General features: G+C 48.0%; 1 protein-coding gene across 1 annotated transcript; it reads right to left on the bottom strand.

The window, feature by feature from the left end:
- Nucleotides 1-46,867: 46,867 nt before the first annotated feature.
- On the bottom strand, nucleotides 46,868-110,451 carry GFI1B (growth factor independent 1B transcriptional repressor). The gene is made up of 7 exons (XM_069237131.1): nucleotides 110,333-110,451; nucleotides 89,395-89,532; nucleotides 82,769-82,930; nucleotides 76,004-76,272; nucleotides 60,535-60,672; nucleotides 51,612-51,777; nucleotides 46,868-48,700 (listed from the first exon to the last, which is right to left on the bottom strand). Exons 2-7 carry the CDS (start codon nucleotides 89,504-89,506, stop codon nucleotides 48,528-48,530), a joined length of 1,020 nt encoding a protein of 339 aa, XP_069093232.1. The 5' UTR covers nucleotides 89,507-89,532; nucleotides 110,333-110,451; the 3' UTR covers nucleotides 46,868-48,527.
- Between the last annotated feature and the right edge of the window lie 12,476 nt (nucleotides 110,452-122,927).

Here is a 122,927-nt window from a genome sequence, read left to right as displayed (position 1 = left end):
AACAAAACCAGGCCCCGTATTTACAAGTCCCTTGCGTCTAGTGCACACCCATATCTGCAAGGCCTCACAAAGCCGCTTTGCGTGACTTTTCATGGCCTTTTAGATATGGGATAAGGCAACACAGCACAAGTTGCTGCGTTGCCTTACTTTGCATCAGGGAGGTGTTTCCATGGGGGTTGCGTGGGTGTTCCCACGCAACATCCATGAATTTTGATGCATTCACAGATCTACAAGGTTTTGTAAACCTCGGAATGTGTCAAATGCCTACGCCACCACCGGGGTAAACAGGCGAAAATCCGACATAACTCGTAATGTGGAGGTCTTCAGACCACCAACCCTGGCGGTCTTCTGGCACCCACGGCTTTGTCAGTCTTTGGAAAAGACCGCAGAAGTCATAATGAGGGCCTATGTGGCAAGTGCAGCAATTTCATATTATACAGAAAGGCCTATGTGGCAAGTGCAGCAATTTGATATTATACAGAAAGACCCTCATTACGATTTCAGCGGTCTTTTTGAAAGACAGCCGAAGCCGCTGGCACCAGAAGACCGCCAGTGCTGAGTGTGTGTGTGTCTGAATGGAAACAGATGGAAGGGGGCGGTGTCAGGGTGCAAGTGAGTAGGTGTATGTATTGTGATGCATGCAAGTGGGGATGCATGTGTGCAAGTCTGTGAGTGAGTGGGGGTGTCTGTGTATGCGTTTGTGAGTGCGTGTATGCCAAGGGTGGGAGGTGGGTGTTGTGTGTGAGTGCATGTATGTTTGTGTGAATGCGGAGGGGGAAGAAGGTTTCTGAGTGCGTGTGTGCGAGTGAATGGGTGTATCTGAGAGCATGTTTGGGTGCGAGTGTGTGGGGGTGCATGAATGTAGGTGTGTGGGGGGGTGTCTGCCGGCAACAGGAATGGAGATTCCTGTCGCCGGGCGCATGACCGCCAGCGGTGCGACCGCCATGAAAATGCTGGTGGTCTGCCGAGTCGTAATACCGATGGGGGTATTATGGCTACCGCCGAGCCGGAGGTGCTCACCTCCAACTCAGTAGTCCGACTGCCCTGGAGGTACGGGAGGCATTTCAGCGGTTTGGCTTCGGCCAAACTGCTGAAGTCATAATATGGCGGAAGACCGCCACCGCAAGTCTGTCAGTCCAAGGACCGCCAGACTCATAATGAGGGCCAAAAAGCCATGGGAGTGGAATGTTTTTTAGTCGCCGTGAGTACAGAATTAAAATTTTAAAATAAAACTTTAAAAAACAACTCTTTATTATATATATTTTTACATAATGTCATTGTAATATTTTTATTGTGTTTTATACTGTTTTATACACCATAACTTAATAGCATGCATTCCTTTATACATTATAGCCCTCATCAGTCTTTCGTAAAGACTGCCGAAGCCACGTGTGCCAGAATACCACCAGTGTTGGCAGTCCAAAGAACGCCATATTACGAGTTATGTCGGGAAATCCGACACCGTTGGCCTGCCCGATGGTGGAAGAGAGGCATTTCCACCACCAGCACCGCCACGGCAACAGGACACCGCCTGCCGTTTCCTGAATGGCGGTGTTGTGCTGGTGGTGAAAATGCCGAGACCCATCACCGCCCGGACGACTGTTTCGCTGAGACAGGTAGGTGGACCATCTAAAAGGAGGATTAGGGTGCTGTTGTGTGTGAGTGAGTGCCTGTATGTTTTTGTGAATGAGGAGGGTCTGAAGGGGGTGTCTGAATGTGTGTGCGCGAGTGAATGGGTGTATCTGAGTGCGTATTTGGGTGTGAGAGTGTGGGGTGTATGTAAGCAAATGCGTGGGTGAGTGGGGGATGCGTGAATGTAGGTGTGCGTCATGTGGGGGTGTGTCTGCCGACGACAGGAATGGACATTCCTGTCGCCGGGTGCATGACCTCCAGAATTTTCATGGCGGTGTGACCACGATGAAAATGCTGGCGGTCTGCCGAGTCATAATACCGATGGTGGTATTACGGCTATTGCCGGGCCGGAGGTGCTCACCTCCGGCCTGGCAGTCCAACCGCCCTCGCGGTATGGGTGGCGTTTCAGCGGTTTGGCTTGGGCCAAACTGCCAAAGTCGTAATATGCGCACCAGTGAGTCTGGTGGTCCTAGGACCACCAGACTTGTAATGAGGGCCATAATGATGATTAATGCACATTGATGATACAATTGTCTGCAAACCTCAATTCATACCTGGTAATATTTTCCACCTTTATTTAAAGTATCAGCCTTTTAAGGATAGAAGGCTGCGTCAGACCTGCTGAGATTTAAAATTGCAACCTGCAGCTCCCTGGACAGTAACCTAAACCCTTTGTGCAAGCTTACTGATTTTGTACTCTTGCATTATGTAAATACCATATCAAATAATATATAGATTAAGCTGTACCCTTGCCGGAGACCTTGTGCAGCAGGAGTCTACTGGCTCCTTGTAGAAAATCTGTTTAGTCAACCTTGGCAGTAATCCTTCACTTCCATAGAACCTGAATTTAGGTGTTAAACTGATACTAAAGACGCAAAACCTTTGCCCAGACAGTGTTTACATGTGTAAAAATTAAAAAAATAGTAAAGTAATATTGCTGCAGATTGTGCCTCATTATGCCGCATAATTTGCCTTTTCTTGCTGCATAATTTAGTCAACTTGTTGCATAAATTTGTCCCCTCACATTAGAAAACAGTCTTGTATGCAGGTGTCACACATGGGAGTGCTGTCTTCTCTACACTTAACAGCATGGACGTCATTAAGGGGTCACCATGGGTTACAGCTGCCCCTTGCCACCCCTGGCAGTCCCTTTGCGACCCCTGGCCTCAGACGTCGGTTGGAGCTCCAATTTCCTTGTTTTCTGTCAGTGTTTTATTACACTAATAGTGAATAATGTATTATTCATTATTAGTATAATAAAGAATGGGGTACAGTTAGCCACAGTATGACACTCACTGGCAGCTGAGGTGAGTAAACATACTTTTAAATGTATGGCGTGTGCGTGCTTGCTTTTGTGTCTGTTTATGTGAGAGAATGTGTGTATATGTGTATGTGGCAAAGGGTGTGTGTGTGTGTAAGCATGTGTGTGAGTAAAAGTAAATGTCCAATGGCATATGATGTCACTTCCACCGCCCCTGGCATTATGGCGAATTGACGTTCCTCCTTCATCGGACTCACATCTGAGCCCATTCTTTTGTGTAAGGCTCAATCCTGACTTATATTTGAATGGAGCCCCACTCATCAGTGTCTCACGTACGAACAGCTTCACGGCTTCCATAGAGTTTAGGCGGGGCGCTCCTTCCAGAGACGTTTTGAGGCATACTTAAAGTGGGGTCTGGCCCAGGGCCCCAGCCTTCCAGGGCCTGCCCTGAGAAGCCAGCTCTGTTCTGCAGTATCTTGCCCTGATGTCCTTGAATAATTCTTAAACATTTTGTTTAAAAAAATGTTTACCTTTAATGTGGGTGGTGTGTGAAAGTCTAATACAGACACTTTGCAAAGAAAGTGCAAAGTGTTTAAGTTTCATCCAACATTCATAAAAAAAGCTTCTTTAGCTAAAAACAGAACTTCACATATGAGAAATGGGAGGGAATTGCAGAGATTATTTTCTGTAATATCAGTGAGCAGCTGCTGTTTTATAATATTAAAAACACACATCTCTATCCCTGAATATTAGATTACACAAATTTAGAATTTGGGTAAGTGTGTCTGTGCACCATCAGTGCCTTCGCCAAAGACGGCGTGAAAGAGCTGAAATTGGATCATAAATTCAAAACTGTTTCTAGCTTGGGCCCCTAAAATATGTTTGGCCCAATGCCCCCCAAATCCCTAAGATGTCCCTGGCTCTCCACCGCAATTCAAGCTTTTTCACCCATTACAGTTTCCTGTTGGGAGCAGATAGAGATGTGGAGTTTGAGTCTCTGAACTCACAATTTAAAAATACACCTTTTGGTAAAGTTTGGATTTTAGATTGACAGTTTGAAAATGCCACCTTTAGAAAGTGGCATTTTCTAGCTTAAACCATTCTGTTCCTCTTCCTGCTTGTGTATTCCATGTATGAGTCAGACTGACAGTTGCACTGTTGTGAATTCCCTCTAGACACTTACACAAAGGGAGCTGGGGTGTAGTCTGCATATCCTGATAAGTCTCCTGGGCTAGAGTGGGGAGGGAGGAGCTGACACTTACACCTGAATGGGCTGTGCCTGTCCTCACACAATGCAGTCTCCAACCCCCTGATGTGTGTCTGGGGCAAGGCCTGGGCAATGCAGGATCTTGTGAACAACTGAGACTTTCCTTTGAAGTTTGCCTATTTCAAAGACAGAAAGGGGTATAAGTAGTGGACCAAAAATCCCAGACTTTTAGAACACTTCTGGATCAAGAGGAGCCTCTGCGAAGGAGAAGAGCTGAAGAGCTGGAGGAGGAGTACTTCTTCTTTGCTGTGTGTGCTTTGCTGAGTTGGCCTGCAGTTGCTGATTCTGCCTTAATGAGGACAAAGCCTGGACTTTGCTGTGTATCCTGCTTGTGAAGTTTCTCCAAGGGCTTGGAGTAGAGCTTGCCTTCTGTTGGAAGTCTCAGTGATATTAAAGACTTCAGCTTCATCTGCCTACAGCACTGGAAACTGTGTGTTTTGTGCTGCAACAGAAGAAAAAGCATTGCAACGGCATCAACGATGCTGTTGCCTGCACGTGACCTGATGAGGCCACACGGAGCCGTGCCCCACGTCGCACCACAACCCTGGTCTCACCAATGCCACCACCTGATGCCGTCACTGAGCCGCTGGCTGCTTGCACTGTGACCTGGGGGCCCCACACTCTGCATCGCCTTGCTCACACCACAGCCTTGGCATCCCCGATGACGATGCTCCATGCAGACACCAACGCCGCTGCCTGCACCGTGGCCTGAGGACACCGCTCATAAAGTACACAGACCACCGTCCTTTACCGCACCGCAGTCCCGGTCTACCGACACCATCGCCATCGACTCCAGTGTCATCCACAGGCGTCCCTGTCTGCACTACGACACGTGGGCGTAGTACACAGCCCACCCCTTGCCACACCGCCACCTTTGGCGTACCGACGACAGTGCTCCAGCAACGATGACGCCGCTGCCTGCACTGTGACCTGGAGACACCGCACGTCACACCGCCCCACTTCACAGCGCAGCCCTGGTCTCATTGGCGCCGCAGGATGCCATCACCAAGCTGCTGCCAGCACCGTAACCTGTGGGCATCACACATTGCATCATCCTGATTCACACCACAGCCCTGACACCATCCACGGCAGCACTCCTGACTTCGTCATCAGCCCGGAGTATGATCTGCAACGCGTGTGACTTCAAGGGCCCGACAACCCGTGCACCGACCTCCAGAACTAACGCCTGCGACTCCACCAACACCGCACTCTGGATCTCAGTGCGAGAATCACGACGCCCTGCATTTCCAATGTACTGTTTGCTGGTCTTCACGACACTGTAGCTGGCCCGCGATGCCGCCGCCGGCCTGAACTGTTGGATTTGTTGTCTAGGACACTGTAATAGCCCCAGATGGAGCAATCGACTTCAAAGAAATGTATGTTTTATGTTAATTCTTGCAAAATTAATATCTTTATTATTGCATGTTGGATTGTTCTCGTTTTGGTCTTGCTTAACACAGATAAATATTGGCTATTGTTCTAAAACTGGTGTGGTGTCCTTTTGTAGTGTATTCGCTTTATTTCTGTGTGTGATGTGCAGATACTTTACACATTGCTCCTGAGATAAGCCTGACTGCTCGTGCCAAGCTACCAAGATGGTGAGCAGGGGTTATCTGAGCTGGGTATCTCCCTTATCCTGACTAGAGTGAGGGTCCCTACTTGGATAGGGTGCAAACCGACAGCCAACTAAAGACCCCATTTCTAACAATGCCCTTGGTATGCACCTTCCTAATTGTGAGTAGCAATCCCTATTTTGGGAGTTGGTAACATGATACCAACTCACAAAACAGGGATGGTACATTATACAAGGCCATTTTGCAGTCGCAAATGGCGCAGTTCACCTGTTGCAACCACGAAATTGCTTTGTACATCGCCCCTGATTGCTATACAGTGCAGGCCTGTCTCTGGAAGTATCAGAGAAGGCACATTATTTCTAACATAAGCATGTAGTGAATCCTTTTTAGTTTTATTGGGGCTCAGTAGATTAACTTAGCCCTTTGGCTTGCTGGCCTGTGCCCCTGTCACCTAGTGACTTTTAACCTACTTAGCCTGCTCTGTTTTAGTCCATTTATTTTATTATTTCTTTTACGGTGGCTGCCATTGTTTATAGTTATAAAAATGTTTTGATTTGCGTTATCAGTGCCACTCTATGAAAGCGTCATTATCAGCATCATAATGAAGTGATGTACATAGGTATTCACATCATGTCCCTTTCTCTCTTATGTGTGACAGGAACATAATGTACACTTGTTGGGTATTGTTTATATAATTGCCTCCACAAGTCTGCTTCTTTATCAATTGTTTGGGAACATACCTGCGTCAGGGGTCCTAAATGATCTGTATAAATACATCTCACACAGACAAGGTTATCAGAGGGATTCCTACCAGATGCCATCAAAGGTATCTATGCTACACGTCGCCTTGATGCAGACCCAGCCTTCGTGTCCCCACAGAGTCTGATCTAGAGACCTCATTCCAAGGTAACGCAGGTTGGGGGCGCTTCTCATGGACATGGTACTGGCAGGTTAGGTTTATCACACCTAGCTCTCATTAGGTTAGAGATTGGGTTCTCTATGCTTGGGATTTTACATCTCATGTTTATAGCAAGATCGTGAAGTTTTTCTGTATTCACAACGCTCTTCTTCACAATTATGCTTCTTTTATTGTTCATTATCCTAATAATTGCAGCTCATGCATTTTATCATAGATTGCAGTTTTTTCAATAAACATATTGAAATATTTCCTGCATCTCCTTCATTGCCTGTTTGTGACTGAGACTTGTTGCTAACATGAGAAAGAGATAACTTCCGTTCCAGCACGACTTGTCTGAGATGTCACAACCTAGAGTCCATGTGTAAGGCTGCCAGAAATCACCTTTTATTGTCTGGGTTTTTGGTGAGGTACTGCTTGTGAGCCAGGAGGGTTGGGCCAACAGTTGTGACTTGTTCTAGGAGTGACTTAGTCTTCTATAAACAAAATTGCTGTCATCCCAAAACCAGCAGTCTTGCCTGGGAGCGACAGTCCAACTATGACAACCAAAAGTTAATTTAGTCACTCTAACTGGGGGTACAATGCCTGCCAAGAATGAGCTGCCCCAGTGGACGCACCCAGTACCCAACAGTGGTCCCCTATCTCAGCCCAACCATATCTATATAATATAGTGCCTTCCTGACACGGAGTCCAAAATAGAAGCGCAGAGTTTCACAAACACGGAGGGATCATGGAAAAGATTTGCAGCTGTGGCACGTTGCTTTTTTCCTTTCCCAGAAATGCTTATCTTGTCCTGCCTTGTGCTCTTGGCCACAGAGCATGACAGGAAATCAACCGTACACTGTGCATGTCTGTGCCCACATGCATATCTGTTTTTTAGCCCAATATTTGTTTGCTGATTTTAAACGGAAACCATTTATGTCAAAGCCAGGAAGCCAAAATAGAAACCGTAAGCAAACTGCACTTTTGTTTTGCTTCATATCGGGCAAATTCCTGACTACGGTCTGTTTTTATAATAATCAGTCTTTAAAAATCAGCCACTTTTCCTTTTCGACTTTAATCTGGCAACTATGCTATAAGTGAAGCTGAATATTCTAATATTGTCCACATTCCTCTGAGTTCAGCCGAGCATAATTCTGTTAAGTTTGGTTAATACGTTCCTTGCCCTCACTTTCCAGCTTCTTCAAGTATACACAATCATAATTAAAACATGACTATTTAGACAAGTAACTACACTAAGGATTTTTTTACAGTTGAACATTCATAAAAAGCGTTTTTGTTCCATTGCGTCAATAAAATCTGCAAGTATTCCCTGCAGCAGACCCACAGGATGCTTCAGTGGTCCCTGATTCATGGAAGCACTCTTGATTAATTGAATATGATCACATGCCTCGTCAATGGCACCTTTTTCAATGGCACAGCCGAGTGTTTAGTTTGAGCCGGTGGTTTCGGTGCCCAGCACCAGCAGTTAATTGTCGACTCCAGTACTTATGACAGTGTGCCACATGGTGGCGCTGTTTGACTAATTTAGATATGAGCACTCTAACTGTTGCTTATGTATCCAATATTCATAAAAATGACTATTTTCAGTAGCTAAAGCCATTTTTACAGCTTTGGAGGCCTGGAATAGTCTGCGCTGTCACACTGGCAGGAGGAATTGGTGGTGCAGGCTACGATGGTCCCATTTGCGAGGGCCCTGACACTTGCACTTTTTACAAACTAAGCACAGGCACAGTGGTATCCGAGTCCATGGCTGTCAGTTCTAAAAGAGACATAACTTGACCCCACTGCCTGCCAGTTACCAGCGTCCTTTTCTGATTGGGAAACTGTCCACTTCCAGATTCACGTGAAGTCCATCCTCTGCCTGTGAGGTCATCTCTCACACTCCTTCCGTAGCCCACCTGTACACGCGTGACTAGCATCTATTCTCCTTGGTGGGTATGAAGGACTAACCACTTCCATTTCAGGCCTGCAGCACTTCCCACTATTTCCAAAGTGCTATGAATTAATCTATTCCACAAATGGCTTTGGCAGAGGGAAATGGATTGGTCCAGCTACCCATGAATACAGCTACCCTGTAAAGTATCCAAAAAGGGATGAATGGAATGCTTGAACCTATCTCAGGCACTAGTAATTACTCCGGCCGTATCCCAATCCACTGTTATTTTCCACACCATGTCACCTCAGTTTGGACCCAGATATATGCAAATCAGTCTTCACCCTGCTCCAGTGAGGACTGTCCAGCCCCAACTACCAAGTCAGGTCCTCCTTGAACTAAAACACAAGCAACCCAGGACCGGTTTCGCCCTTGTTAAGGGCTCATCAGCCGGGTATCGTTGGTTCCAGAAGCACTGTGTGCACAGGACCCATTTCTGGTCATACCTGTCCCACTTAGGGTGGCACACTAAAGTATACAAAAAAGTTATAAATATTTTAGAGTTCCCATAGAAAGAGCGTTTTTTGTATCACTAATAACTTTTTGCATTTTGATGCATCTTCATGAAACAACTCTTTCTTGGAAAGTTTTGGGGTGATCCATCAAGCAGGTGCCAACAAAAGAGGTGTGTATGTGGGGGTTCAAAAAATAATTATTTCCCTTGTTAAATCCCATAGGAATTTTCTGTTACAGCTACAGACAAAAATTGCTGATTTTTTGGCAAAAATTTGGCAAAATTTTGTAACTTTACTTAGAAAGAGTACTAATTATGATTTGGTGTAAATTCATTCAGAATTATTTGATAAATTTTTACTTAAAGAGTGCTCTGGCAGGTTATGTCGGCGTTAAAACAATAGATTTATCTAGACATTTGGTCCCACTGGGTCCCATCATACTGTGAAATCAAATAATTCGGCCTTCTGATTGGCCAAGGGAGCTTTTTCTTCCTGTCAGCCATTCTAAGCGATCTGATTGGCAGGCCACAAGCCAGAGAAACATGGTACAGCCACTGTTATAGGGTCCTAGTAACGTTTTTTCTTTTAAAAGGTGTAAGGGGCAGGGTAGGGACACTCTGACCCCCTCTAGCCGCTATAGGGCGAGGTCCAGAAGGACCCTCACAGGACCAAAAAATAATAAAGACATTTTGGGAAATTTTGTGAACTAGTTGAAAGGCCTGCTGCTGTTGTTGATACACTCTGACAGGTGGACTTCATTCCGCACCGGTCTTCGTCTGCCTGTCCTCTGGCAAGAACTTAATGTGGCAGATGAAAAACTGATTGTATCATTAGATACTGAGAAGGCCTTTGAGAGACTGGATTGAGGGTACTTGTTCCCGCTTGTAGAGACCATGGGTTTTTGGCCTAGGATTCCTGACTAAGGTTAAATGGTTATCTATGAACCCTACTGAAGAGGTCTCTTGTAATGGACACATTTCCCAGACTTTTCCGATCCTGAGGGGAGACAGGGATGCCTACTCTTACCCCTGCTCTTCACATTGGCTCTTGAGTCACTGGCTTTCTGGTTTCTAGGGTTACCACATTAATTGGGGGAAACGTGAGGAAATGCCAAGGGCGTTTCACGAACCATGGAATACTGAAGGTTTAAATGTCTGTTGCCTGTTTGTCCCGAAGGTTATACCTGTCACTCTTGAGAAGGGATTCATTGGTCTTCGTCGTACTAGTTCAGATACTTGCAACACTTCTATGTTGGAATTCCTCTGGGTGGATGGTTCCCTTACAGTTTTTGTAATGAATGTACACCTATGGTATTTGCCTGAACAGATTTGGTATTGTATGTACCTGCGTGCTAAGGCTGGAGAATAATAAAAACGATTAATATTTAAGAATACTGAAAATCTCTAAGGCTACAATCAATAACGCATGACTTTTCCAGCTTCCTATGGGTCTCCAGCCAGCACTCCTACGGGCATATTTATGAGAGCTTTCATCATGCTGGAACCGCACAATGTGGTACGTGCGTGACGCAAACCTCTGAGTCAGATTTTAGAGACCATGGCTTTGAACTGCTACAAAAATCTGGAGTAATGCACCACAATGCAAATCGCTGCATTGCATAACTCTGCACAAGAGAGGCATTCCATGGGCACTGTGTGGGTGTTCCCATGCGAATCCCATGGTTTTTTATGCATTCCTAGATTTACCAAACCTGGTAAACCCAGGAATGTGCCAAAAAGACACGTGTCCCCAGGAGAGACATAACAAGGAGAAATATATTTATTTCTCCTGGCTCCATCCTCTTTCTACGTTGGCCACATTCGGCAGCACCCATAGAGGAAAAATGCCTCTAAGGAGTCTTCTTGTGAAGGAAGGTGTCCCTTCCTCCACAAAAACAATCCTGCATGCAACACAGGCACCCTTGCACCACGGAGCAAGGGTGCCTGTGTTGGCGCTAGGCAGCCCATTGTGCGCCAGTGTAGGGTGAAAGGACATATGTCTTAAATACTGTGCATTCCTGCCCTTTCCCTGCAGCGCAGGAAGGTGGCTTGCTGTGCCACTTTGCCATAGATATGGCCCCTAGTGTCTTCCTCCTTCTTCCAACCCAGGGGCTCGGTCTAGATGCAGGAGATGTGCTGGGAGACCCCACGGCAGGAACCTGGGTAAGCAAATTCATCTCACTGCCTCTTTGGTCAGAACTAAACACCTAAGAGCGCCTCTCTCCTTGGACAGCTGGAAAGTGGTGGAAACAAGCGCCTACCAGTTCTTGTGAAGCACTATGAACTCCTGTAGTGGTGTTTGTTCTTCTTGATAGAGCCCGGCCCCCTCGAAAGAAGGTAAAGGTAGCTACCTCTTTAAAGACCAGCAGACCCAGACCAATCGCAGCCTAATCTTGAGTCTGCCCTGTAGCCACAAGATCACGTCACTAAACAAACCCACCAAGGCAGAGCTTAATTTGAGCCAGGAGTTGCAGGTGGGGAACACCGGCACTCATTTTTGGGGACTGACGCTTACAGACTGATCCAGATCAAGAGAGAGAAAAACACATAACGGGGAAATGAGGAGGAAAAGAAAGACAGACAAAGAATCACAAAGGGAGAAAGGAGGGTAGAAAAAAAATTGGAAAGAGTGAGATAAGGAGGCAGAGATTGTCTGGTGGTGGATTAAAGAGGCCTGAGGTGGAACCAAGACTAGGCAGCCTTGGTATTAGACACCCCGACATACCAGAGTGACAGCCAGGGCCTTCTGAGGAAAGGAAAATGTGAGGCCTCTGCACATAGAAATGAATCACTGATACCACTGTGAGATCCCCTGACCCTTTCAGCAGCCCATCGGCCAATGAGCTTCTGAGCTTGCCCAGATCAAGGCCACCTGTTTGTCACCAAGGTACATCCTGGCCACCGCGGGCCTGGGGAGGGGTTATTAAGTGGTTCATATTTACCTGCCCACCCATCTGTGCTCCCGGACGTCTGCCAGCCCCCCTTTCTCACCTTCCACCCGCGCAATATACAAGTAGAACCTTTCTTGTTGCTTTTGTTCCTCCTCCTCTTCCGTCATCCGCTTTCCTGCTGTCTCCCTCTTTGCCATCCATCTTTTTTCTGCAGTTTTTATATAGCGCAACCTCTACCTGAAGGCATTGGAACACTTTACATGAGCACCAGTTACATGACAAAAGGACACATTTATTTTGTTGCTAGGCGCTGGGGAGATTAAGTGATTTGACCAGAATAAGGTGACCAGGTGTCCCAGATTTTCTGGAACAGTCCCGGTTTTTCAACTGCTGTCTCAGCAGATTTGGGAAAATTTAAGGTTATGCCCCGGTTATCAGAAGGTGTCAACTGAAAATGGTGGGACATGCCTTTTTATGTTTTCCAAAGCCAGGATAGCTAGCACCTGTTATAAGAAAGCAATTTAATTAACAGCCCTGATACTGGCTTTAAAAATGGCATTTTATTTATATTCTTAGTGCCTCTGGTGTAATTTTATGCTGATGAGTGCTGTCATTCTGCGCATTCAGTTGAAGTAAAATTATAGGGCCTGATTACAACTTTGGAGGAGGTGTTAATCCGTCCCAAAAGTGACGGTAAAGTGACGGATATACCACCAGCCGTATTACGAGTCCATTATATCCTATGGAACTCGTAATACAGCTGGTGGTATATCCGTCACATTTGGGACGGATTAACACCTCCTCCAAAGTTGTAATCAGGCCCATAGTCTCTTTTCTATTTTGTATGAAATGTCTCATTTTCTGGCTTTAAAATTTTGGTCACCCTTACCCAGAATCACAGGATGTTGAGCCGACGCCGAGACTCAAACCTGTTTCCCCACCTCCAAGGGAGGCAGCTCTCCCCAGTCCGCCATTACCATACCTACTAGTGGTATGTATCTAGATCAGGGGTCTACAAACTGGGGGTGGCAGACCCTAGGAGGGCCTCAGATGATTCCAGGGGTGGGGGCGCCAGGCTACAGCCAAGACAAGCATTATGCTGATAACAGGGCTTTGAGCTGAAAAAAACGAGTAGCAGTAAACCACTCCTTAATGGGCCATCACCGACATGTTTTGTCCTTTATATCCAAGCTGGGATTGTGTGTCACAAGGGAAGGGACTCCAAACACTCTTCAAAACCCCACCCCGCTTCTAATAATCACACTGAATACTTTTATATGTTAGTAGACACACATTCACAAATCCATTCATACATGCCTTCTCACACATGCATACATGCACGCAAACAACACTACACATACATTCGCATTCACGCACACACACACATTCATGCACACACACCCCCACACACACACAAAACACCCTTCATTCCCTCCCCTGTCGGAAACCCCGTTTACCTGAATCCAGGGGGTTTTCCGGTAGGGGACGGGACGAGGCGCTGCTACCGCCAGCTGCGCCCGCCAGCAGAACACCGCCAGGCCGTATTATTTTTCATAATACGCCTGGCGGTGGTCTACTGGCGTGGCGCTGCTGGTGGTAGCAGAGTCACCTTAACGCCATCCGCCAGCATGGCCACAGCCGGATCTCCGCCCTTCTTGTGGCGGAAATCCGGCGGTGGTCATTATTTGGCAGACGGCTGTTAGCCGCTGCGACGGTCTTTTGGCGGCCACCGACACGGCGGCATTTACCGCCAATGTTTTAATGAGGGCCTATGTATTTGATTGCATTTTTAAAACAGTAACAGAACTTAATTGCAATCCTTACCTAAGACTAGACATGTAAACATTGCCAATTTAATAGAATAATTATAAAAAATTGGGGAGGGGTAATGATTTTTTGCCACGGAGCGGCGGCATTCAATAGTTTGAAGAGCACCGATGTAGACACACGTCGCATTGCGTATCAAACACACAACTTTATTGCCATGCACAAAATCTTTCTGAGAGGAAAGATAGTTGTAAACATTCTGTGTGTGCTCCCTCCCTCCCCAGCCCCAGAATCACACCGCCCTCTGGAAGCCCCTCCAAGGCTCTGGGTGTCGCCTCGTGACCCCCGCTCCCGCACACTGCTTGCAGCAGCTGCCTGGGCGCGATAGCGCTCCGTGCCCGTCGAGGCGCTCTGTGCGTGCGCTTTATCACCCCCGGACAGTCGCCCAGGGGGGCCACCGCCTCACTCCCCCTCCATGATTCAGCAAAGCTCCTCCCGGACCAGAGGAAAACAAGCAATGTGCAAATCAGAATGTCAGATTATACAATCCTGCAAAATACCCAAAGGGGGAAATACGAGTTCTTCAAATACCCTGAGGCCAGATAAGGGGGCGCGCGCGTCACTCAGCACTTGTCGACCACGGGCCCTGCTTTCTGCACGTGCACTCACTTACAAACCCAATATTACATTATATTTCAGATCCAAGAAGAGAGAAGAGGGGGTCTGCATTACATTTAAAATAGGAATCAATATTGTCATATGCAAATAATTCACTTTTAAAAAACAATGCCGTTTTAAATTAAAAACAAGATCGAAAATCTGTTTCTTTTCTGCATATGTTTTTAAACATATATAATGAATTAAAAATGACCAGCTCATTCTTTTTCAAAAACGAATGTCAGGGGTGATATTTAGTGTAATGTGGCAAAGGACAGAGCGCCCTCGAGGATTAATTAGGGTTTACAGCAGGAGCGAGAGTTCGGAGTTAGTTTGAGGCTTAAACGTAGTAAAAGATAGTGTTTAATTTGTAAATAAAAACGTGCCGGTGCCCAAAGCTCTCCTCTGGCACTCTCAGCTGCTCCAATTAAATGTATACTGAGGCAGCGCAATCCTGAAGCCATCTCGGGCCTCTTTAATCCATGTACAGCCACTCCCTGCCCCTTCAGCTCACTCTTGCAGCTTTCTGCTTTCTCCCTTTGTGACGCTTTTTCGTTTTTCTCTTCCTCTATCTTTCCCATATGTGTCGTTTGCTTGCAGCAAATGCTTGAGGCAGAAAAATAAGCGCCGGCCCCATAAATAAGTGCTGGTGCACCGTATCGGAAAAAACAAGCACAAATTAAGCACTGGTAAAAGAGCACAGAGATAAATGTCGTTTATATAGCACTACATTTTAACATTTCCCGTTGAAGTATATGTAAATCACTGCATGCTTGTCCCAAACTTTATCCATCTGCCTTTCTGTACACTACTATATAGTCAGGGGCACTGGAATTATGCGATTGTGCAGCCGCAGCGATTTTCACATAATTATAGATTTGCCACATAATCCATCATCTGCCCCATAACCTGCAGATTTTAACAAAAACAATTGTTTCTAACTCAGATGATTCAAAAGTTACTAAAAATGCAGCGCAATGTCTTGCTGCGCTATGGAAGGCCCTTTGCATAACTGGGCTGGTCCCCTTTCGGTTGCTTATTGTTATATTATGATGTTCAACTGGTAGTAACGAGGTGAATGCTATGCCAAGGCAGTGTTACCAAGAATAAAGATGATGAAATAATGAAGTAATACTATCACAAATTGTGCCACATTATGCCGCATAATTTGCCTTATCTTGTCGCATAAGTTACTGAACCCTGCCGCTTTATTTGGCTCTCTCCTGCTGCATAATTCCAGTAGTCCGGTATATAGAGTGCATGGGAGTTCATTATGTATAACACAATGATGACTAGAGCCCCAGAGATTCCTGCTTCGGCTTTAAACGGCGCAAATAAACCTGAGGATAGATATGGTGTTTCATGTGGTACTAAGCGCTTCTTAATATTAGCAGAAAGAAGCGCTTAAGGCCTGGGGGGATTACGTGATTATCTAGGGAGTTTTCAAAAGGTAAAATGAGCATGAAGAGGTGTGTGTATGGATTCAATACCAAGACCTTGGAAGCCTAGCCCACATTCTTCACCTCACAGTCCGGGGGATCCCTCTTACAGCACCCATGATGTCTACATGTCAATTCATTGACATTAATGTAAAACTTGCCAACGTCAACATTGCTAGTATTTACCGGCCCTGAACTTCCATGCACATGCTTGTTTATCTGCTTCTAGTTCTTGGAGGTCATATTCCATTTTTAGATCTCACATACCAGACAGCTTGTACCAGTCAGTTGGCGTCAGACTTCTTGTGGGCCTTGCCAAAACTTACAGGTGGCTTACAGCCCACACATTGCTTACAATTGGTTGCATTTATTGTCACTCAAATTTGCTTGCTCCCTATTCGATGGCTTGACTTCCTCTTCTGTTTGTCTCTCCCCTGGAGCACAGCCTCTTTACCATCCTTTTGACTAGATGACTTGTATCCTTCCACATTGAGTACTATTTTTGTCTTTTTCGTTCATCACTCCAAGACAGTACACACGTTTTCTAGCTCTCTCCCTCGTGTGCTACATCTCTTCCAATAGCCAGTCTCAGCACGCTTCTTGTAGCTCTCGCACTCCACCTAAGTACATCCACTGCTTGCTCCACACCCTCCATGGCTTTTATTGTTTATTCATTTATTTAGTTATGTGGCTTGCCATGGGCTCAGCCTCAAACACCTCCATTGCTCCCACCCCTTCTGCCCACCCCCGTTGCTTCCCAGCACCTGCTCCACCACTTGCTCCTCGATTGCTCCCTGAACTCTTCGTGGTTCTTTACATATTTACCATTCTGCAGTGGAAAAAGTTTCTTTGCACAACTAAAATGTCACTTTCTTTAGTTTACTGATCCAAATTATGACCACCATCTTGGATAGGTAAATAAACTAAGAAAACAATGGCACCTGCATCATTCCATAGGAGCAAGCATGCGTGTTGACTGTTGGTGCATGCACGTGCATATCTCATTGTGCATGCGAAAGCCTACGGATGACGCAGATTTTATTGCACCTGCTTTTCTGTTTTTATTTGCTAATGCTACACAGTATTGGCAAAAAGCATTGGCAAGGCAAATAGTCAAAAAAGTTGGGACCTATGGGCTTTGCCAGCGCTTGTTGGCTTTGCACATGATGTCCCCACTCCGCAAGGTTTTCAGGGTGTCATTCATTGCTTCTTCAAAGCTGAAACAGTCGCAGAGGGAAAGAACAGCTGAATATATAATTAAAGACCATTCATGCATGCAGAATGTGTGCATGTGGTCAAGACCCTTTCCAACCAGTGAAGCCAGATTTCTCTCCCTCGGTTGTTATACTGAATTGTGCATAAGCTACTATGTCTTTGACGCCACAGGCCTACCTCGCCAGAAGCACCATTTTTTAAATTATACATCCATAACACTGCTCATCAGCTCTCAACTGTCCCTAGAGATGGCGCTCAATACTGACCTGCGAGAAACACCACGGGGCATATTTAAGATCCCCTTGCGCCACTTCAGCGCAGCCTTAGCACTACGGTGACCTTTTCCCCGCGCCATATTTACAAAGTGGCGCAATGCGTGCATTGCGCCAGGTTGTGACCTCTTGTGCCACATTATGCCTGTGCCAGGCATAATGTATGCAAGGGGGGGCGTTCCGGCGATAGGAGGCCCGAAAAAATGGCGCAGTGAAATTTAAAAGATTTCACTGCGCCATTTTTTCTGTCATGTTTAACGCCTACTCAGGGCAGGCGTTAAAAGGACGCACCCATTTAAACCTATGGGCCTCCGTGCACTTTGCTATACTAGCGACAACATTTTTTACGCTAATGTAGCAAAGCGCCACAACAGAGTAAACAAAATTGATGCTATCGTTATAACTTTCGCCATGGTGAGCCGTATCTTACATATGGTACACACATGGTGGCGTTAGGGGGGGCACAAGAAAAGTGGTGCTGCATTGGATGCAACGCCACTCTTCTTAAATTCAGCCCCATGTCTTTCATTTATTATTGCTGACTGCAGCACCCTGTGCCAGCCTGTGATGTTTCAGCATCTAATGTCCCAGTGTTTGGTCAGTCTTGAGACCACCAGGGCAAAGTTCCTTGCATAGTTTGCCCCCGCCATTTGTTGGAGCCCACAGTGGTGGCATACTTCCTCCGTGGACTTCCCTCGCTTTCATTCTTGTAGTGTTTATTGTGCACAATTTTACAGACCACTGGTTCCATCTCAATCAAAATATGCAAGAAAGTGTAAACAAAAGCACATTGTACTATGTCTTAGAATGTACCAATCCCGCCCTGCGTAACAACTTCTTAGATCCGCATATGATCCATCAAGGCAGCTAGCCAATGTAGACACCATAAAGGAATCCAAGTGGAGCACCCACAAAAACTGGGGCACTGGTCTCATTATGTATTGGTTTCAGGGTTCTGATTGAAAGCCTATCAATGATGAAGAAACCACTTTTAACATTATCACTCTATTGGTCGTGGCTTACATCAGTGATTCTTAACCTATGGTCCACGGATGCGTGGACAGCCACCACACATAGTCAGGGGGTCTGCGACTGTTTAGAAAATGAAATAATATTAGAATAAAATAAAGCATATAGACAATAAACATCATAATGTAAAACCGAACATTTCAAAATGTTCTGTAAATGTTACAAATGTGAAATTGGAGGCTGAAAATTAAGGGGCATATTTATAACCCCCAAGCGCCACCGGATTGTCACTTTTAGTGACGATTCGGTGGCACTGTGTCCTGCACCGTACATACAAAACGGCATTAGGCCGCTGTTGTGGCTTAACGCCGCCTTGTAAATATGGGCCCTCTGACGCCCAAGGGGTGTTACTGTGGGCGTACCCGTGCAACACCCATTGCTTTTTGACAGTGCCCCGGGTTTACAAGGAAACATGAATCTGAGGCAATACCAAAAACTAACGCCACCCCAGGGGTGGTGTCAACATGCTGAAATGAAGAGAAATACTTTTATTTCTCCATGTTTTTGCTTTTCTTCCATTCTGTAGCACACACAGAAAGAACAAAACACCATTAATGATTGTCTGTACACATAAACAAGCATTCAATAATGACATTTTGCTACGTCTATGTGTGCTGCATTCTGCAAAACATCATTCTGCAGCACACACAGGAGTAACAAATCACCTTTATTGATTGTTTATGTGCAGGAAAGGACACCTTCCTGCACACAGACAATCATTCCTTGTAACACAGGCATCCTTGCACTATTGTGCAAGGGTGCCTGCGTAGATGCTAGGCAGCTAATTTTAGCACCAGCGCTAGAGGAAACACAGGGGTGTGCTGTATTTTTGTAAATACAGCACATCCCTGCGTTTCTGAAGACATGCAGCGCAACACTACCCATTTTGTGTGTAGATCTGCCCCTAAGTTGGTATTCTTGGTTTCTGTGGGACCTGTGGAAGTAAGCAAGCAATAGCATGGGTGACTGCTGAAAACAATTGAAGCACTAGCGTCTGCCAACAAAAACACAGGACACATTTGGAGCAAAAATAGATTAACATATTGCTTTGTTTTTGAGAAATAAAACCAGACTTTTAAAGATCCATCCTTCCCAATACAAGTTACATTTTTATATTTCAGAAAGTTTGTGAATGAAAGTAAATATTTCATAGCATGTGTATTTTGTTTGAAATACATTCTCTACAGTTTTGCGTTTTTGAAGTTAAATTGCAGAAATTGCTTAGGCAAGGGCCCCCAGCTCCCAATAGTGATTCAGTGGGGGTCTGCGGAATTGAAAAGGTTAAGAGCCACTGCCCTGCATAAAGAAGTGAAGTGTAATTGGCCAATGTGTGGGGTGCTAGGCAGGAGTTTGGAACAGTCTCCCCAATGTGTAGCAAAGAATTCTAACTCCTTTCATTCAAAGTCTCCCCAGTAAAAGCTGAAGAAGGACGACATTGTGTATGCCTCTTACCTTTAAAAAAAATTTTTGTTCTCAAGTAGAAAGAGTCCATGACATATATAGTTTGAAATTGATAAAATGAAGCTTTGCATCACTAACACAGACAGAGGCGGCTGCTACCAGGCAGGGCTGGTGGGGCAGTGTGCAGAGCGGAGGGGGTTGGGTTAATAAAATATTGAAAATTGCACTTACCTGCCACCTCGCCTCTGCCGCCTCCTCAGTGCTTGCTTTGCTCCCCTCCCCACCCAATCCAGAAGCTTCTCTCATGCTGTTACACAGCATGAGTGAAATGCCAGGATTAGCCTGAGTGGGCTGAAATGCCGCTCATGGAGGGAGTGGGTGCCTGCACTTGGTATCCACCCGGCTGTGAAATACAGCTCAGGTGGAGAGTTCTAGGTGCGCATGCCAGATCGGTCAATTCCAGACGGCCGACCAAACTGACATGCGCACTTTGAGTGCACCACTCCTCCGACTCCCTCCTGACACGGAGAATGCTGTTCCCGCCCCTCCCACAACTGCGGAAAAATAAAATCCTAATAATGTATTATCATTTTATTTTTCTGCTACTTTATTAGCAGTGGGGTGACGTTCCTCCGCCATAACAGAGGGGCCTCCCCTGTACACAAATAAAAAAAAAATTAAGCATCTAGAAATGTAAACAAAACAAAAAAGGACAGCAAAACACCATGATTACATAGAAATGACACAATCACAAAACTTCCAAGTTAGTCTTCTTTACAACATATTATCGCAAATTATTCAGGCAGAGCACACCAGACTTCTAAAACAAAAAATTCCTGCCCCAATTCTTGCAGCCTACAGGCTCTCATGCTGTTGCACATATTTCATCTTGTGCCTCAGCATGTTTTCATTTTTGTAGAATTAATGACCTGACCATCAGCGAGGTGATAAACACAAATGTCCGTTGTCCCATGGTAGCCTGCCTAAATTGTGAGTTTATTCCAAATAAGGCCCTGTAGGGGTCTGGCCATATATTCTCCTGAAGCTTTTGACTAACAAACCAAAATACTTGCTCCCAAAAGTGATAGTGGCGGACATGTGAAACAGATGCACAGCCAATCACCTCCTTTCATTGCCATATCTGGACCACGCTGCTGAACCAGTAAAATACATCTTTTCAATTCGATACGGAGTGTAGAATAACATCCATTTTGAAAAAAAGGACATCCTTTTATAGTTAGCTTCATGAATGGCTTTGTGGACCATTTGATTGTACCGTGTCCATGAGGGCCACTCTATCTTACAAATTTGTGGAAGCCATTACATTAGCTAACAAGAATTTGCAATGCAACAGGTCTCGCATTACGTCGAGTTAGAGCTATTAGCATTGTAAACTCCTAACCTGACTTTTCTTGCCACATTAAATGAAAAGAAAAAGCGCAATCGTGCTGCGAAATAAAGAGAAAAAGTAGTCCAGAAACCATATGGAAAACATGGAGCGTCGTATGTTTCCAGTAGTTTACCGGTGCTTTTGAGGAGGGCTAAACACTGGAAAAGGCATGACGTATGCATGCCTTTCACTAATGAAAACAAGCGGATTTCAAAAGGCAAGCCCACAAACCAATTAAAGTGACTGATGTAACATGGGCGTGGTTAAAATCCCTTTAAAGAGAGATTAGAAGAGGGACGGAGTGCTTTGCGCTTGCCCCTAAAAATGGAAGTACCACCTCTTCCCTTAATTTCTGGTGCAATTGGAGATACCAGTTGTGTATACCTTTAATAGGCTTTACTAATATTCTCGGCTTGCTTTCCGAATGCTTGCCCACTCCCTTGAGTAAAATGCCTAATTTGTAAATAGGTGTCCACCAATTTAGGGGTGATAGCGGAATTATTGGATGCTAGCTGTTGCCAAGATTTTACTACTCTGGCTACCATGAAATCTCCAAGTTTGCAATATCCAACCCTCTATAGCTGAGGCATTTAGCTGCAAGCCTACCATGTGGCAGTCCTTTAATCATTAGAGATTGATGAAATAGAGGAATCTAAAATTTGTGCCTTATCCTCTCAAATCTAAAAGTCACTGCATAAGACAGTTTATACCTAACTAGCTTAGGCAGATTTGGTATCTTCTTGAAAAGATGGAAGCTTGACACCTACCTCACTTAGCATTGTTTTAAGATAGAAATGATTAGAGCAAGCATTATTGGGTGACGCTCAAGCAAGCCAATCGAGAAGGGTGGCCTGATAATACTTTTTTAATTCGCAGAAGCACCAGTTCCCCGTCTTCTACATTTAGTTGTACTGTCTTCAAATTATTACAAGATTTCTTACCCTGCCACAAAAGGTGAGGTACCAGTTGATCAATTCATCAAAGAATGATTGATGGATTTTGATCATAACATTTGGAAAAATAAACATGAATAAAGGGAAAATTACAATTTTGATTCATGCGGTCCGTCCAATAATGGTGAGGGCCAGTGAACGCCATTGATGGACTAACCCGCAAACTTTATTCTGAGTGGTAGTATAATTTAAACGAAACAGGTCTGAAAAATTGGTTGTGGCGTAAATTTCCAGATATCTCATGGGGTGAGTGTGAGAGAAATGTGACCTCACTTCGACAGGAAGAACCAAGGGGGTGCAATTGACTCCGACCTAGAGTGGTTGATTTCTTATCCACCAATGCTTGTGAACTCCTTGATCTTAGTGAATGTGTTCTGAATATTCTGCTCATCCGCAGCCAAATATAATATAAAGGAACCAGTGAAAAGTTCCACTTTAGACGCCCTTTAACTGGAGCCAATATACGCGCATCTTGTCTCTTATTGTGGCCAGCCACTATGTGGGCATCTCAGCTGGCAGGCGTTGGTGAGAGGGCAGCCTTGATGCAAGCAGTGGCTGAGCTACAACAATCATTAGACATGAGGGCTCAAGGAGCCAAGCAGGAGTCTTTAACAGTCACCTTGGTTCTTCCACTGAGACCTTATTCTTTTGAAAACAAGTGGTTGTTTTCCTGTGACTTCCTGTAAACGTTATATTCACCTTTTTTTGCTTGGAACACCTGGTTGGTGTGAAGTAAAACCAAAATAAATATGTACAAAAAAACAGCAATCTCGGTTCACCTTTGGTAGCTTGGTCTGAGCTTCAGGGCAAGCCCAACACAAAATATAAGTGGTACTCTGCATAACAATAAACACATGAATAATTGTTTAGAGGTCCATTCAAAATTTAAGTTGAAAGGTTAAATTGAAATTTTAAAAATGGCACTGATAAAAACACATGAAAAATTGTGTTAAAATCAACAGGGAGATGTGAAAAAATGGGAATTCTGTCCTGAGAAGTTTTGTCTATGTAGGTCTGACTGGGTCTTAGGCACTTGGCGCTGCACGTAATGCAGCGCCACTTTCCTTGCGCCCCTTAGCGCCCCTCTTCCACCACCATGTTTATTGACGCTATTGATGTACTCTGCAGGAGTGCCACCAAAATATTGGCGCTACTCTTGCAGAGTACATAGGGGCCCATTAAAAATAATAGAAGTCCCCTTTTAACGCCTGCTCTGAGCATGCGTTAAAAGTGAGTAGAAAATGACGCAAGGAATTCCGTTCGATTTCCTTGTGCCATTTTTTGCTCCCCCCTAATGGTGGAATGCCCCCTGTGCATACATTATGCCCGGCGCAGGCGTAATGTAGCACAAAAGGTTACAAAGTGGCGCAATGCATGCATTGTGCCACTTTGTAGATATGGCGTGAGGATTTTGGCCTTGTTGAGCCACATTAGCGTAAAAAAAATGACGCTAATGTGGTGCAAGGTGGAGCTAGGGGCTTTTAAATATGCCCCTTAGTGAGGCCATACTGAAGCAAGGGTGTTAGAAATGGGGTTTCTGGTTGGCTACAGTATACACCTAAGCCAGGCAGAACCCACCGCTCTAGTCAGGGCAAGTCAGATACAAAAACTAAATTAACTGTGCTCACCCTCTGGTAGCTTGGTGCAAAACAGTCAGGCTTAACTTAAGAGGCAATGTGTAAAGTATTTGTGCAACACTCAGGCAATAATTATAGTAAAAACACCTCAGAAGAAAAAGATTCCGTACAGGGGCCGAGTAAAAAATAGAGAGATTTTATCCGTTTTCAACACGACCACAAAAGAAAATGCCAGTACTTAAATAGACCAAGTTTTGGGATTGGAACATTGGCTGGGAAGTTCTCAGGCTCTTATTTATTAAGTTTCTCGTGGTACTCCTGCACAAAAAAGTGTTCCGGACAGGTGTCACGCTATCCCCGTAGCGCGAGGTGGGCGGTGAAGGTGCTGAAGTCCATGGGCGACACTTCTAGAAGGATTATAGCCAGCCTTCAGGCGCTTCTTCGGCTGCAGCTCTGGATCAGGTAGGAGCACCAGTCCTGAGGCAGGGAGTCCCAGCGGAGTCTTGTGCTTGTTGGGGGGCACCTCACTCAATTCCAGGTGCATGTGGGGACGCCAGAGGCCACCCGATGCAATGAGCCACCCAGGCCGGTTCTAGATGGTTGTGGAGCGGCTCGGCTGGCCTGGTTCGGACGTGCCCCGCAGCGGATAGCGAGGTGAAGAGGAGAGGCAGAGTCACCTCCAGCCGGCACAGCACTGGGGGGCAGACTATGGGTTGCTCTAGTTCACGCTATGGTGCCTTTGGTGATTTCTGCCACAGGTGCCCCCCAGTGGCCGAAGCAGTGGTCGCTGGGGGTATTTGGTCAAACCGAGGCTCGAGCAATGCACAGCGAAGAAAAGTGCAGGGAATCCAGCCGCAGGGATGCAGAGTGCAGGTTTCACAGACCCTTGAGTTCCCGGGGGATGATTCTTTGGTCACTGGAGTTCAGGGTAGAGATCAGCTGTCAACAGGGCAGCACAACAGGCCAGAGCAGCGGTTCTTGGGAACAGTCAAATCTGGCAAAGTGGTGATTCTAACACACAGCAGCCCTTACTCTGAGTCCCCTGGTGTCCAGAAGTGTCCTCCTGAGTGGGTCCAGAGACCCAATAACTATACAAGGAAGTGCCATTGATGTGGGGGATGACGTCAAAAGAATTATTGTGAAGTGCACAGGTCCCCCTGTCAGGTCAGCCTCAGCTCCAGACGGCCAGTGGGAGGTAATCAGCCCCTTTGTGTGACCTCCAGTCCTTACCCTTTGAGGTGTGTGAGCCCTTCCCACCCTCCTCCCCAGGAAGACCCATCGGTATGCAGATGAATGCAGATGTGGCTGAGCATCCTGTGTCGTGGGTGTCCGAAGAGAATGCACAAGTGTAGCTGTCACCGAGCCCAAGCCAGACGTGCTTTGGAGATAGGGCGTAGGTCAGTGCAGAGAAATGTCCACCTCCTAAAAGGGACATTTCTAAAATAGTAATAATAAATCTGACTTTACCAGTAAGGGGGATTTATTATTCCCAATCCAATGGTACTAAACATGATGCAGCTATTCCTCTCAGATCAGGAATTACAGCTTAAAGATTTTATAAGGAATACCTAATGCTGGTCTATGAGAAGGGCACGCCTTATAGTATTGAAGAATTAACTTTAGGAGTTTTTCATTACTATGACATGAAACAAAACTTAAAGGTACATGTCCTACCTTTTCCTTACATGGCACCCTGCTCTATGGGCTACCTGACGCCTAAGTTAGGGGTGACTTATAATAAAGAAAAGGAGATTGTTGGGCTTGGCATGAGGTTTTAGATGCCAAGTCGGGGTGGCCGTGAGACTGCACACAAAGGCTCTGTAGTGGCAGGCCTGAGACAGGTTTGCAGGGCTTCTTAAGTGGGTGGCACAATCAGTGCTGCAGGCCCACTAGTAGCATTTAATTTACAGGCCCTGGGTATGTAGTATATCACTCTGCAAGGAACTTTCAGGTAAATTAAGTATGCCAATTGGAGATACACCAATGTTGTCATGTTCTAGGGGAGAAGCACGTGCACGTTCTCTCTGATTGGCAGTGGTAAAGTGCTCAGAGTCCTAAAGCCAACAAAAAAGATACAAAAACAAAACAGGAGGTAAAGGCAAAAAGTCTGGGGTAAGACCAGCCTAAGGATGTCATGTCTAATACAGGAGTTTATCTCTGTAAAAGAGTTTACTTCTGCACTTATAAACTGTTTTCGAGCAAGCATCTAGCCAGCAGAGGGCCATACCCGACAGTGCTTAATTTGTAAATAAAAAGGTGCCGGTGCCCAAAGCCCTCCTCTTAAACATGCGGCTGCTGCAAATAAATGTGGGAACACGGAATACTGAGGCAGAGTAATTCTGAAGCCATCTCGGGCCTCTTCAATCCATTTAAAGACACTCCCTGCCCCTTCAGCTCACACCTGCAGATTTCTGCTTTCTCTCATTGTGCCGCTTTTTCGTTTTTCTCTTCCTCCGTCTTTCCCAAACATGTCTTTTGCTTGCAGCAAATGTTTGAGGCAAAAGAGTAAGCCCCGGCCCTCAAAAATAAGTGCTGGTGCTCAGCACCGGAAACAACAAGCACAAATTAAGCACAGATACCCGAGCAGAGCCCCGCAAGCATGGATGCAGTAGGTGGAAACCTCTAGTGAGCCACTGCGATAAAGAAACTAAAGCTCAGAATGGTATGAAGAGACCCCTGTTTCCAACGTTCCCTGGATATGCCTAGGACCTTCCCACGGTTCTTTTCCTGCAGTTTGTACGGATCTCATAACTTCTATTCAATCAGGGCTCACCTACCAGGCTTAAGAGGGGTCCCGAAAGAACAGTGAGCAGGACGGGCTGTTTCCCTTCTACAGGAAGATTGTGTGCTTCTCAGGTACATCCTACGTGGAACCCTCTGGCCTCTGAATGGAAGTCCAAGTTTTTACACCAGTTCTGCACTTACTGCCAGGTGATAAGTGAATCAAAAAGAAAGTGATGGACGGAGTACTTTAATTAATCTCAGTCACTGGCGAGCACTCAAGGCCGCATCCCAGGCCATCATTTTTCACCCACCATGCCACCTCAGTTTGGACTCAGTCATATGCAAATCAGTCTTGACCCTGCTCCAATGGGAATGGTCCACCCTGAACTGCCAAGCCAGGTCCTCCCTGGACCAGAACACAAGCAACCTTGGGGCAGTTTCACACTAGTTATGGGCTCCTCATCTGGGTATAGATGACCGCTCCCCTTCAGCGCCTCGAAGCAGTCCCAGGATGACATAGCATCATGGACCAGAGGATATAAATCTTGTCCATGTGCTAACCAATTGTCCTGCTTGTGCAATATAGAATGGGACAAACAGATTGCAGTCTATACTGTCCATACTGAATAAATATGTTCCCACCAGGGCAAAAACTGATAAACCACACTGGACACAATTACAAAGATGTATAAGTCATCTTTCTGTTATACAGTATTTCCTTCTGGTGTTTAAAAAAAAAAAAAAAAAAAAAACTATTCCTTGAATGACCTTTGTTAAAAAAAATAAAAAAAAGCGAAGCGCGTTGATTTTGCATTGTTTTGCTTTAGAAGTGAGGCAGGCTTTTGACGAAACCTGGCTGAATCGTTCTAATTTTATAGGTGGGAAAAACGATTTGTTCCTCCCCTTGACATGTAACCTCACCGAATGCAGAGCAGATCCAGTTTAATCGGTTCACTTCAGCTACTAACAAGCAAGCGGAACCGCAGCGCAAAGAAGCGAGTCCTGTGAGTTTGCACTAGTGCAAAGTCTGTGTGTGAGTGGAGCTCCTTTCGGCCTTCTCCCCACCGCACAGCCCTTGCCCTCTCTGCTGCCCTCACACCCCACAGCTCTCCCTCCATCACAGCGCCGGGAAGCGGAGTTTGGGTGGCATAAAGCGCCTCCCACCCCTGCAGTTCAGGGAGAGGGTGATCACTTGTGGTCAGCCCGGGCACTATCTGGGCCTGAGAGCTGGGCACCACACCCTAGGCCGCCTTTCACACGCTGGCAGTTGGCACCCGCCAGGCTCTGATAAAACTATCTGGTGGCCCCAGATCCACCCGGGCCCTCCATGCCCAGGGCCCAGATTTTCACAACCCCCACTAGGCGCCCCCCGTCCTCTCGGCGCTGCCTTCAGACCCGCCCCAGATTGCAGACCCTACTTCTGCCCGGGGGCCTGGGGCACCCCCGGTTCATGGGAGCTGTGCAGACAGGCCCGGGAGTCTGAGCTGCGGGCTGGGCTGGGGCGGAGTCACACTCGCCCCTCTCTCCCTCCGCTCTAACTCGCCCTTCTGACTGTACCGCTGTCCTCTTCCCCCTCTCTCGCTCCCCTGCTCTGGCGACCTTTGTTATCTCTCCCTCTGTCACTCCGTCTTCTTGTTGGCTCTCAGGTCTCTCTTTACCTCTCAGTGCCCTTTTCTCCCAGACTCCCTCCCTTTTCCCCTCTTTTCCCAGTTCTGCCCTCTACATCTGCCCCCCCCCCCCTTTCTCTAACTCTTTTTTCCTGCCCCTACTTCTCCCTCCCTACCCCCCACCCCCGGCTCCCCCTCCTCCACCCCATGATACTCACTGTCACATCTCTCCCTCTGGCAGTCAGCACTTTGCATGGACCTCATTTGCAAAGCAAACCAGCCGCAGCGCGTGGACCCACGGGTGGGGGGTGGGTGGGGGATCTGTTGGGAGAGGGGTGCGGCCAGACAGTGGCCATCACAAAACCCCCCTTTGTCAGAGCGGATCACTATAGATTTGACCATTTTTACATTTCGATTTTTGTATATTCGAACTTTTGTTTACCTTCCCGATACACCCGGAGGTTTTGCGGCTGGCAGAAGCATCTTGTCAGTCACACGTACTTGTAGAGTCAGTCATACATACGTGCGGAGTCAGTCATGCATAAGTGCAATGTCACTAATACATTCGTACAGTGTCAGTAATACATACGTGCAGTGTCAATAATAAATATGTGCATACATACGTGCAGTCAGTAAAACAGTAATTCATCAGTGCAGTTCCAGTAATACATACGTGCATACACACGTGCAGTGTCATTATTACGTCCGGGTAGTGTCAGTAATACATCAGTGCATACCTACATGCAGTCAGTAATGCACATGTGCAGTGTCAGTAATACAGATGTGCAGTGTAGTAGGACAGCTCGTGCCTTTACACAGCTGTTGTGACTGAGTAGTAACACAGTTACACATATAAAATAGTCCAACATACACAAAGTTACACAAGGTGGATGGGTACATAGTGTAATTACAAACCACAGTTATGGAGTGAACTTTGTTACACAGTCGATATAGCTACATTGTTTTCACCGTTACATTGTTACCCAGCAAGTCACAACCGTGTGTTACTGCACTTACGTGGTTACAGCGTTAGCATATTTACAACTTTGAGTGGTTACACTGTTAGTATAGATCAATATTTACACTGCAGTCAATCGTGTTGCACGGTATAGGTTAACATACTTTACATACTTGGTTTAGATGTGCTTCAAACACATGTATTCATTACACTAGTTAGTAGTAGGGGTGGGCGGTAAACTCTGCTCCGCCGACAGAGTTTTCGAAGATTTGGCCACTCCGCATTACGCATGTAGCACGAAGTACCGGCTAAATTCTACCTGAAGCGCATGGTGGTGTTTTCTCAAGCGCGGCTCGCCAAGGGTAAGTTGGTGAGTGCAAATTGGCTTCCCCTAGCGTGACTTCCGGGCGCTAGGAGGGCACTGGTGAGATTTTCCCAACGTGGGCGGGCATTCACGACCGTTTGCGTTGGGAAAGCTGCCACTCAAGTAGAAAATCTACTCAAACAGCAGTGAAACCTACACAAGCAGCAGTGCCCTTTGGCACACCATGTGGTGTTGTTCACGCTGATTTCTCAGAACGGCACGAGCTTCTGGCGCTTAAAATCAGCAGAGCGTACGGAGGTTCACTCGCACACCGAACTCCGTAGAATCTTGCAGAGTTTTTATGTAACTTCACGGAATTCCGGGGAGTGAAACTCTGCGAATTCCACCCCCTCTTAGTTAGCAGTAGAGCTGGAACAATGCTACATCACTGAAGTCATAGGGGTTGTGAAAAATCGAAGGTCACACAAATAACAAATGAAGCGAATGAGCCGCGCCCACTCAGCAGGGAACGTGGTAAGGGTGTGGTATGTAGCCAGTGATGGATTTCGGAATACACTGCTGCAAATTTATTACTAAAGCATGGTGTGATAGCGCATTGTCATTTACAGACTAAACATTGTTCATATCATTTGTCACAGAATGTCCAGAGATTTGTAGTCTCCCTGATAAAACTATATAAGACACCAACGATAGACAATGTGCAGTATTTCAGAGCATATTTACTATTTGCACAGCACCATGTAAAGTGTCTTGATTTGTTTCGATCATATTAAAATGTTTGTTTCTGTTACACTTCAGAATTACAAAAAATGTGCTTCAGTTATGCTTCCCCAAGTGCTACATTTTGTAATATTTCTACTGTTCATTTACAGGTATTTACCATCTGTTGTGTATTAGAAAAAGGTAGACATCCGCCAGCCTTTGCTTTCACATTCCCTGTAGGCCAGCAAGACCGCCACACAGCTCACACAGTTCACACTACAAAATCCTCTCATTTTGTAGACAGAGAAAGACAAGCATTTACAATGCAACGGGTCTCGCGTTTGCTCATGTTAGAGCTGATCGCGTTGTAAACTCCTAACCCGACTTTTCACCTATCAGCAAAAGTGCATTTATGTACGTAACCCGGAAAAGTGCAGTTAACTATGTAAAGCGCTCAACTTCTGCCAAGCGAAATCGTGCTAGTAAATTAGAGAAAAAGAAGTCCACGAGCCCGATGGAAAACAGCGAGCCTCGCATGTTTTCTGTACTTGGTCGATGCGCTCGAGGAGGGCTAGCCACCGGAAAAGGCATGACGTATGCGTGTCTTCGACTAATGAAAGCAAGCAGATTTTATTAGGCAAGCCCACGAACCAATAAAAAACACTGACGTGAAGTTGACAGGGCTCCGAGCCCTTTTCTAAACCCTAAAGCGTCTTGCTGCGATACTCATGCGCGAGCGCATGCAACGCAGGCTCGACCCTAAAAAACCAATATAGATGATAAAAATAACCAGCAGTTTGTCAGAAGGACAGCATGACATCTGACCTCCTCTGTCAACACACAGCAAATGTGACAAGACTAAGGCATCTTTACAGCTCATTCACCATCTGACACTATCATGGTTATTTTTGGGGTGCTGTAGCCCCCCTACTCCCAGCGCCTAAGCTAGCGAGCCCAAATCCCAGTTCCACACCTGGTGTATACACAGAGCACAGCCGTATCACCTTGTAGTAATCACTCTAATAGCAAACCCCCCATTCAGCACCACACATGAATTCAAGCTAGCACGTCACTTCCGCATCCGAGGGTGATGTCAGCACCATTAAGCAGACATTTCACAGCAGACTGCTGCTCTGAGGGTCTTTTTCTGCAATAATCTGCAGGGTGAATATTATCATTTCTTCAGTCAGCGACAGTGTGATCTTTACATAGTCAGCCCCCTGGCCCCCGTGCCCCCCACCTGTGGCATTTTGTCAGTGACGTCACATTCGGTTCCACGGTGTGTTTTCCTATTTCCTGACTCAGACGTCTTTTGCTTCTTATCAAGAAATTGCAGGTCAGTTACTCCACACAGCAGAAGAGCCCATGTTTTGGTGAGTAACAGACCAGTGCTTTAAATGGAAACAATATCTGCGGGTCCTCACCAAACAGAGCCATGGACTGGGGGGGGGGGGGGGGGGGGGGGGAGTTTGGAGGGGGATATGGGCGGGAAGGGAGCAAGGCTAGATTTTAAACTTTTTTTAAGCTGCATGCATTGTAAGAATGACGGATGCGAAATGGACAAGACAGGATCATAAATTCCACCAGGCAACAAATTCATTTGACTCCCTATGTTCCTGTGTTCAGACACATACAGAGTCAATATCTAGGCTCGGTGGGGGTGCCAACTCTGACCGAAACATTCAGAAGGTGAATTGACAACTGCGTAAAGAATCAAGATGTCGAAAGTGCCACCAAAATCCTAAATAAATAAACAAATGCCAAAGTCCTCATGACGGCTTACCACTGCATTTGTCCTTGTTGCCAATTTCTTTGAGGCAGAATAAAAAAAAAAAAATTATAAGCTGACTGTCAAAGTTTGCCCTCTTTCTGCTGCCAACCCTTGCCCCCAATTATTTAAAGGATCACACACTGAAGGTTTCCCATTTCCATCCCTTATTAGGGCTCTACCTAATTCATAAAACTGGTGTTGGCCTCACAATTGCCCATATTAAAAATACATTTGACCCCACCTAGGTAAACGTGCTGCACCATTTGCCCGCAAAGCTGATGACATTTTGTTAGTGAAATTTTCAACAATTCCCCAACAGTCAATTCAATTTCCTCAGTCAAGAAAAGAAAAAAATGCACTTCCTGCATCCAGAGTTCGCAGTTTCTGGACTTTGTGATTCCTGGAAACATCTCCTCATTACTTCTGTAGGGAAGGCAAAGACTAATTCAGATGGTCTGGAAATGGAAGAGACAGACTGTTAACCAGTGCTTAATTTCTAAATAAAGAGGTGCCGGTGCCCAAAGCCCTCCTCTTAAACACGCGGCTGCTGCAATTAACTGTGCGAACACGGAATACTGAGGCAGAGTAATCCTGAAGCCATCTCAGGCCTCTTCAATCCATTTAAAGCCACCCCCTGCCCCTTCAGCCCACTCTTGCAGCTTTCTGCTTTCTTCCTTTGTGACGCTTTTTCGTTTTTCCCTTCATCTGTCTTTCCCATATGTGTCTTCTGCTCGCAGCAAATCCTTGAGGCAGAAGACCAAGCCCCGGCCCTCAAAAATAAGTGCCGGTGCTCAGCACCGGAAACAACAAGCACAAATTAAGCACTGCTGTTAACACAACCCTAATCAACACTACAAGACCCAGAATGCAAAGCAAAACCTAAGACTGGGTGAGCTCCCTACACATGGACCTGGGAAACTTGGTTGCACTGCCTCTCCCTGCACCTGCTGTTAGCAGCATGAATGGGACCTCATGCCAGAAGGTCAGTGCAAAACCAGGCTCCTGAATATCTGACCCAATGAGCATTGTTCCACTCGTGTTGTAATAGAAGGGGGTCTGGCTTGGAGAAGACATCAACCCTTTGGACGGTTCTGTGCAGACTTAAAGTAGCATGTAAACTTGGGCTGGACAGAATTCTCTATCATAAGCGCGTGCTCGGTGCACAGGGAAGATCAGGGCCGGACTGGCCGTGGCGGGCATCAGGCGTTTTCCCGGGAGGCTGTAAGGGTTGGGGACGGATTGACAGCGGTGGGGGCCGGTTTTGTTACTAGGGGCCGGTTTGCTGCACTCCTGCAACATCAGCCTCCCCAGGGGGCTGGCCCGACATATTGCCAGGGCTGCCATAGGTTCCCAGTCGGGCCAGGGGGGAGATTAAATGATTTGTTAGAATCAGGGGTGGCCCCTCCGCTACGGCGAAGAAGCGTGGTCCCACTGCTGAAAGCCCCCCACCCCTTCCTGGCAGCAGTCGCTACTGCTGACGAACCCTAAATGATGTCCATGGATGTCCCTTTAAAAACTAAACTAGCGCCCACACTGATTCTGAGTAGATTCTGTCCTCAGTCGCGGCTGGCGATGGTGCAAAGTGGCGGGGCGGACACAGAACAAAACAAAACGAAAGCAATACACACGGAACAAAACAAAACCAAAATTTTTTTTTTTTTTTAACTGCTGCTCTTCTCTTTGGCACAGGCTCCGAGTTTTGCGTCTGCTGCTTCTGCTGGCGGGGGGCGACGCTCCTCCACCATACCAGAGGAACCGCCGCTGGGTAGAACCAAGAATGTTGGAGCTGACCTCAGGACTTGACCTGACTCCCCCAGTTCCAAAGTCGGCAGCTCTGGCCCTTAGGCCTGTTATAATGCATGAGGTTCTGTAATCTTGCACAAACAGCAGTCACAAATTTCTTCATAATCAGAGATTTGTGACTCACCAAGTCGCTGATTATAAAGAAAAGGCATCATAACTCAACTATTATAAGTTATTAAGGTTGAACTCTGAGGCCACAGTGCTTGCTGCCAGAGCCAACAGCCGGGGTGAAAGGCAGGTCAAGTCACATAATTAAAGCACCAAACAGAACATGTTGATTTTCTTTCTTCTGCTCTATTTTAAGAGCTTCCAATGAGAAGCAGAGAGAATGTTTATTTTTTGCACTCCTTAGATAGAGAAAAGCTAGAGTCTTTCTTCATGTTTCTATGCGCTCCGAGGTACTGCAGCTTTTTTTTTAAAACTGACTTGTATTGAACTGCTTATTATATCTGTTTGCAACAAATACCTAATAGGTTTTAGTTGTGTTTAGTTTTACATTAGAGATTTAATTTTTATTCTTCATGTTTGCAAACATGCTCACTCTTTCATGTAAAAGAGGTACGCACCAAGGTTTTAAGTGGTTTGTGGGAAAAGTGATGATGCGACCATGTATTATATGGGATAAAGGACCCCCTGGCTTACATGATAGGGATTTTGCAAGTCACCTTGGAGTTCCTCTCTATGGTTATGGAACTCCTCTGTGACTTGCAATATCCTTATTTATGGCACGGGGTACTCTATCTGGTAAATTCCTCAGCTAATTCATGTTAGAGTTTCATGCGTGAAGGATATTTACTGCACCAGCGGCTAGGCAGGACCCGTTTCCTGCAGCTTACCAGAAGCTAAAGGTGCTCCTAATCTTCTGGCCTCCTGGGGTTGGATTGAAAGCTGTGGGGTACCCAGCCGAGCTGGGGTGATCTACTCAGCAGGTGTCAGTCTGATTCACACCCCAAACACTCCCCTTCTGAAGCTACACCCTTGCGTGAACAACACATAGTCCCTGAAAGCCCTTCACTCAGAATTCATCCCAGAACAATGGCTGATACTGATATATGTGTACACCTACTGCTGTGGTTTGAAACAGAACTCAGATTACAATGTCATAGCAGGAAGAGTGCATCCCTTTAAACAAGATGTTTTCAAAGATCTTCTGATTTCAGAGACTTTCAGTAATCCTGGTATGTTATGCCCTGGTCAAGACTCATTGGTGTGGTGTGATTGACGTGGTTTTAGAATAAGGAAGTTAGAGGAAGCGGTGCTTAATATCAAACATCTTTGGGGGTATAGTGAGTTTAAAAAGAATTTAAAAAAACTCCCTGTAAAGTGCAACATGGATATCTATTGGCTTTGCCAATGCTTATTCGTTCAGCCCTAAGCCCAGCCTCCTGTGTATAGTTTCCATGGCAGCACATGCCGGTTAGATCGTTACCATGAAAACACTTCAAGGCCTGGACAAAGTACTCCAGGGGCTAGTAGGTTAGCCCTCTAAGGATTGTCCTGCTGACACTTCCGCCCTGCAGGGGGGCGGAGTCTACCTTACCACACCCACCGGAGGGGTATGCTGGAAAATGGTTCTGGAACAGGAAAAGCATTGCACAGTATAGTAACAGCAACACAGAGCTTAATTTGAGCTGGTGCTTTCCAGTGCTCAACACCAGCACTTAATTGCCAACAATGCAATATAGGTTTATCATGACACAATATTTCCCAAAAGCAGCTTAGGTTACCTGACACAACATATAGGTTGATCATGACACAGCATATCCAAATAGCAGCTTAGGTTTATCGTGACACAACATCTAGATTTATCATGACAACACATATCCCCAAAGCAGCTTAGGTTTATCATGACACAACATAAAGGTTTATCATGACACAACATATCCCAAAAGCAATTTAGGTATGTCATGACACAACACATAGGTTTATCACGACACAACATAAGGTTTTATCATGACACAGCATATCCCAAAAGCAGCTTAGGTTTATCATGATACAACATAAAGGTTTATCATGACACAGCATATCCCAAAAGCAGCTTAGATTTATCATGACACAACATAAAGGTTTATCATGACACAACATATCCCAAAAGCAGTTTAGGTATGTCATGACACAACACATAGGTTTATCATGACAGAACATAAGGGTTTATCATGACACAGCATATCTAAAAAGCAGCTTAGGTTTATCATGATACAAAATATAGGCTTATCATGACACAACATTTCCCAAAAGCAGCTTAGGTTTATTGTAGGTGCTTCACCGGGCCGCCAAGGTGTAGCCTGAGGTGAACACAGTTGGTGGTGTAACCTCTAAAGGCAATGATGTCTTTGGAGCTTGTGTGCTACAGTTGTCCAGCCAACACAGATTGCGAGCAGACACAAGGAGTATACATTATTGGCAGCCTACTACCACGAGGGATACCTACAACGGCAGAGATGTTTGTCATGCACCTTGAATTACAGTATGTTGTGCTGTTTATCACTCAGTTGTCTTTCTGTTTGTAACCAGTTGCCATGCAGTCTTGTTCTAAAGGCATTAAAATCTTTCATGCATACTGTCATTTTGGGCTGATTGCACATGCAGTCATGGAGTGATCATGCAAAGGGGCCACAAACACCCATCAGATCCCCCTGCCAATCACCAGGCAGAGTGTACTGGTGAGATAGTCTATGGAGTCAACACAGGCGTTTCAGTGACTCGGATCCAGGCAGGTGTGCTCAGGAAAGCTCTGAGGAATCAACCCATTGATGGCTTTGTCAACCCGGCAAAGCAGTGGTGTGTGGAGTCCCCCAGGAATGACAGAGGAGTGAATCGCTGAGGCTACTGTGGAACCTCCACAGAGTAGTAGGATCTGTGCAACCAGGAATAAGAGAGGCCCAAAACCCTCAAAGTACCATCAAAACACGGTGGTGCCAACCAAGTAAACTTACCCTGGAGACACAGTGACCCGACATATCTCAATGGAGCCTTGCCCAAGATAGGCCCAGAGTAATTTTAAGGGCTGGCAATTAGATATTCAGTTGTGTTATTACATCTGTGCAGAAGTGGAACTGACTCAATCTCTTGTTGTGGGTGGTGTTAAGGTAATTGGAGGGAAAGGAGGCAGTCAGGTTCTGTGGAAGGAATACATTTAACTGAACCAACAAGCGAGGAGAAGAGGGTGAGTGGGACCAAGGTCGAGGTAAGGGAGTCAATCAGGGTCTGAGGTTCTAGCACCAGCCACGGGCCCTTTCCAGAACTAACAGCCCCAAACAGGGAGGATACAACAGGAAGCTGCCCTTAACCACCCCACCCTCCTGACCTTTACTAGGGTGGCTAAGGGATGCCCTGGGGAGACTTACTGAATACTGTCAGTAGGAGAAAGAGACAGTCCGCAGTGTCCTATGTATGTCACGCGACCCGCCCAGGATCTTCCACTCTAAACAGAAGACGCTTCATTTCCTTGAGTAGAATTTGAATTTCCTAAACCAATTATTTGTGTTTCAACCATCTCTTGACTCCTCTGTTGGGGGCTGTGACTAAGTACACAATGCATTTGTCCCTCTGTACAAGGAAGAGAAAGCAAAGCCTTGCTGAGACCTAATTAGGAAGACAGCCTTGGACATCTATGGGCTCAAGGTGGGTGCAATGGCTTTTGCCACTCAAGACAGACTTTTTGCCAACCCGCTGCCCTAGAAACATTTGATGCCTCCACGGGAGGAAGGTGGGGGTTGTTGGCTGGTGCCTTCTTGCCAATGGTGTCCTAGGAAGATTCCTGGTATTCACTTCATGTAGCACCAGTTAGTAAGTTTAATCGAGACGTAGGTTCAGATTTACAAGAAAGTGGCGCATCAGCTCAGATGCACCTCTTTTTTTGCGCCCCTCTCTATGCCCCCTTAATGACACCATGTGTGTGCCGTATTTACAATACGGTGCACCATGGCGCTCGTTTCCAAAATAGCTTCATAATTTATGACGCTACTGTGGCGCTTTGCTGGATTAGAGCCATAAATCATGGTGCTCATGCAGCAAAGCACTAGTGAGGCCTGTAGGCTACTATGGGCCGTCACTTTAACGCCTGCCCCGAGTAGGCGTTAAAAATGACGGAAAAATTGTTGCTGTGAAATCTTGTAGATTTCTCTGCGTCATTTTTTGCAGCATCCCTGCGTGGGAATGTCCCTCTTGCACATATTATACCTGGCGCAGGTACAATGTGGCACAAGGGGTTACAAAGTGGTCCAACGCTGGCATTGCGCTACTTTGTAAATATGGCAAAGGAGAATGGCCTCCTTAATGCCACATTAGCATAAAAAAACGACGCTAAGAGGCGTTAGGCCCTTGTAAATCTGGCCCATAGTTCACAGTTGACTTCCGGTATGAAAGGCCGGAAGTGTTTAAGGGCCCTTTGTAAACACATGTGGCTTTCGACACTCAAACTGATACCCAACCACACGAGATGTGAGTTACACTGTACAGTCTTAGCGAGGGACTACAGCCAACCACACACACACCCTGGTGACGTCAACTCACAAAACCCCAGAATCCTTTAGAGATGCACCCAGACAACCAGCAGCATAGAGGGTGCTCTATATAAATTGCAAGTCAGTGCTCAGCCGGTCCCTGAGCAGAGGTCTACCCTATGGGACCCAGCCCAGAACTGATTTCACAGAGAGAAGGGAGCTTACTAGTAGAGGAGGCGGCGAGCCCAGACCGTGGGACCTCGAGAGATGCCTATCGGTCTGACGAACCACAGCCCAAGCGTTTCTTGTGCTCTCTTCCTGCCGCAATCTCTTTCTTCACAGGGCCGGACTCGCGAACCAATAGCAGCCCTGGTTAAGATGCTCAAACTAGCCCTGCTTCCTTCATCTCCTCGTGCAATCTCTCTCTCTCTCTCCATCCATCCATTCTCTCTCTTCTACTCTCCTCTCTCTGATCGCTTTCTCTCTCCCTTCACCCTCTCTTGCTCTCTCTCTTGAAGCCTCCCCTGCCTGCTGCATGTAACCCGGGGAGCTGGGGACAGTGGCAAAGGGACCAGGAGCCAACCTGGGCTTTGAAAACCAGCTTCAAAGAGCTCTGGCCCACCAGGGAAATGCCCGGTGGATTAAAAGGCCAGTCCGGCCCTCCTTTCTCTTTCAAACACAGAGGTTTTCTTTACTCTTTGTACCTATTCGTGGCTCTGCTGACTCTCCCTGATAATCTTCAGTTAAAGAATCTATGTTTGTATGTTTTTATATTTCTAAAGTGCAAATCTAGCTGGCTAGCAATGGAGTACTGTTTAGGGAAAGGAGCACTGCACACAGGGCTTTAAGTAGGCCGGGTCCTGCCAGTGCCCAGCACCAGCAACTCTAAAAAGCAGGTGCTGAGACGGGTCCCTATGGGGCCCTCCATTCTTGCCCTCACCCTCAGGATGAAAACACAACAGCAGCAGCACCAGCCTTCACTGCCTTAGATGTAACTTCAAAGAGATTCCTTACAGTTCTTTCACACTTTCATAACTTCAGACCTGAAGCATTTTAAATATTTGATGCAGAGAAGCCATTGTTTTTGCTTATTTATCTTATGCAACTAACAACCGCTGACAAAGCCAATAGTTCTAGCTTGTTGTAGGTGTAATGTTACTTTTTGTATTATATATCCGGATGCAACGACAGAATGAAGCAGCAAAATACCAGTCGGGCAGCACACTGTGTTACGCACAGGTTTTTAGCTTACGTCTTTTTAAGCCACACCCTTAATGACATTAGCCACGCCCCTTTGGGACACTTCCAAGTTTTATCATCCCACTGAAAGACCTGGCTGCACACATGTGCATGCCGACACATTTCTATATAGTCCCTGGTCTGCATAGCGGCTTTTGCCTTTGCAGGGGGCTATTGATTACGTGTATAACTACATGTTTATGTTTCTGTGTCCCCTATGCCTTTGCTTATATCTGTGCATGTGGATTGTATGTCTGTAATTCACTGCTTGAGTTGCATTTGCGCTGTGTGTGACTGTGTGCACGTTGTTGTGTGTGATTGTGCATAAGGTTCTGCAACTATTTAGATGTACAAGTGTGTGACTGTGTTGTGCATCTGTTTGAGTGTGTCTTCTGTATGTCTAGCCTACCTGTGTGATTGTGAATGCAGTTGTGTATACATTTTGTGTGTGACTGATTTTGTATGTATTTATGAGTGTGTTTGGTTGTCTTTTTGTGTGGTTATGTCTGGGTGTCTGTGTTCCTCCTTATGTGTGTAGTTGAGTGTGAAGTGTGCATCACTTTGTAGTTGTGAAGTTGTGAGTTTTTTGTGTGGTACAGTGTGTTTGTGTATGGTTTCACACAGGAGGCGCTGTATCTCCAACACACAGAAAGTCTCCCCCAAGATTATAACCCATTAGTTAATAACCCTGTTACCACAGTAAGTCCCATATGTACGAAAGTTCCATTTTGCATTTCCTAGTGAGTCTTAAGAAATCACTATTTAGGAAATGCAAAATGAATTGTAAGAAAATTGTGATTTCCTAATAGCGATTCCTATGGAGTCGTAATTGTTATTTAGAAATCACATTTTTGGAAATGCTAAACCATTCGTACCAATGGTTTTGCATTTCCAAATTTGTGATTTCCGAATAGGAAATCACACTATTGGAAACGCTAATCCCTTTGTACCTATGGGCCTGAGCCCCCCACTTAACAATAATTACCTAGAGAGTGGTGCTCATGTCCAGTGCTCCTATGCCTCCTCTACATGGCACTGTAAAAACTGTACTTTGGGTGCATTTTTAAAAATTGCACCTGGTTACCTTCGTATTAGATTCAATGTTAATATCATTCCCTATATGTCCCTTTCGCATTTAGGAAATGCTATGTACATGCACTTTCGAAGACACAAATAGGAAATCCCTATTTGGGATTTCCTATTTTTCACATTCTGCAACCGCATTCCAAGCCTTTGTACATAAGGAAATGCTATTTAGCATTTCTTAAAGGCCCAAAATAGTGTTTCGGTCCATTAAGAAATGCTAAATAGCTTCGTACAGATGGGCCTGCATCTCTGTACTCTTAGTAACACCTCAGCCTCTCAGTAGTTCTAAGCCCCACAATTGACTCATTATGTTCTGTGCTTTGGTTACGCCTCCAGCAAGTATGCTCCAGCCTATGTATAGATTGTCACCACCATCTTAGATTTCTGAGCCATTTTTGAACCATGTGGTTCCACAACACCACAAGCCAAGCATCAAATGCAACTAGGGTGAAGAGACAAGGAGGAAGGGACATCATTCAAAAAGTAGCCAATGATAAATAAATTTATATATATATATGTTATATACTGGCAGGTGCCACTAGGTAATTATAGTTAGGACCATGTTTGACTTGATAATGTCTGTGGCATCGTTTGACAAATTTTCCAAAAAAGTGCCCCTGTGATTCTTGTTGCGCACAGAAAGGGTTCGGGGTGATCCGTCAAGCAGGGGCCAAGATAAAAGGAGGGGGGTCAAAAAGGTTGCATTTCCCATGTTAATTCCAATAGGACCTTTAGACACAGCTACAACCCGGACCACTGGACAGAATTACACCACATTGGGCAGAAACTTAAGGAAATCCAAGTTTGTATATCTCTGGCCTCGATGACTTCGCGAATAATGACGAGCTCGTGCAGGGAAATGCACAGCTCTGATTGGCTGCCAGCACTTCGCAAAACTACAATTTAATAGTAACTTTACGACTGAGGAAACCCCGCAGCCGGGGCAGTGAACTCCACACATAAAAAGATAGGAATACCCCATTTCTATATATACAGTGGTTTCTGCCCTCCTGCAGAGCCCCCAGAGTCATAAAACCCTGTCCTATCTTTTTCTGTGCGGTGTTTTCCACCTGACTGCAGAGCCCACGCAGTCGTAAAAGCCTGTCCTATCTTTTTATGAGCGGAGGTCTCCGCCCTGACTGCAGAGTCTCCGCAGTCATAAAGTTACTATTAAATTGCAGTTTTGTGAATACTGAAAAAGAGTAAACTTACACAAACCTGTAAGTTTACCTTTGTGACTCGTGGCCATATTGAGCAAAGGATGGCCACCAGGCTTAAAACTCACTCACTAGTTCCCAGTGTACCAACCTTGTTTAGAAAGCGACACAGAAGCAGAGGAGCCCAGTGGCACCCATAGTGGGTAAACACAGAGCCTGTGTTATTTTATAGGCTCCCAGCAGACTGTGCAAATGCTGCGGCCGGTGTTGCGGCTAACGACTTGATTTCATCCTAAGGTCCTCCTTACAAGCAGACAGTTACATTTTTTGTTATTGTCCTGCCCCAAAATTACCATTACCAGTCCTGATAATTCTAGAGCTGGGAAAATAACGAGAATTACATGTTTTGGGAGAGTAACATACAGGAATCAATGTTTTCACGATAATTCACTCATAATTTTTCCGAGAGTTTTACAAAGAGATTTTGACTGCTTTCAGCAGCCAAAACCTCCATATGAAAATCAAAACCCTATAATTACAAATTGGACTGGAACTTCCAGGTCCATCAAAACTTTTGGGTCACTGGTAATGAAGGCCAAAAATCACCATGTCGTGTTTTCTCTCTGTGGTGGGATGGATCAATAATGCTTCTAATGAAGAAATCAGACGCAAGGCAGTGGTGCTGCTCGGTTTACCGACCTCGGAAGGATGGAAGCTGCGGTACTCCTTAGCAGGGGCAGCTGCTTTGCAATGGCGAAGGAGCGTTTCCCACCGGCTCAGCCAGCAGCAGAAAAATAAAACAATAGTTCTGTATCATTTTATTTTTCTGCTGCTGGCTCAGCCGGCAGCATGTGAAGGGAGGGGCGGGCTGGGCCAGGGGAGATAGGTGGGGGGAGGAGGGGAGAGAGTGCACCTAAGTGCGCTGTGTGTTCCATCTCAGGCCGGCCAAACACACATGCACACTTAGGTTTCCCCAGCCCGGCTGTGTTGAACAGCTGGGCTAGAGAAACTGCACAGACCACAGGGTTGTATCTGAGTGACAGTCCAAGCCACTCAGACCAATCCTGATGCTGCTGTCATGCTAGGTTTTGCATGAAAGCAGCGCCAGGATTGGTGGGGAGCCTGTGCTGGTGTCCCAGTGAATGCTAGCACACCACATTGAGGGAAGAGGAGCCAGGAGCCAGGTGGCAGGAGACAGCGGCATTGTAGTGAACGTACATTTTTTTTTAGTTTGTATTTTTTTTTCTTTTTATCCCCCATCTCTGTCCCCCCCACCCATCCCCTTGAGATTTGTGGCAGTCACTTAGTAGTGTGAAGCCCCTTGTACAGGCCCTCTTCACAAAATCATTTATGAGTATGAAAAATAGAACTACAGGAGTGCCCCTGTACGTGTTATTACAGGCCTTTAAGAATCAGGTTCTAAATATCCAACTACCTATCAGTAAGTGCAGAGGGCACATTGCTTTTTATTTGTACTAATTATATATGACAATTTCCTGAGTGTTACTTTTGTGGTCCCATTTTAGATTGTTTGGTGTCAATTCACAAAAGCAAGTGAAATTATGTAAAATACTACACCTGCTGGACTCTTTTACGTACTTTTACATGCCTTTGTGAATCAGCCCCATTGAACTGCTGTGTTGGCTCACAGCTGTTCCTGGCTTCCACTAGATGGCAGTGTGCAGCCTGCTTCCTAGCATACATGGATAACAAGCATCTACAATGCAACGGGTCTCGCGTTTGCTCATGTTAGAGCTGATCGCGTTGTAAACTCTTAATCCGACTTTTCACCTATCGGGCAAAAGTGAATTTATGTACATAACCCGAAAAAGTGAAATCAAGTATGTAAAGCGCTCGACTTCTGCCAAGCGAGATCGCGCTCCTAAATTAGAGAAAAAAAAGTCCACCAGCCCGATGGAAAACAGCGAGCCTCGCATGTTTTCTGTACTTGGTTGATGTGCTCGAGGAGGGCTTGCCACCGGAAAAGGCATGACATATGGGTGCCTTCGACTAATGAAAGCAAGCAGATTTTATTAGGGAAGCCTACGAACCAATAAAAAACACTGACGTGAAGTTGACAGGGCTCCGAGCCCTTTTCTAAATACAAAAGAGTCTCGCTGCGATGCGCATGCGCAAGCGCATGCAACGCAGGCTCGACCCTAAAAAGGAGGCAACATTTCATACATAACATGAGAAATTGCTCTTTTCACAGATTTGTGATCAAAGTAGTGTTATGTGGTTGCTAAGACTGTCTGGTCATTGGACATAAGAGGCATTATGGAGGTCATTTAGGGTTCGCCAGGGGTCACCTGGCTTGTCCCTTGTGACCTCTCACACTGTCATTGTAACCCCTGGGCTCAGAGGTGACAAAATCAGTGCCAAGAACTCTTTTGTTCCTTATTTTCTGCCCCTTTTCATTACACTAAAAGTGAAAAATTGTCTATTATTCAATAATAGTGTAATAAAACGTGGCGCACACTTAGCTGGAACAGTACCTTTGGTGGCAGCCACGGTAAGTAACGATTGTTTCAAATATATGTTGTGTATATGCTCACTGGTGAGAGTGTGTATAGGGTGAGAGAGAGTGTGTGTATGTTTGAGCACGTGCCCCTGTATGTGCAAGCTTGTATGTGCGAGTAAATCGAGTAAGTCAGTGATATGTAGTGAGTGAGATTGAGGCCTAAGTTTACAAATGTTTGATGCAATGCAACACTGCACCAAAGTTGTTGTGCTCCTTTCCATCAAAGGGCAAGAGAACAAGTTTGCCATGTCTACTAAAAGCTGGTACGCTTCTGGCAGCCATGTGCCAATGCAAACACCCTTGTGCCATAGTGCAAGGCATGCGCTTTCTCTGACGCAAATGTTTTGTATTGGAAGGGGCCCATTCCAATACCAACAAGCATTTTCAATGCAACGGGTCTCGCATTTGTTCGACTTAGAGCTATTAGCGTTGTAAAGCAAAATAAATGCAGCGCGATCGCGCTGAGTGGAAAATAAACAGATAAAGTAGTCCGGACTCCAGGCTGAAAACATCGAGCCTCGTATGTTTTTGGTACTTTACCGGTGCTGTGTAGGTGGGCTAAACACCGGAAAAGGCATGTCATATGCATGCCTTCCACAAATGAAAGCAAGCGGATTTTAAAAGGCAAGCCCACGAACCAATGTAAGTGACTGAAGTGTCATGGGCGTGGTTTCAAGCCCAAAGAGAGATTACAGAATGGACGGAACACTTTGTGCTCACCCATGAAAACCATGCTTTCAACCTCTTCCCACTTTGTATGTGTGCTGTACATGACAGCAGCCATGCAGAGCTGGAAGAAGAAAGACAATTGAAAACGCCACAGTCACAAAAAATAACGTAAAGCAGAGCTTAGGGCAACTGTGCTTTACTTTGGGATAGTACACAAGGGAAATTGTGATTTTTATTAGATAGTTAATCCCACCTTAACATTCTGCTCTGGGTTTGCGTGACAAAATTGACGCAAATCGGGCGCAAAGAGTTGGTAAACTTGGACCTGAGTGTCAGTAAGTAAGAGTGAGGGAATGAATGAGATTAAGAGTGAGTGCAAGTGAGTGAGTGAGAATGAATAAGAATGAGTGCAAGAGCGTGTGAGTGAGAATTAATGAGTGGGAGTGAAGGTGAGTGAGAACGAGTGTGAGTGAGTGAGTGTGAGCGGGAATGTGATATGGTGCTTGTGAGGCTGTGAGTGGCTCTGGCATACTTCAGGTAATTATTGTGTCATGGAGATACCCAGGGCAAAACACTGGCACTAGCCTACTTGTATTAATTCTTAGTATGACAGATGCCTCTGACAAAATACTGAGAGTGGCCCACTAGGGGAATTCTTGGCATAAAGGACTCCAATGGTAAAGTAATGATACTTGCACACTTAAGGTAATCCATGACATGTAGGGAAGTCCTAGAAAGATATTGGCATACTGGAGGAATACTTAGCATCTGGACAAGAGTGGAAGAATGCTGGTACTGGCACAAAGGGGCTAATTATTGGCACAATGTGGACAACTGGGCATATGAGACATTGGCAGCCAGGACAAAATGCTGCCCTGACATACTGAGGTAATTGTTGACATAAGGGTCACGTATGGTATACGGACAATATACATTCCAAACATTTAGCACTGATATAATTTATGTCTTTTTTTTAAATAAGGAGGCACCCTTGCAATATGGGGGCACCCATGACAAAATAATGGGCCTGGCACAATGGAGGTAATTTTTGACATATGGGTGCACCCATAGCACATTATGAAAAAAAAGGCCAACTCCTGGGGAACGTCAGGAGTCATTGGCTTCGCGCATCATGAAAGGAATTGAATGTTTAATAATTGCGCTTTGACGTCCTGTGGCATTTTAGGAAATTTAAATGAAAATGGTACTTTAAAACTCACAATTTTACCCCAATATTTCACTTTTTGTGGGTGAAGAACCCTCCAAAAGAGGTCTGGTAATCGTTATGCCCTTTAACTTTCAAAGATCAAGTCAGCATCATGAGATGCATGGTATCTAAAATAACCATTGTCTAATTAGGCTGTTATACTAATTATGCACTTATTGCGGAACTTCAGCAATGACAATTATTGTGATTTTGGGGTCACGCAACAGCCCTCTTGTCCTGGAAACCCTGGAAGTCAAGAGTCATATGATGTCACTTCCTGTGACGTTGTTAAAGTTAAAGGGTATGTGATGTCACTTCTGCTACCCCTGCTCATATTCTGCACAGATCTTGAAAAGTCTCTTTTTCACGCCCATAACAATACACGCTTTTCTACATTTCACTGCCCGGCAGTGCCCAGGCCTGTTACACAAATGAAGCTAGTTTGACCAATCAGAAATGTTTCCTTGTCTTCTACTGATGAGGTGTATGTGGCTACACAGTTTAGCAGGTAACTTTGCTGAGTCGATTGCACCTCGATCACATGCCACAGAGTCAGTTGCAAAATGTACAGAGCAGCAGTGATCCACCATTCATTCTAAGAGCCCCTGCAAACCGTAGTAAGTGTGGGGTTACGTACTTGTGACTAATGTAGCAGTGCTACACGCTGCAGACAGAATTTTAAACCAAGCGCTATGTAAATGTTCCTTTCCCTTTCTAAGTCCTTTCTAATGATTTTTGGTGCGTCTTCAAACTCCAAGCACTCAATAAAGATACCTTTAAATTCTGTATTAATCTTGTCACATTTCCTGCGCTTCAAAGACAAAGGTCAAATGTCAGGCTATGTCTTCTGACAAATTGCTGCTTATGTTTTTTACCACAGGGATTGGTGTTTACAAACTCCTCTCACTTGCAGTCAGAGAAAGAAAGGGAAAGTGAATTATGTGACAATCTTGCTGGGGTACAGGGAGTGTGAAAGGAAAGGTCGTAGGATATCATTTTTGTAACACAAAACAAAATATAATGTGATGGAAGCGAAGATTTTATTAGGATCAAAACAAATTGACACTTTAATCACTGATGCACAAATGATAAATATTCACTGAACCCCGATGCACACACATTATCGTTTGTGTGAAATATCTAGTTTTAGCAGTAAATCTGTACCTCTGTGTAAATCCAGTGGCCGTGTCAATGGAAAAAGTGGTGACTGTAAATGATAGTTCAGTACCACAGGATGCTTTAGTTATGTTAAAAAATTGCCCGCCTCACTTCCATTGAAGCTAGGGAGGTCCAAAACATCTAAAAAGTGAGTTGTGGTTCTAAAACATTTGGGTAGCCCTGCTTTATAGGATGAAGACAGTATCTGAGCACTAGTCTTACATGGGTTCCATCATAGGTCAGCTTAAATCACACATTTAACAATGCCGTTGCATCACATTTCTCAAAACTTGGGGTTCATCTACATTATAAGTGATCCACATGTAAATTAATAAATAGTAAAAACTGCCTCCGAAGAAGCAAACACTTAAAACCTATTCAGACTTATGTATAGATTGTGGATGAGCAGAAACAACAAATTCCTATTCAGTGAGTACCTGAAAGACATTAAGTGGACAGCCCTCTGCAGCACCATCACCAATGCAAGCTCTGTCCCCTACTGGTAAAAATGAAAAGGGCATCCCTTAAGGATGTGGGTGCAAAACTCACTCCATTAACTATTTAGAACCCTAATCAAATGTAGAATCACACTGATGAAAGTACATTTGGAAAAATAATTGCAGTTTTGGGCACTTTTCACTCATTTCTAATATAGCACTGAAAGTTAGGATTGGCCTCCCAGAAGGAAGAAACTAAAACAAGACGCCTGCTGACACATATGTGCCAATGTTATGCATTTTCACCTACTTTCTTTGGGATGGCAACACCCATTTCAGAATTGTTTGTCAGAGGACTGTTTTGTCTCTTACGTGACTTGTGATGGGAGCTTGCAGTCTGTTTTGCTAGAGTGGGAGTGTGACTGGATACCCCTGCTGTTCATGTCTGCATATCCCAGCAGATCCCATCCCTACTAAATTCACATCTGACACCAGCACTTGAAGTAGTCCAAGTCACTAGTGTTAATCGTGAAAGCTGAACCAATATGCACAGAAATTTCAACTGCAGGACCGTGTGAAGCATCAAGAAAAAGAACAAACACTAGTTTTGCAGTTTTTGAATGGGCCTTGGGTGAGCCGGGCGAGCATCTGGGGGTTTGCACACCCCTTAGAACCGAGCCTGGCATCCACTCTGTAGCCAAACCCACAAAAACGTGAGAAACCGGATCCATCCTCAATAGTCCTCATAATTATAGGTATGTTATGTTGTGTGCATGTGTGTGTACGCCTTCACCTTGGCCACTGTCACTTCTTGCTTGGATCACCAGGGTTTTGTCAGTGCAAAGAGGAGCTTCTGGTTATGTACTCACTAGTACACCTCTCCTAGCACCACCTAATGCACATCCATCCACACTGAAACATTCCTTTGTGTTGGCTGTTCCAAGGTAATTCATGATGGCTTTGCCTGTTCCACCGGTCACATATTTATCTGCTCTGGTCCCACATTCACCAGTGCCAGCTCTGCCCTTGCTGCCACTTGCACCTTAAGCCATGGTGGTTCTTCTACGGTACACCACCACTCACAACTTCAGCCATGCTGGCTCTCCCGGTGACGCCGGAGGTCCACTTTGCGCTGGAAGCCCTTCCCGCACAGCTCACAGGTGAAGGGCTTGAACCCGGTGTGCTTGCGGCTGTGTGTGATGAGGTTTGAGCTCTGGCTGAAGGCTTTGCCACAGACCTGGCACTTGTGAGGCTTCTCTCCTGAAACATAAAGGAGGAAAGAGATCAATTCAGCGTAGTGGGCTCCAAAATAAGGAACAGGAACCTGACAATCTGATCACTCACCTACTAAAATACTCAATGCCACATCCATCTAAAAACACCAAGCCAACATCACCCATGCTATGGCTGGAGCAGAAATGGACCTTCACAAGAAGTAGCCTAGGGGGCTACCAAAGAACAGGATTGTTCATCTCCAGAAAATTTGAAGACCACTTTTCCACTGTCCTTATCCTGACCAAGAGCAGAGCTAATATCACTTCTGTCCTGAGACATCTTCACTGACCCTGAGTTCAAGCAGGCACCACCATCAAAGCCAAATCAAACACACTGCCATAAATAGAGTCTCCCAATACACCACAGACAGAATCAACTGACACCCGACACCTAAACCCTTGTAACAGACTAAAATTCAGCCTAGGTTCTCCTCAAAGACCTTCATCCATGACTAAAAATAAATCAGCTCTGCAACACAGACACTTCTTCAAAAAACAAAAGCTAACCTATGCTCCAATACACAGATCCTCCAGGTGCCAAACCCAACCCATGCTCTGACATCCATTTCAAATAGCAACATTCAACTACACTCCAATTCCTAGGCCATCTTTAAGTAACATAATCCAACTTACACTTCACTACACAGACCCTATATCAAATACGAACAGGTCGCCTGAAGTCCAACACACAGACTCTCCTTAAATCCAAAAAGGTCACCTGACATCCAACACACAGACTCTCCTTTAAATGTGAACAGGTCACGTGAAGTCCAACAGATACTATTTCAAATATGAACAGGTCACGTGATGTCCGACACACAGACCCTCCTTCAAATGTCATTATGGACCCTGGACACCAGCACTCACTACACAGGGTCCTTACCTGTGTGGATGTACGTGTGTTTCTTCATACGGTCTTTGCCTGTGTGGATGTAGGTGTGCTTCTTCATGCGGTCTTTACCTGTGTGGATGTAGGTGTGCTTCTTCATGCTGTCTTTACCTGTGTGGATGTAAGTGTGCTTCTTCATACAGTATTTACCTGTGTATGTAGGTGTGTTTCTTGATATGGTATTCACCTGTGTGGATGTAGGTGTGCTTCTTCATAAAGTCTTTAACTGTGTGGATGTAGGTGTGTTTCTTCATGCGGTCTTTACCTGTGTGGATGTAGATGTGCTTCTTCATGTGGTCTTTACCTGTGTGGATGTAGGTGTGCTTCTTTATACAGTCTTTACCTGTGTGGAAGTAGATGTGCTTCTCTATGCGGTCTTTACCTGTGTGAGTGTAGGTGTACTTCTTCATACGGTCTGTACCTGCGTGGATGTAAGTGTGTTTCTTCATACTGTCTTTACCTCCGTGGATGTAGGTGTCCTTCTTCATATGGTTTTTACCTGTGTGGATGAAGATGTGCTTCTTCATACGGTCTTTACCTGTGTGGATGTAGGTGTGTTTCTTCATACGGTCTTTACCTGTGTGGATGTAGGTGTGCTTCTTCATGTGGTCTATATCTGTGTAGATGTAGGTGTGCTTCTTCATAGGTATTTACCTGTGTGGATGTAGGCGTTTCTTCATGCAGTCTTTACCTCTGTGGATGTAGGTGTGTTTCTTCATACAGTCTTTACCTGTGTGGATGCAGGTGTGCGTCTTCATGTGGTCTTTACCTGTGTGGAGGTAGGTGTGTTTCTTCATGCGGTCTTTACCTGTCTGGATGTAGGTGTGCTTCTTCATGCGGTCTTTACATGTGTACAGGTAGGTGTCCCTCTTCATACAGTCTTTACCTGTGTGTATGTAGGTGTGTTTCTTCATGCGGTCTTTACCAGTGTGGATGTATGTGTGCTTCTTCATGTGGTCATTACCTGTGTGGATGTAGGTGTACTTTTTCATGCTGTCTTCACCTGTGTGGATGTAGGTGTGTTTCTTCATATGGTCTTTACTGTGTAGATGCAGGTGTGTTTTTTCATGTAGTCTTTACCTGTCTGGATGTAGGTGTACCTCTTCATGCGGTCTTTACCTGTGTGGATGTAGGTGTACTTCTTCATACGGTGTTTACCTGTGTGGATGTGGGTGTGCTTCTTCATACAGCCTTTGCCTGTGTGGATGTAGGTGTGCCTCTTCATGCGGTCTTTAACTGTGTGGATGCAGGTGTGCTTCTTCATGTGGTCCTTACCTGTGTGGATGTAGGTGTGCCTCTTCATCTGGTCTTTACCTGGGTGGACGTAGGTGTGCTTTCATGTGGTCTTTACCTGTGTGGATGTAGGTGTGCCTCTTCATGCGGTCTTTACCTGTGTGGACGTTGGTGTGCTTTCATGTGGTCTTTACCTGTGTGGATGTAGGTGTGCTTTCATGCGGTCTTTACCTGTGTGGACATAGGTGTGCTTTGATGTGGTCTTTACCTGTGTGAATGTAGGTGTGCCTCTTCATGCAGTCTTTACCTGTGTGGATGTAGGTGTGTTTCTTCATGCGGTCTTTACCTGTGTGGATGTAGGTGTGCCTCTTCATGTGGTCTTTACCTGTGTGGATGTAGGTGTGCTTCTTCATACGGTCTTTACCTGTGTGGATGTAGGTGTGTTTCTTCATACGGTCTTTACCTGTGTGGATGTAGGTGTGCCTCTTCATGCGGTCTTTACCTGTGTGGACTTGGGGGGGTTTCTTCATGCGGTCTTTACCTGTGTGGATGTAGGTGTGCCTCTTCATTTTGTCTTTACCTGTGTGGATGTAGGTGTGCTTCTTCATACGGTCTTTACCTGTGTGGATGTAGGTGTGCTTCTTCATGCGGTCTTTACCTGTGTGGATGTAGGTGTGCCTCTTCATACGGTCTTTACCTGTGTGGATGTAGGTGTGCTTCTTCATACGGTCTTTACCTGTGTGGATGTAGGTGTGCTTCTTCATACGGTCTTTACCTGTGTGGATATAGGTGTGTTTCTTCATGTCAGACTTCTGGTGGAAGCGCTTGCCACAGAACTGGCACGGATAGGGCCGGGTGTCAGAATGGATCAGGAGGTGGGTGGACAGCGTGGACGACCTCTTGAATGTCTTCCCGCACATCTTGCACTCGAAGCTTCGCTCCTGCAGGATGATAGAATCCAATTGCACAGCTTTCACTTTTTATCAACTTTTGGAAAAAAATGCACTTGAAACCTAATTCTCAGCAGTCTTCAGCAAAGTGACACCTTATTACAGTATACTACTGGGACATCATTTTCAAAATATTGATATACATATTGGCCGTCATTACAACTTTGGTGGTCTTTCTCCAAGACCGCCGAAGCTGCAGGTGCCGGCTCCCTAGTATGACTTTTCCACTGGGCCAGCGGACGGTAACATTGTTTCCGTCCGCTGGCCCAGCGAAAAAGTCACATCAACATTGCAGCCGGCTCGTAATAGAGCCAGCGGCAATGTTGATGTGCAGCGGGTGCAGTAGTACCCATCGCACATTTCACTGCCTGAAATGTGCAATGGGGCCCCCAGGGGCACCCCAAGTTCCCCTTACCGCCAGCTTTTCCATGGCGGTGTTTACCGCCGTGGACAGGCTGGCAGTTGGGGATTATGACTGCCTGGTGGTATGTTGGAGGGGCCGGCGGTATGGCCGTGGCTATTGCGACACGGTCATAATAGCTGGCGGAACACCGCCAGCCTGTTGGCGGTGTTACTGCCAGCTTACCGCCAGCCGCCAGGGTCGTAATGAGGCCCATTGTGTCCTAATTATAGTACCAAAATACTCTGAAGGTATGTATCTGTTTAGTGTGCTTAACCCTATATCAGTGGTGTTCAAACTGTGGGGTGCCCCCGCTTAGGGGACCATGGTTATGCTCCCACGGGGGGGGCAAATGCCGTTGTAAATGAAGATGGCCTGGGAGTGACATTCTCTTTATTTTTTCACGTTTCCGGGTAGTCTTTATTTACATCCAGCAGGTACAGTGCATATAAAAAGTATGCCAACTATGATTATTGGTGCCATAGTGGCAGGGTCAAAGACCACGATAAGTGGCTAAAAAGAACAACATTTTCTGTAAGTATTTATCCAGCTGCATATAAATAATGCACATACCGTAAACAAAAAATAAATGCAAATTAAAACCAATCCTTGGGAACACTTTCTTTTATGTTATCAAGGGCCAGATGTAGGAAACAGTTTGCGACTCGCAAACCGCAAAAATTGCCGTTTGCGAGTCGCAAACCAGAGTTTCATATGCAGAAATGCATTTTGCGAGTCGGAACCGACTCGCAAAATGCATTTCCGACTCGCAAATAGGAAGGGGTGTTCCCTTCCTATTTGCGACTCGCAGTGGGATGCAATTCCATTTGCGACCGCGTGTCTCAGTTACCATCCACTTGAAGTGGATGGTAACCCACTCGCAAATTGGAAGGGGTCCCCATGGGACCCCTTCCCCTTTGTGAATGGACCCCAAAATATTTTTTCAGGGCAGGTAGTGGTCCAAAGGACCACTACCTGCCCTCAAAAAATTCCGAAACAAAAGGTTTCAGATTTTTTTTTAAGTGCAGCTCGTTTTCCTTTAAGGAAAACGGGCTACACTTAAAAAAACAAACTGCTTCATTGACAAGCAGTCACGGACATGGAGGTCTGCTGACTACAGCAGGCCTCCATGTTAGTGAGTGCCCATAGTCGCTATGGGGCCGCAATTTGCGACCCACCTCATTAATATTAATGAGGTGGGTCTTTGCGACACCGTTCTGCATATGGTTTTGCGACTCGGAAATTGCGAGTCGCTCGGAGTCGCAATTTCCGAGTCGCAAAACCAAGTTTTGCTACATCTGGCCCCAAATTTCAGTTCATCAAGGCAATCACTGCAGACGTCTGTTTGTGAGACCAGAGAGTCACACAATGTAACCGTGGTTAGCACAGTGCGGAATCGTGACTTGTGTATTTATAATGCTAAGAAGCCCCAGCCTGTAACACAAAGCGCTGTAAATATGCAAGCCATTATTTAAAATTGTATTATACACTGTATTAGCAAGGCTGCTGGAATTGTGTGTCTGGAAGTACCAAATTATGTGGTAGGGTTGACTAAAATATGTGGCGAAAAAAAGCCAAAATCTGTGGCTTAATGCAGCACTTTTTGTGATAGTGTTACTTCATTATTTTATCAGTTTTACACACTTTAATACTGTGTAGGCAAATGTTTCACCTCATTAGTATCACTTTAACACCAAAATTCAGCAATAAGCAACAAAAAAGTGACCGCCAAGCTTTGCGATGGGCCTGCTAAAGCGTGTCAACATGTGATGTTGCCTTTTTAGCAACTTTTTATCAATTTAAGCTAGAAACACATGTTTTGTTAAAATCTGTAGAATATGCAGCAGATGATGGATTAAGTGGCAAATGCAGCAAATCCATAATTATGTGGAAAATGCTACAGCCACAAAATTGCATAATTTCAGTGTTCCTGAGTATAAAATAGGCTGCCACAAAATGATTTAGCATTCAAGATAAAACAATTGCTTTCAGAGAATACCTTTAGAAATAGGTAATTACACTGTACCTAGTGAAAACATTTTTACAAGTCCATTAAAAAGAAAGTTTCCAAAAGTTAAGACACTTAGACAGCTCTCAAAAAGAATAGTGACTTCATAATTTAAAGCCAGTTTTCTGATCCAAACAGCCTTTACATTGGGTGATTAGCTAATGGCAACATTTACAATTCTTTCAGATTGCAGGTACCCTGGCGAGAGGGCCTGTTTCTTCTTAAGTTCTCTGTCCATTGATAGCCTCAAGGAGGTGGCCCAGAGGAAAGTGTGCTATGTGTGGGCCTCGTTTTCCCTTGCAAACGGACAGACACAGCTCTCACAGGGAGATCCCCCTAAGGAAGGTGGAGAATTTTCTTAAATGGTTGTTGTTACCATTATTGCAGCAAGTGCAGTGGCACTGGGCAGTGCACCCTAATTTTGGCTGTTACTAGCAAAATGGTAGGTGGGAACCCTTTTTAGGGTCGAGCCTGCATTGCATGCGCTCGCGCATGCGTATCACAGCGAGACGCTTTAGGGTTTAGAAAAGGGCTCGGAGCCCTGTCGACGTCACATCAGTGTTTTTCATTGGTTCGTGGGCTTGCCTATTAAAATCTGCTTGCTATCATTAGTCGAAGGCACGCATACGTCATGCCTTTTCCGGTGGCTGGCCCTCCTCGAGCGCATCGACCAAGTACATAAAACATGCGAGGCTCGCTGTTTTCTGTCCGGCTCGTGGACTACTTTTTCTCTAATTTATAGCGCGATTTCGCTTGGCAGAAGTCGAGCGCTTTACATAGTTAAATACACTTTTTCGGCTTACGTATATAAATGCACTTTTGCCGATAGGTGAAAAGTCGGGTTAGGAGTTTACAACGCTATCAGCTCGAACATGAGCAAACGCGAGACCCGTTGCATTGCAAATGCTTGTTTTTCTTGTTAGCATTAGGGCCCAGGTTACCCTTGCTGCGCAGGGAGCAGGTCCAAAGCAACAGGCGGCAAGATCCATCCATCTTGTATTGATGCTATGCGCTCTGGGACCCTTGTGGTTCTGGGCGGACTCTAAACAGAAACCACATGATATGAGGGGAGGTGTCAGGGTGTGGTTCTGGGGTCTATGACATAAAGGGAGGCATGAACGAGACCCCCACGGTGGAGGCCTGCCCCTCCCTAGACAGATCTATAGACAGGGCTGTCCAGCAATGCAACAGGTTTTAGGTTATCTTTGTGTTTGGAAGAGGGACTGAGTACATGATTCAGCCAAAAAGGGGTGGGCCTCTGAGTAGGCCCCACATCTCCCCCACCCCCAAAGGGACTGGGGCAGAATAACCATGATTACATGACTGTGCGCACTAGCCATGCAAGCACACGTCACGCTAAATACACAACGCACAAATATATTACTTGATGCTCATCCTACAGCGCCACAAAGCTTCTCCGTCAGAGTGCTAATCTGACCCCCTATAATATAACATCCTACTCCAAAAAAGTTTCCAATTATATGATAACCTGTGCTAAAAATACTTATCCGCTCACTAAGCTAATTTCTTCAAGTAGTTCAGACTTAGGCGAGAAAGGATGCAATGCTTCGTAGAAGAGGATGACAATAGAGTGCATGGCGTGGTGGAGCTTGTGAGACAGCCAGACAGCGCGGCTCCTCTGCTATGGAGGAGGAGCGTTTTCCCTCCCCAGCAGCACCAGCTACAAAACTTTAAAAATAAAACGATAATAGACAATGTTTACTTTCCTTTTATTTAAAAGGGGTGGGCCAATGGGTGGATGACAGCCATGGAGGGGCGTGGTGTGCGCATGTGTGTTTTGCCTCCCGTCTCAGGACGGCCAAACACACATGTGCACTGAGCTCTCTCCAACCCGGCACTGCATTGCCAGGTTGGGGCAGCAGGCACAGGCTCCCAGTCTGCCTGGGAGCACAAAGCCAGGACGTTCAGGCCAATCCTGACACTGCTCTCATGCTGCCAACAGCATGAGAACAGCATTAGGATTGGCCACAGGGCAGGCTGGGAGCCTGTGCCTGCCTGCAGTGAACCCGAGAGCAGAAGAAAGCGGTGCTGCGGGGTCAAGGTAAGTTTTTTATTTTTTTTTGCTTTTGTTTTGTCCGCACCCTCCCCAGCCCACCACTTTGCCCCGTCGCCAGCCGCAACTGCACCCAGAGCCGGCCTTTGCTAACATGGCCCCTGGGGCGTGGACTAAGAAATGTGGCGCCCTCGCTGATGGTAGTGAATGAAATGAGGCAACAGGGGGTCCCTTTTGTGTTCACTGGTCCGTACCTGGATGAGAAGGGATTGGCCCCTGAACTCAAACATCCCCGGATCCCCCCCCCAGATACCATAAACCACGATAGCTGAGCTTCCTCATGTGATGATGGTTTTGTTGGTGTGTCAGCAGGGGTCAGAGGGTGAAGGGAGGGCAAGGAAGCAGGTACAGGGGGTTAAAACATCACCGGCGATATATTAATGAAGGACTAAAAACACTTTAAACTGGAAAATCAGACAGAAACAAAGAGGCAGGGACAAGGATGAGGATGGAGAAGATGAGAAGGCGCTGCTGTTGGCGTAACCTTAATGCACACAGCTCCGCGCGCCCCTTGGAACACTGGTGCCCTGTGCCTGGGCCCACCTTGCCCATGCTAAAGGCCGTCCCTGGTCATAACTTTAATGCACACAGCTCCACGCGCCCCTCAGAACACTTGCGCCCCGGGCCTGGGCCAGCCCATCCATGCTAAAGGCCGTCCCTGGTCATAACCTTAATGCACACAGCTCCACGCGCCCCTCAGAACACTTGCGCCCCGGGCCTGTGCCCACCTCATCCATGCTAAAGGCCGGCCCTGGTCATAACTTTAATGCACCCAGCTCCACGTGCCCCTGAGGACACTGGCGCCCTGTGCCCGGGCCCACCTCATCCATGCTAAAGGCCGGCCCTGGTCATAACTTTAATGCACCCAGCTCCACGCGCCCCTCAGAACACTTGCGCCCCGGGCCTGGGCCAGCTCATCCATGCTAAAGGCCGGCCCTGGTCATAACTTTAATGCACCCAGCTCCGCGCGCCCCTTGGAACACTGGTGCCCTGTGCCTGGGCCCACCTCGCCCATGCTAAAGGCCGTCCCTGGTCATAACTTTAATGCACACAGCTCCACGCGCCCCTCAGAACACTTGCGCCCCGGGCCTGGGCCAGCCCATCCATGCTAAAGGCCGTCCCTAGTCATTACCTTAATGCACACAGCTCCACGCGCCCCTCAGAACACTTGCGCCCCGGGCCTGTGCCCACCTCATCCATGCTAAAGGCCGTCCCTGGTCATAACTTTAATGCACCCAGCTCCACGTGCCCCTCAGAACACGGGCGCCCTGTGCCTGGGCCCAGCTCCTCCATGCTAAGGGCCGGCCCTGGTCATAATCTTAATGCACCCAGCTCCACGTGCCCCTCAGAACACGGGCGCCCTGTGCCTGGGCCCAGCTCCTCCATGCTAAAGGCCGGCCCTGGTCATAACCTTAATGCACACAGCTCCGCGCGCCCCTTGGAACACTGGTGCCCTGTGCCTGGGCCCACCTCGCCCATGCTAAAGGCCGTCCCTGGTCATAACTTTAATGCACACAGCTCCACGCGCCCCTCAGAACACTTGCGCCCCGGGCCTGGGCCAGCCCATCCATGCTAAAGGCCGTCCCTAGTCATTACCTTAATGCACACAGCTCCACGCGCCCCTCAGAACACGGGCGCCCTGGGCCTGGGCCCATCTCATCCATGCTAAAGGCCGTCCCTGGTCATAACCTTAATGCACCCAGCTCCACGTGCCCCTCAGAACACTTGCGCCCCGGGCCTGGGCCCAGCCCATCCATGCTAAGGGCCGGCCCTGGTCATAATCTTAATGCACCCAGCTCCACGTGCCCCTCAGAACACGGGCGCCCTGTGCCTGGGCCCAGCTCATCCATGCTAAGGGCCGGCCCTGGTCATAACCTTAATGCACACAGCTTCGTGAGCTCCTCGGGATACTGGCGCCCTGGGCCTGTGCCCACCTCATCCATGCTAAAGGCCGGCCCTGGTCATAACCTTAACGCACACAGCTCCATGCGCCCCTCAGAACACTGGCGCCCTGGGCCTGTGCCCACCTCATCCATGCTAAAGGCCGTCCCTGGTCATAACCTTAATGCACACAGCTCCACGCGCCCCTCAGAACACTTGCGCCCCGGGCCTGGGCCAGCCCATCCATGCTAAAGGCCGGCCCTGGTCATTACCTTAATGCACACAGCTCCACGCGCCCCTCAGAACACTTGCGCCCCGGGCCTGGGCCAGCCCATCCATGCTAAAGGCCGGCCCTGGTCATTACCTTAATGCACCCAGCTCCACGTGCCCCTCAGAACACGGGCGCCCTGTGCCTGGGCCCAGCCCATCCATGCTAAAGGCCGTCCCTGGTCATAACCTTAATGCACACAGCTCCACGCGCCCCTCAGAACACGGGCGCCCTGGGCCTGGGCCCATCTCATCCATGCTAAAGGCCGTCCCTGGTCATAACCTTAATGCACCCAGCTCCACGTGCCCCTCAGAACACTTGCGCCCCGGGCCTGGGCCCAGCCCATCCATGCTAAGGGCCGGCCCTGGTCATAATCTTAATGCACCCAGCTCCACGTGCCCCTCAGAACACGGGCGCCCTGTGCCTGGGCCCAGCTCATCCATGCTAAGGGCCGGCCCTGGTCATAACCTTAATGCACACAGCTTCGTGAGCTCCTCGGGATACTGGCGCCCTGGGCCTGTGCCCACCTCATCCATGCTAAAGGCCGGCCCTGGTCATAACCTTAATGCACACAGCTCCGCGCGCCCCTTGGAACACTGGTGCCCTGTGCCTGGGCCCACCTCGCCCATGCTAAAGGCCGTCCCTGGTCATAACTTTAATGCACACAGCTCCACGCGCCCCTCAGAACACTTGCGCCCCGGGCCTGGGCCAGCCCATCCATGCTAAAGGCCGTCCCTAGTCATTACCTTAATGCACACAGCTCCACGCGCCCCTCAGAACACGGGCGCCCTGGGCCTGGGCCCATCTCATCCATGCTAAAGGCCGTCCCTGGTCATAACCTTAATGCACCCAGCTCCACGTGCCCCTCAGAACACTTGCGCCCCGGGCCTGGGCCCAGCCCATCCATGCTAAGGGCCGGCCCTGGTCATAATCTTAATGCACCCAGCTCCACGTGCCCCTCAGAACACGGGCGCCCTGTGCCTGGGCCCAGCTCATCCATGCTAAGGGCCGGCCCTGGTCATAACCTTAATGCACACAGCTTCGTGAGCTCCTCGGGATACTGGCGCCCTGGGCCTGTGCCCACCTCATCCATGCTAAAGGCCGGCCCTGGTCATAACCTTAACGCACACAGCTCCATGCGCCCCTCAGAACACTGGCGCCCTGGGCCTGTGCCCACCTCATCCATGCTAAAGGCCGGCCCTGGTCATAACCTTAACGCACACAGCTCCATGCGCCCCTCAGAACACTGGCGCCCTGGGCCTGTGCCCACCTCATCCATGCTAAAGGCCGGCCCTGGTCATTACCTTAATGCACCCAGCTCCACGTGCCCCTCAGAACACGGGCGCCCTGTGCCTGGGCCCAGCCCATCCATGCTAAAGGCCGTCCCTGGTCATAACCTTAATGCACACAGCTCCACGCGCCCCTCAGAACACTGGCGCCCTGGGCCTGTGCCCACCTCATCCATGCTAAAGGCCGTCCCTGGTCATTACCTTAATGCACACAGCTCCACGCGCCACTTGGAACACTGGCGCCCTGTGCCTGGGCCCACCTCGCCCATGCTAAAGGCCGGCCCTGGTCATAACTTTAATGCACACAGCTCCGCGCGCCCCTTGGGACACTGGCGCCCTGGGCATGTGCCCACCTCGCCCATGCTAAAGGCCGTCCCTGGTCATTACCTTAATGCACACAGCTCCACGCGCCCCTCAGAACACTGGCGCCCTGGGCCTGTGCCCACCTCATCCATGCTAAAGGCCGGCCCTGGTCATAACCTTAATGCACCCAGCTCCACGTGCCCCTGAGGACACCGGTGCCCTGGGCCTGTGCCCACCTCATCCATGCCAAAGGCCGGCCCTGGTCATAACCTTAATGCACCCAGCTCCGCGCGCCCCTGAGGACACTGGCGCCCTGGGCCTGTGCCCACCTCATCCATGCCAAAGGCCGGCCCTGGTCATAACCTTAATGCACCCAGCTCCACGTGCCCCTGAGGACACTGGCGCCCTGTGCCCGGGCCCAGCTCCTCCATGCCAAAGGCCGGCCCTGCAGACAGCCAAGGAGGTGTGCCGGCAGGTGGCGTAATGCAAGCAGAAGGTGCCCGTGCGCACTCGCAAGAGACGTACCTGAGAGTGGACGTTCATGTGCTGCTCCCGGCTCACCGAGTGACCAAAGGTTTTGCCGCAGACGTCGCACGCAAAGGGACGGGTACCGCTGTGGGATCTGCGCACGTGGACTTCGAGCCCGTGGGGCGTGGAGAACACCTGGGAAAAAGGAAATGAGAGCCAATCAATCAGCATGTATCCTCTGTACGGAGAACTCTGCGGGACAGAAGAGAGTGTCTGGTACAGAAAGTGCGATTTCAGCAACCGATCCATTCTTCCCCCTCCCTTCCTTGTCTGCTATACTCCTTGTCTCCATCCATCCACCCATCCGTCCACTCATGGCTCCATCCAGCCATCCACCCGTCCCTCACTCCATCAGTCCAGCCATCCCTACCGCTTATCCTCCCTCCTTGCCTTCATCCATCCACCCTTCCATTCATCCATTTGTCGATCCATCAGACCATCCCTCCCTACCTCTTTTCCTCCTTCCATCCATCCATTTCCAGTACCTGAGTACGGCACATGTGTCCTAGGCTCTGCTATTTTCTACCAGAACTAATCTGCAGTGTAATTAAGTAAATAAGGAGGGACACTTGTCACGTAAAATCGACTGCACTGCTGAGAAAGGCGCAGGAAACTCTGGAAGAAGCTTTTAATATGGGGAAACAGTCCTAAATATTCACTTCCATATGGACATATCAGCAACGTGGATATATCTGAAGTGTGAAAGGAGTGTTCTTTAGGCTCCATAATGAGCCCTGAAAGGAAAACAAGAGCTCTGTGTGAAGGCACTATCAAAAGAGAGCTCTGTGTGAAGGCACTCTCAAAAGAGAGCTCTGTGTGAAGGCACTATCAAAAGAAAGCTCTGTGTGAAGGCACTCTCAAAAGAGAGCTCTGTGTGAAGGCACTATCAAAAGAGAGCTCTGTGTGAAGGCACTATCAAAAGAAAGCTCTGTGTGAAGGCACTCTCAAAAGAGAGCTCTGTGTGAAGGCACTATCAAAAGAAAGCTCTGTGTGAAGGCACTCTCAAAAGAGAGCTCTGTGTGAAGGCACTATCAAAAGAAAGCTCTGTGTGAAGGCATTCTCAAAAGAGAGCTCTGTGTGAAGGCACTCTCAAAAGAGAGCTCTGTGTGAAGGCACTATCAAAAGAAAGCTCTGTGTGAAGGCACTCTCAAAAGAGAGCTCTGTGTGAAGGCACTATCAAAAGAGAGCTCTGTGTGAAGGCACTCTCAAAAGAGAGCTCTGTGTGAAGGCACTCTCAAAAGAGAGCTCCGTGGGAGGACGCTCTCAAAAGAAAGCTCTGTGTGAAGGTGCTCAAAAGAGAGCTCCATGTGAGGGCGCTCGCAAAAGAGAGCTCCCTGGGAGGGCACTCTCAAAAAAGAGCTCTGTGTGAAGGAGCTCTCGAAAGAGAGCTCTGTCTGAAGGCGCTCTCAGGAGCTATGTGTGAAGGCGCTCTCAAAAGAGAGCTCCGTGTGAGAGCGCTCTCAAAAGAGAGTTGTATTTGTCAACGAGATTGAGGAGGTTCACAATATGCGGATAAGTTTTATCAGGGAAAGGTTCGTCCACCGAGAACTGCTACAAAAATAGTTCTTAGGTGAAGCATCGACTTACTGTTCCACTTAAGGCTATTCTTGAGCTCGGAGCTTGGAGTCATCCTTAGAGGTAATACTGAGTGTAGGGGTTAACAGGATGCTTGGAGTGTTGGTCCTTAGAAGACAAAGCTGTCTCAGAGCACAAAATATACCAGGGTTGAAGGGAATGCTCAGACTAGCAGGTCACCCTTAAAGTGTTAGAACATACCTACAGTTCCAGGCCATGCTTTGAGTTGTAGAAGATACCTACAGTTCCAGTGCACGCTTGGAGTGTTAGAAGATACCTACAGTTCCACTGCACGCTTAGAGTGTTAGAAGATACCTACACTTCCAGGTCAAACTTAAAGGGTTAGAAGACACCTAGAGTTCCAGGTCATGCTTAAAGGTTTGGAAGATATCTACAGTTCCAGGTCATGTTGAGACTATCAGGCCATGCTTCGAGTGTTAGAAGATACCTACATTTCCAGGTCATCCTGAGACTAGCAGGCCATGCTTAGAGTGTTGGAAGATACCTACAGTTCCAGGTCATGCTGAGAGTGTTAAAAGATACCTACAGTTCCAGGTCATGCTTAGAGTGTTAGACGATATCTACAGTTCCAGGTCATGCTAAGATTAGCAGGTCTTGCTTAGGGTTTTAGGTGACACCTACAATTCCAGGTCGCGCTGAGACAAGCAGGCCATGCTTAGAGTGTTAGAACATACCTACAGTTTCAGGTCATGTTTAGACTAGCAAGCCATGCTTAGAGTGTTAGAAGTTACCTACAGTTCCAGGCCATGCTTAGAGTGTTAGAAGATACCTACAGTTCCAGATCATGCTTAAAGAGTTAGAAGATACCTACAGTTCCAGGCCATTCTTAGAGTGTTAGAGCTACCTAGCGTTCTAAGTCATGCTTAGTTTGTTAGAAGATACCTAATGTTCCAGGTCATACTTAGAGTGCTAGAAGATACCTACAGGTCCAGGTCATGCTTCGAGTGTTAGAAGTTACCTACAGTTCCAGATCATGCTTAAAGAGTTAGAAGATACCTACAGTTCCAGGCCATTCTTAGAGTGTTAGAGATACCTAGCGTTCTAGGTCATGCTTAGTTTGTTAGAAGATACCTAATGTTCCAGGTCATACTTAGAGTGCTAGAAGATACCTACAGTTCCAGGCCATGCTTCGAGTGTTAGAAGATACCTACAGTTCCAGGTCATACTGTGTTAGAATAGAAGACACCTAGAGTTCCAGGTCATGCTTAAAGTGTTAGAAAATACCTACAGTTCCAGGTCATACCTAAAGTGTTAGGAGAGACCTATAGTTCCAGGTCATGCTTAAAGTGTTAGAAGATACCTGCAGTTCCAGGTCATGCTGAGACTAGCAGGCCATGCTGAGAGTGTTAGAAGATACCTACAGTTCCAAGTCATGCTTAGAGTGTTAGAAGGTACCTACAGTTCCAAGTCATGCTGAGACTACAGGACTATGCTCAGAGTGTTAGAGATACCTACATTTCCAGGTCATGCTTAGTTTGTTAGAAGATACCTAATGTTCCAGGTCATACCTAGAGTGTTAGAAGATACCTACAGTTCCAGGGCATGCTTAGAGTGTTAGAAGATATCTACAGTTCCAGGTCATACTTAAAGTGTTAGAATAGAAGACACCTAGAGTTCCAGGTCATGCTTAAAGTGTTAGAGGATACCTACAGTTTCAGAGCATGCTGAGACTAGTAGACCATGCTTAGAGTGTTAGAAGATACCTACAGGTCCAGGCAATGCTTCAAGTGTTAGAAGATACCTACAGTTCCAGGTCATACGTAAAGTGTTAGAAGACACCTAGAGTTCCAGGTCATGCTTCAAGTTTTAGAAGATATCTACAGTTCCAGGTCATACTGAGACTAGCAGGCCATGCTTCGAGTGTTAGACGATACCTACAGTTCCAAGTCATGCTGAGACTAGCAGACCGTGCTTAGACTGTTAGAAGATACCTACAGTTCCAGGTCATGCTCAGAGTGTTAGACGATATCTACAGTTACAGGTCATTCTCAAAGTGGTACAAGACACCTAGAGTTCCAGGTCATGCTCAGATTAGCAAGTCATGCTTAGGGTTTTAGGTGACACCTACAATTCCAGGTCAATCTGAGACTAGCAGGCTATGCGTAGAGTGTTAGAACATACCTAGAGTTCCAGGTCATGCTTAGACTAGCAGGCCATGCTTAGAATGTTGGAAGACACCTACAGGTCCAGGTCATTCTTAGAGTGTTAATAGAAACCTACAGTTCCAGGCCATTCTTCGAGTGTTAGAAGATATCTACAGTTCCAGGTAATACTTAAAGTGTTAGAACAGAAGACACCTAGAGTTCCAAGTCATGCTTAAAGTGTTAGAAGATACCTACAATTCCAGGTCATACTTAAAGAGTTAGAAGACACCCTGAGTACCAGGTCATGCTTAAAGTGTTAGAAGATACCTACAGTTCCAGGTCATGCTGAGACTAGCAGGCCATGCTGAGAGTGTTAGAAGATACCTACAGTTCCAGGTTATGCTCAGACTAGCAGGCCATGCTTAGAGTGTTAGAAGATACTTATAGTTCCAGGTCATGTTTAGGGTGTTAGAAGATACCTACAGTTCCAAGTCATGGTGAGACTAGTAGGCCATGCTTACCATGTTAGAGATACCTACGGTTCCAGGTCAAGCTTAGTTTGTTAAAAGATACCTAATGTTCAAGGTCATACTTGGAGTGTTAGAAGATACCTACAGTTCCAGGCCATGCTTCGAGTTTTAGAAGATACCTACAGTTCCAGGTCATACTTAAAGTATTAGAATTGAAGACACCTAGAGTTCCAGGTCATGCTTGAAGTGTTATAAGATACCTTCAGTTCCAGAGCATGGTGTGAATAGCAGGCCATGCTTACAGTGTTAGACGATACCTACAGTTCCAGGTCATACTTAAAGTATTAGAATTGAAGACACCTAGAGTTCCAGGTCATGCTTGAAGTGTTATAAGATACCTACAGTTCCAGAGCATGGTGTGAATAGCAGGCCATGCTTGGAGTGTTAGAAGATACCTACAGTTCCAGGCCATGCTTGAGTGTTAGGAGATATCTACAGTTCCAGGTCATACTTAAAGTGTTCGAAGACACCTAGAGTTCCAAGTCATGCTTAAGGTGTTAGAAGATATCTACAGTTCCAGGTCATGCTGAGACTAGCAGGCCATGCTTGGAGTGTTAGAAGATACCTACAGTTCCAGGTCATGCTGAGACTAGCAGGCCATGCTTAAAGTGTTAGAAGATACCTATAGTTCCAGGGCATGCTTAGAGTGTTAGAAGATACCTACAGTTCCAGGTCATACTTAAAGTATTGGAATTAAAGACACCTAGAGTTCCAGGTCATGCTTGAAGTGTTATAAGATACCTACAGTTCCAGAGCATGGTGTGAATAGCAGGCCATGCTTAAAGTGTTAGAAGATACCTACAGTTCCAGGCAATGCTTTGAGTGTTAGAAGATATCTACAGTTCCAGGTCATACTTAAAGTGTTCGAAGACACCTAGAGTTTCCAAGTCATGCTTAAGGTGTTAGAATATATCTACAGTTCCAGGTCATGCTGAGACTAGCAGGCCATGCTTGGAGTGTTAGAAGATACCTATAGTTCCAGGGCATGTTTGGAGTGTTAGAAGATACCTACAGTTCCAGGTCATACTTAAAGTATTAGAGTTGAAGACACCTAGAGTTCCAGGTCATGCTTAGAGTGTTAGAAGATACCTTCAGTTCGAGGTCTGCTTACACTAGCAGGTCATGCCTAGAGTGTTAGGTGATACCTACAGTTACAGATTGTGCTAAGACTACCAGGTCATGCTAAGAGTGTTAGAAGATATCTGCAGTTCCAAGTCATGCTTACACTAGCAGGTCTTTCTTAGAGTGTTAAGTGATACCTACAGTTCTAGGTCAGACTTAGAGTAGCAGGTCATACTTAACGTTTTAGAAGATACCTACAGTTTCAGGTCATGCATAGGTATGCAGGTAATGCTTAAAGTTTTAGAACGTACCAACAGTTCCAGGTCACGCTTAAAGTCTGATGTGATACCTACAGTTCCAGGTTATGCTAAGGCTAGCAGGTCATGCTTAGGGTGTTAGGTGATACCTACAGTTCCAGGTCCTGCTTAGAGGAACAAGCTATGCTCAAAGGTTTACATGCATTTTCTACTTAGCGCTCTAAGTGATGATTACAATTTCAGGTCATGTTGAATGTTCAGATAATTTCCATAGAAAGGATCTGAGGAGATAAGGCTTAAGAAAGTTGGCACAGACTGTTTTAGTCAGCGGAGGATAAAATATGCAAGAATAGCAGAGGGGAATGGAGGAGGCGGCAGGCGGGACTGCAGCGTGTAGGAGAGCAGTAGCAAGGACTTCCGGGTCAGAAGCAGGTGACTAGGAAGAGCCAGGCAGGTGCTTCCGGGTTAGATTATGAAGTGACAGCATACAGAAGATGTTGCCTCGTGTCATTGCTTTTCGGGATGTCTGCAGCCTTTCATTTATTGTTGCGTTTTCCCAACGAACTTGATGTTTTCTATGCTCTCTCCCTGTTACCCTCCTTTCATTAGGACTTTTTTGTTCTGAGGATGTGTTCCCTTTGCGCTGTTCCTGCCCACTCCTGGATGATGTGCTGCACCTGTGTGATTAGCAGTGCTCCCAAGTCTGGGGAGGGTTCCTGCAACTCTCTGAGGTCGTGAGCTGCCCTTTCACCAGAGCATCAGGTACGCCAGTGTTTCTCTCTTTCTCTCCCAGATCCCATTCCCCCAAGAGCAACCATGGTGGCAGAATTACTCGAACTTCTGCATCCCATCTCCCTTTATATATGAGATTAGGAGTCATATTTACTAGAACGTGGAACAGCGTTGCACCACTTCAGAAACACAGAGATGAGCCATGTTTACAAACATATGGTGCACTCCTGTGTTTCCCCTAGTGCTGGCACTAAATATAGCTGTACAATAGTGCAAGGGTGTTTACGTTGAAGGGAATGATTGTTTATGTGCAGGAAGGTGTCCCTTAATAAACAATAATGGCGATTTCGCGCTTCTATGTGTGCAGTTGAATGCAGCACACAAAGGAAGCAAATCGTCATTATTTAATGATTGTTTATATGCAGGAAGGGACACCTTCCTACCCATAAACAATCATTCATAGCGTTTTGCTCTTTCTGTGTGTGCTGCATAATGCAGCACACAGAAAAAGAAAAAACGAGGAGAAATAAAAGTATTCCACGTCTGGGGTGGCATTCGTTTTTGGAACTTCCACAGATCTACGATTCCTTGTAAATCTGGAGCAGCGTCAAAAACAATGGGTGCTGCGTGGGTACGCCTACAGCAACACCCATTGCATGCCCCTCTGCTGCAGAAAACTGCGTCAGAGGCCCATATTTACAAGGCGGCGTTAAGTCACAAAAACTGCCTTGTAAATATGGCGCAGTGCGCAGCGCCACCTGAGTGTTACATAATGTGACGCTCATGTGGCGCCAGGGGCTTGTAAATATGCTACTAGGCGGGTTATCATTGACAGTCATTGTCACAGGTCTGCCCCAAGATATCAGCTTCTCACAGGTGCTATCTTAGAGTTCCAGGTTATACTTGGATTTCTTTGTCATGTGTAGTGGTAAGGCTTTGCTTCCGGCTGAGTGTTACATCTGCACAAGAGACTCACCAGAGCCAGCGGTGTGTTCCATGTGCTTTGCTTTCATGCAGGAGACAGCGCCTCTCTTGTCCTCACTCACAGAACAGAGTAGCATCTGCTTCCATCCTGCTCCGTGTCAACATCTCTCGGGCTGGTTGGGTGGTTGTTCTGTGCACTGTGAGGAGCACTGACCTAGGCAGACAGTGGACACAGTGTGGGAGCATGGAAAGGAAGAAGGATGTCAAACAAGGTGTGGTTAGCCTTAAATCTTTGCCTTTCCAAGATGGCCGTCTTCCCAGGGTTTGTCATCTGAACTGCACAATCCAAGATGGCGCCAATCTCTGTACCTATGATGTCATGCACCTGGACCATATAAGAGTAGGTTTTTGTCATGAGATAGATGTGTCCCACCGCATTTGTTCACTTATTTTTTGTCATCTTCGTCATCAAGTTTGAATCCTTTTTTGTCTCTGAATTTTGCTCTTTTATTCTGCATCTGGATTCCTTATTTAGAATCTACTTTTCTGAAGATCTTACATATAGCGCTTTCTTCACCCTGGCTCAGGCAGGGCCATCTCCAGCGCTGGTGGCGTCCGGTGCGACAACGTTTGTTGGCACCCCCCCAATGACCACCTCCGCCACGGATTCCCACACTACTACCCTTTAATAGTGCCCCTCACACTTCATAGCGCCACCAGCGGTGGCTCCTCCACTAAGGCAAAGGGGTGTCACTCCACTGCTCTCTCAGCAGTGAAAGCAAGAAAAATAAAATGGTAATAACAGGGGGTATTATCCTTTTATTTTTCCTTGCTAGTTAAGTCAAGGGTAGGGTGGGGCTGGGCCATCCTGATGGACAGCAGCTGCAGCAGGGGGAGGAGTGGTGGGCACTGCTGCAAGTGCGCATGTCGCTCTGGTCAGCAGTCTTAGGACGGCCAAACCGACATGCGCACTTAGATCTCTCCACCCAAGCTGTGTTGCACAGCCGGGTGGAGATCAAGCACAGGCTCCCAGGACCTAACTGAACATCAAAACAGCCCGCTCAGGCCAATCTCAGTGCTGCTCTCATGCTGGTAAATAGTATTACCAGCATCAGAGCAGAGTCTGCATTGGGTTAGGAACTCTGAGCTTTGCATGGACTACCGGGAGTCGAGAGAAGAGGTGCAAAAGAGCACCGATGCGGCGGCCGGCAGACAAGTGGTTTTTACATTTTTTTTGTTGTATTTTTCTCCCCCCGCCCTGCCCCTCTCTTCCCTCTGTGTTGCTCCACCACTTTTGTTCACAACGGCCACCACCTTGCGCCACTCATACCAGTGTAAGGTGTCAGAGCACTTGACATCACACGCACATTACACAGAGACAATCGTTCATACATGTGTAAATCAGTGTATAGGAAATGTTACATAAGACAGACGACCCCAAGGTGTGGGAGTCACATGTCATTCATACTGGTAGGCAGTGTAGTTTCACAGTGCTTGGTCTAGAGAAGCACAAACTCAGAATTTAAAACGTAACACTAGGGTTGTAGGTTCTCTTTAATAATAAGAATTGATTTATACCCAAATGAACCCTTTTTGCAACATTAGGATAATGAAGACGGGACAAAATAATCATAAAACTCTATACCTTGCAGTATGTATGTATGCAGCTCTTTCATGACACTTATAAACTGCAAGTAACAAAAGGATTTCTCTAACAAAAGCAGAACCCACTGACCTGTTTACATTATATGCACTCTGTGATCTGCTTGGTACACGTTCTCTCCAGCAGGTACGTTAACCCCCTGCGCTACCTTAGACGAGTCAAAACTTCCAATGGACAAAACTCATATCGTTCTCCAGAAAGAACATTAATCACAGGAGTTACCTCAACATTTTTATTGTTGCCTGAAAATTGTTATAATCCAAAAGAGGGAACCCTGTAACCCTAACCTAACCTGGGTACTATAGTAGCCAAAAACACAACTGGCCAGCAGGTAGGGACAAATTCAACCATTATTTTAAGAAACCAGTACTCACTCCTGATTTCATGGGTCAATTCCTTTCCCTTATTTATTTAAATCAGTTTAAAAGGTCAGCAGTAGCTCGTTGTTGAGCAATCCATAACATAGCTATATACAAAACACAGATATATACATAACATCACAAACATTTATGACAGAAAAACAAATCACAATATTGGCTGTATGCCAAAAGAGGGTTATGCCCAACATCATTCCTTTACATTGTGGTCACTGTTACAAGATTATAGTTGTAACCCACTAAAATGCGATGATAGAGGGATTTAGCTTCACCCAGCTGTCAAATACCTAAATATTTTTTCGAAGGTATTATGTAGTGCATATAAAATTCCGTGCTTGAGTTAACTAACTTCAAAGCCCTCAATCTCGCTAGAGATGTGTCAACGCGTTTCGGCCTCTTCAGTCAGGGCCTCATCAGGGCTGTCAGGGGGCAATGGCGCCTCTACAAAAATTAACAGAAAGACTAAAATCATACCAGTCCAAATGGTATCAACATAACAAATATACAAACGAAATGTGCGTCAGTGTCAGTGTCACCCAAACCCATCTGTATCCCATCAATGAAACTTCTTGTCAGAACATTTTAAATAATCCTTACTTACACCACCGTGTGGCTAAGGTGAAAGCCAAAACTCAAGTTGTAAAAGTGCACTAAGTCAACCACAACTGACGTGTTCTATGTTGTTACTAAGCATGCATCTTAATAGTGTGCCCACCAAAGGTAAAGAGCTGTTAGTCATACCTTTATTCTGTTAGGCTTAGTAATACCTGCAGGTTGCCGCATCTACTCTCAAGTTTGTATCTAGCCAGCCAAAAAGAACATCAGCACATTAATATGTTTGAGTAAAAAACCTTCGTGTAAAAATGTGTCTGTGCCTTCTATTAGCACCATAAAAAGTGTGCTCAAGCCTTACTTTATCATTTCAAGCGTATATGATGATTCACTGTCAAAGACTGGGGAGAATCCTTTTACTAGCTGGACCGATGCCGCTATCAAAAGTATAAAACGAAGTCAAAAACAAAGAGGATGCCATTAATCATTAGCACAGAATTGCCAAATCAAGATTATTTACCTGAAGTCCAAATAACCGACTTACTTGTCTTGACATGCCGCATATAGGCAGTTCGGAGTTTTTCGAAATTTCCGACGACAAGCAGTTACCTCTCTGCTGCTCGCGTCTTTCTAGAAGCAAAAGTGGTTCGTCAGACACGCGCGATGTGACCAGGGTTCCGTGGGCGCCTACACTAGCTCGCGCCTACTTTGTAAAGTCGGCGTGCATACGGGGAATTGGGTTCCCCTAAGATGGCCACCCATGCGTAATGGCATCCTCTTTGTTTTTGACTTCGTTTTATACTTTTTATGGTGCTAATAGAAGGCACAGACACATTTTTACACGAAGGTTTTTTACTCAAACATATTAATGTGCTGATGTTCTTTTTGGCTGGCTAGATACAAACTTGAGAGTAGATGCGGCAACCTGCAGGTATTACTAAGCCTAACAGAATAAAGGTATGACTAACAGCTCTTTACCTTTGGTGGGCACACTATTAAGATGCATGCTCAGTAACAACATAGAACACGTCAGTTGTGGTTGAGTTAGTGCACTTTTACAACTTGAGTTTTGGCTTTCACCTTAGCCACACGGTGGTGTAAGTAAGGATTATTTAAAATGTTCTGACAAGAAGTTTCATTGATGGGATACAGATGGGTTTGGGTGACACTGACACTGACGCACATTTCGTTTGTATATTTGTTATGTTGATACCATTTGGACTGGTATGATTTTAGTCTTTCTGTAAATTTTTGTAGAGGCGCCATTGCCCCCTGACAGCCCTGATGAGGCCCTGACTGAAGAGGCCGAAACGCGTTGACACATCTCTAGCGAGATTGAGGGCTTTGAAGTTAGTTAACTCAAGCACGGAATTTTATATGCACTACATAATACCTTCGAAAAAATATGTAGGTATTTGACTGCTGGGTGCAGCTAAATCCCTCTATCATCGCATTTTAGTGGGTTACAACTATAATCTTGTAACAGTGACCACAATGTAAAGGAATGATGTTGGGCATAACCCTCTTTTGGCACACAGCCAATATTGTGATTTGTTTTTCTGTCATAAATGTTTGTGATGTTATGTGTATATCTGTGTTTTGTATATAGCTATGTTATGGATTGCTCAACGACGAGCTACTGCTGACCTTTTAAAATGATTTAAATAAATAAGGGAAAGGAATTGACCCATGAAATCAGGAGTGAGTACTGGTTTCTTAAAATAATGGTTGAATTTGTCCCTACCTGCTGACCAGTTGTGTTTTTGGCTAAAATTGTTTGAGGTAAGAAAACTGGCTGCAGGTGCTTTTAGAAGCATAATTGAATTGCAAACACGGTGCCCCCGCCTGAAGTCAGTGCCCGGTGCGGTGGCACCGGTCGCACCACCCTAGAGCAGGCCCTGGGTTCAGGATGCTGTTGGTGCCGTTTTCATCACCCCCCCCCCCCCCCCCAACCCCTTTGCATGGTCCATCATCTGTAGTCAATAAGCAGCAGGATTGCCACGAGGTTTTGTGCCCTTGTGTTCTCATCCCTGGCTGAGATCCCTGAGGGACAGGACATCTTTTCTAAGTACATTAGATGCGGGGTGTTACCGTGGGGAGTGATAGGGGGCCCTTTCTCCGGATGATGAAGAAGGAAACTTCAGAGACTGTTGCAGCGTCCTGTCCTTGACCTTAAAAAGACCTTCAGCCCCAAGGGATTGTGGAAAATCTTTTTATGTTGAAGTATTTTCTTCTGTCGCCTGTTGAAAGTTTCTCACCAGCTCGCTGGTCCTATATCCCTGTTTCCCAGTTTTTGCACCATGCCCCGTTCTGGGAGGTAATGCCACTAGCGGCAGCCGGAGGGACTGATGGTGAGAGTGAGTGCAGGACATTTGCTAAGGTCCAGTATTCACCTGAAGTGGATGGCGTTTTTGTTGTTGTTTTTTTTGTGATGTTATATATATCCGTCTTTGGCTGTGCTCGGAGCGAGCAGTGACATGACTTTAGCATAAGTAATTAGCATCGCGGGTGTCCCGGTAAATTCCGAGCCCTGCACAGACACCTGTCTGCACAGAGATCAGAATCATACATTTTGTGTTCATTACTGCACTTCCCGCGTTTTCCCCATGCAAATTGTGGCGTAACAAAGCCCCCCGCAGCGCTGCGGGGAAAGGGGGGCGCGAGCTCCAGTAGGCCCCCTCGGCACAGAACACTATGCCCGGGCAGCAGGCTCCCGACTGGGTTCAGGGGGGGGTGGCTCCAGGTACTTTGCGGGGGCGGGGGGCTCAAGTTTCGTTACGCCTCTGATTTTCAGCTGGACAAGAATGTAAAAATTTAGCGGTGGAAAAACGCCCTCTGAACTCTGAGACGTTTGAAATTTGGTATGAAAGGCGTGAACTGAGCGCCTCATTCTCCCTTTCCAGTGGGGAAACTCGGAAATAAAGGTACGTGTTGCGCCTGGTAAATTCCGATCCAAATGGTATCGGATTTAACCTGCTGCAAAAATTACCTTGATCTCACCGGGCACCTCATAATAAGGATCATTTCGTTTTCCACTTACTATAATCAGAGCCACTGGAATTATGCGTCAGGGATGGACCACATTAAGCGACAGAGTTAAGTAAATTATGCGGCAAGAAGCGGCCGATTAGGTTGCACCTCAGTACCAGTTTAATACCTGAATATACCAACCAGCTACAGAAAGGTGACCAGTCAACCTTTGCAAAGCGCCTTCCACTGTGGGGCAACACCTCACTGCGCTTTTAGTAACTTTTGAACCGTTTGAGCTAAAATCAAAAACCTTTTTTTGTTAAAATCTGCAAATTATGTGGCAGGCGATGGATTGAGTAGCAAATGCGGCAAATCTACAATTATGCTAAGAATATCCATGACCGCACAATCGCATAATTCCAGTGGCCCTGACTAGAAGAGCTTTTAACTCACGTTGCACTTTCCTAGAAGCACTTTAATTACATGTTTGAATGATTTCTATAGAGCACATAGAGCTAGGAGCAGCATGCTTCGAGGCACATTACAGAAAACATGAAAACAGCTCTGCAAGGGCATAGGACAGTGATATGCAAACACGTGAACGCTAGCATACACTTAGAATACACTGCAGCAGCCCGAAACTTAACCGAACAAACTTGCACAAACACTTACATATTCGTGCTCCGTGTATTTAAGGTACACGTGATGAAAGCAGATCACCTGCTTATGATTCTCGCCACGTAATCAAGTAATAAGGATTATATTTTATGGTGATATATATTTTGCGTGTATATGCACTTTTATGGCAACTGCCGAATAAAGATTTTTTGACTGACTGACTGACTCTCACCACGAAACGCACATGCAACAGGCTAAGGGGGGTCTGTCCCTTGGCTGCCCCATGGACTCTGGCACGTGCCCTGTGAGTTCGGTGGTCTTGAATAGTGCCTCGTAGCCTCTTACCCACTCGTGGCACAACGCCTGATCTCCTCAGTCCATGCGTTACTAAAATGCGACCCTCCTGTTTTGTGACCCTCTGATAGACGCCTAATGAGCACCTTAAAATCAGCAAGCTTATTTTCCCAACTTATTTTTCCAGAATATATTTGCTAAAAATTCTTCTTTAAGCACAGTTTTGCAAAGTTGGTATAACTCTGTAAACTTTACAAAAACTTTGGAAGAGAGATTTAACTTTCTCCCACCTCTATTAGCAAACACTTTTTTTCGATGTCAATCCCTGCACCATAACGCATGCATAAATGCAAGCATTATTTTTAGGGTTAAGATAATTCAGGTTGAAAAGTCCAGGATAAGAAATTTTGAACAATTGAATATTTAGGGGCATATTTAAGAAAAGTGGCGCTGCACACACCGAACCTCCACCATGGTATTTAAAATATGGCGTACCATGGCGCAGGGTAGGGGGCAATAGCGTCATTTATTTTACACTATTGATGTACTCTGCGGAAGTAGCGCCAATATTTTGAAGCTACTCCTGAAGAGTATATAGGGGCCCTTTGTAAACAATGGGGTGCCCCCTTTTAACGCCAAGCTTTGACCTTGGGTAGCAAGGGCAATGGGGTAGCAGCTGCTACCCCAGGCTGCCCCTAAATGTGGTCCATGTGAGTCCCCCCCTCCACCAGCGCCTTGAGACCCTTACGGGTGAGTAGCTGAGCTATATAAGCAATGCCTGATCGACTGATTTGATTGTATAAACCTGAAGCTTACTGAAATGGGGGAGTTCACCAAAGCATACCTCAGTGGTGTCTGCAGATGTGATTTTTTAAGGGGACACACAGAGGCCCAGAGATAAAACTGGCGGGGCCACATACAGAGAGCGATCATGAAGACTGGAGGCATGTGTGTTTCATGTATATATTCGAATTCAAACTTTTTATCGAGGTTGTGAATAAACACTACTATTGTCAGTGGAAAAGGCAATGTCTTCAGTGTGGCTCAGTCACATCTGTTCTCATCTTCATATGACTCTATTACAGCGCTTTATATGAGCACCAGTTACATTTCACAAGGACACATTCATTTCTGGTAGGCATAGGGAGGTTAGGTGATTTGCTCAGAATCACAGGATGTTGAACCCACGCGGGGATTTGAACCTAGTTTTCCAGCTCTAAAGTCAGCAACTCTGGCCTTTACATGCCCTCTCTCATTCTCATATGTTACTCAGTCTGCGTATCTCACACCACATTTCTTTTCTCTTCAGCACCCTCTTTTCGCTCTGCCTTACACGCACTTCCTTCATCTCCTCAAGTCTCACACACACACACACACGCGTGCGAACCCACAAAACTGTACACAATTACTTTTCTTTAACTTTGGCCTGTTGATTTTTTGATAGCTGTGCACCCCCTTCACACCCTGTCGCAGGTAATGCAATTACAATTGGAACCCCTGACCATTGCTCTGTGCTCTCTGCAGAGATGCCAAGGATTGGATGAGCATGTATTCTGAACCCCTTTATGTCCCACTGACGGGTATTGTGAGAAATGTGTTCTACATTTATTCTGAACTCGGCAGCTTTCAGTCGTGGTCCACTCACAAGACTACAAGTACCATAATTCAAAGAAAAAGCCTAGACTGAAGCAGCGCATCACGCGTGGACCTGGGAAACTTGACAGGGCTGGAATCTTTTATAGGCAGTTTGGTCTCAGTTTGTGCCCCACTCAGTGGTATGTGTAAAGAGTCCACAAAGGCCCCTTACCTTGTTGCACTTCACGCAGTGGTAGGACTCCATGTTGGGTGAGTACCGCGTGCAGTAGTCGATGGGCGGCTCGGGGTCAGCACTTGGTCCCAGGTGGCTTCCGTAGAGGTTGATGGAGCGCTCCAGCAGGGCCGACTGTGCGCTGGGGGTCATCTGCCTGAAAGAGGGGTAGGCCGGGCAGAAGGGCTCCCATGGGAAGCTGGGCTTGTAGTAGGGCACCATGGCGGGTGAGCTGTAGGCCTTGATGGGCAGAGGGACCACAGGTGCATCTGAGATGAAATGGGTTCTCGTTAAAGAATGGAAAGGTGAAATTCACCACCTGGTTGACTTGTTCGAATACCCACTTTAAAGAGGATGCGCTTCGAGTCTCTTCATGCAAGTGGAGCGCTATCTCTGGCCCCCCCGTTTCTAGAGAATTCTTACTAGCTGCCTCTAGTGACCTCTGGCCCACTGGACCCTGTTAAATATCTGAACATTGTGCTTCTTGTGACCTCTAACCCTCAGCACCCTTAGAAACCTCTGACTTCTGCAGCTCTAGACATATCTGTCTCCTGTCCCTTTAGACACCTCTAAGCGCCCTGCCTCTTATGACCTCTGACCCCTATCATCAGAAAGAGTTTTGACTCCTGTGCCGCTAGGGAACTCTGATCCCTGTGCCTCCAGATATCTCTGAACCCTGGGACTCTAGAGATCTCTGAACCCTGTGCCTCCAGATATCTCTGAGCCCTGGGACTCTAGAGATCTCTGAACCATGTGCCTCCAGATGTCTCTGGACCCTGTGCCTAAAGATTTCTCTGAACCCTGTGCCTCTAGAGGTCTCTGGTCCCTATACCTCCAGATATCTCTGATCCCTGTGCCTCCAGATATCTCTGAACCCTGGGACTCTAGAGATCTCTGAACCCTGTGCCTCCAGATATCTCTGAGCCCTGGGACTCTAGAGATCTCTGAACCATGTGCCTCCAGATGTCTCTGGACCCTGTGCCTAAAGATGTCTCTGAACCCTGTGCCTCTAGAGGTCTCTGGTCCCTATACCTCCAGATATCTCTGATCCCTGTGCCTCCAGATATCTCTGAACCCTGGGACTCTAGAGATCTCTGAACCATGGGCCTCTAGAGATCTCTGGACCCTGTGCCTCCAGATGGCTCTGAACCCTGTGCCTCTAGAGATCTCTGAACCATGGACCTCTAGAGATCTCTGAACCCTGTGCCTCCAGATGTCTCTGAACCCTGTGCCTCTAGAGATCTCTGAACCATGGACCTCTAGAGATCTCTGGACCCTGCGCCTCACGATGTCTCTGGACCCTGTGCCTAAAGATGTCTCTGAACCCTGTGCCTCGAGAGGTCTCTGATCCCTATAACTCCAGATGTCTCTGAACCCTGTGTCTCTACCGGTCTCTGAACCCTGTGCCTCTAGAGGTCTCTGATTCCTATACCTCCAGATGTCTCTGAACTCTGTGGGTCTACAGGACTCTGAGCCCTGTGCCTTTAGAGGTCGCTGATCCCTATGCCTCCAGATATCTCTGAACCCTGTGGCTGTACAGGTCTCTGAACCCTGTGCCTCTAGAGTCTCTGACCCTTTTATCTCTAGAGAGCTCAGACCTGTCTGCCTCTAGAGACCTCTAAACCTTGTATCTCTATAGGGCTCAGAGCCCTGTGCCTCTAGAGGCCTCTGACCTTTGTGTCTCTAGAGAGCTCAGAGCCCTGTGCCTCTAGAGATCTCCGGCCCTTGTATCTCTACAGAGCTCAGACCTGCGTGCCTCTAGAGGCCTCGGACCCTTGTACCTTTAGAGAGCTCAGAGCCCTGTGCCTCTAGAGACCTCTGACCCTTGTATCTCTAAGGAGCCCAGACCTGCGTGCCTCTAGAGACCTCTGACCCTTGTATCTCTAAGGAGCTTAGACCTGCGCGCCTCTAGAGATCTCCGGCCCTTGTATCTCTACAGAGCTCAGACCTGCGTGCCTCTAGAGGCCTCGGAACCTTGTACCTTTAGAGAGCTCAGAGCCCTGTGCCTCTAGAGATCTCTGACCCATGTATCTCTAAGGAGCCCAGACCTGCGTGCCTCTAGAGACCTCTGACCCTTGTATCTCTAAGGAGCCCAGACCTGCGCGCCTCTAGAGACATCTGAACCTTGTATCTGTGAGGGCTCAGAGCCCTGTGCCTCTAGAGACCTCTGACCCTTGTATCTCTAAGGAGCCCAGACCTGCGTGCCTCTAGAGACATCTGAACCTTGTAGCTGTGAGGGCTCAGAGCCCTGTGCCTCTAGAGACCTCTGACCCTTGTATCTCTACAGAGCTCAGACCTGCGTGCCTCTAGAGACCCCTAAACCTTGTATCTGTGAGGGCTCAGAGCCCTGTGCCTCTAGAGACCTCTGACCCTTGTATCTCTAAGGAGCTCAGACCTGCGTGCCTCTAGAGGCTTCGGCCCCTTGTACCTCTAGAGAGATCTGAGCCCTGTGCCTCTAGAGACCTCTAAACTTTGTATCTGTGAGGGCTCAGAGCCCTGTGCCTCTAGAGATCTCCGACCCTTGTATCTCTACAGAGCTCAGACCTGCGTGCCTCTAGAGGCCTCGGACCCTTTTACCTTTAGAGAGGTCAGAGCCCTGTGCCTCTAGAAACCCCTGACCCTTGTATCTCTAAGGAGCTCAGACCTGCGCGCCTCTAGAGACCTCTGAACCTTGTATCTGTGAGGGCTCAGAGCCCTGTGCCTCTAGAAACCTCTGACCCTTGTATCTCTAAGGAGCTCAGACCTGCGCGCCTCTAGAGACCTCTGAACCTTGTAGCTGTGAGGGCTCAGAGCCCTGTGCCTCTAGAGACCTCTGACCCTTGTATCTCTAAGGAGCCCAGACCTGCGTGCCTCTAGAGACCTCTGAACCTTGTATCTGTGAGAGCTCAGGGCCCTGTGCCTCTAGAAACCTCTGACCCTTGTATCTCTAAGGTGCTCAGACCTGCGCGCCTTTAGAGACCTCTGAACCTTGTATCTGTGAGGGCTCAGAGCCCTGTGCCTCTAGAGGCCTCTGGCCCTTGTATCTCTAAGGAGCCCAGACCTGCGCGCCTCTAGAGACCTCTGACCCTTGTATCTCTAAGGTGCTTAGACCTGCGTGCCTCTAGAGGCTTCGGGCCCTTGTACCTCTAGAGAGATCTGAGCCCTGTGCCTCTAGAGACCTCTAATCTTTGTATCTGTGAGGGCTCAGAGCCCTGTGCCTCTAGAGATCTCTGACCCTTGTATCTCTACAGAGCTCAGACCTGCGTGCCTCTAGAGGCCTCGGACCCTTGTACCTTTAGAGAGCTCAGAGTCCTGTGCCTCTAGAGACCTCTGACCCTTGTATCTCTAAGGAGCTCAGACCTGTGCACCTCTAGAGACCTCTGAACCTTGTATCTGTGACGGCTCAGAGCCCTGTGCCTCTAGAGGCCTCTGACCCTTGATCTCTAAGGAGCCTAGACCTGCACGCCTCTAGAGGCCTCGGACCCTTGTACCTTTAGAGAGCTCAGAGCCCTGTGCATCTAGAAACCTCTGACCCTTGTATCTCTAAGGAGCCCAGACCTGCACGCCTCTAGAGACCTCTGACCCTTGTATCTCTAAGGAGCCCAGACCTGCGTGCCTCTATAGGCTTCGGGCCCTTGTACCTCTAGAGAGATCTGAGCCCTGTGCCTCTAGAGACCTCTAAACTTTGTATCTGTGAGGGCTCAGAGCCCTGTGCCTCTAGAGATCTCTGACCCTTGTATCTCTACAGAGCTCAGACCTGCGTGCCTCTAGAGGCCTCGGAGCCTTGTACCTTTAGAGAGCTCAGAGCCCTGTGCCTCTAGAGACCTCTGACCCTTGTATCTCTAAGGAGCTCAGACCTGCGCGCCTCTAGAGACCTCTGAACCTTGTATCTGTGAGGGCTCAGAGCCCTGTGCCTCTAGAGACCTCTGACCCTTGTATCTCTAAGGAGCCTAGACCTGCGCGCCTCTAGAGGCCTCGGACCCTTGTATCTCTAAGGAGCCCAGACCTGCGTGCCTCTATAGGCTTCGGGCCCTTGTACCTCTAGAGAGATCTGAGCCCTGTGCATCTAGAGACCTCTAAACTTTGTATCTGTGAGGGCTCAGAGCCCTGTGCCTCTAGAGATCTCTGACCCTTGTATCTCTACAGAGCTCAGACCTGCGTGCCTCTAGAGGCCTCGGAGCCTTGTACCTTAAGAGAGCTCAGAGCCCTGTGCCTCTAGAGACCTCTGACCCTTGTATCTCTAAGGAGCCCAGACCTGCGCGCCTCTAGAGACCTCTGAACCTTGTATCTGTGAGGGCTCAGAGCCCTGTGCCTCTAGAGACCTCTGACCCTTGTATCTCTAAGGAGCCCAGACCTGCGCTCCTCTAGAGACCTCTGAACCTTGTATCTGTGAGGGCTCAGAGCCCTGTGCCCCTAGAGACCTCTGACCCTTGTATCTCTAGGGAGCCCAGACCTGCGTGCCTCTAGAGGCTTCGGGCCCTTGTACCTCTAGAGAAATCAGAGCCCTGTGCCTCTAGAGGCCTCTAAACTTTGTATCTGTAAGGGCTCAGAGCCCTGTGCCCCTAGAGGCCTCCGACCATTGTATCTTTGAAGACTACTGCTCTCAGGCCTGAGCTGACTCCTTTACTCTCAGGCCTGAGCTGACACCACCACTCTCAGGTCTGAGCTGACACCTCCACTCTCAGGTCTGAGCTAACACCTCCGTTCTGAGACCTAGAATGACACCTCCAAATTCAGACCTGGACTGACACCTACACTCTCAGATCTGAGCTGACACCTGGACTGACACCTCCACTCTCCGGTCTGAGCTGACATCTCCCCTCTCAGACCTGGACTGACACCTCCACTTTCAGGTCTGACCTGACACCCCCATTCTCAGACCTGGACTGATACCTCCACTGTCAGGGCTGGCCTGACATCTGCACTCTCAGCTCTGGACTTACACCCGCACTCTCAGGTCTAGACTGACACCTCCACTCACAGACCTGGACTCACGCGTCCAATCTCAGACCTGGACTGACACCTTCACTCTCAGGCCTGGACTGACACCTCCACTCTCAGGCCTGGACTGACACCTCCACTCTCAGGTCTGAGCTGACCCCTTCACTCTCAGATCTGAGCTGACACCTCCACTCTGGACCTGGACTGACCCCTTCACTCTCAGATCTGAGCTGACGCCTCCACTCTGAGGTCTGAGCTGACACCCCCACTCTCAGTCCTGGACTGACACCACCACTCTTAGACCTGGGCTGACACCTCCACTCTCAGATAGGGGCTGATACCACCAATCTCAGGCCTGGACGGACACATCCACTCTCAGGTCTAAGCTTACGGACCCACTTTCAAGTCTAAGCTGACACCACTACTCACAGACGTGGGCTGACACCTCTACTTTCACACCTGGGATGACACCTCCTCTCTAAGACCTGTGCTTACACCTCCACTGTCAGGCCTGAGCTGACACCTCCACTCCGTAGGCCAGAGCTGACACATCCACTCTCAGGTCTAAGCTTAGACCTCCACTCTCAGGCCTGGACTGACACCTCAATTCTCAGGCCTGGACTGACACCTCCACTTCCAGGCCTGAATTGACACCTACACTCTCAGGCCTGGACTGACACCACCACTCCTAGACGTGGGCTGATACCTCCTCTCTAAGACCTGTGCTTACACCTCCACTCTCAGGTCTGAGCTGATGCCTCCACTCCGTAGGTCTGAGCTGACACCTCCACTCTCAGGTCTGATCTGACACCTCCACTCTCAGGCATTGATGGAAACGACCACTCTCAGACCTGAGCTGACACCTCCACTCTCAGGCCTGAGCTGACACCTCCACTCTCAGACCTGAGCTGACACATCCACTCTCAGACCTGAGCTGACACCTCCACTCTCATGCCCGCCCTGACACCTCCACTTCCAGGCCTGGATTGACACCTACACTCTCAGGCCTGGACTGACACCCACACTCTCAGACATGGGCTGACACCTCTACTCTCAGACCTGGGATGACACCTCCTCTCTAAGACCTGTGCTTACACCTCCACTCTCAGGTCTGAGCTGACACCTCCACTCTCAGGCATAGATGGAAAAGACCACTCTCAGACCTGAGCTGACACCTCCACTCTCAGGCCTGAGCGGACACCTCCACTCTCAGACCTGAGCTGACACCTCCACTCTCAAGCCTGAGCAGCCACCTCCACTCTCAGGCCTGAGCTGACACCTCCACTCTCAGGTCTGAGCTGAGACCTCCACCCTCAGGCCTGGACTGACACCTCAATTCTCAGGCTTGCCCTGACACCCACACTCTCAGACCTGGGCTGACACCTCTACTCTCAAACCTGGGATGACACCTCCCCTCTAAGACCTGTGCTGACACTACCACTCTCAGGTCTGGACTGCCACCTCCACTCTCAGGCCTGGATTGACACCTCCACTTCCAGGCCTGGATTGACACCTACACTCTCAGGCCTGGACTGACATCCACACTCTCAAACCTGGGATGACACCTCCTCTCTAAGACCTGTGCTTACACCTCCACTCTCAGGCCTGAGCTGACACTACGACTCTCAGGTCTGGACTGCCACCTCCACTCTCAGGCCTGGATTGACACCTCCACTCTCAGGCCTGGACGGACACCTCTACTTTCAGGGCTGGACTGACATCTCCACACTACGATCAGACCTGCTGAGGGGGTGGAAAAGGTCACGTACAACTTCTCTCAAAAGCATTCACTAATAACTCAGACAGCACCCATGTGTAGGCATGTGACTGAGTGCCTGCCCTTACCTTGAGCACGGTGCAGTACCGCCCTGTTCAGGTACTGGAGAGGAGCGCCCCCTGTGTCCATGCAGGGCACCTCTTCTTCTTTAATGTGCACCTCTGGAGATGACGTCAGCAGTGGAGCTGTGACGCAGGACTCCGGCTCCATCTTGGGTTCACAGTTCACAGCTGGAGATAAACAGGACATGGACCTTTCATGTTCTAACTCTGTCACCTTCATTTTACACCAAAGTGTGCTTACACGACCCCCAACCAATGCACAAACTTCTGCCCAGGATTCGAGGCGCTGTAATCCGCTAGGGGTGCAGGGGACCCAGACAAGTTTCCCATATATTTTGATCAATAATGTCTTCCCTGCTTTCCTAGATATTTCAGAGCGGCCCCACGGGAGTGTCCTGCTGGACACGTTCTAGTGTTGGGACTTTTACCAGTTTACCAGCCATTAGTCTGTCCTGTTATACCCACCCTAGACCCATCCATCACAGGTGTCACCGGTCAGGTGACCCTGCCAATATAAGGGGCCTGGTGCACGTGCCCTGGGCCAATTACTGTACCATATAACTATGGGGGTCATTCTGACCCTGGCGGCTGGTGACCGCCATGGTCACCGACCACGGGAGCACCGCCAACAGGCTGGCGGTGCTCCCAAGGGCATTCTGACCGCGGCGGTTCAGCCGTGGTCAGAAAGGGTAAACCGGCGGTCTCCTGCCGGTTTACCGCTGCCCCATTGAATCCTCCATGGCGGCGGAGCGCGCTCCGCCGCCATGGGGATTCAGACACCCCCTACTGCCATCCTGTTCATGGCGGGAAACCCGCCATGAACAGGATGGCGGTAGGGGGTGCCGCGGGGCCCCTGGGGGCCCCTGCAGTGCCCATGCCAATGGCATGGGCACTGCAGGGGCCCCCGTAAGAGGGCCCCACAAAGTATTTCAGTGTCTGCTTTGCAGACACTGAAATACGCGACGGGTGCAACTGCACCCGTCGCACCCCTGCAACTACGCCGGCTCAATTCTGAGCCGGCGTCCACGTTGCAGGGGCATTTCCGCTTGGCCGGCGGAAATGTTTGAATGGCCGCCGCGGTCTTTTGACCGCGGTGCGGTCATTTGTCGGCGGTACCTTGGCGGACGGCCTCCGCCGTCCGCCAAGGTCTGAATGACCCCCTATGTGTTCGTATCATTCCTGCATCAGCATGCGGGCCTAGGGCCCCCAACATTACAATAGGGATGAGGCGGGTCGACCCCATTGGCCACCTGATGCCAACCCTGCTGGTCTCCTGACCTGGTCTCCTTGAGGACAGCAAGGCAAGACTCACCCCATGTTGTGGGGCTGAATACTGTGGCACATGCAAACCAGCCCGAGTGAGTCTGCACACGCTGCATGACCCGGTAAGCAACCCGCAACCTGCCCCGAGATCTACCCGCACCCGGGTAAGTCCGTACAATGCCAGCGCTGCTGTCCAGTATCGCCCCACACCGCAGAAATGGAAAAGGTCTGCAGGGGATCTTAAGCCCATCGCGACGGCCACCATCAGGGAAGATGAGTACGTCCTGAGGCCGTGCGTGCACTGAGCTCCTCAGCACTCGTCTCTATAGCGCCCACCTGAGAGACGGGTCAGAACCTACCAACAGGACATGATCTGTGAGAGGTCCACGCGGAGAGACGAGTCACGTCCCACTGACAGGACGCAACCTGTAAGAGGTCCACGAGAAGAGAAGGGTCACGTCCTACCGACAGGACATGATCTGTGGGACGTCCACGAGGAGAGAAGAGTCATGTCCTACCGACAGGACGCGACCTGTGAGAGGTCCACGCGGAGAGACGAGTCACGTCCTACCGACAGGACAGGACCTGGGAGAGGTCCACAAGGAGAGAAGAGTCACGTCCTACAGACAGTACAGCACCTGGGAGAGGTCCACGAGGAGAGAAGAATCACGTCCTACCCACAGGACAGGACCTGTGAGAGGTCCACGAGGAGAGAAGAGTCACGTCACACCCACAGGACAGGACCTCGGAGAGAAGAGTCACATCCTACTAACAGTGCAGGACCTGGGATAGGTCCACGAGGAGAGAAGAGTCACGTCCTACCGACAGGACAGGACCTGGGAGAGGTTCATGAGGAGAGCAGAGTCACGTCCTACCGACAGTACAGGACCTGGGAGAGGTCCACGAGGAGAGAAGAGTCACGTCCTACCAACAGGACGGGACCTAGGAGAGGTCCGTGGCAAAAATGAGAAACAGCCCTATGAACAGGACTCGACCAGGGAGGTCCATGTGAAGTGATCGTCACTGCGAGAGGCCTAGTCTGAAGAGGAGAGGAGAGTGGCACAATGCCACATCACAAAGAAGAGGAGTGAAAGGTGTGTTACAGACCTGATCCCAACAACCACAGGTGCGCAGGACGAAGGAAGAAGAGCTACAAGACCCAGAACTCGTGTCACTTCTGGAGAGTACGTCCAGAAACACAAGCCTACCACCGGGGTCTGGCGACATCACTGCAGACAGCTTAAAGGGAGTACCGAAAGTAAGCCGCCGGAGTGCCTGACCACCTAGCTGCCCCACGCTTCACAGTGTGACTGTCCAGACACCTGTCACTGGCTGCTTGAGATAGATGGCATCCCTGAGAGCGACTGCACATGCTAAAGAAGAAGTAGAAGAACCTCCAGTGGCCATAAAGTCCCTCCAGACATCCTCATTCCAGACATCCTCATTCCAAGTAAGACATCGCCACCTGTTGAACAAGTTTCCAAATGGTAAAATTGTCATCTTTACCATGTGCATCACCAGAAGCCAACGAGGCATTGCTGGTGCTGTGGGAGACTCATCACCTAGGGACCATCTGTTAGACCCCAAGTGCTCCTGAGTCCTGCTGAAGAGAGCACACCTGACCATTATATCACCTACCCTTGTCGTTGCACAAGCAATTTGGACGTAGCGCTGTTGGGAGTTCCGCAGTGACCCCTTTGCGTGGCCTACAGGAGGCCCTGCACAACCGCTCACAGTTGTGTGGCAACACAGCAAAAAGGACCTCAAGGGAAATCTGGTGTGAGAGAATCCCAGCCCGAGAGATGAGTCTGAAGTTGCTCCAATGACAGCTACAGCATGATGAAGCATGCCACTATTAGTTAGTGAGGGCAGTTTTTTCAAAATTAATCTGCTGTATCTCTAGCTGGTGGGATAGTTCCTGGGGTCTCCACTTTGAATTCTTGTCCTTTGTGTGTTATTGGAGACTTTCAGTGAGCCTTCTTCATCCATTGGTCTGTTATTGTGTCATTCACATTTTACTTCCCGTCAGTACAGCACACAACATGGCAGTGGGCCAGCCCATTTCAGCCGTTGGGTGACTATGGGTGACAGCAATCTGTCCTTCCAAAATACACTAAGTAGTTCTTTCAGTGTCAGGTATACCTAAAAATAGTTTTGCTTTTAACCAATTTTTTAGACTGACAAGGGCCCAACAGCTTCCCCTATTATTGCATTTTACAAAAAAAAGGCAAAAAACAGATTTATTGGCTTTTCCAATGATTGTTAGAATTTATCTTGGCTTTCAACTACGTAATATAATTGATGCCTCACCCTAATTATTCACTTATTAACTCAGTGATTTTTGAAACCACTAAAATCAGGGAAACATATTTGACTCGCTTAGAGTAAAATACCTTTTTAGCAACAACGGATCAACGCCCTCAGCACGATACGGCCAATCGTCACCACCAGCATGGATCAGGCAGTACAGAATTTCAACAACTGGATCACACATGCTGCCGACAAAGTCACTCCAACCAAACCACCCAAACCCCCCAGACCTACCAAACATGCCAACTGGTACATCCCAGAACTCGGGGCGGCCAAACACAGGTGCATACACCTGGAAAGAAGATGGCGCATGAGCATGGACCTCACTGACCAAGACGCCCTCAAAACTGCCCTCAACAACTACTACTGCCTAATCAAGGCCACTAAAAAGGAAGCCCTAACCCACTGCATCGAAACCAGCTCCAACCAAACTAAGGAACTCTTCTCCATCGTCAGAGTTTACGCGCCCATCAGCCACTGAAAACTGCTTCTCCTACTCGAAAGAACTCTGAGCTGCATTAGCAAACCAGTTCCACAACAAAATTCAGATCATCTATTAAAACTTCGATCCCCAACCCTCCAACCTCCTCAACATCCCAATGACCACCACAGTTGCCCACCCACTCAACACCTGGGAGCAACTCAGCACACCGAACACAACCTCACTCATGAACTCCATCCACTCCGGAGCACCCACCGACCCCTGCCCCCACCGACTTTTCAACCTCAGGAGAGACAAGATCAGCCACCAACTCACCACCATCCTCAATGCCTTGCTAGCTACAGCCACCTTCCCTGAAGCCTGGAAGCACACTGAGATCAGACACCGTGCACCTGAAGAGGAACAACATACTGGACCCATCCCAATCAGGCTTCAGAGCCAACCACAGCACCGAGACAGCCCTCATTGCCTCAACAGATGGCATTTGTAGACTACTCGACAGAGGAGATTCAACTGTCATGATCCTACTGGACCTTTCTGCAACCTTCAGCACCGTCTCACACCACATACTCATTGACCGACTATGCCAGATAGGAATCACAAGTGACACACTCAGATGGGTGGCGTCTTTCCTCACAGAGCGTACCCACGGAGTCCGACTCCCCACTTCACCTTGCAAGCCAGGCCCACCATCTGCGGCGTCCCCCAAGGCTCATCCCTCAGCCCAACCCTCTTCAATAGCTACATGACACCTCTTGCGGAGATAGTGAGCTCACACAATATCAATATCATCTCAGACGCTGATGACACCATCACTAACCAACTTCAGGAAGGGACTCAAGATGTGGCTTTTCGACTATCAACTTCAGCAAGCACCTGGATACCCACTCGGGTAATTAGCAACGCTCTACAAATACCTCTTGATTGTTTGAGAGGTTTTAAAATGTAGCCTGCTGAAAAGTGTATTCCAGGGGAGAGCCATGATTTATAACACATAGTTGGAATTGACTGTGAAGTTACTCACACAAGGGGAGCCCCAAGGATAACAAGGTGTGTAACACAGGTACTTGGAGCCCCTAACGTTCAGGGGGCCCCAGCCCTTCAGGAGTTCTCCATTCAGCTTCATGACTTTGAATATTTGTGAGATCTGGTTGTCTCGGGTCCCTCAAAACATTCTGCAGGGGATGGGTGCATCATTTTGCGTTACACCACTGGTTACTTGATGGATTTGTCAACACATTTCTCAGGACCCCCCAGTCTGTTCATACATGGTCCCCCCACCCCTACTCTACCACTGGTGCCGTCTGGCAACCAGAGGTACTGAACAGTGACCCATATAAGGGGACACAGGCCAATTTCTAGTTCTACAAATGCTTAGAAGAGCCATCTTTGTGGTTCTTGTGTAACTCAGGCTGCAGATTTCAGCCTCTGACCTGTTGCTGTCTTTTCGTAACTTTAAAGAAAGTGGCAATCTTTTTTTCTGCAGCTGTCTCATGCACCCAACTTTGTATTACCAAAGTGATGCAGCCTGATTCTGACCCTGTTATTACTGTGAAACTATGACAGGAGCAGGGAAAAGCATACTTTAGGAGTCTGTGGCAGCCATAAGGGCCTAGGCAAACTCGACTACATAAAAGCACCTATGGACGACAAACCCTGCGGGTTGGTGCAATGCTCAAATCTACAAGCAGGGGCATAGCTTTGGGGATAGAGAGTGACTGGGGTGTAGTATTTAATGAATAGTTGGGTACAGGAGCTTTCAGCCGGGTCTGATGAGGTGTCTGTCAGATTTCACCTGGGATTTTTAAATTCTGACTCAGACAAAGACACACACACATACACACTCATCTCTGTTTTGAAGTCTTAAAACATGGTTATTTTACACAATGCTGTGTTTAAGTACTCCTCAAAACCCTTACTCCTTTCCCTTTCCACTGGCCCTTAAGCACCCCAAAATCTGAAGCTCACACCCCCTCAGTCTGGCTGACCTAGCATCCTCCCAGTCTACAAGCACTGAACACCATGCTTACAATTTTTAGCCTACTGTGTTAATGTGAAGCATACACCTATGGTTTAAGTACCTTACACTCTATAGGTGCAGCGGCACGTGAAAATGTAAGCTTCAAAATTAGCAGAGCCGGACACTCCAAAGTGTAAAAATAGACCAAAGACCCAAACTGCTGACCTGTACAAAATCCAACTCGCCTACCTCCTGTTGTATGATGGAGTAAATTAGTATCCCAAATCCATGTTATAGTAATGTATAGTTTTACACCGCTCTTAGATTTACATTCTATTACTAATGCTTGTATAATATGGCATATACATCTAGTCCAGCCCATAGGAGGCTCAAAATACTCTATCAACACAATAGTAATTTAGACAATCCCAATTGACAAGTTTTCTTTTTTATTATCAGATTTTTCAATTATGTATAGTTTCCTAGCTTGAAAACGAACTCCTTGTGAAACTGAAAACAATTTTTTACTCTCTGGAGTAAGATTTCTCGAGGCTTTCAATATCAGGTCTAGAGTGTAGACCTGAGGCCCATAAAACTCTGTCTGCTTGGGATTGGTGAATTGAGATCAGGGGTTTCCATATAAGAAGATCCACTCACCTGCGCTGAGGCTCATCTCTGGATCCCATCGGGGCAGGAAGTCGGTGTCCACATAGCGGTGCTGGTGGTACGAGTGGGTCTTCTTGCTTTTCACAAGAAAAGACCGAGGCATTTTCTGCCCAATGGCCCGGGATGGTCCTTGAGAAACAGAACACACAACCTTTCAGTCAAAAGCCTTTTACACCAACTCCAGGTATAATGTCACAAAACAAATGATTTTATGTTGAAGTAATAGTGTTTTATAAATCACAACTTGCACACCCAAGCTTAAGGATCAAGAAAATTGCTTGATCTGAGCCCCCACCATGGTGGGACGATAAATAAACCATAATTACAGAACTACAACACTGAAGAATTCAAAATGAAGAGATGTGAACATTACAAACATTATAGGTATGATGAAAAAGGAAAAGAGTGTTGAGACAGTCTACCTTTTTGATATTTTTAAAAATAACATTGTGACATTTACTAAAAACAGGTGAGGGTTGATATTAGTGTTGGGTCAAAGTAGTAAATAGGCTTCCACTTGGGGTTAGAGGATGGGTAATGGTTAGCGTAATGGTTGGCATTAGGATCAATCTAAGGTTTAGGGGAAGGATTAGTGTTGGGAAACACCTTTTACAACACGGACTGAGCCACGCATACCATTTCCACGCAAGTGGAACAACACTTGCCTAAATCATGCATCTGCCTTAACCACGCTTGACAGCGGTCCAGCTGTGCCGATGGGCGGGAGGAGGAACAGGAAGGCTCAGGAGAGGAACCTCCGGATGCGGCCAGTAGAGTGGTCCTGGAGCTGGGGTTGGGGGAGGGGGTAGATTTTAGGAGTGGGACAGTTTTAGGGCTCGGTGCGAGGGAGGGTAGAGGTAGTTATTCTGCAGGGGGCAGGCTTTTAGAGCTCAGAGTGTGGGATCGGGGTAGTTTTAAGGTCTGGGGCTGGGTTTTAGGGCCCACAGTGGGGGGAGGGTGGGCATTTGGTGGTGGGGGGTAGTTTTAGGGCTCAGGGTGGGGGGGCTTGGGGTCTGGGTCATTTTCTTCAGGGGTCAGGGTTTTAGGCCTCAGAACAGGGGGAGAGGAAGGGGTGGTTTTAAGGACTGGGTTAGTTTTAGTGGTCAGGGAGGGGGGTCTGGGTAGTTTTAACGGCAGGACGGGTCGTTTTTTGTGCTCAGGGTGGGGGGGCTCAGGTAGTTTTAAGGGCTGGGGCTGGTTTTTAGGGCTCAGGGTGGAGTTGGTCAGTTTTCAGGGGTGGGGCTCAGTTTTAGTGCTCAGGGCAGGGGGGCTGGGGTTAGGGTAGTTTTTGGCTGGGTGCAGGGTTTTAGGCCTCAGGGCAGAGGGAGGGTAAGGAGTAGTTTTGAGAGCTAGGACTGTGTTTTATGGCTCAAGGAACGGGGAAGGGGCAGTTTTAAGGGCTGGGATGGGTTGGATTCCAGGGCTAGGGTACCTGGTGTTAGTGCACAGGGAAGGGGCAGTTTTAAGGGCAGGGATGGGGTCGATTCCAGGGCTGGGGTGCCTGGTATTAGTGAACGGAGGGGGGGTTGTAGTGTGCAACTTACCAGGCATATTCTTTTAGAAATCATGCTTTTACCACAAAATTCATTGTAAAGGCATGCATGGTAAAGGTGCAGTCGTGGTTCAGACCACATTGTTTAGGCATGCGTGGTCATTAGTGTTTCAGTAAACATTATGGTTAGTGTTAGACTTAGGTTTATGGTTAGGGTCTGGATTGGTGCCATATTGGAGCCAATCTCAGCCTGCCCTGTATTCCCCAAATTAGAAGGTCCAGATCAGGTGGGCGTTCCTCCTCTTTCTTGGCCACCAAACTCTGGGACCTTTTGACCGGATCATGTTAGAGGGGCAACCTCAGAGTATCAATTTAGGAACCTCCTAAAGACCCACCTTTTCAGAGAGATCTTACTCGCGGCTCGATCTGTTCTATGTCTGCTCTTTTATAGCGCCTTACTTTTTACCTAGTGCTGGGAAACTCCTTGCTGGAGCAGCTGTTCACACTTTACAAATCGCATTTCATTCATTCATTCATATTTGCATCATTACAAGTTAAAAATTAGTACATTAGTAAAATGGAAAATTCATAATTAAGAATTCTCCATTTTGAATTTGTTGTATTTTTCATTTTAGCATTCTACATCCGCACACATGACCTACCATATGAAGGTTGGGTTGTGGAGCAGTCACTGTGTTTTGCACACCAACTACTGTGCAAACCTGACCTCAGCTTTGCCCGCGACTGATGTTCGCATTATTTGGAGCAGTAAGCCAGCATTTGCAAGTAAGGAGGGCAGTTCAGGGACAGCTGGAGTATTTACAAAGGTAAGAACAGTTGGGAAGTTCTGGAAGGGAACACAACCAGGGGTAAGAGCCTGGGGTAGAAATGTTGGAAAAAGAGAAGAGAGAAAGTTGCTTGGACCAGAGGGAAGGTGACATTGCCTCGGCGAAGGTGGGGCGGACCTTGGAAAGAAGAGAGTTGTATGCAGGGTCTCTGTCTCAGCCTATGACAGCTCCTGGATCTCTTGAGCCCATTTATTTATGGTTGGCGATTTGTAGCTTGGTGTCACTGTACGGTGACTCCAAGGCGCTAGCCCACCAGGAGGTCACCAAGCAAATGGAAAGTTGGGTTGAACAGCCCTCGGATTGGTGAGGCCTGGCCGCTCACAGAGTGGTTTGATCAAAGACAGGTCATCAAGGGATAGAAGGCATTGTCTTAGTTCTGAACAATCTGGAAGTGCTTCGGAGCAGGCCTTCTTCCAGCCTTAAGCGCTATGAGAAAGTAAACAACTGATGGTTTGCAACAGACACACCTGGGCTAAGACAAGCCTTGGCTTCCCACGTCCTCTTCTTGGTGGGACTGGGCAGGCCTGGAGTGTGCTGCTCTGATACAGGCCTCTGGTCATGACCAGAGTGAGCTTTTACCTAGCATCCTTTTCACACTGTAGGACACATCCATTAAGAGTGCTCATCAAACCATTGCCATATAAGAAGCTTCTATAGATTGTGCTTTCTGTGCTGCGTTTCAATGCAGGGTTGCCTCCAGATGACCTTGAAATCCATGACACCTGCAGGGTTTTGCAGAATTTCTTGGCTTTCGTTGTAAGCTGTGTCCACCAGGAGCTGACAGTGTGTCATACCCACAATCCTTGGAGATTTGATGATGCTCCTTGACCTCTGATGCTTGCCAGGTACCCCTCTCTGCATAACATGAGATGTATGTCTAGGTATTGTATTGCCCTCTGTGAGCATCTCTTAGCCTTTTCCTTTTGCAGGACATTTCTTGGAGGAAAGAGGACTTTGCTGCTGTGGAGAGGCCCTTCCTCCACCCTGCCTAAATACTTGGATCCAAAGTTAGCTTTTCAACCACTTTCAACACTGTCAGACCATCTCCTGTGTGCGTGAGCTCTGACAACAGAATAGATTTCTCTCTCCATCTTTATCACATACAACCAGGCCACATCCCGTCAGTCCGATGCATCCTAACCTCAGCCAATAGACCAATGGCTGTTACTTATATCAGACACAGCCAACCCCGCTCGTTTAAGTCTAATCCCAGGTGCAACTGCCAGAACTAGCCCAGCCTGACCTAATATATTCTGACTACATTCACATCAAATAGAAAAAGCCTGGCCCAACAAGTTCCTTTCAGGGTCATGCCCTATATGCAACATCGCTCTCAGCAAATAAAAATCAACAGTGGTCTCTCAAAGCCTGCAACAGTACTTCAAGGTGTACCACAAGGAACAATCCTCTCTCCAGCCCTTTCTAATCTCTTCATAGAGCCCCTCACAGTGATTCTGAACCAAGCTGGGATCAAATATCGCCTATATGCTGATGACACCCAACCAGTGCTTAATTTGTGCTTGTTGTTCCTGGTGCAGAGCACCGGCACTTATTTTTGAGGACCGGAACTTAATTTTCTGCCTCAAGCATTTGCTGCGAGCAAAAGACACATATGAGAAAGACTGAGGAAGAGAAAAACAAAAAGCGTCACAATGGGAGAAAGCTGCAAGAGTGAGCTGAAGGGGCAGGGAGTGACTGTAATGGATTTAAGAGGCCCAAAATGACTTCAGTATTCCTCTGCCTTATTATTCCATGTTCGCACATTTAATTGCAGCACCCGCATGTTTAAGAGGAGGGCTTTGAGCAAAGACACGTTTTTATTTACAAATTAAGCACTGCACCCAACTCTACTACAAATTAAAATCACCCAGCGACATCCAACATCCTAATGCCACACTAATAAAGGTACAAACTTGGCTAAACATCAACCACCTTAAGCTGAACCCCAACTAGACTGAACTACTACTCCTCTCCCCAAAATATGAACCCTTACCTATACAAGAATGGCTCAAGAAGTTGAACACACTAAACTATTCTCTTTCACTATCCAAGTCAGTAAGGTCCCTGGGAATCACCCTGGACAAAAACATGTCAATGAAGGAGCATGTCAACAATTCAGCCAAAGGGGTTCTCTACACACTAAAACATCTCAAGAAAATTAAACCGTTTATTCCCCCGATTATCTTAAGACGGTAGTGCCATCACTAGTCCTCTCAAAACTTGAATACGGCAACGTCATTATCTCACAAACTCCAAAGCGCCACCTTGCGCCCCTAAGAGCAATTCTCGGTGCGGCTGCCAGACTCAACTCAGGAATCAAATGGTATGACCACATCTCACCCGCCCTTAGAAGCTCACTTGGCTTCCCATTGAAGGAAGATGGATCTACAAGACAGCTTGTATGACCCACAAAGCCCGACATACAACAAATCCAAAATAACTAGAAACCAAACTGTCGAGAGCAGGACTAAGCCGTGGTCTGAGAAGCTCCAACTCTCTTCTTCTCATACCTCCACCTCCTAAACTTAAGAAGAAAACCTCCTATGCATGCTCCTTCTCTGGAAACACCCCCAAGATTTGGAACTCACTCCCTAAAGACCTCCACTGCAGGCCTTCCTTCTCTTGCTTCAAAAGGGACCTCAGATCTCTTCTGCCTAACAACTACTTCGACACATGCACAAAGTGATCTGCGTTTCTCAAAGATCCAGCCTTCTTCAAACGGATCAGTCTCCAGCACCGTTACCTTAACGCCGTATCGTTATATACGTTTGTGTATACTGTGACTACCTTAATGCTTTATTGTCCTATACTTTCCTCTCTGTTTGACACACACAAATCTCCTCATGGACTTCTTGTAAACGTATTCACATAACATGTAAAGTGCTCTGATACCCTTGGGTCTAGCTAGCGCTATATACAACTCAAAAAATAAATAAATAAAATAAAAATCAATTCTATACTCATTCATAATTAGCAGAACTATCCTGGTTCAACCCAGTCCATTCCGAACACACTCACCTCTAACAAAAGTAGCCTGACCCAACCAAGTCCCTTCTAACTCCATTCACCTCTACCAGAACTAGCCTGTCCAATGCCAGTCCGTTCTTAACCCATTCTCCTCTAACAGAACTAACCTGACTCTACCAAGTCCATTCTAACCTCATTCACCCCTACCAGAACTAGTCTGACCCTAAACATTCATCTAACCCATTCACCTCTACCAGAACTAGTCTGACTCCACCAAGTCAATCCTAACCTCATTCACCCCTATTAGAACTAGTCTGGCCCTAAACAGTCGCCTAACCCCATTCACATCTACCAGAACTAGCCTGTCCCATGCCAGTCCGTTCTTAACCCATTCACCTCTACCAGAAGTAACCAGCTCCGCCCAGTGCATTCAACCCCATTCACCTCTACCCGAACTAGCCTGACTCCACCAAGTCCATTCTAACCTCATTCACCCCTACCAGAACTAGTCTGGCCCTAAACATTCTTCTAACCCCATTCACCTCTACCAGAACTAGCCTGACTCCACCAAGTCCATTCTAACCTCATTCATCCCTACCAGAACTAGTCTGGCCCTAAACATTTGTCTAACCCCATTCACCTCTACCAGAAATATTCTGACTCCACCAAGTCCATTCTAACCTCATTAACCCCTACTAGAACTAGTCTGGCCCTAAACAGTCGCCTAACCCCATTCACCTCTACCAGAACTAGCCTGTCCCATGCCAGTCCGTTCTTAACCCATTCACCTCTACCAGAAGTAACCAGCTCTGCCCAGTGCATTCCACCCCATTCACCTCTACCCGAACTAACCTGACTCTACCAAGTCCATTGTAGACCTATTCACCTCTATCAGAAGTGAATGACCAAAATTTTGTGGAAAAATATTGTATAAAAAATATTGTTAACTTAGAAATCTCATGGGACAGACTATAAAAGGTAAGAATATCATGTTTTTAGGCATATACTATAGCTTTATAAATTGTGTTATACATAATATCATTTATTTAATATAGTTGTAAAAATGCCCCTTTTTAATTAATTGAATACATATTAGTTATTGTATCATTATAAAGTACTAGTATTATAATAACATTCACATTTAATTTTTACAGTATAATTGGTAATTTTTACTAAATGTATTCAGAAACTTTCAATATAGTAGTTGGTTGTTGGGTTGCAAGGGATTACAGAAGGATGTTATTTAAAATGTAAATTATTGTTTTTATTTTTTTATTTTCGATTATTGTTATGTAAAATAATGGATTAATTGATAAGTACTTGTGTAAAGTATTTATTTGATTTGCTTATATTCTAATCATAGGTGTTTTTAAATAATTGTTAATTGGTTGTTCAGTTTTTTTATTTATACCTATAATTATGTACATTCGTTTTTTATGTATTAATAGCTTTACTTTTGATTGATAATATTAAATTCATTCTTAAATAAACCAATGTTTCATTTTTATAATGTTTGTATTCCTTTTAATTGTTTGTTGGATTAGTTTGGCTATTGGGGAGGGAAGTGTATTTGTTTTAAATATTTTCAATTTTTCCTTTTTTATTTTATTCTTAGTATAACATTTGTATTTTCAATGAATATATTTGTATTTTAAGTATGTTTACATTTTGTATTTTGTTTTATATTTAAATGTGTTTTTGAAAATGCCTATTAATTGGAATAGTAAATCTGGCACTTCCAAAGTCCACCATTTGCGCCACTGTTGCTCATATTGGAGTGGAAATAGTAAATCTAACCTCCAAAGTCCAGCAATTTCCCTGGTTTAGGTCAGATGGGATAGTAAATTTGACCCCCTCCAAAGCCCAACACTTCCCTATGATTGCTGAGATTGGAGTGGGGATGAAAATATATGTCTTCCAAAAGTCTGTTTTCCAACAGGGATTGAAGTGGGAATAATGTATTTAACCCCTCCAAAGTCCAATACTTTCTCTACTATTGCTGAGATTGAAGTGGGAATGCTAAATCTAACCCTTCCAAAGTCTGACACTTTCCCTACAGTTTCTGAGATTGGAGGAGGAATAGTAAACTTAACCCCTCCAAAGACCTACTATTCTACAGTCATTATCGTTATTTTTTTTTAAATAATTATTAGATTAATAAAAAGTAATGCTTTGTAATGTTTTATTAATATTTTAATTCCGTTGATTGTGTACTAATTGTATTTTTTAATATAATTTGATTCATGATTTCGTTGTATATGTGCTTCGGTTTTTTCATTTTTATTATTATTGACACTTTTAATGTAATTTGTTTATTTGTTCAGATAATGTAATTTTTTAAGCATATACAGTATGTATATATATATACACCTGCAAAAACTTTCTAGATCTTTTTCTATTATATTATTGTTGTAAGATATTTTAAATAACTTAAACATGATGCTATATATTTGTTTTATATATTTACCTTTTTTGTGATATTCTGATTCACAATTATTTAAAACTATTTTTTGTAGTTTACATACAATGTATGAAAATTTGGTATTTTAGTTCCTGATATTTTTCATGTGATATTTGTATATCACAATAATTGTGTTCCCTAGAAATTGTCACACAACTCTACCAGAACTTACCCAGTACATTCTCACGTCATTCACCTTTACCAAAACTAGTCGATCCAACCTAGTTCATTTTAACCTGATTCAGACATACCAGAACTATCCTGACTCAACCCTGTCCATTCAAAACTCATTTGCTTCTACCAGAACTAGTCTCATCCTACCCATTTAGTTTGAGCCCCATTCACATTGGCTAGAATCAGCCTGGCCATGCCCACCCACTCAACTCTAACCCCATTCACCTCTACTAGATCCAGCCTGACCAGGCCGATCCCATCCTAACCTCATTGACATTCACCAGATCCAGCCTGACCCACCTCCCCCCCTTTGTTCTCTTCTAACCCTGTTCACCTCTACTAGAACCAACCCAGCCCGCCCACTCCTTCCGAGCCCATTCATAGTCACCTGATCCAGCCTGGCCCCAACTAGTCCACCCTAACCACACGTTAATCTACCAGTTAACCCACTTTAACCCCTTTCTTTATCCCCAGATCCAGCCTGGCCACACCCAATCTGCCCTACACCCATTCACTTCCAGCAGATCCAGCTGGCCCCGCCCAGATACAACCTGGCCCCGCCCAGCTCTTCCTAACCCAATCATATCCACCAGATCCAGGCTGACCCTGCCCAGTCCATTCTAATCCTCTTCACCTCTATTAGATCCAGCCTGACCCCACCCAGTCTGCCCAGAGCCCATTCACGTCCATCAGGTCCAGCCTGGCCGACCTAGTCCACCCTTAGCCCATTCTTATCCACCTGAACCAGCATCGTCATTTTACCCCATTCACCTCTACTAGACCCACCCTGGCCTGTGTACTGTGATCCATCTTGGCCCAGCCAAGTCCACCCTAACCTCATAGAAATCCACTAGATCCGGCCTGGCCCTGCCCAGTCCACCCTAACCCCATTTATGTCCATCAGATCCGCCCTGGCCCCGCCCAGTCCATCATCGCCTTTGCATCCTTTACCAACACTAAGGCGTAGAAAGGGAGGTTATGTGCTCCTTTTAGGTTTCGCCTGTGCAAAATCTCATAAGTAAAATATATTAAACAAGGCTTGGAGCCCGCCCATTACTTATCTTTACTTACCCTTGGTGGGTTCCTATGTCACTCTTGTTTCCTTGCTTCCTATTGGTTAGAGACTCCTTCTTGTCTCTGGCTTCCTTTTTGCTTCAGTGTTCGGCTGTCCCTGCCATGGAGCTTGGACCAAGTACAACTTCCTGTGGCTCGTGTCCTTCTACTGGCCACAGGCTCCTGCAAGCATTCTTTTTGCATGCCCCACACCATAGCTCCTGTCCTCCACTCCCCGCATCTTTTTGCCAGAAGTGTGCTTTGAGTGGAAAAATGTTTTTTATCTTACCCAGGGTTACTGGGTAGCCCCTTACATCTTGCAATTGAGTGAAACAATGGGCAGGCTGGGGACATCCTCATTAGTGTGTCCACCCACCCCCCAGCTTCATTCAGCATCTCACTAGGGGTTCATTACTCATTAGAACATTGGAAGTTGGCAGCTCCATTGAAGACAATGGACTGCTGCGGGCTTTTACAGGCCGGTAAAAGCCCGCAGCGCCAACATTCCAATGGGCTTTGTTCACAGCAACAGCTGTGAACAAAGCCTCACGGAGCCTCACGTGAGCAATTTGTTTTTTTTAAGAGAACATTCTGCCCTGAGTGGCAGAATGTTCTAATAGCCTTAGAACCCGCCTTCGGCTCGGGCATTTAACTCGGGAGCGGGCCTTTAATAGCCGGTAGAGCCCGCTACGGCGGGTTCTAAGGCTATATTAGATAAGGCTGCTCATTTTGAGTTGGTAAGTGTTCAAATATGTTGCTCGCTTGAAGCAGTTGGTACTTAAGTATTTGTAATTTACATATTTCAGTTGCTTGTGCAGTGTGGCATGAAATGCAGGGCCCTGTGTGCTCTGAAAAAAGGCCTCGAAATTAATTACAGTAAATGTAAATTGTGCAGGAAAAAAACACACAACGTTGGGTTTAACTAAAGGGTAATTCCAATGGGGAATCCTGCAATAAGTAAATGATTTCAGCTTGCCTTCTTTCTTTCCCTATTTACCAGGGTAAGATTTGTTTCTGAAACCTTCTCCCTCGGAGACCCCTTTATGAAATACATGTTGGTTCTGATTTAATTGCAAACAAGCACTGGCAATGCCAACAGGTCTAGATTATGAGCACACTGCCAAGCCAGACCTAAAGTTCCATGCACTTTCATGATTATCACCTCCTACTTTTGCTGCTGCCAGAAACAAACACCTTAAATTATCTAGTTATTTAAGGCACTTTAATAGCATTACAATGGCATGTGACTCACCTATAATTTTCAAGCTCAACAGCTTAATGATTAAATAAATGATCACAGTAGTGAGACGGGGTAGCACTTTTTGGTAGAAGCGCACAACTTCTGACCAATCAAAACCTGTACTCCTGGCTCCCAACATGTGGGTGGAACCAAAGCCCCTGTCCGGATGCTTGTCGTGCAGAGCTATATGGATTTGTTAATGTTTTTTAAAGATATTGCACAGCAGCATGGACTGCTGTGCAACATGGATTAAAGCAAAAAAAACTCTGATAAAGTCAACACTGACCACGCCATAGCACTTTGTTTTTATTTACTTTGAGCCGTGTAGCACAACAGCCTGCACCATTTAAAAAAGACATTGACAACACCAGTAGTTCTCACATAGGCAAAACCTACTGGCTTTGCCAATGCTTGTTTATAGAATGAAACCTGTAGAGAACCAAAAGTTTCCAGTCAAGTCCCTTCCTCTTTCTAGTTCCTTGTCGAGAACAGGAACTGGCAGCCGGGACTCCCCGCCAGGTAGTCTGAGGAGTAATCTCAGAGCCAAGAATGTAAAATCAAGGTTTTTCAAAAATCCCAGGCCAGGCAGGATGCCAGGGAAATGTCCCTGTTGTAACAGGGTGTTCGCGGAGATAAAAGGTGTTCTAGAACAAACGGGAATTGTGTGGTACCGGCGTTTGTGGGAGATGAAGTCATCTGGAGGGATCCAGTGCTATGCTGAGCCACTCCAGGCCAGCTGAGCGAGCTGGTGCACATCTGGGCTAAGCAGGATGCGTGTGTGTCCCTGTTACTGGTAGTGTAAGCATGGAGCGTGTCCTTTTCCTGGTGGTCTGAGCAGGGTGTGTCCCTGTTCCTGGTGATCTAAGCAGGGTGTCTCTGGTCTAAGCAGGGTGTCTCTGGTCTAAGCAGGGTGTGTCCCTGGTCTAAGCACTGTGTGTGTCCCTGTTCCTGGTGTTCTAAGCAGGGTGTCTCTGGTCTGAGCAGGGTGTGTCCCTGTTCCTGGTGATCTAAGCAGGGTGTCCCTGGTCTAAGCAGGGTGTGTCCCTGGTCTAAGCACTGTGTGTGTCCCTGTTCCTGGTGATCTAAGCAGGGTGTCTCTGGTCTAAGCAGGGTGTCTCTGGTCTAAGCAGGGTGTGTCCCTGGTCTAAGCACTGTGTGTGTCCCTGTTCCTGGTGTTCTAAGCAGGGTGTCTCTGGTCTAAGCAGGGTGTCTCTGGTCTAAGCAGGGTGTGTCCCTGGTCTAAGCACTGTGTGTGTCCCTGTTCCTGGTGTTCTAAGCAGGGTGTCTCTGGTCTGAGCAGGGTGTGTCCCTGTTCCTGGTGATCTAAGCAGGGTGTCTCTGGTCTAAGCAGGGTGTGTCCCTGGTCTAAGCAGGGTGTGTCCCTGGTCTAAGCACTGTGTGTGTCCCTGTTCCTGGTGTTCTAAGCAGGGTGTCTCTGGTCTAAGCAGGGTGTGTCCCTGTTGGCAGTCTAAGCAGGGTGTGGGGGGAAACATCCTTTATTACGACGTTTTATTTACGAAAGTCGTGGTTAACGAAAGCACAACAACGCTTTTTTTAACCACGACTCCGTTATTTTGTGCCTTAACTAAGTATGTTCTGAACAACGAACATGCGTGGTTAAGGTACAAAGAAGGGAGTTGGCGAAGGAGGACGACGCAGGTGACAAAGGGTCGACTAAGGTAAGTGGGGAGTTTTAGGTTTTGGTGAGGGGGTGGGGGGTCAGGGGGTTTTAGGTTTTGGGGTGGGGTTAGGGGGGTGGGGTGTTTTTGGTTTTGGGGATGGGGGGTCAGGGGGTTTTAGGTTTTGGGGTGGGGTTGGGGGGGTGGGGTGAGGGATGTAGGATGAATGGTGCCTATTAGTAATGCTTTTATCAGGAATGCCTTTACAACAAAATATCGTTGTTAAGGCATTCGTGGTAAAATCATTAGTAGTAAGAACGAGGTCGGTGTTCCGACCTCGTTGTTAAGACACTAGTTGTTTTGAAAGTCGGTGTTCCATCGTACAACCGGTGTAAGCAGGGAGTTTCTACGCTCTAATCAGGGTGTGTGTCCCTTTTTCGGGTGGTCTAAGCTCTGTGTGTCTCTGGTCTAAGCAGGATAGGTGTCCCTGTTCCTGGTGGTCTATGCAGGGTCTGTCCCTGTTCCTGGTGGTCTACGGAGGGTGTGGGTCCCCTGTTCTTGGCGGTCTAAGCAGGTTGGGTCTCTGGTCTAAGCAGGGTGTGTCTCCCTGTTCCTGGTGGTCTAAGCAGGGTGGGTCTCTGACCTAAGCAGGGTGTGTCTCCCTGTTCCTGGAGGTCTAAGCAGGGTGTGTCTCCCTATTCCTGGTGGCCTAAGCACTGTGTGTCTCTGGTCTAGGCAGAATAGGTGTTCCTGTTCCTGGTGGTCTAAGCAGGGTCTGACCCTGTTCCAGGTGGTCTATGGAGGGTGTGGGTCCCCTGTTCTTGGCGGTCTAAGCAGGTTGGGTCTCTGGTCTAAGCAGGGTGTGTCTCCCTGTTCCTGGTGGTCTAAGCAGGGTGGGTCTCTGACCTAAGCAGGGTGTGTCTCCCTGTTCCTGGAGGTCTAAGCAGGGTGTGTCTCCCTGTTCCTGGTGGCCTAAGCACTGTGTGTCTCTGGTCTAGGCAGAATAGGTGTTCCTGTTCCTGGTGGTCTAAGCAGGGTCTGACCCTGTTCCAGGTGGTCTATGGAGGGTGTGGGTCCCCTGTTCTTGGCGGTCTAAGCAGGTTGGGTCTCTGGTCTAAGCAGGGTGTGTCTCTCTGCTCCTGGTGGTCTAAGCAGGGTGTGTCTCTGGTCTAAGCAGGGTGTGTCTCCCTGTTCCTGGTGGTCTAAGCAGGTTGGGTCTCCGGTCTAAGCAGAGTGTGTCTCCCTGTTCCTGGTGGTCTAAGCAGGGTATGTCTCTGGCCTAAGCAGGGTGTGTCTCTCTGTTCCTGGTGGTCTAAGCAGGGTGTGTCTCTGGCCTAAGCAGGGTGTGTCTCCCTGTTCCTGGTGGTCTAAGCAGGGTGTCTCTCTGGCCTAAGCAGGGTGTGTCTCTCTGTTCCTGGTGTTCTAAGCAGGGTGTGTCTCTCTGTTCCTGGTGGCCTAAGCAGGGTGTGTCTCTGGCCTAAGCAGGGTGTGTCTCTCTGTTCCTGGTGTTCTAAGCAGGGTGTGTCTCTCTGTTCCTGGTGTTCTAAGCAGGGTGTGTCTCCCTGTTCCTGGTGGCCTAGCAGGGTGTGTCTCCCTGTTCCTGGTGGTCTAAGGAGGGTGTGTCTCCCTGTTCCTGGTGGTCTAAGGAGGGTGTGTCTCCCTGCTCACAGAGGCCTTTATATTTGTTAGTGTTTTTGAGTGCTTTGCTTGTCATGTTTATGGTATTCAGCTTCTCTGGTGTATTCATGCCGCTTTCTGATTCATCAGGAAGGATGCTCTCCTGCTCATCAGGGCAGCTAATGATGTCCCATAAGGTGATGGGGGTTGTTTGGCAGGGAGTCAGCCACTGTCATCATGGCTGGGCTGAGGTTACATCTGCTCCTGGAGCGGTCACTCATGTATCCATCTAACTTGGAATAAACCCTCACCTGGTGAAGACACATGTCTGTGCATTGCCACACAGCATCATGCAATACAAGAGCTCGCTGAATTCTGGGAGTGGTCCTGCCGTGGATGGGATGAGACAGACACCAGAATAAGGTCTCAGTTCTCTTCTCATATGTGACACAGCAAGTGCATCCCAAACAACCACTCCTCATCTCATTGGGTACCAGTTGCTTGCCATGTTGCCATTCTAAACGGAGAGGGCAAAACCAGAATGGGCACAACATTCTGCAATAAGAGCCCTCTCCAGGATTCTGAATTACAATTCCACCATAAAAGAAAATCTCTCACTTAACATTACAGTATATGGTTGTCTGTATTGAGTGTGAAAGCTGATGGAAGACACAGTATTCAGACGTGGCATAACAGACATACCCTCAAAGTTTTTTTAAGGTGCCAAGAGGGAGTACAAAAATCCCCTCTTGTAAAGTTCCATTACTGCGTAATCTGTGACTGTGCCGGTTGCTCGCGACTAGGAGTGGGTGATAAATTCCGCTCCGCTGATGGAGTTGGCAGAATTTTGCCCACCCTGCAGTACGCTTATAAAGTTCTGTCCAAATTCCACCAACCGCTGCATGGCGGAATTTTTTCACACTTGGGTCACCGAGGTTAAGTTGGCGAGAGGGAGCAAGAATTGGTGTCCCCAGGGCGATTTTTGGGCCTTAGGAGGGCACCCGGCAAGATTTTCTCACTGCAATGTCTCGGGCGGTCACAACCATTCACGGTGAGAAACCTGCCACTCGAGTAGAAAATCAACCTGAGCAGCAGCAAAATCAACTCGAGCAGCAGCACCCTCTGGTGCACCGCCTGGTGATGTTTGTACTGATTTTTCAGAGTTCCATGAGATCCCGGCGCCAAAAATCAGCACGAGCAGCGCAACAAGACGATTTCTGCCCCTTTGTGGAGATGCGCAGAACCTCGCGGAGTTTTCATGTAACTCTGCGGAATTCTGTGGAGTTAAACTCCATGAGTTCCGCCCACCCCTACTTGTGAAACTTCTGTACGCTGATTCAACTGCTCCTCAGGCTTAAATCTCAAGTTTAAACCCCGCTTGAACCCCGAGTGATTCCCACTGGTTCGACTTTTGCAAGCATTCGTCCCATCACCTTTTGTGTGAATGATTCTTAAGCCCGGGGTCAGACCCTTCGAGCCTCTTGGGTTTCAAGCCACTGGAGTCACGAGGCATCTGACCAGGTGTCCAAGGCCAACTGGGACAGGAGTGCAATCCTTGAAGATAACCATGACGTGCCGAGAGAGTATCTTCATCCATGCATGGACCTAAAACCGAAGATTGCCGGGAAGATCGAAGCAAATCGACAGCCATGGCAAGATGAACGAGTCATTGAGGACACAAACTGACCCAACTTCATTAATTGCAGAAAAAAAGTGAAAAACTTTTGTTTAAAGTGACTTCAAGTCCTATGCACATGGTGAGTCAGGTCCTCCCCCATCCTGGGCCCCTGTGGTCTGTTCCATTGCTGATATGTCACACCTTGTCTTGGGTATTATAGGGCACCGAAGAGAAGGGGTGTTGGAGATTTAAGAGGACAACGTACGTCTGTTCCAGTCTTATTGAAGATCACTCATTTTTATTTTAGATATTGGTGCTTCAATTGACTTGTTAATTACAGAATTTCTGTTATTCCTGCAATATGCAACTGCTTTCTGCAGAATGTCTTTGGATATGTGGCTTCCAACGCTACTGCGTTTCCTTCTATGGTTTCATAATTATTAAAATATAGAAAGTTTTTTCCCTGTAGAAACAAAATTGGGAAACCCAGATATTAGAAATGAATTTTACTAAGGCCCTCTTCAGTTTGGCAGCAGGCATATCCACTCGTCTGCATAAAATATGTTTTTTAATCCCATCCTGGATATTAAATGCTTCCCAATTGTCAACATAGAAATAGACAGGGGTTATCAGCGACCTCTACATGCAGAAGTCTGTCAGTCGCGTCATCTCTTGGGGTACTGATTAGTTGTCCTCAGGGAGAGAGCTCACATCCTTGAAGGCACCATGATAGAGCACCCCATCAGCAGCAATCCAAGCAGATCACTTATTTTGAGGTAACATGACACACCACCCCACCACCAGCAATCCAAGCAGCTGTCATCCCTGAGACACCATGGTAAACCATCCCACCATCAGCAATCCACCCAGCTCACATCCTTGAAGGCACCATGACACACCACCCCACCATCAGCAATCCACCCAGCTCACATCCTTGAAGGCACCATGAAACACCACACCACCATCAGCAATCCAACCAGCTCACATCCTTGAAGGCACCATGGCACACCACCCCACCATCAGCAATCCACCCAGCTCACATCCTTGAAGGCACCATGAACCACCACAGCACCATCAGCAATCCAACCAGCTCACATCCTTGAAGGCACCATGACACATCACCCCAATATCAACAGCACCCCAACCAACCCACATCTTTTAAGGCACTGTGAAACACCACCGCATCAGCAGCAATGCAACCACCTCACATTTCCATCCCAGGAGAGACCACCTACTCAGCAGCAATCCAACCACCTTACATCCTTGAAAACACCATGACAGATCTCATCACCAGCAGCAATCCAAGTAGCTCACATCTTTGAAGGCACCATGGCAGACCGCACATCAGCAGCAATCCAACCTGCTCATAACCTTAAGAGCACCATGACACACCACCCCACCATCAGCAATCCAACCAGCTCACATCCTTGAAGGCACCATGACACACTACACCACCATCAGCAATCCAACCAGCTCACATCCTTGAAGGCACCATGACACATCACCCCAATATCAACAGGCATCCAACCAGCTCACATCTTTAGAAATTCCATGCCAGACACTGCATCAGCAGCAATCTAACCAGCTCAGGCAGTTCCAGATTGCATACCCACCCCATCAGCAGCAATCCAGACAACTCATATTGTTGCACATTCCATGACAGACCACCTACTTAGCAACAATCCAACCAGCTTATATCCTTGAAGACGCTATGACACATCACCTCAACAGCAGCAATCCAACCAGGTCACATACTTGAATTCACCATGACAGACCACCTCCGCCATGACAGACCATGTCTGCAGCAGCAATCCAACTATCTCACAGACCACTCAATCGGCATGAATCCAACCAAGTCACATCCTTGAAGACACCGTGGCACATCACCTCACCAGCAGGACTCCAACCAAGCCATATCCTTGCTCATAAAATGACAGGCCACCTCATCAGCAGCAATCCAACCAGCTAACAAACATGACAGACCACCCCATCAGTAGAACTCATATCCGTGTACGTAACACGACAGACCACCCCATCAGCAGAACTTATACCCTTGCACGTAACATGACAGACCACCCCATCAGCAGAACTTATACCCTTGCAGTAACATGACAGACCACCCCATCAGCAGAACTTATACCCTTGCGCGAAACATGACAGGCCACCCATCAGCAGAATTCATACCCTGGCACGTAACATGACAGACCACCCCATCAGCAGAACTTATACCCTCGCACGTAACATGACAGACCACCCCATCAGCAGAACTCATATCCTTGCACGTAACATGACAGACCACCCCATCAGCAGAACTCATATCCTTGCACGTAGCATGACAGACCACCCAGCAGCAGAACTCATACCCTGGCACGTAACATGACAGACCACCCCATCAGCAGAACTCATATCCTTGCACGTAGCATGACAGACCATCCAGCAGCAGAACTCATACCCTGGCACGTAACATGACAGACCACCCCATCAGCAGAACTCATACCCTTGCACGTAACATGACAGACCACCCCATCAGCAGAACTCATATCCTTGCACGTAACATGACAGACCACCCAGCAGCAGAACTCATACCCTTGCACGTAACATGACAGACCACCCCATCAGCAGAACTCATATCCTTGCACGTAACATGACAGACCATCCAGCAGCAGAACTCATATCCTTGCACGTAGCATGACAGACCATCCAGCAGCAGAACTCATACCCTGGCACGTAGCATGACAGACCATCCAGCAGCAGAACTCATACCCTGGCACGTAGCATGACAGACCATCCAGCAGCAGAACTCATATCCTTGCACGTAGCATGACAGACCACCCCATCAGCAGAACTCATATCCTTGCACGTAGCATGACAGACCACCCCATCAGCAGAACTCATACCCTTGCACGTAACATGACAGACCACCCAGCAGCAGAACTCATACCCTTGCACGTAACATGACAGACCACCCCATCAGCAGAACTCATACCCTTGCACGTAACATGACAGACCACCCAGCAGCAGAACTCATACCCTGGCACGTAACATGACAGACCACCCCATCAGCAGAACTCATACCCTTGCACGTAACATGACAGACCACCCAGCAGCAGAACTCATACCCTGGCACGTAACATGACAGACCACCCCATCAGCAGAACTCATATCCTTGCACGTAGCATGACAGACCATCCAGCAGCAGAACTCATACCCTGGCACGTAGCATGACAGACCACCCCATCAGCAGAACTCATATCCTTGCACGTAGCATGACAGACCATCCAGCAGCAGAACTCATACCCTTGCACGTAACATGACAGGCCACCCATCAGCAGAATTCATACCCTGGCACGTAACATGACAGACCACCCCATCAGCAGAACTCATATCCTTGCACGTAGCATGACAGACCATCCAGCAGCAGAACTCATACCCTGGCACGTAACATGACAGACCACCCCATCAGCAGAACTCATATCCTTGCACGTAGCATGACAGACCATCCAGCAGCAGAACTCATACCCTGGCACGTAAGGTGACAGACCGGAAGTTTGTAGTCAGCCGAGCACGTGCTGACCGCGCGCAGCCTTGCGTGAAACTCCTCACCGACCTCGAGATTCTTATGTCTTTTGAAATCAATAGGTTAGGAGGCCGGGAGCCCGGGGGGCAAGGGTACCCCGCCAGGGGTAGGTTACAACATAGCGAGGTACCACTCCCCCTTCTTAAGAATATGGTATGTCCCCTTAGACACAGACATTAGAATGGCTGTCGGGGTCCTAGCACCCTCATATGTGGAGGGGTGCGGCCTCGTCTCTTCTCCCAGGGAGGCGCCCTCAGCCCCCTGAGGAGCAGGGGCATAACGTATAAAGATGGGCCCCCTGCAGAATTCGAGGAGGGGTCTATTCCTTGGACGGAATGGGGCCCCTGTGAAGGGTTTATGGCTCGTGAGAGGTAGAAAGGCCCCGTCTGCGCCAAGGGGCCTTTGTTATACCCCTGCTGAGCAGGCGAAACATCTGCGCTCCAGAGAAGTGCTCAAAATGAAAATCCAGGTCTTGGGAGAGCGGCGCACCCCTAAACGGACGGTGCTAAGATCTGCACCCTGAGACACTCCGGGGACTTCCTCTCTCAGGGCAATAGTGCAAGGTCCTCCAGAGGCATCAGGGCCGCATTTGCATACTCATTTGCATATGCACCGCTAGGACTGGGAGCGAAGCTGTGTCACGCCGTAAACAGTTGTGGGGTTTTATTTCAGAGGCATCTGCTGGGACACATAATCCCCGGCCCGGAGTTTGCATTATTCCAGGGTTTTCACTGCCCCCGCGTCCAGCGCTTCAAAAAGATATAGCGCCTGGGGCGTGTGTGTTGCAATTAGTGTGGCGCACACTACGGAATCAGTTGTTAGTGTTGCACGGTTGGTGCAGCGTTAGGGCCTCGGGGGTGAACTCTGACTTGTGCGACCTTACATGTGATTCGACGTATATAACCGACCCCGGAGTCCCAGGATCCCCATGGTTGAGCCTGGCCTGAAGCTGATATAGGCAAGGACCCCAGAGTTATGCGATTGTGCGGCCGCGGCGATTTCCGCACTATTATAGATTTACCTCATGTGCCAAATAATCCATCTGCTGCCGCATAATCTAAAGACTTTAACAAACAAATGTTTTACATCAAATCGTTAAAAAGTTACCAAAGATGCAACGACACGTGTTGTAGTGCTCTGGAAAGCCCTTTTCAAAGTTGGGTTGGTTAACTTTCTGTTGCTTACTGCTATATTCGGATGGAAAACTGGTACTAACGAAGTTCAGGTCCATACCGTGTTACAAAGTTTAAAAATTACGAAATAACCGAGTAATACTATTACAAAATCTGCCGTATTGTGTTACATCATTTGCCTTTCTTGCCGCATAAATTACTCGCCCCCGGCCGCATAATTTGGCGCTCCCATGCCGCATAATTCCAGCGGCTCTGAATATAAACTCGGGTATAAAATGTGTGTGTGTGTGTTTTTTTATGGACACAGGCGTCATTTTACATGGAGCTCGTACTTCCACGTTGACTCACCCTACCCACCGCGCTAACTCACACGAATCACCTCTAAACAGGGAGCACACACCCTCTAACCTCACACCAACCGTCAGTGACTGAAAGCGCTGTGAAACGCCATAACTTCATACACAGGGAAGTGCCGGGTGATGACAGCTGGGTCTAAAGGGGCAAGCTAGTCGCCCCCTGTTGGTGTGATGGGGTCGGATTGCCCATCAGTCATTGGTTTGGGCTTGGGGGCACCTCGAGGCGTTGTAAGAGCGGTGAGCAGGCACCTTCTCATAGTGTGTGTGGGAGTGAGGCCACACCTGGGCAGATGCTCACCCCCACAAACCCCGCGCACTGAGGGTTACCGCAGGAGCTATGGTAGTAACTGTGAAGCGCCTCCTAGGTGCTCAATGCAAACATGTAAGCGCTATGTTTCTTCCCTCCTACACCAGATGACTGAGTTACAGACCCTGAGGCCGACCCCACCCCACTACACACACACAAGCCCCACCTCCTCCGTTTTACAAACATAGCGTACTTTTCTATAGCACTACAAGCCTGCTTCTAATGTCGGGCGACTGCTTAGCTCGGTAAACATAGGTATTGCGACCACCCTACTCGGTCTTATCAACCTGTGATGGATGAAAGGCTGAGTCAATCCCTGCCTTATTCAAACCTGTGAACTGTGGGTTGCACATTTACCGAGATTTTGTGCCAGGGACACACAAACCCGAAATTAAAATAAGCTGGGGAAGTAAAACAGACGAATCAAGGCTCTGGCGTGTAATGATGTAAAGGTGTGTTACACTTACCTGTCCAGAAGTCTGTGCTTCACGTGCTGGACGAGGAAGCCAGAGGCCCGGGGCGCAGTACTCACACGTGTGGTGGTGCACGCAGGCTGGGGTGCACTGAGCAGTCCTGGAGTGGAGTGTGCAGTCCTGAATGAAGTGCGTGGCCCTGGGGTGGAGTGTGCAGTCCTGTGATGAAATGCGTGGCCCTGGGGTGGAGTGTGCAGTCCTGTGATGAAATGCGTGGCCCTGGGGTGGAGTGTGCAGTCCTGAATGAAGTGCGTGGCCCTGGGGTGGAGTGTGCAGTCCTGTGATGAAATGCGTGGCCCTGGGGTGGAGTGTGCAGTCCTGAATAAAGTACGTCGTTCTAGACTGAGTCCGCTGCCCTGCACAGTCCTGTGGTGAAATGCGTGGCCCTGGGGTGGAGTTTGCAGTCCTGAATGAAGTGCGTGGCCCTGGGGTGGAGTGTGCAGTCCTGTGATGAAATGTGTGGCCCTGGGGTGGAGTGTGCAGTCCTGTGATGAAATGCGTGGCCCTGGGGTGGAGTGTGCAGTCCTGAATGAAGTGCGTGGCCCTGGGGTGGAGTGTGCAGTCCTGTGATGAAATGTGTGGCCCTGGGGTGGAGTGTGCAGTCCTGAATGAAGTGCGTGGCCCTGGGGTGGAGTGTGCAGTCCTGTGATGAAATGTGTGCCCCTGGGGTGGAGTGTGCAGTCCTGTGATGAAATGTGTGCCCCTGGGGTGGAGTGTGCAGTCCTGTGATGAAATGTGTGGCCCTGGGGTGGAGTGTGCAGTCCTGTGATGAAATGCGTGGCCAAGGGGTGGAGTGTGCAGTCCTGAATGAAGTGAGTAGCCCTGGGGTGGGGTGTGCAGTCCTGTGATGAAATGTGTGCCCCTGGGGTGGAGTGTGCAGTCCTGAATGAAGTGCGTGGCCCTGGGGTGGAGTGTGCAGTCCTGTGATGAAATGCGTGGCCCTGGGGTGGAGTGTGCAGTCCTGAATGAAGTGCGTGCTTCTAGACTGAGTCCGCTGCCCTGCACAGTCCTGTGGTGAAATGCGTGGTCCTGGGGGTGGGTGTCCAGTGCTGAGGGAAAATGTATCGTTTTAAAGCAAAGTGAGCTGCTCTTGTGTGAAAAGCACAGCCCTATGATGAAATGCGTGCTTGTGGGCTCAGTTCACACTAGTGGGATGAAACGCAAAGTCCGGGGCCGAGATGAAATGTCTTTCAATGGAGTGCGCAGACCTGGTTGAAGTGCGCAGCCAGGGCCTTTGGCCTTCGGTGGAGTGCGCAGACCTGGTTGAAGTGCGCAGCCAGGGCCTTTGGCCTTCGGTGGAGTGCGCAGGCCTGGTTGAAGTGCGCAGCCAGGGCCTTTGCCCTTCGGTGGAGTGCGCAGACCTGGTTGAAGTGCGCAGCCAGGGCCTTTGCCTTCGGTGGAATGCGCAGACCTGGTTGAAGTGCGCAGCCAGGGCCTTTGCCTTCGGTGGAGTGCGCAGACCTGGTTGAAGTGCGCAGCCAGGGCCTTTGCCCTTCGGTGGAGTGCGCAGACCTGGTTGAAGTGCGCAGCCAGGGCCTTTGCCCTTCGGTGGAGTGCGCAGTCCTTGCGTTCGATGCGCAAACCTGGATGCGGTTCGCAGGCTTGGCCCGAAGTGTGATGTCCTGCGGGAAGTGCAAGTCTTGGGGCAAATTACGCAGCACTTGGCTTAAGTGATCAGTGCTGGGATGGAGTACAAGGCCTAGAGTGAAGTGCGCAATCCTGGAGTGCAGTGCGCAGTCGTGGACTGAAGTGTGCTGTCAAGGAGTGAAGTGTCAGCCCTCAGCTGACGTGCTTAGCCCTGTTAGAGTGCATGATTTCGGCTGAAGTGCACGATTTTGTAAAGTGCAAGTTCTGGGACGAAGTGCACAGTCCTGGGCTTAAGTGCAGAGTCCTGGCGCGGACAGCAAGTCTCATGGGCTGCAGTGCCCAGTCCTGGCGCGGACAGCAAGTCTCATGGGCTGCAGTGCCCAGTCCTGGCGCGGAGAGCAGGTCCTCATGTGCTGGAGGGCGCAGTCCTGGCGTGGACTGGAGGTCCTGGTGCGTAATCCTGGCGTGGACTGGAGGTCCTGGTGCGTACTCCTGGCGTGGACAGCAGGTCCTCTTGGGCTGGAGTGCGCAGTCCTGGCGCGGACAGAAGGTCCTCTGAAGTGCACAGTCCTGGCGTGGACAGCAGGTTTTCTTCGGCTGAAGTGCACAGTCCTGGCGTGGAGAGCAGGTCCTGGTGCGCACTCCTGGCGTGGACAGCAGGCCCTCCTGTGTTGAAGTGCACACTCCTGGCGTGGACAGCAGGCCCTGGGCTGAAGTGCGCAATCCTGGCGAGGACAGCAAGTCCTGGTGCGCACTCCTGGCGTGGACAGCAGGCCCCCCTGTGTTGAAGTGCACAGTCCTGGCGTGGACAGCAGGCCTTCGTGGGCCGAAGTGCGCAGTCCTGGCGTGGACAGCAAGTCCTGGTGCGCACTCCTGGCGTGGACAGCAGGTCCTCCTGTGCTGGAGGGCGCAGTCCTGGCGTGGACAGCAGGTCCTCCTGGGCTGGAGGGCGCAGTCCTGGCGTGGACTGGAGGTCCTGGTGCGCACTCCTGGCGCGGACAGCAGGTCCTGGTGCGCACTCCTGGCGTGGACAGCAGGTCCTCCTGGGCTGAAGTGCGCAGTCCTGGCGTGGAGAGCAGGTGCTCCTGTGCTGCAGTGCTCAGTCCTGGCGTGGAGAGCAAGTCCCCCTGTGCTGAAGTGCTCAGTCCTGGCGTGGATAGCAGGTCCTCCTGGGCTGGAGTGCGCAGTCCTGGCGTGGACTGGAGGTCCTCCTGTGCTGGAGTGCGCAGTCCTGGTGTGGACAGCAGGTCCTCCTGGGCTGGAGGGCGCAGTCCTGGCGTGGACTGGAGGTCCTGGTGCGCACTCCTGGCGCGGACAGCAGGTCCTCCTGGGCTGAAGTGTGCAGTCCTGGCGTGGACAGCAGGTCCTCCTGGGCTGGAGTGCGCAGTCCTGGCGTGGAGAGAAGGTCCTCCTGGGCTGGAGTGCTCAGTCCTGGCGTGGAGAGCAGGTCCCCCTGTGCTGAAGTGCTCAGTCCTGGCGTGGATAGCAGGTCCTCCTGGGCTGGAGTGCGCAGTCCTGGCGTGGACAGCAGGTCCTCCTGGGCTGGAGGGCGCAGTCCTGGCGTGGACTGGAGGCCCTGGTGCGCACTCCTGGCGCGGACAGCAGGTCCTCCTGGGCTGAAGTGCGCAGTCCTGGCGTGGAGAGCAGGTGCTCCTGTGCTGAAGTGCTCAGTCCTGGCGTGGAGAGCAGGCCTTCCTGGGCTGAAGTGCGCAGTCCTGGCGAGGACAGCAAGTCCTGGTGCGCACTCCTGGCGTGGATAGAAGGTGCCCTGAAGTGCACAGTCCTGGCGCGGACAGAAGGTCCTGGCGTGGACAGCAGGTCCTCCTGGGCTGGAGTGCGCAGTCCTGGCGTGGAGAGTAGGTCCTCCTGGGCTGGAGTGCGCAGTCCTGGCGTGGACAGCAGGTCCTCCTGGGCTGAAGTGCGCAGTCCTGGCGTGGGCAGCAGGTCCTCGTGGGCTGGAGTGCGCAGTCCTGGCGCGGAGAGGAGGTCCCCTGAAGTGCACAGTCCTGGCGCGGACAGCAGGTCCTGGTGCGCAGTCCTGGCGTGGACAGCAGGTCCTCCTGGGCTGGAGTGCGCAGTCCTGGCGCGGAGAGGAGGTCCCCTGAAGTGCAGAGTCCTGGCGCGGACAGCAGGTCCTGGTGCGCAGTCCTGGCGTGGACAGCAGGTCCTCCTGGGCTGGAGTGCGCAGTCCTGGCGTGGACAGCAGGTCCTCCTGGGCTGAAGTGCGCAGTCCTGGCGTGGGCAGCAGGTCCTCCTGGGCTGGAGTGCGCAGTCCTGGCGTGGACAGCAGGTCCTCCTGGGCTGAAGTGCGCAGTCCTGGCGTGGGCAGCAGGTCCTCGTGGGCTGGAGTGCGCAGTCCTGGCGCGGAGAGGAGGTCCCCTGAAGTGCACAGTCCTGGCGCGGACAGCAGGTCCTGGTGCGCAGACCTGGCGTGGACAGCAGGTCCTCCTGGGCTGGAGTGCGCAGTCACTGCGTGAACTGTGCAGTTGGGTGGTGAAGTGCACAGTCTTTGCACGAAGTGTGGTGAAACACAATTCCCGACCTGAAGTGCGCAGTTGTGCGGGTGCATGTACCGCTGCGGGATAAAGTGCCGAGGCCTTGGCCGAAAGTGAGCAATTCTTGGCTGAAACGGGCAGCCGTGGAGTGCGCAGTCACGGGGTGGAGTGTGCAATCCTTGGCCGAGGGTGGGGTACACCTCCAGGGGGTTGTGAGCCTACTGCTCCCCTCTGACGCGGTATCTTCGTCTCCGGCTGTGCCACTGCAAACACTTCTGTTTTTTAACCCACCGTTGATTTTTCAATCAGATTACTTGTGTCAAAATCTGGTGGCCAATGACGAGGCGCGGAGTCGGCGTTATTTGCTTATCAAAACTTCCCAGACTTGTGCAACTGAGCCCTTCACTCTGGTAACGGAACAGATGAGACCTGCTTGCTGCCTCCGGGCGCAACCTTGTGCAGGTCTGCACCAAAAGTGCCTAGAAGTGTGTGCGTGTGCATAAACATTCACTCATTTAGTGCCTTGTAAAGTGGCACTTCAGGGCGCTAGCTCACAAGGCAGGCAGGTGGGAGTCTGGCCCAGGGGTAGGGGGTTCTCCAGTAGGCATGGTCCGATCCCTCAGCGAGTGGGTGGGTGTTTGTCACATTCACATGGGCCAGTGTGCACCAACCAGTAGTGCTTCGAATCAGGCTTAACTGACAATCTGAAGCACTATAAAGAAACCGTGAGTTTCCATGTTTAGAGGCAGAAGTCCGACCTCCGCGACCCCTGCAGCGTCAGACCCCTCCTGTCAGACAGCGCGAGATCTCTCGCACCCAAGCCATGCCAGACACCCCCTGCACGAGCAGTTAGAAATCTGATATCTAAGCAGTGGCAGACCTCTCGTAACCTATCAGTGTCAGACCTCTCTCACCCTCAGAACTGTCAGACATCACCGACCCATGCAGTGCCAGACCTCCCCCGTCTAAAAAGGGTCAGTCCTCAGCCACCCAAGCCGGGTCAGATCCCTTCTTCTCAGAGTTAGACCTGTCCTATCCAACCACTGTCAGACCTCTACTTTCCAAGCAGTGTCAGACCTCATCTAATCAAGAAGGGTCAGAACTCTACTACACAAGCAAGGTCAGTCCTCTCCCACTCAAGCAGTGCCAGACCTATCTTATCCAAGCAGCGTCAGACCTCAACCACTAATCAGTCAGACCTGTCCTATCCAAGCTGTGTTAGACCCCCCCAAGAAATGTCCGACCTCTTCTACCCAAGCAGAGTCATACCTCCCCTATCGAAACAGAGACACTCCTAATCTAGCCATGCAGTGTCAGACTTCCCCTACCCAACCAGAGCCAGACGTCTCCTATCCAAGCAATGTCAGACCTCTTCAATCCAAGCAGTGTCAGACCTCTCCTAGTAAAAAAGCACCAGAACTGTCCTACACAAGCACGTTCAGTCCTCTCCCACCCATGCAGTGCCAGATCTCTCCTATCTAAGCAGTGTCAGACCTCTTCTGTCCAAGTAGCGTCAGACATCTACCACCCGTGCAGCGTCCGACCTCTGCCACCCATGCAGCGTCAGCCCCCCTCTAAGAAGTGTCCGATCTCTTCTACCCAAGCAGCGTTAGACCTCTTCTATCCAAGCGACGACAGACCTCTGTTATTCAAGCGGCGTCAGACCTCTCCTATCCAAGCAGTGTCAGACCTATTGTACATAACCAGAGTCAGACCTCTCCTACTGAAATAGACAGTCCTAACCTAGCCATGCTGTATCAGACTTCCCTTATACAAGCAGAGTCAGACCTCTCCTTTCCAAGCTGTGTCAGACCTCTCCGGCACATGCAGTCTCAGACCTGTCCTATCCAAGCAGTGTCAGACCTCTACCACAAATGCAGCGTCAAAACTGTCCTATCCATGCCTTGTCAACCCCCAAGAAGTGACCTTCCTCTTCTACCCAAGCGGTGTCAGACCTCTTCTGTCCAAGCGGTGTCAGACCTCTTCTGTCCAAGCAGTGTCAGATCTATTCTACCAAAACAGAGACACTCCTAACCTAGCCATGCAGTGTTAGACTTCCCCTACCCACGCAGACAGACCTCTCCGACCCATGCAATGTCAGACCTCTCCGACCCATACAGTGTCAGACCTCCCTCATCCAAAATGTGTCAGTCCTCCTCCACCCAAGCCGGGTCAGATCCCAGAATAAGACGTGTCCTACGCAACCACTGCCAGACCTCTACTTTCCAAGCAGTGACAGACCTCTTCTAAGTAAGAAGGATCAGAACTTTCCTAGACAAGCAAGGTCAGTCTTCTCCAGCCCACGCAGTGTCAGACGTCTCCTGTCCAAGCAGTGTCAGACCTCTTCTACCCAAGCAGCGTCTGACATCTACTACCAATGCAGCTTCAGACCTGTGCGCGCCAAGCCGTGTCAGCCCCCCACCCTAAAGAAGTGTCCGACCTTTTCTACCCAAGTGCTGTCAGACCTCTCCTATCCAAGCAGTGTCAGACCTATTCTGCCCAAGCAGTCAGACCTCTCCTACCGAAACAGAGACACTCCTAACCTAGCCATGCAGTGTCATACTTCCCCTATCCAAGCAGAGTCCGCCCTCTCTTATCCAAGCAGTGTCAGACCTCTCCGACCCATACAGTGTCAGACTTCCCCTATACAAGCAGAGTCCGACCTCTCCTAACCAAGCAGTGTCAGATCTTTCCTTTCCAAAAAGTGTCAGTCCTCCTCCACCCAAGCCGGGTCAGACCCCTTCTTCCCAGAGCCCGACCTGTCCTACCCAACCACTGTCAGACCTCTAGTTTCCAAGCAGTGTCAGGCCTCTTCTAGTCAAGAAGGGTCAGAACTCTCCTACATAAGCAAGGTCAGTCCTCTCCCACCCATGCATTGTCAGACATCTCTTATCCAAGCAATGTCAGACCTCTCCTCTCAAGCAGCGTCAGACCTCCACCACCAATGCAGCGCTAGACCTGTCCTATCCAAGCCGTGTTAGAACCCCCCAAAGAAGTGTCCGACCTCTTCTACCCAAGCAGAGTCAGACCTCCCCTATCGAAACAGACACCCCTAATCTAGCCATGCAGTGTCAGACTTCCCCTACCCATGCAGTCAGACCTTTTCTACCCAAGCAGTGTGAGATCTCTACCACCCAAGCAGCATCAGGCCTATTCTACCCAAGCAGAGTCAGATATCTCCTACCGAAACAGACACTCCTAACCTAGCCATGCAGTGACAGACGTCTCCTCCCCATGCAGTCAGACCTCTTCTACCCAAGCAGTGTGAGAACTCTACCACCCATGCAGCATCAGACCTATTCTACCCAAGCAGAGTCAGACATCTCCTACCGAAACACAGACACTCCTAACCTAGCCATACAGTGACAGACTTCTCCCACCCATGAGGTCAGACCTCTCCTACCCAAGCAGTGTGAGACCTCTCCCACCCATGCAGTCAGACCTCTCCCACCCATGAGGTCAGACCTCTCCTACCCAAGCAGTGTGAGACCTCTCCCACCCATGCAGTCAGACCTCTCCCACCCATGCAGTCAGACCTCTTCTACCCAAGCAGTGTGAGACCTCTCCCACCCATGCAGTCAGACCTCTCCCATCCATGCAGTCAGACCTCTTTTACCCAAGCTGTGTGAGAACTCTTCCACCCTCATCGACCTCAGGAAAAGCTCAAGACATGGCTGTTTGAGGAGTAGACACCTGCACACAATAATCCATCCTGAGTGTCTGGATACCCGTGGCGTGATAAGCGGTGCTGTGCAAATCCATTGATTGATTGATCTGACTGCTCCAGGGTCCTGCAGGAGAACTCATGGTGGTGGCGGAAGCATTATAGCATCTGGGGACCCCTCGGACCAAGCAGTGCCTGTTTCTCAATACCAAAGAGCAAATGTTGCGGATGTTAGCACAATGCATTATACAGTGCTCAGTACCTTCAAACACCATTGGACCGACCACAAATGTGTCCACTTTACCTTCACAAAGAACACTGCACACCACTATGCCCCCCGCCCCCTCGGCAGACACTGGGGCAAAGTTACAGAAGCACAGCTCACCAATGCTCTCAACCACTCCCCCCACACCAGATGCAGCAGATGCTAATGAAATTGCATGCAATCTGCACTGCTGGTTAGTGGAATCCGCCAACAGAGTAGCCCCCACAAGGAGACCAGCAGGGAACTGACAGCACAATACCTAAATGGTTTATGGCTGACCTACAAGAATCCAAACGCTCCTGCAGATGACTGGAACAGAAATGGAGGGACAGTAGATCAGCCGAAGACCGCACAGCCTACAAGAATGCAGTCACCACGCACCACCAGAACATCAGAGCCACCAAAAAAGCCGCCATTCAAGCACGCCTCAACACCAGCACTCACAACAGCAAAGAGCTCTTTGCCGTCGTCAAAGAGTTCATGAACCCTGAGACAGACACCTCATCTATCCCTCCCTGCCTCCGAAGGCCTCTGCAATGACCTCACCACCTTTTTCCATAAAATAATGCAGGACATTTACGAAGGCTTCAGGAACCAAAACCAGCCCGCACCACCCACAAACACCACCACGGCCCCAGCATCACACCAGATCCTGAACTCCTGGACCCCAGTCACCAAACAGGACTCCCAAAGACTCATGAACTCCAGCCACTCTAGAGCACGTTCGGATCCATGCCCTCATCATATCTTCAACCTGGTCAGCACCACCATAGCACCTGAGCTCTGACAAACCATCAACCGATCCTTCAAGACTGCCACCTTCCCAACAAACTAGAAGCACACCGAGATCAACCCACTGCTCAAGAAACCCACTGCTGACCTAGGGGAGCTGAAAAACTACAGATCCATCTCTCTGCTCCTGTTCCCAGCCAAAGTAATGGAAAACGCCGTCAACCAGCAACTCACCGAATTCCTCGAGACATACCAAATCCTAGACCCATCCCAATCCGGATTCAGAAGCAACCACAGCACCGAAACAGCACTCCTAGCAGCCACTGACAACATCCGCACCATACTAAACCACAGAGGCACGGCCACACTCATCCTCCTCTACCTCTTCGCTGCATTTGACACTGTCTCCCACTCCACCCTCTGCACCAGATTACATGACACTGGCATCCGAGATAAAGCAATGGATTGGATCAGGTCCTTCCTCACCGGAAGAACACTGAGTGTCAGACTACAGCGTTAACGTCAGAACCCAAAGACACAGACTGCAGAGTGCTCCAAGGATCATCACGTAGCCCGATGCTTTTCAACATCTACACGGCCCGCTAGCCAAGATCATCAAACAACACGGGCTAAACATTGTCTCCTACACCGACGATACCCAAATGATCCTCTTCCTGTCCAATAACCCTGCAAAGACCAAGAGAAATTTCCACAACGGGATGAGAGTAGTCACCTCCTGGAAGGAAGCCAGCTGCCTCAAACTCAATTTTTGTAATCAGCTCCACACCTTCTACTGGAATGACTCCTGGTGGCCCATTGCACTGGGAAACGCCCCCGCTCTCATAGACCATGCACGCAATCTAGGCATCATCCTGGAATCCTCTCTATCCATGACCCGCCAAGTCAACACCATCTCATCGTCATGGCTTCACACCCTCCGACTCCTTCGAAAGATTTTCAACTGGATCCCCTCCGACATGAGGAAGACAGTCACCCACGCACTCACTAGCAAACTGGACTACGGCAATGCACTCTATGCCGGCATCACCAAGAAACTACAATTAAGACTACAAAGAATCCAGAATGCAGCAGCCAGACTCATCCTGGACATCCCCCAACACAGCCACATCTCCTCCCACCTCACAGACCTACACTGGCTTCCAGTCAACAAGCGCATCACATACAAACTCCTGATCCACACCTATAAGGCACTGCACAACATCTGACCGGCATACCTCAACCACCACCTCGCCTTCTACGTACCCAACAGACATCTCCGTTCTTCCCAGCTCACCCTTGCAGCCATTCCCAAGACCCAGAAAAGCACAGCAGGAGGAAGATCCTTCTCCTACCTAGCAGCCCGGACATGGAACGTGCTACCTCTCAAGCTCAGGCAGACCGCATCACTGAAACAGTTCAGGAAGGAACTCAAGACTTGGCTCTTTGATTGAACAGCACGCCCACAAACAGCACCTTGAGAACCTGTGGGTGATTTGCTGCGCTTTAGAAATCACTGATTGATTGAGTTCACCATTTCCAGGAGCTGTAAACAGTGAATGTAGTTACTACAGGAATACCATTGAACTGGGTAAGAGTAGCACCTGTGATTATAGTGCTTTTAGTCTTTCGTGAAAAAGCACTATAAAAACAATTAGTTTTTATTTATATTGTTTTTTTAAAAATTATTATGGCAGGGCCCAGCAAGTCTCATCTACTGCCAGTCTTTTCAGATATTGTCCTCCCTGGTTCATGGGTACCATGGCAGAGTTTACTGGGCTCCAACTGTGACAGAGTTATTTACCAGAGGTACCCGGGGCCACAGTAAGACTGCACCATGAACTGGGGGCCAGAGACTCCCTGTTAGCACTTGACTCTCAGTCTGAGACGTTTCAAGGCGTTGGCAAAGGTGGCTCTGGCCCAGGGACCCATCTTACCTTGATCACCTTTAATAATTATCAAATAGATTGTTTTAAATACCGTTTTGATGCAATATCCTTTTAAAAAGATCTGGTAGATCAAAACAGGACCTCACATATGAGAAATTGGAGGGCATCACAGAGATTATTTGCAGCAATATTAGTGAGCTGCTGCTGTGTTACAATATTGAAAACACACGTCACTATCTCTGAATATTAGATGAAAACACATGTAGGGCCAGATATCTGATCCAACAAACTGGTGCAGCCCCACATTGCCCCAGTTTTGAAATGCAGGGGATGTGCCATATTTGCAAGAATGCAATGCACTCCTGCGTTTCCCCCTGCGCCAGTGCTAAATTTAGCTGCCTAGTGCCAACGAAGGCATCCTTGCACCAAAGTGCAAGGGTGTCTGCATTGAGAGGATTGATTGTTTAGGTGCAGGAAGGTGTCCCTTCCTGCACATAAACAATCTACAATGGTGATTTGGCACTTCTATGTGTGCTGCATAATGCAGCACACATAGAAGTACCAAACATCATTTTTGAATGATTGTTTATGTGCAGGAAGGGACACCTTCCTACACATAAACAGTCATTCATGGCCTTTTGCTCCTTCTGTGTGTGCTGCAGAATGCAGCACACATAGAAAAAGCAAAAACGAGGAGAAATGAAAGCAGTTCTCCTCGTTCCACCATGCTAACCCCACCCCTAGGTTGGTGTTTGGTTTTGGCGCTGCCACCGATTTACAAATTCTTCTAAATCTGGGGCAGTGTCAAAAGCAAAGGGTGTTGCAATGGAACGCCAACAGCAACACCCACTGCAGGCCCCTCTGACGCAGAAAACTGCATCAGGAAACATATTTACAAGGCGGCGTTAAGACACAAAAAGTGGCTACGCAGCCGCCTTGTAAATATGCGTAATGCACACCACCATCGGAACGTCACACAAAGTGACGCTCCAGTGGCTCTATGGAGCTTGTAAATATGCCCTTTAGAACTTAAACCAGTGTGCTCCTGCACTGTCAGTGACCTGGCCAAAGAGGGCTTAAAGCTGAAACTGGATCATAAATTCAAAGCCTTTCCCAAAGGGGCCCATAAATAGGTTGGCCCAGGACCCCCAAAATCCTTAAGATGCCCCTGCTCTCAGGGTTGCGGGGCGGAGCTGTCCAAGGTGTAATCGACAATGTGATGTAAGTTTAAACACAACATGCGGTAGGACCAGTGATGTTTCTGCTTAGGTCAGGGGCTACAAAAATAAATCTCAGGTTCTTGCAGCCAGTACCGCAGGCTGCCTAGTCTTGGACTCACCTCATACCTCTTACTTCAGGCACCCTACACTTCCCACCTCTTCATCTCACCTTCGCAGGTTCCTTTTTAGGTCGAGCATAGCCGCGCGAAAGCGCTGCTTTTCTGACTTGTTGTTATCTGTATGTGGGCTTCAATCACACCCATCTCACGCCCGTCACTTTCATTCGTCCCTTGGCCTGCCTTTCAAAATACACACACTACATTTGTCAATACTTCCCGTTTGTCCCGCCTTCAGGCTTCGTTGTTACTGACCTGAAGAACGACCCTGTTACATGGATGATTGCACGATCGGTCATATAGCTTCTTCTGGCGCACTATTTGTTTTTCCTTTGAATGGCCGCTTCGTGCTCCATGACCGTATGGTGTTTCTTCGCTGTTTGGGGCATGTCGCTATGGCGTACTTCATACTGCGTGGCCGTAAGTTGTCTCTTCATTGTTGGGGGCATGCAGCTATCGCACCGGTTCACGCTGGTGGGCGTATGGTGTTTCTTAATTTTTTTGGGCATGCTGATATCCCGCCAGTTCGCACTCGTGGCCTTATGGTGTTTTTTCATTGTTTGGGGCATGCCTCTCTCACGCCGCTTTGCGCTGGTGGCCGTGTGGTGTTTCTTCATTGTTTTG

The sequence above is a fragment of the Pleurodeles waltl genome, chromosome 6 (assembly GCF_031143425.1).
Source record: "Pleurodeles waltl isolate 20211129_DDA chromosome 6, aPleWal1.hap1.20221129, whole genome shotgun sequence".
Classification (NCBI taxonomy): Eukaryota; Metazoa; Chordata; class Amphibia; order Caudata; family Salamandridae; genus Pleurodeles; species Pleurodeles waltl.
The sequence above is the reverse complement of the archived record's forward strand: the minus strand, read 5'-3'. Positions and strand labels throughout refer to the sequence as shown.

Excerpts from the sequence above, each read along its gene's own strand:
- GFI1B (XM_069237131.1), bottom strand. The coding sequence starts at position 89,506 with ATGCCTCGGTCTTTTCTTGTGAAAAGCAAGAAGACCCACTCGTACCAC. Across the intron at positions 51,778-60,534 it reads ACATGAACGTCCACTCTCAG|GAGCGAAGCTTCGAGTGCAA; the intron begins GTACGTCTCTTG and ends ATCATCCTGCAG. Across the intron at positions 48,701-51,611 it reads ACACACCTATATCCACACAG|GAGAGAAGCCTCACAAGTGC; the intron begins GTAAAGACCGTA and ends TTTATGTTTCAG.